The 123,525-nt window shown below is 54.2% G+C and overlaps 13 protein-coding genes, 1 long non-coding RNA gene and 2 other non-coding genes across 28 annotated transcripts; 6 read left to right on the plus strand and 10 right to left on the minus strand.

Moving 5' to 3' along the window:
• Positions 1–4,930: 4,930 nt before the first annotated feature.
• On the minus strand, positions 4,931–17,572 carry LOC118665321 (solute carrier family 22 member 20). Its single transcript, XM_036326696.1, has 10 exons — positions 16,574–17,572; positions 16,392–16,495; positions 14,870–15,024; positions 13,065–13,233; positions 12,383–12,506; positions 11,174–11,289; positions 9,546–9,760; positions 7,789–7,897; positions 7,405–7,608; positions 4,931–6,604 (listed from the first exon to the last, which is right to left on the minus strand). The coding sequence occupies exons 1-10, from the start codon at positions 16,925–16,927 to the stop codon at positions 6,511–6,513; spliced, it is 1,644 nt and encodes a 547-aa protein (XP_036182589.1). The 5' UTR covers positions 16,928–17,572; the 3' UTR covers positions 4,931–6,510.
• Positions 17,573–17,963: 391 nt separating this feature from the next.
• CAPN1 (calpain 1) lies at positions 17,964–36,378 on the minus strand. Of its 3 annotated transcripts, none has more exons than XM_036326698.1 (22): positions 36,244–36,378; positions 35,344–35,611; positions 35,134–35,203; positions 34,770–34,888; positions 33,145–33,278; positions 32,893–33,061; positions 32,510–32,593; positions 32,121–32,206; positions 31,771–31,845; positions 31,479–31,639; positions 23,541–23,722; positions 23,164–23,175; positions 22,238–22,449; positions 22,113–22,152; positions 21,489–21,554; positions 21,347–21,404; positions 20,696–20,760; positions 20,236–20,304; positions 19,912–19,990; positions 19,402–19,518; positions 19,058–19,116; positions 17,964–18,722 (listed from the first exon to the last, which is right to left on the minus strand). In XM_036326698.1, exons 2-22 carry the CDS (start codon positions 35,608–35,610, stop codon positions 18,696–18,698), a joined length of 2,151 nt encoding a protein of 716 aa, XP_036182591.1. In that variant the 5' UTR covers position 35,611; positions 36,244–36,378; the 3' UTR covers positions 17,964–18,695. The 3 variants fall into 3 exon arrangements, with proteins under 3 accessions (XP_036182591.1, XP_036182592.1, XP_036182590.1); XM_036326699.1 differs by lacking the exon at positions 36,244–36,378 and adding an exon at positions 35,986–36,134; XM_036326697.1 differs by lacking the exon at positions 36,244–36,378 and adding an exon at positions 35,692–35,714.
• A 6,411-nt stretch (positions 36,379–42,789) lies between these two features.
• On the minus strand, positions 42,790–45,677 carry SPDYC (speedy/RINGO cell cycle regulator family member C). Its single transcript, XM_036323936.1, has 6 exons — positions 45,527–45,677; positions 45,224–45,282; positions 44,900–44,985; positions 44,626–44,797; positions 44,198–44,540; positions 42,790–44,020 (listed from the first exon to the last, which is right to left on the minus strand). The coding sequence occupies exons 1-6, from the start codon at positions 45,660–45,662 to the stop codon at positions 43,992–43,994; spliced, it is 825 nt and encodes a 274-aa protein (XP_036179829.1). The 5' UTR covers positions 45,663–45,677; the 3' UTR covers positions 42,790–43,991.
• A 299-nt stretch (positions 45,678–45,976) lies between these two features.
• Positions 45,977–59,083, minus strand: LOC118665330. 2 transcript variants are annotated; one of them, XR_004970624.1, is made up of 4 exons: positions 58,709–59,083; positions 47,409–47,477; positions 46,795–46,860; positions 45,977–46,666 (listed from the first exon to the last, which is right to left on the minus strand). It is a non-coding gene; the product is annotated as an uncharacterized LOC118665330 (long non-coding RNA). The 2 variants fall into 2 exon arrangements; XR_004970623.1 differs by lacking the exon at positions 45,977–46,666 and having other exon boundaries at positions 46,685–46,860; positions 58,709–59,062.
• On the minus strand, positions 57,377–57,483 carry LOC118665525. Its single transcript, XR_004970644.1, has one exon. It is a non-coding gene; the product is annotated as a U6 spliceosomal RNA (small nuclear RNA).
• Positions 59,084–59,244: 161 nt separating the features above from the next.
• SYVN1 (synoviolin 1) lies at positions 59,245–66,473 on the plus strand. Of its 6 annotated transcripts, none has more exons than XM_036326704.1 (16): positions 59,245–59,387; positions 60,159–60,306; positions 60,504–60,596; positions 60,683–60,835; positions 60,967–61,015; positions 61,398–61,501; positions 62,152–62,278; positions 62,374–62,473; positions 62,567–62,632; positions 62,734–62,850; positions 62,946–63,109; positions 63,374–63,502; positions 63,597–63,752; positions 63,837–64,023; positions 65,068–65,216; positions 65,292–65,398. In XM_036326704.1, the coding sequence occupies exons 2-16, from the start codon at positions 60,175–60,177 to the stop codon at positions 65,396–65,398; spliced, it is 1,833 nt and encodes a 610-aa protein (XP_036182597.1). In that variant the 5' UTR covers positions 59,245–59,387; positions 60,159–60,174. The 6 variants fall into 6 exon arrangements, with proteins under 6 accessions (XP_036182597.1, XP_036182598.1, XP_036182595.1 ...); XM_036326705.1 differs by lacking the exon at positions 59,245–59,387 and adding an exon at positions 59,394–59,571; XM_036326702.1 differs by lacking the exon at positions 59,245–59,387 and having other exon boundaries at positions 59,578–60,306; positions 63,600–63,752.
• On the minus strand, positions 66,384–73,015 carry MRPL49 (mitochondrial ribosomal protein L49). Its single transcript, XM_036326712.1, has 4 exons — positions 72,885–73,015; positions 68,722–68,872; positions 67,851–67,975; positions 66,384–67,736 (listed from the first exon to the last, which is right to left on the minus strand). Exons 1-4 carry the CDS (start codon positions 72,960–72,962, stop codon positions 67,590–67,592), a joined length of 501 nt encoding a protein of 166 aa, XP_036182605.1. The 5' UTR covers positions 72,963–73,015; the 3' UTR covers positions 66,384–67,589.
• LOC118665598 lies at positions 72,076–72,201 on the minus strand. The gene has a single exon (XR_004970697.1). It is a non-coding gene; the product is annotated as a small nucleolar RNA SNORA40 (small nucleolar RNA).
• A 66-nt stretch (positions 73,016–73,081) lies between the features above and the next one.
• Positions 73,082–75,001, plus strand: FAU (FAU ubiquitin like and ribosomal protein S30 fusion). Its single transcript, XM_036326713.1, has 5 exons — positions 73,082–73,224; positions 73,489–73,571; positions 73,666–73,810; positions 74,666–74,721; positions 74,828–75,001. Exons 2-5 carry the CDS (start codon positions 73,497–73,499, stop codon positions 74,951–74,953), a joined length of 402 nt encoding a protein of 133 aa, XP_036182606.1. The 5' UTR covers positions 73,082–73,224; positions 73,489–73,496; the 3' UTR covers positions 74,954–75,001.
• Positions 75,002–76,202: 1,201 nt separating this feature from the next.
• On the plus strand, positions 76,203–78,702 carry ZNHIT2 (zinc finger HIT-type containing 2). The gene has a single exon (XM_036326711.1). It carries the CDS (start codon positions 77,446–77,448, stop codon positions 78,658–78,660), a length of 1,215 nt encoding a protein of 404 aa, XP_036182604.1. The 5' UTR covers positions 76,203–77,445; the 3' UTR covers positions 78,661–78,702.
• A 150-nt stretch (positions 78,703–78,852) lies between these two features.
• On the minus strand, positions 78,853–83,595 carry TM7SF2 (transmembrane 7 superfamily member 2). Of its 2 annotated transcripts, XM_036326709.1 has the most exons (10): positions 83,293–83,592; positions 82,790–82,986; positions 82,631–82,685; positions 82,124–82,318; positions 81,942–82,045; positions 80,517–80,636; positions 80,261–80,429; positions 79,731–79,811; positions 79,523–79,645; positions 78,853–79,238 (listed from the first exon to the last, which is right to left on the minus strand). In XM_036326709.1, the coding sequence occupies exons 1-10, from the start codon at positions 83,576–83,578 to the stop codon at positions 79,078–79,080; spliced, it is 1,491 nt and encodes a 496-aa protein (XP_036182602.1). In that variant the 5' UTR covers positions 83,579–83,592; the 3' UTR covers positions 78,853–79,077. The 2 variants fall into 2 exon arrangements, with proteins under 2 accessions (XP_036182602.1, XP_036182603.1); XM_036326710.1 differs by lacking the exon at positions 79,523–79,645 and having other exon boundaries at positions 83,293–83,595.
• A 45-nt stretch (positions 83,596–83,640) lies between these two features.
• On the minus strand, positions 83,641–89,939 carry VPS51 (VPS51 subunit of GARP complex). Its single transcript, XM_036326700.1, has 10 exons — positions 89,715–89,939; positions 89,139–89,268; positions 87,285–87,431; positions 86,984–87,203; positions 86,157–86,874; positions 85,685–85,900; positions 85,275–85,493; positions 84,748–84,869; positions 84,567–84,654; positions 83,641–84,027 (listed from the first exon to the last, which is right to left on the minus strand). Exons 1-10 carry the CDS (start codon positions 89,937–89,939, stop codon positions 83,767–83,769), a joined length of 2,346 nt encoding a protein of 781 aa, XP_036182593.1. The 3' UTR covers positions 83,641–83,766.
• Positions 89,940–92,576: 2,637 nt separating this feature from the next.
• Positions 92,577–93,108, plus strand: TMEM262 (transmembrane protein 262). The gene is made up of 3 exons (XM_036326717.1): positions 92,577–92,750; positions 92,855–92,954; positions 93,032–93,108. Exons 1-3 carry the CDS (start codon positions 92,577–92,579, stop codon positions 93,106–93,108), a joined length of 351 nt encoding a protein of 116 aa, XP_036182610.1.
• A 46-nt stretch (positions 93,109–93,154) lies between these two features.
• ZFPL1 (zinc finger protein like 1) lies at positions 93,155–97,763 on the minus strand. 3 transcript variants are annotated; one of them, XM_036326715.1, is made up of 9 exons: positions 97,645–97,756; positions 97,594–97,609; positions 97,171–97,280; positions 96,763–96,874; positions 94,842–95,035; positions 94,672–94,744; positions 94,455–94,598; positions 94,104–94,227; positions 93,155–93,599 (listed from the first exon to the last, which is right to left on the minus strand). In XM_036326715.1, the coding sequence occupies exons 3-9, from the start codon at positions 97,270–97,272 to the stop codon at positions 93,413–93,415; spliced, it is 936 nt and encodes a 311-aa protein (XP_036182608.1). In that variant the 5' UTR covers positions 97,273–97,280; positions 97,594–97,609; positions 97,645–97,756; the 3' UTR covers positions 93,155–93,412. The 3 variants fall into 3 exon arrangements, with proteins under 3 accessions (XP_036182608.1, XP_036182609.1, XP_036182607.1); XM_036326716.1 differs by lacking the exon at positions 97,594–97,609 and having other exon boundaries at positions 97,611–97,763; XM_036326714.1 differs by having other exon boundaries at positions 97,594–97,763.
• Positions 97,764–97,869: 106 nt separating this feature from the next.
• Positions 97,870–101,693, plus strand: CDCA5 (cell division cycle associated 5). Of its 2 annotated transcripts, XM_036326719.1 has the most exons (6): positions 97,870–98,027; positions 98,178–98,272; positions 98,367–98,432; positions 98,511–98,546; positions 99,192–99,614; positions 99,806–101,693. In XM_036326719.1, exons 1-6 carry the CDS (start codon positions 97,982–97,984, stop codon positions 99,884–99,886), a joined length of 747 nt encoding a protein of 248 aa, XP_036182612.1. In that variant the 5' UTR covers positions 97,870–97,981; the 3' UTR covers positions 99,887–101,693. The 2 variants fall into 2 exon arrangements, with proteins under 2 accessions (XP_036182612.1, XP_036182611.1); XM_036326718.1 differs by having other exon boundaries at positions 98,367–98,546.
• Positions 101,694–116,332: 14,639 nt separating this feature from the next.
• On the plus strand, positions 116,333–123,173 carry LOC118665512 (aminopeptidase NAALADL1-like). The gene is made up of 13 exons (XM_036326954.1): positions 116,333–116,532; positions 116,617–116,789; positions 116,941–117,062; positions 117,435–117,557; positions 119,506–119,789; positions 119,890–119,991; positions 121,033–121,118; positions 121,223–121,342; positions 122,142–122,227; positions 122,306–122,369; positions 122,453–122,520; positions 122,746–122,837; positions 122,924–123,173. The coding sequence occupies exons 1-13, from the start codon at positions 116,333–116,335 to the stop codon at positions 123,171–123,173; spliced, it is 1,770 nt and encodes a 589-aa protein (XP_036182847.1).
• The last annotated feature ends 352 nt before the right edge of the window (positions 123,174–123,525 follow it).

The raw sequence follows: 123,525 nt of genomic DNA on the forward strand, positions 1-123,525 counted from the left end.
CTGTGCCTTGGTGCATGTGTTCCTCCAAATGTCCCAAACATTCTGTGCCCTACCCCGGAGAGGAAGGCATGTCTTTCCTTCTCTGTCCTGGCATTTCTGCACCTCCTTCATCTTAAAAGGGCGGCTTCATTAGAGAATATGGTTGCCCTGGTTATCATCATAGTTGGCACTTTGGTCCCAGCCATAGTGATAGGTCTGTTTTCTGGATCTGGAGCGTTTTGGTAGAAAAGGAGTGGAAAGGTGACAAATGACTTAGTTTTGGAAGTTAGGTTTGGGTGCCTTTGGGATTTCCAGGTAGACGTACCCAGAGGGTGACTGAGAGCTTGGGAGTGAAGAGAGTTTAGAGGTGAAATGAAAAGAGGGCCTTCCCCCAGAAATATCTCCTAATTCCTTTTTTATAACTTACAAAATTTTTTTTTTTTTTCAAATACATTTCATTGATTTTTCACAGAGAGGAAGGGAGAGAGATAGAGAGTTAGAAACATCGATGAGAGAGAAACATCGATCAGCTGCCTCCTGCACATCTCCCACTGGGGATGTGCCCGCAACCCAGGCACACGCCCTTGACCGGAATCGAACCCGGGACCCCTCAGTCCGCAGGCCGACGCTCCATCCACTGAGCCAAACCGGTTCTGGCTATAACTTACAAAATTTTTTAAATTGCCCAGCCAGTATGCTCAGTGGTTGAGCCTCGACCTATGAAACAGGAGGTCATGGTTTGATTCTTGGTCAGGGCACATGCATGGGTTGCAGGCTTGGTCCCCAGTAGGGGGCGTGCAGGAGGCAGCCGATCAGTGATTCTCTCTCATCACTGATGTTTCTATCTCTCCCTCTGCCTCTCTGAAATCAACAACAAAAAATTTTTTTAAAATTTATTGATTGATTTGAGAGAGAAACATCCATTTATTATTTCACCTATTTATGCATTCATTGGTTGCTCCTTGTATGTGCCCTGACTGGGGATCAAACCCGAAATGTTGGATGGTCAGCAGGACACTTTAACAATTGAGCTACCTGGCCAGTTGTGTTAGGGTTAGCCCCAACCCTAACATCTTCTAATTCTTTGAGCCAAAATCTCCATTGGCTTACCTTAGATCAAATAACCTTAGGCATTACACTCTGCCAATGGGATGGTAGGCTGGTGGAAAACAGTTTGGCAGCATATATTAGGAGCCTTAAAAATGTTTATTCCTCCTTGACTCAACATTTCTTATCCCAAGAAAAGCAGCCAAAGTCCAGACAAAGTTTTATGTACAATGATATTTGTCGTGGCCTTATTTACAATATTAAAAAAAAATTTTAAAGGAAACTTCCGGAACATGCAAAGGTAGGGGTTTTTACCAAAGCAATGATTCTCAAGACTATGCCAAAGAAGCCAGACTCCCGGGGACACCTCAGGGCGTGAGATGAGAGACCAGGGCCAGGCAGAGTGAGACACCCTGTCCTGGCCTCGGTGGGGCAGTGTGGAGCTGGTTGTAGTCTGCATATTAACCACGGTAGGGAGTGGGGGCGGCCTTGTGGAGAGAGGAAACCCCTTACACTCCCCTAAAATCTCTTCCTGGCGGGGACCAAGGGCGGAGGGTGGGAGCGGTACCTGGGTATAGGCAATAAAGGGTGTATTAGCTTTCTATTGCCAAGTAATAATTTATCACAGACTTAGTGCTTAAAACATCACCCATTTATTAGTCCACAGTTCTGTGGGTCAGAAGTCTGAGCACAGCATGTCTGGGTTCTCCACCCAGCAAGGCTGAAGTCAAGGTATTGGCCAAGCTGCTTTCCTTTCTAGGGGCTTGTTCCACAGCCAGAGAAACTCCGTCTTTAAAGGGCCAGGGCTTTAGTCAGGTCCACTCAGATAATGTCCCTTTTCTTCTTTTTAAATATATATATGTATTACTGATTTCAGAGAGGAAGAGAATAGGAATATCGATGATGAGGGATGCCTCATCATTGATAAGCTGCCTTCTGCACGACCTACACTGGGGATCAATCCTCAACCACTGAGCCACACGGGCCAGGCTTGCTTTCTTTTGACTAATGTATTTAATCAGTTTATTAGTTATATCTTCTTTCCTAATCAGGCAAAAAAAAAAAATCATAGATATCCCTTATGTTCTAACGTCACTTTGTTGCTTTTTGAACATCAGAAATGTACTGCATGTGGTATGGCTTTCTGATAAAGAAAACACCTTGTTTGATGTATTGCACGAAAAAGTATAATTGCCAGTTTGCTGATTGGATTTACTTCCAAACATTGAAATTTTTGTTTCAAATGGACATTAAGGAATGTTTCAGGTCTTAGTTTTTACCCACTTAGCTCAAGTTAGGCAACGGTTTGGGAAGAGAATGAACTGTCAACATTATGGTGAAGCAAAGTGAGTACACAGAAACCTTTGTTATGAGTCATCAGTTTCTCTGAATAATGACGTATCTGCAACAAGCAAGCGCTCACCCCTTATTAATACCTGAGGCTGGGCTCTTCCCACTCACTCTGTGCAGACCTCAGCTGCCTAATTGGAGAGACCAGTGCGAAATGGAAATGATTAAGATTTTCAGGATGACAGCAGGGCATTGAACCAAATGGGGGGCCCTTCTGAGCGTGGGGTCCGGTGCAGCTGCACAAGTTGCACACCCATGAAGCCGCTGTGCTCACAGTCATTCCTGGCTAATGGCAGGGGGGCCTTTTGCTGGAAGCCAGCCCTGGGCCAGGACCACATGGGCCGGCTGCCCTCCGCTTGACTGGGCTTCTCAGCTGCTCTGTTCCTGCTCCCTGGGTCTTTATTAAAACCTCACCCCGTCCTGAGGCCGGGTGCTGCCCCGGAGACGGGAGGGGTGAGCTAGGAAACGCCCTGGCCTGGCTGGGTTCTCGCTCAGGTGGGGCTGGGTGTGGGCTGTGACAACTGACCTCGGGCTGCCCTTCCGTGCTTGCTGAAGAGGGAAGCGGCCAGGCGCAGGACCCGCCGGCCGACGAAAGTCTGTCCCGCAGCGATAACAATGGTAGCATTATTGAAGCTGTGGTTTTGGTGGTTCTTTTTTTAAAAAATTCTGTGTAGTCATCCTTTCTTGCACAGAACTGCCCTTGTCTTTTGCAGCTTATCCTTTAAGTCCATCTTTTGGTGGTACCTGCTGCCTGGCAGCACAGGGTCCGATCGGCGTGTTGATTCCACTGATGTTGCCTGTGGATCACGAATGGGGGTTTGTGGGCCTCGTGCAGTCTTCCAGTCCTCCCACCAGGCACCAGGCACCAGGCCACACGGCCCATGGGTCAGTGAAAATGTGGGCAGGTGCACCTGGGGCTGCTTTCCAGGTAAGCTCCACAGCCCGCCTCTGCCCATTAAGCAGAGTTCACTGTTCTGTGCACAGTTGGTAGCAGAGGCACATGACACCATCAACCTTCCCGGTTCCCTTAGTGCAGTGATGGAGAACCTTTTGAGCTCGGCGTGTCAGCATTTTGAAAAACCCTAACTTAACTCTGGCGCCGTGTCACATAGAGAAATGTTTTGATATTTGCAACCATAGTAAAACAAAGACTTATATTTTTGATATTTATTTTATATATTGAAATGCCATTTAACAAAGAAAAATCAACCCAAAAAATGAGTTCACGTGTCACCTCTGACACGCGTGTCATAGGTTCGCCATCACTGCCTTAGCGGCTCTTACCTGGCCCGGGCAATCTTTGATAAATGGAAGTCTCAGGCGCCTTGGCAGCCATCTCCCTGCAGCCACAAGGCCCAGTGATACTTAATGAGAAACGTAGAGATGCCTGGAGATGGTTGTCAAACACTCTTGAAAACTAACGTGCCAGCTGGTCAGTGCCTTAGGATACAAAGGCAAAGAAGTCTGGAGGTCATTTGCCAGAAAGATTATGATAAGGAGCGTCAGACGAGCGGAACCCTGTGCAGGCAGTGCAGTCTATGCATCATCATCAGAACTTGTCTTCACGTAACAGTTTCTGGCCAGTGTTTTTTGTTTTGAACACGTTAAGCGCCCAGCCTGTTTTGTCTTCCGGACAGGAAGTATAGTGTCAGTCACCGGTGACTGACTGGGCGCTTAACGTGTTAATATATTTTTATTTATTTCAGAGAGGAAGGGAGAGAGAGAAAGAAACATCGATGATGAGAGAGAATCATTGATCAGCTGCCTCCTTCATGCTCCGCACTGGGGATCGAGCCCACAACTCAGGAATGTGCCCCGACCGGGAATCGAACTGTGACCTCCTGGTTCATAGGTCACGCTCAACCTCCGAGCCACACCAGCCCGGCTGGCTACTGTTTTTTGCTAAGACCAAGAGTAGTCAAGGCTCCGTGGTTTTACCCCAGGGACTGTGACTTGTAACCTCAAGATTACTTATGCTTGTTGTAGGAAACTTCACTGTCAGAATGTTTGTTATAGAAAATCAGGTTTGTTCACGTAAAGGTATGTGTTCTCTTTGTCCTAGGATTTCATGGTATTGTTTTAATTAACTCTATCCACTGGACTAAGTTGTGTTAATTCTTTTACTGGCTAGGAAAACTATTTCTAGAGAGTGGTTCTCAAACCCAACTAAAGACATCAGAATTCTCTGGAGTGGGCACTGGCACTGATATTTTTTTAAAGCTCACAGCCGATTCCAGGATTGAGAATCACTATTTAAATTTTCTTCAAAAAAGAAAATGGTAAAAAAAAGAAAAGAAAAAAAAGAAAATGGTGTTTATAATAGATTTGTTTTTATTTTATTTATATATTTTTAAACAAACTGAGGACACTTGAAAAAGTGCCCTTTTATTTTTAATTTTTATTTATGTGTTTATTTTTATTAATTTCAGAGAGAAAGGGAGAGGGAGAAAGAGAGAAACATCAATGGTGAGAGAGAGTCATTGATCAACTGCCCCCTGCATGCCCTCTACTAGGGATTGAGCCCACAACCCAGGCAATGTGCCCTGACCGGGAATCAAACCGTGACCTCCTGGTTCATAGGTCGACGCTCAACCACTGAGTCATGCCGGCCGGGCACAGATTGGTTTTTAAAATACATACAAAATCTTGCTATTCTACCTGGATTTTCCATTTAGTTTTTCTACCTCCTCCTCAGCGTTCAGCAGTGACAGATCACTTTTGTTTTTAGTGTCCTATTTCATTCACCCCAATAATGTGAACTGAGCACTTACTATGTGCAGGCCACAGAACCAGGCCAAGATGGCCTAACTCTGCCTTCAGGGAGCCACCGGGTGAGACCAGCATGTAAATGGATCCATTACAACACAGTAGGGAGGATATATAAGGAGCATGACTGGAGCCTAGAGGTAGGCAAGGGGTTGTCAGGGAGTGCTTCCTGGAAGAGGTGACTCCCAAAGTGAATCTTAAAGTATGACCAGGCACAGCAGCCCTCCGCCTTTCAAATTTACTGATCTGCTGAGGGCTGTGAGTTGAGAACAATTCAGGCAGGAAAGCTCATGTATCGGGTTGTTGAAAGAGAGGTTACTTCTAAGGGAGGGCCTGGGGGATTGGTGCATGAAGGCCAGGGCCTTGGGACAGTGTCCGGCGGAGTTTCACTCCAGCTCTGCTCCAAGGGCGAGGCTGCTGAAAGACTGACCTTGGCGAAATGTCAGGTTGCGGTGTTTTTTGCCCAAACTATGATATTCCTACTTCTTCCCTAGATTGTGCTTTTCCTCGGACTGTAGGGGACTGTTTATCTTGTTTGATTCCCTGGAAACTCTAGGAGGAAGGGGTTAGACAAGGAAACTTGCCCAAGGCTACCCAATGGGCCAAGATTTGAATCCCTTATGAATCTAATCTGAATTCTGGTGAAGGTCAGGGTCAGGAATGCAGGTACACATCGAACATCTGGGCTGGAAATGATCTGAGGTCAGAGGGGAGCTATGCTATGCCAGGGATTCACCCTCTGTATGTCTTCTGCAAAGTGATATCGCTAGAATGCAACCATGGGTAGAGGTCTCTCCATCGCCCGGGACTGGCTTCATCGTTTATTCATCAACTATTTATTGAGCGGGTACCATCTGCGAGGCCCACTGCGAGGGGCAAGCAGGCTCTGGCATGGGGACATGTGCCCTCGAGGAGGTAAGCCACACACACAGGGGAGAGAGCTTTAATCCTCAAGGCAGCAGAGAGTAATGTGTCAGGAATGGAGCACAGTGAGTTTTCAAGGACAAGTGGGCGGGGCCGTTTCAGGGACACCCAGGGGCCAAAATGTCACCCTAACCCTGCAAGGACCCAGCGCTTTCAGGTGGAACAAGAATGAAAAGAGAGGTTTTCAGGGGCCGAGTTGGAGGTGGGAAGGAAAACGGCCCCTCCTTCGGCCTCTGGGCATGGCTTCTCCTCAATTTCTATCCATTTGTGATGCCAGTGGCTGCTGGTCTGGTTTCTGCCGGCAGCCCCAGCACTGGCTTTGGGTGGCTCTTTGACATGGGCTGATGGAGCCACCATGGTCCTTGGCCAAGCTCGACCCCGGTCAGCGCCAGGAAGCCGGACACCGGCTGAGGTACGACCAGCGTGTGCCGGGCCCTGGGCACCTTAGATGGTTTCTAGGAGGGGAGAAGCTCCCAGCTGCTGAAGGGAAATGTCTTCGCTCCTCCCCTCCGCATCCTTCCTGGAGAGGCCCTTGGCTCTGTGGAATGAGAAGGCAAATGGAACACTGACGCGGAAAGAAAGTGGAAGGGAGGTGGTGAGGGGCAGGGCATGTGTGCGTGATGATCGAGGGTGTTTGTGTCACGCACGAGACGTGTCTCCACTGTCCCTTCTGCCCCGTCCTGGCTCCACTATGAGGTCTCACGGTGGCAGAGGCTCGCCTGGTTAGTAAGAGCCAGACTTGGAAAAGCTGCTGGTCAAAGAGTTTTCCAAAGAGGACCCAACACCAGACAGTCAACCAAGGCCACCCCGCTGGGCCGGACTCAGCGTGGACAGGGCACAGCAGAGACCTGGGCACTGGGCATGCCAGGCCCTTCCTACGTTGCCCCAGGTGGAGAGGCAACCAGCCCAGACATATTTCTTTTTTCTTTATAGATTTAGGGAGAGGAAGGGAGTAGGGTAGAGATAGAAACATCGATGACAGAGAAACATCAATCGCTGCCTCCTGCACGCCCCCTACTGGGGATCAAGCCTGCAACCTGGGCTTGTGCCCTGACTGGGAATTGAACCTGTGACCTCTTGGTTCATAGGTTGACGCTCAACCACTGAGCCACACGGGCCGGGCTACAGCGGATTCTTCTTTCTATTGCACCATTCGCCGTTGGGTCTGTTCTTGTGAAAGCTAAGCCTCCACCGATGGAGGAGCTGGGCATGGGGACACCCAGCTCTCGCTCAGCGGTGACGTTTTAGCAGCAGCCACAGGACACTCTGCCCTCAGTTGTTTTGGGGACCACAGCCTGTTTGTTCGCCCCCACCCCGCTGTGCCCAGAGGCCTCTCACCTCCTCTCCATCACCTCAATGGTCTCCACCAGGGGTGTGTTGCGGGTCTCAGCCAGGAAGCAGACGGTCAGCCCGGCCAGGATCGAGGTGGCCCCGAAGGCCACAGGTGGCAGGATGGCACTGAACTCCCCGATCGTGGTGACCAGGGGCGCAGCCAGCCCCCCGAGACGGGCGTTGACCGAGACGAAGCCCATCCCCATCTGCCTGTGCGAGGAATGTGGACAGGTCCGTGGCCGTGGCCTAGACCCCCAGAGGGCGGGGGTGCTGGGGGACGGAGCAGGAAGGAGGGGGGACCTGCCTTGGCAAGCCCAGCAGGTGTCAGCCAGGAGCACCAGGGGCTCCCAGTTTGGGGCAGGTGCTCTCCGCCTCCCCCTACAGACCCACCTGATCTCCGTGGGGTACAGCTCTCCCGTGAATAAGTACACGCAGATGAAGGAGCTGGCCAGGCAGCCTTTGCCCAGCGCTGCCTGGGCTGTGCGCAGGGTCTGCATATCTGCAGGGCGGACAGGCTGTGGGAGGGGTGGCTCAGAGCCCAAGAGGGAGCAGGGAGGCAGAGGAGGTGGGGGTTGGGGTTAGGGTGGGGGTGGGGGTGAGGGCCATGGGATGGGGTGCTGTGGGGGAGGAGACAGGAAAGCATAGGGCGTGGGGTGGGCACAGCCGGGGCGGGCAGGGCACCCAGAACCTGGAGGGGGTGAATCAGGGTTTCCACCACCTCACGTCCCCACCTGGGACCCAGAGTCCCCACACGGCCCCTCTCTGACTTCTGCCTCCTTCCCCCCTTCTCTCCACCAGTCACCAGGTCCTGCTGGGGAGCCGGGACAAGCTTTGGAGTTGGGCTCAGGTTCAAATCCCGGCTCTGACCCAGATGGGTGACCCTGGTCACTGTCAGGCAACCTCTCTGAGCCTGCCCGTCCTCTGAAGATGAGGAAAACGCAGCGCCTGCTTCGCGGGCTTGTCCTGAGGTTGACAGGACGCCATGAGCGCAGGTGCTAGCGCCCATCACATGCTTGCTGTTACCGTTATCACACGCTCACCATGCTGCTGCTCACAAAAGCTCAGCCCCAGTGCCCATGCCCAGCACGGGCAGTGGGCAGGGAAATGGTGGCACATCCTTTGTGGCCACTCCGGCTGCACACTGCAAGTGGAGGGGATAGTTTATCAAACGCCCACACCTGGGTCCCGCCCGTCTCTGTGTTTGCAAAGCCTCTTGGGGCTGGGCTCAAGTTGGTAATTTTTTTAAAGGTCCCCAGGAGAGTCTGATGGGCAGCCAAGGTTGAAAATCACCCGTCTAGATGGGATATTACACAGCAATATAAAATTAGGGCCATGAAGCATTTGTCCTAACATGGAAAAGTGTTTATGTTGCAGCATAACATGGGAAAGCACGTTTCTAGACAACATACAATGTGAAAAGGGATACATTCTATATAATATATACACACATATACACACACACATAATCCTTTTTACATATGTATATAATAGTATCTTGATTATATCAAATACAAAATCAACAAATAGGAAAAAAGATTGGAAGAAATTTGTCCAAATGCCAATAGTAATAATCGATCCATTTTGTAAGGAGGAACTGAAGCACAGAGAAGTCAGACAGCCTGCCACGGTTGTCACAGCGAGCCCTCGGCTCAGCACACGCTCTCGGACTGGGATACCCAACCCTGGCTTCTCGCTGGAATCACTGGACAGCCTTCTGAATCCTAAGGGTTGGGGTCCCCCTCCTGAGGCTAACTGCACTGGCCTGGGGCCCCTGGGCACTGGGAGTTTTCAAAGGTCTCCAGGCCGGTTTGCAGACCACTGTTCCAGGGCCAGCGGCTGAGGGTCACACTTGAACTTCTCAGCCCTGGAAATGCTGTCTGGCCAGGCTCCAGGTGGACACACACCAGCCAGCCCTTTGGTTGGTTTGATGCATCTGTCTAACATCCCCGACAAGATGGGAAATGCCCTGAGGGCATTTACAACCAGGAGCTGACCTTAGGCACCAAGTGCTCACTGAAACCCCTGCTGATGGACAGTCACTTTCTTCCCAGATCTCTCTCTTCCTTGTTCCCTTGTTGTACCTGTTGCCCACCAGACCCCAGACCCCGGAGGCTCCCAGGCGGTAATGGCAGAAGTCCGCGGCTCACCTTCTGGCACAAACATGTTGGCGATCACCATGAGCCCAGCCAGGATGAGGAAGGAGGCCACTGTGGCTCGGCGGCCCACGTAAATCATGGTGGTGGTGGCCACCAGCATGGCCGGGATGTCTATGACCCCGAACAGGACCTGAACCAGGTAGACGCTGAGCCCAAACTTCTGCAGGTCCATGGCCAGGCCGTAGTAAGCCATGGAGTTGGAGAACCTGGGAGAGGCAGCAGAGCAGGCTGCTGGGGAAGGTCCCAGCACAGGGGGCGCCTACGAGAACAGACTCTCCCCCTGAACGTCTCCCGGGCCAAGGTGGGTTCACAGGTCAACTCTCCGTCCTCACGAGGACCTCAGGGGCAGGGGCACAAGGGGGAAACTGAGGCACAGGAGGCCGGTCGGCCTGAGCCCAGCTGGCGACCTTACCGACAGTGCCTGGTCTGCTCCAGAGCTCAGGCAGTGCATGGCCTGCAGCCCACGCTTCCTCAATATCAACCCCTATTATCTTTATGTCCAGGACACCCAGTCAGGCAAATTTTATTTTATTTGTTTTAAATCAGCCCCTTCCCTCGGCATTTGCTAGCTTCCAGTCTGTGCTAACAGGTAGGGGTTGCCTTCGTATTTTTATCCATTGCACATCTTTATGCCTATCTACGTATCTGTCAGGAGGTTCTTCCTGCTCACCTGGCGAACTCTTAACTGTCTTTGATTCTATTTATTTATTTATATAATCCTCACTCGAGGATATTTTTTCATTGATTTTTAGAGAGAGTGGAAGACAGAGAGAAATATTGATGTGAGAGAAACACAGGGATTGGTTGCCTCCTGCACGTGCCCTGACCACGGCCCCGGCTGGGGAGGAGCCTGCAACCGAGGTACATGCCCTTGACCAGAATCGAACAAGCGGACATTATCCACTGAGCCAAACCGGCTATTAACTGTCTTTGCAAACCCACCTAAATGCCATCCCCTGTGTGAAGCCCTCGGCAGCCCCAAGTAAGGGAACCGTTATTGGGACACTTGTCATACCTCACGGAAATTACTGTTTTCCTGTCTGTCCCCTTCTGGACCCACAAGTGGTTTTCCAAAGTGGTTCCGTCCCAAGACCCCCTGGAGAGCCCGAGGGCAGAGCAGAATGAGACATGGTGCCCAGATGCCTCCAATAGGTGTCCACCCAGGTGAGACGCGCTGCCCAGATGTGGGGCCCCAGGGTCAGCATGGCTGTCTCCTCCATGGCCACATCGCAGCACCGGCGGAGGCCAAAGGGCCCGGAGGAAGGGTGTGGAGCAGGATCGGATTCACAAGGCTCACCTGCTCGTTGCATTAAGCATATTTAAGAGTTAGTCAGTGGCCCGGCTGGCGTGGCTCAGTGGTTGAGTGTCAACCTCTAAACCAGGAAGTCATGGTTCGTTTCCCGGTCAGAGCACATGCCCACGTTGCAGGCTCGATCCCCGTATCATGCAGGAGGAAGCTGATCAATAATTCTCTCTCATCATTAATGTTTCTCTCTCTCTCTCTCTCTTTTCCTTTCTCTCTGAAATCAATAAAAAAATATTTTTAAAAAATAGTCAGTGGGGACAAAAGTTATGTCTCTAACTTGGGTCAAAGTCTTGGGCATGAGCCCGTCACCTACCAGACCACCATGAGACAGCACGTGACCTTGCGGATGGCCGGGGTTCGGAAGAGGTCCAGGACGGAGGTGGAAGTGCGGACGCTCATGAACTCACTCTGGATGTAGGAGCTCACCACCTGGGCCAGGAAAGCGCGATCAGGGGGCTGGAGGGACCTGAGAACATGTTTCTCTGCTGGGTATCCCTTCACCCACGGGGAGGAGGGCCAAGGCCAAAGGCCCTGGCAGGGTGGCTGGTCCTACGCTCTCTCTGTCTTGGGGCTGCTGGCCCTCCGCTGGCTGTTTCCGGGGATTTGGGAGGAAGCCGAGGCTCCCACGAGTCCCACGGCTCCTGCGCTGCCTGCTGCTTAGGCTGAAGCGGCCACCTGTGTTCCAGCGGGGCCCCCACGCCCCGTCCTCGGTGGAGACTCTGAGACAGGCGTGGCCAATGCTGAAGAGCAGGGGTTCTGAGTGGTTCTGCCCCTTTCCATGGTGTGTTCTTAGGCAAATTACCTGACCCACCCAAACTCCATTTTCCTCTTCAGCAAAAGTGAGACATTAAATGAGGTCACGTAGCCTGGCCAGCGTGGCTCAGTGGTTAAGCGTTGACCTATGAACCAGGAGGTCACGGTTCGATTCCCGGTCAGGGCACATGCCTGGGGTTTCGGGCTCGATCCCTAGTGTGGGGTGTGCAGGAGGCAGCCGATCAATGATTCTCTCTCATCATTGATGTTTCTATCTCTCTCTCCTTCTCCCTTCCTCTCTGAAATCAATAAAAATATATTTAAAAGATAAAAAAAAATGAGGTCATGTATGTAAAAAGGCCTTAGCATACATAGTGCCTAGCATAGGGCTCGATACATGGTACTTATTTATAATAAATGGTACTTTTATGATCAATTCTTCAATAATTTTACTTCATGATCGCTATTTTAATTTTTTCATTTTGTCATTTTGTTGACATTTTGGCTGGGTGTCAGTGTGAATGGCAATCTCCCCATTATACAGTCGGGTAGTCGGACGGACAAAGCGGCTGACATTTTTATCCCAGACCGCACCGCCATTCAATGGTCAGCACCTTTGCTGCACAGCCTCTTGCCGCTCTGTTTACTCCCAGCCTCTTCACCTGGAGGGTGGGTCAGTCCCGGGGAGCTACTGCGTAAATCCTGGCACATCAGGAGGCCACCAGCGACCGCAAACCGTTCCTGCCCTTCCTCCCGCCCACCCGCCTACCTCCTGGGTCAGCCTCTCCCCTTCCTCCTTCCTCCCGTTCATGGCGGCCACCTTCCGCAGGTTCTGCACAGCTCGCTGGGACTTGCCGTGGAGGAGGAGCCATCGGGACGACTCTGGCAGCCACCTGAGGCCAGGAGGAGGATGGAGAGTGACCAGGGCTGAGTGGGACTCGCTCTTCCCCAAACGCAAACACGGCTTCATTCACCTTCTTTCAGGCCTTAAGGTGAAATGCCCTGCCGGCCGCAGAGCCAGGACTTCACAACACACCACACAGGGGCGCACTGAGGACACTGAGCCTGCTGGGGGCTGGGGACCGGGACAGGTCGGTTTTGAATCTGGGTCTGACCCCAGTGTCTGGCCTTGGACCCCCCTTGGCGGTGCCTCAGGTCCCCTCCTACAAAATGCCGGGAGGTGGTTATGAGACACAAAGGAGTTGAAAAGGCAAAAGCACTCAGATTGTTCTGGAACCCAGGCCAAGGTCGGGGATTTTTCCGGAGCTTCCCCATAGCCATGCACATACTCGGGAGACCGAGGTCCCACGGCCCCGCCTTTCTTCGCATCGCCCACCACCACACCCAGCAGGTCCCAGTCACTGCACACCCCAGGCCGCCAGAGGGACAGGTCGGCCACACAGGGGCACCCTCCCCCACCCCCCACCCCACCCACTCTGCTCAAGACGTACCAGGAATAGAGGGAAAAGATGAGGAAAGGAACAGAGACGGCAAACTGCAGCCAGCGCCAGGGCCGGACCAGGTACGCCACTCCGGCCAGGATGAGCTGCCCCAGGGTGAAGGAGAAGCCCAGCAGGACGCCCGCCACGGTCCGGCCCCGGGTGGGCATCCACTCCACAACTGCGGAGAGAACACGCAGGCTCAGCCACGCTCACCCGGAGGCTGCTTAGTTCACCCGCCCCCGCTGTGGTCGTCGAGAGGAACTCAGAGGCCCGCTGAGACAGGCCAAGGCACCCCTCCTCACTCCGTGCACTCGGCGGAATTCCAGGTGGACCTAAGCCCCAAATTAAACAGCAAAACCTCAAACATAGTAGAAGAAATCATGATAGGTTGTTTTTTCAATCTTAGAGTCAGGAAAGGCTTTTCTAAGAATATCACAAAACCCAGAAGCAATAAAAGGAAAGATCAGTAAACTCAACTTCATAAAAATTGATAGATCCTCCCTTCCCCCAACTGGTGGGTGGAGTATGACGTAACCTGCAGCCCGGAAATACCTAAGTGACTAACCATGCACCTTATATGGACTATACATTGGACCACCAATCCACACCTGCCAAATCCCCTAAGCCCTTGTCCTATATGGACAATGCAGTAAGCCGCCAATCAGTGTGCGCCGAGTACACTAAGCCCCCACCCCTTCCCATTCCGCCCCTCAAAAGGCGTGCCCACCCCTGCACGTGCTGCTGTCCTCCCCTGCGAGACAGCCCGGGAGGTCCTTCTCCTCTAATAAAGCCTGTAGTCCTGGTTTTAGGCCTCCGTCTGATCTTTCAAAAATAAGAAGTGTCTGCATTAAAAAGACAAACAGCCCTAGCGGGTTTGGCTCAGTGGATAGAGCATTGGCCTGCGAACTGAAAGGTCACAGGTTCGATTCAGATCAAGGGCACATGCCCAGGTTGTGGGCTCGATCCCCAGGAGCGGGCTTGCAAGAGGCAGCCAGTCAATGATTCTCTCTCATCATTGATGTTTCTATCTTCTCTCCTTCTCCCTTCCTCTCTGAAATAAATAAAAATATATTTAAAAAAATAAATAAAAAGATAAACAACAGCAAAACCCACCATACGCAAAGTCATAACACCAGCAAAAAAAAAAATGACAAAGGAAAAAATTGCAACTCAACAGATAAAGGGTAAATTTCCCTAAAATTGGAAAAATTCTCACAAATCAGTAGAAAAACAACCAAAACAAACAGAAAAACAGGCAAAGGACATGAACAGTTGAAAGAAAAGGAAATACAATGATTCTTATTTTCATGATTCTTTTTGTAAATAGTAAAATGTGCAAACAGCCTACATTTTACCAGCACATCCCAGGGGGCTGGTAAAGAAATCATGGCGCCACCATCAATGATGAGTCAGCACCTTTGCAGCCTAGGTGAACCCCAGCCTTTTTGGATCCACATAATCTCCGCGCTGCCTGCAGCCCTAGGACCATGGTCTCGCCTCACCTCTGCACCCCCACACTGAGAGCCTGGCACACAGTAGGTGTTTAGTAAGTGGTTATTGTTGACTAATTCACACGGGAAATAAACCCAACTCTCTCAGCTCACTCACTGACGGCCAATCACAACCCAGGCCCATGGTCAAGGCCGGCGGGGCTGCTGCTGGGACCCCAGCCGTCTCAGGGCCCTGCTGGGCGGCTCTGAGTGGAGGTCACTGGGTGAGAATCCCACACAAGGACACAGGTAAGATGTCTGACGATGGGGCTGCCGTGCCGCCTTCCACGAGCCCCCTCCCGGCCCCTCCCCGGCTGGACTCACCCAGAGAGAGGGAGTTGAGGATGATGCCAGAGAAGGTCATGCCCATCAGGAACCGGAAGACGCAGTAGGCGCTGAAGGAGCTGAAGTACGCCGTGGCGGCCCCCGACACTGCCAGCTGCAGGTACGACCAGACCAGGGGGCCCTTGCGGCCCAGCCTGAGCCGGGCCATGGCACGGCGTTAGGGTTCCCCGCAGAGACTGTTGGAGGAGGGTGAACGAAGCTCTCCCGCCCCCTGCCACCCAAAGCTGCCCCTCCAGACCAGAACCCTCGTCCTGGGGCCCTGGCACTGGTGGTGGAGGCTGGCCCGGGAGGGAGCAGCACAGGGGGTTGAAAACTGACAATGAAGAATGTGCTCCCTCCTTCATTCCTTCACTTGAGGAGTATTTCTGGCCCCACTACCAAGCCAGCTCATGCCAGGGCTGGGGATTCTGCAAAGGCCCAGAGGCAGGAGCAGTGGGTGGCGGTGAGCTCTTGGTGGGGCCTGGCAGGGGGAGCGGGGCCCCAGGGTCAAGTCTTCATTTAAACTAATCACACTGGGGAGGCCATGCTGGGGGGGCTTGTCACACCACAGAGGGGTCCAAGGCCAGGGGAGCAGGGTTATCGCACCCCCATTTGTGAGGGTCCAGGAGGGCAGCAGACCAAGCAGGGGCGGCTGCATATTCCTCTCCACACACACACCCCATGACAGACTCGCTCACTCATTCATTGTGTTGCAAAAAAGTTCATCCCCCACCTCTAAGTGACAGGCCCAGCTGGGGCTGGTGACAGATAAGACACTATGGATAAGATACTCGAACTCATATCCAGAAAGACCAGGCTGTGTGGTGTCACAGTGCCAGAGCTCCCACCGCGGGCCTGGGGCCTGCAGCGCCCTCCGGAGGGTGGGGTCTGGAGTCCAGGAGGCCCCCCAGAACCTGAACTGGCAACAGTGAGGGGCAGCGGGGAGGAGAGGAGAGGAAAGGGGGAGGCAGAGGGGAGGAAGAGACAGGAAGGAAGGAGAAAGGGGCCCAGAGAAGGAGGCGGGAGCTGACTGGCAGGGCCCCGCATCGGGTTGCGTTTCCTGCTGTCTCCCTGGAGGGGCCACAGTGGACAGTTGGGGCCGCACAGTCAGTTCTGCCTCCTCCCCGAGTGGGCCGCACGCGGGCAGAGGGAGGAGGGGAAGCACTTTCTGAAGGAACATGCAGGGGCCTTGCGGGGAGGAAAAGGCCGCGCCCCCATCGGTGCAGGAAGGGGGACAAGCACAGGCAGCCCCAGAAGGTGCTGGAGGTGGGGTGGCTGTGGGCGAGGGCCGCTTCCCTACACACTCCCTCGTGCCTTCTGGAATGGGGAGGAATGTGGATGCGTCACAGGTATGATCAATCTACACACACACACACACACACACACGCACGCACGCACGCACGCACACACACACACGCACGCACGCACACGAATGAACATTCATAAGGAAAATGAGCCAGGAGGCGAGGGGGAGGGTCCGGCCTGTGCTGGGTGGCCGGGGCCCTGGTCCCCGAAGCCTCACCTGTCCGCGAGGCTGCCGAACACGGCGGCGCCCACCAGCACCCCGGCCATGTAGACGGACTGAGCCAGGTCGCGGAGGGCGCGGGCCTCACACACCAGGTCCCACTGTGGGGGACAGGGGACGCCTCAGCCGGGGCCTGGCAGCAGCTCCCCACGCCGCCCGCCCGCCCGGCGCCCGCGCACCTCCGTCACGATGGTGGCGGGGAAGACGCTGCGGTCATAGACCCAGCCGTCCCGGCAGCTCTCGGTGGCGGCCCCGGGGGCTGAGGCGTTGGGGCTCAGGAGGGCCCACTGGGGCTCCGTGAAGCGGCGGCAGGGCTCGGGCGCCCCAAGCCGGTCCCGGGGGACGGTGGCCCGCAGCCAGGCCTCCGAGCTGTTGGCGGGGCCGCGGCAGTGGTGGCGGGGCACGGCGGCCGTGAAGTTCTGCAGGAAGTTGTGGCAGGCGAGCAGGCTGCAGGGCAGCAGCAGCAGGCCCGTGTAGATGAGCTGGAAGCGGCCCACGCCGCCCAGGGCGTCCAGCAGGTCGGTGAAGGCCATGCCTCAGGCCTGACCGAGCCCGGCCGGCAGGGCCTTATGTACAGGGGCTGGGACGCGCCCTGGGAGGTGGAAGAACAGGCCCGGGGTCAGGACCACAGATGCCCTGTGCCCACAGCTCAGAGGGTCCGGTTACACCTCCCAGGCAGCCTCAGGTGTCCCCATGTCTGCAGGGCTGCCCCCTCCAGACCCTTCCTCCCGGATTCTTCAATCTCTCACCCCTCACCCCTAGAATAGTGAGCGTCCCCGAGGGCTGGCTCACAACCATCGCCCAGCTCTGCGGGCCCAGCCGCCCTGCCCGCTGCCCTCGCCGGAGGACCCCAGCGGTAAATGCTCCTTCCTCTTCCCTTTGAATGGGGTTTTGCGAGGGGCTCGGCCCCCAGATCCTCCAGCCCCATGGTGTTTCATCAAGCAAAACCCAATACAGAGAACTCGGAGCGCCTGCCCCCACTCCCCACCTGGCTCACAACCAGCCAGGCTCCCAGGAAGCGATGGGCCAAGCCCTCCTGCTGAGGACACCCAGGCCCCGAGGGCCTGGCCCAGGGACCACAAGGACCAGCGGGCCCGGGATGGCCCACTCCCGGCCCTGTGCCAGCCCATGGCGGGCCGTCTGCCATTCGGGGTTCCACCTGGGACTCCCAGCAGCTGAGGGCAGCCCCCACCCCTGGGCTCCGTCAGCCTTTGCCCGCACACACTGTCCTGGTTTGTGGCTCCCTCTACACCCCCACCACCCCCTCCCCTCAACCACTCTTATCTCTGTAAGGAAAGCCAGGCTCCCAGAGGGGCCAGAGCAGCTTACATAAGCTGCAGGTGTCTGGGTCAGAGTCCCCCCAGTAGGACCTGAAGGAGGCTCTGTGCTCTGGGGAGCTTCCTGGGGGGTCGGGATTGTGCTAAGTAGGGGTTTTGGTTTCAGCCAGAGCCTCACAGGCAGGAGCGAGCCAGGAAGGCAGGAGCTGGGCCTCCAGGGCTGCCAGGAGGGTGGGCAGGCCCAGCAGGCCACCTGCCAGGTCCCGGGGCAGGAACACAGTCCAGACACAGACACGGGGCCTTTCTCCTTTATTATTTGAGGTTTCTCTGCATGGAAACACGAGCCCCACACACACACCCAGGCCCAGGTGCCTCTGGCACCCCCATAAGTAGTATACCAGTACCAGAGTCCCCTTTAAAGTTACCGATATAAAAAAGGAGGGAGGGAGGGGAGAAGGGAGGACCTGACCACCCCCTGGGCCAGGCAGCTCCTGGTCAGCAGACAAGGCTGGGGCCCAGGCCAAGGGGCAGAGGGGGACATTGGCTTCTGCACAGGAAGGGACAGGCGTTCCAAGCCCTGGGGCGGGGGCCCGGCCGGGAGGGGGCTCTGCACACTATGATACAGACGGTGCAGAGCTAGTGGTTATGGTTAAAAGTCCGCAGGTGAGGCCAGGTGGCTGGTCTCTGGAGTGAGGGCAGAGGACACATTAAGATGCTGGGAGGCCAGGGCTGTCAGCGCCCCCAGGAGCCCCACCCTGAGGCAGGAACAAGCGAAAGCTGCCTTCCTGGCTTGGCAACGGGAGGGGCTGGGGCGTCCACCTGAGCCCATGGTCCGAGGAGCAGGGGGGCCACACAGCTCTGCCCAGAGCAGATGAACCGTGGTGGCTGGGAGGTGAGGGGACAGAGGCCACCGCCCGCTCCGAGGAAGGCACTTGCAGCTGGCGTGGCCGGGCATGGTGCGGTGGGAAGGCAGAGCTTGGCGGATGACGAGGGAGAGGAACGCAGCCTGGGGCCTCACCCCTGCTCATGCAAACATGGTCAGCTGTAGCCACTGCCGGTGGAGGGAGGGGAGAGAGGAGACGGGTCAGCGGGGGCCACTCCAAGCCCAGTCTCCCAGCCCCCTGGCTCAGGCACCACCATCTCTCAGCCCCCTGAGAGCGACCCTCTTGGGGGGTAGAGGAGGGCCACTTTCTACCTCCTCCACCCTGGGAGGCCGGCTGCTGGCTCCTGCAGAGGCTTCCAGGGGCCTGGCCTCCCTTCCCAGGACCCAACACCCCACCCCATCCTTCCAGGACTCGGGTAGCCTGGCCTTTTGGGCTGGCTCTGAGGCCACAGGCTCCAGCGCCCCCTGAGGTCCTTCCCCGACCTGGCCCAGGAGGTTCCCACCTGAAATAGGTCGAAGGTCACGACTCCATCCAGATCTGTGTCCAGAGTTTTGAAAAACCCTGTGGTTCAAGAAAAGACGACATGGGGCTGAGAATTCTGGGGGAGCATTCCTGCAGGCCTCCCCTCCTGCCTCACCCCCACCTCCCCACAGCACCCCAAGCTCTCACCCACCACAGCCATTAGAGGCTCTTCCTGCTGCCCAAGAGCCACCCCCCCACCCCCCCACACACACGCACAGGTCTCCGGGCACTCAGCCCCTGGGGCTCCACCCCGAGACCTTGGCCTCCCTGGTAGGTGCCATGCAGGGTCTACACCTGGAGGTAGGAGCTGAACGGGACACTCACGGAACATGGTCTCCAGTCGCACCAGGCAGCACACGAAGTTGTCGAAGTCCACGGCCAGGTCAGGCTCCGAGTAGCGGGTGATAATGAGCTCATACAGCTTCTTGTTGAGCTTGAAGCCTGGCCCAGGGGAGCAGGTGAGAGCCAGGGAGGCACAGCCCAGCCCCAGGGGACAGGGAGGGGACCAGGGCTGAAGGGTGAACCCTCAGGTCTCTCCAACAGAGGCTGCTCCACCTCTCCCTGCTGTGTGGCCTCGGGCCAGTCACTCTCCCTCTCTGAGCCTCACTTTCCTCTGAGCACAGTGGGAACAATAAAAGCCTCTACCCTCATAGCTGCGCCAAGGGACAAAAGTAAATGCTGCTACCACCCAGCTCAGAAGCCGTGGGGAAAGGGCAGAAGAGGGTTGTTCCCGCACCACCAACATCGCCACCATCACCACAGGGACAAGGGCCAATTGTCAGGGAGGCAGCCTGGGGCCATCTGCCTGGGGCCCCACAGGTGCCCCAGCCTCACCTGCAGACTCGATGGCCATCCGCATCTCGTAGGCGCTCATGCTGCCCGACTTGTCCAAGTCAAACTTCCGGAAGATGGACTGGGGCGGGGAGCAGAGGGTGAGGGCTCAGCCGAGACAGCCAGCCCTTCCAGTCCGCCCCAGGGTGAGGATTGTGGAGGGGAGGACGGAGGCCAAAAATGTGGGTCAGTTGCTGGGGCATGTGGGCTCCGGAGAACCAGGCCTGAGGTGGGACCTGGGCCGGCAGCCGGCAGCCCGGCCTGGCCCGGGTGCGACTAAGGCCGCAGAGGAGGGGGACGGCATTGCAGCCGGCAGGGGCCACCTACCAGGTAATTCCGGATGCGGTTCCACAGGATGTTGAACTCCACTAGGCCCAGCTTCCCGTTGCCGTCCCGCTGGGCAGCCGTTAAGGGAAAAACCCCACAGCTGAAACCCCACAGCTGGGAGAAGGGGAGACTGGCCGCAGAGAGCGCCAGGAGCAGCAGGACCCGAGGACAGTCAGCCGTGGCCAGGCCGGCCCTGCCCTCTGAACCTGGGTGGGCTGGGGAGGTGCAGAAAGAGCACCAGCCTGAGGGTCTCTCGGGGATGCGGGCCCTGCTCCACCTCTCACTTGACACAAGGCCCGTGACTCAGTTTCCGCTTCCCAATCGATGGGATGACGCCCAGGAAGGCACCGGTCCACCCACACTGCACAGAGCTCTGTCCCTTTCTCTGCACTACTCCCGGGACGAGTCCCCCAGCCCTTCCCACGCCTGCACCCCAACCGCATGCCCCGCGGCAGGATACGTCCATGAGGTTGACCATGCTGCGGCAGGACTCCAGGCTGAAGCCCTTGGTCCGCAGGTCTTTGTCTGCAAGAAAAAGCAGTTCCAGCGCCTGGCCCAGCGAGCTTCCTGGGCCTGGCCTGAGGCAGTGCCACCAGGTGGGACAGGATCAGGGAGCCACCATCCCTGTTGCCTGGCTGTAAAATCTAGCAGGTAGGGGTCTGCCTCAGGCTCCAGGGAGAGAAGAGAAGGGTTCTGAGCCTAGGGAACAGCAGGGTCGGCGGTCGGAGGTCAGAAGGGGGGCAAAGGGAAGGTTGGTGGAGCTGCCTTCAGTTGTGCACGTCGGGGGGTGAGCCAGCTCTGCTCCCAAGCCACTCGGCCTGGCCCGGGTGCATCTTCCGGGAGGAAGGGGTCCTGTATGTTGGCACTAAGGTGCTGGCAGCGGCTCAGCTTCTAATCACAGGGCACCACGCTCAGGCCCAGAGAACGTGGCCCAGCAAGACGGCGCGAGGCGTTTGGGAGGAAAGTGGGGTGAGCAGGGCTCAGGAAGGTAGCGGAAGGTTCCCCACCCACAAAGACCAAGGGGCCGGGGTCAGCTCAGCGTGGGAGCAGACGCCTGGGTTGTGGGCTTCGGCGGAAGCGGGGTGGGGTGGGGGTGGGGCAGGACGCTCACGTTTGCTGATGATCCTGTTGAGGATGGTCTGCAGCTCCTTGACGCTGATCTCCAGGTCCTGGGGGGGAAGGGAGGATGGCACCCGCCCTGGGGAGAGGCTGCCCCCCACGCCCAGAGGCCCCTCCACCACGCCCCAACCTACCTCCCCTGCCAGCTGTCTGAAGAGGGTCTTGAAGCTCTCATCAATCTCCCCTTCTGAGAGCACTTGCTGGTTGGAGAAGGGGGAGCAGGTCAGGGACCCCCCCCAGCCTGGCCCCCGCATGGGCAGCAACTGAGGCAGGGCTGGGACCCCCCGTTAGCTGCCTGTCACTTCACCTCTCTGAGCCTCGCTCTTCTCCTCTGTAAGATGGGGGTCTAGTCCCCACTCTACCCCCTGCTCAGGATTCTTGTGGCTTAAGTGAGGAGGGTGCAGTTCGGCTCAGTGATGAAGGGTGAGCTTTGGCTTCCGGCTGCGCTACCCGGAGCAAATTCCTTAACCTCTCTGAACCCGAGCTTCCTGCTGAGGGCGAGGGTGACAGCACCCTGACAGGGTTGTTGTGGAGGACACAGGGTGAGCTGGGAAAGACCTCAGCAGGGTCCCAGCAGAGAGCGAGAGACCAGGGACCCGCACCGTGATTATCACAAAGTCCTCCACACGCAAACTGTGAAGTGCTGGGCTAATGGGGAGTCAGCATTCTTCTTACGGCTCCTGCCAGAGGGGACTCTGCCATCACACCCCTGGGCGGAGGAGAGGAGCAAGGCGGGGGGGGGGGGGGGGGGCACGCACCTCGTCGGGAAGGTTGGCCTGGACCTGGTCGTCCAGCTCCCTGTGGAGGGTGGGGAGAAAGGGGCCAGTCAGGGGCAGCAGGGGGCCTGCGGGGACGGGAGGCAAGGACGGGGCCCACGACTCACTCAGTCCCGGCGCTCTTCTCCGAAAAGAAGCGCAGCACGAAGTCGCCCTCCTTGTTGGGCTCGAAGGTGGACGGCACCACCACGTACTCCCCGGGCGGCAGGCGGAAGCGGGTGCTGACCTCCCGCAGGTTGATGAACTGCTCCGATCGGGCCCGAGACGAGTTGGCCAGGAAGAAGTCGCGCTTCAGGTGCACGGCCGGCTGGCCCACCAGCTGGTGCAGGGGAAGGAGGGGGTGGGGGCTGCAGCTGCCTGCTCAGCCCACCCTGAGGAGCTGCCCCCAGACCCAGAGCCCAGGCCCCAAGTCCTGGCCAAGTGCCTGGAGAGCTGGATCAGGGCTCCGTCACGCATCGGCTGCATGACCCTGACAAGTCATGTTGTCTCCTTACCTGTAAAATGGGGTACTGATCCTGCCTGCCGCACGGGGTGCAGGTGCGGTAACCATGCAGTAACAGTCTCATTACCACTCGGAGCTTCCCCGTGTCAGACTCCGTCCCTCATTTAACACTCATGACAGCCCTGGGGGATGGTGCTCCCGTGCCCATTTCACAGCCACTGACACTGAGGCTTAAAGCTTCAGCAACGTGCAGAACGCTCAGCCATCCACCCCCTGCTCCTAACCAGTGCCCCAAAGGCTGCAGCCAAGACTCATGCAGTGGAAACAGGAAGAGCCGGGGTGTGCATGTTGGGGGGGGCTCTGAGGGCCAGGGTTCCAATCCAGCTCCCTCACGTGTCACTTGCTCTGACTCCCAGGAGAGCAGTTTGCTCTGCCCACGGAACAGTGGGTGAGGGTCGGGGGCACTTGGTGAGCAGTAAAACGAGGTGACTCCTTAGTGTGGGCTGGCCACAGTACTGCTCCCCTCTGGGCACCATCAGGCATGTGTGTTCAGGGGCGTGTGAATCCGGGTGAATCGCGTGCCACACCTACCTCTGGAGGAACCTACAAGAGAGACAGGGAAGTCAGAGTATTGGATCCGAAGTCTGGCCCCAGAAGCTGCCTTTCAGGTGTCAGCTAAGTCAGCTCCCTCTTCCCAAGAGCAGCCTCTGGGACACCTTCCTCCCTCCCCCCGCCTCACGGGATGAATTTGAGGCCCCTGCCCGCCCCAAGCCTGGCCGAGGGCCTCCGCAGGTGCCTCCCTGGGCTCCTGGGCTCCTGCTCAGGGGCGTGATTCACCCCGTGGCTCAGGACGGGCACGCTGTCCTCTGGCGCCCCCTGGCGGACCTCGCCTGCTGTGGGCGGGCGCCAGCATTTCAGCCGGGTGTTGGCATCTTCCACCCGCGTGTTGGCATCTTCCACCCGCTCACCTCGTACACGGCGAAGCCAATGGTCTCCATGTCCCGGCCGAAGCGGCGCTCCCGGCGGCGGTGCTTCTGCATGAGCGCCAGGACGAAGCTGCAGCCTGACTCTCGACCCCCATAGTCGTCCTCATTCACGTCATCTGTCTCCTCCAGCCGGATCTTGAACTGGGGGTTCACCCAGAAGGTGGCTGCCGGAGGGGAAGAGGTGAGGGTCAGAGGAGCCGAGCCAGGCCGGACCCCCAAGCCTTGTCCTCCCCCGTGTGCCTCTCCATTCATCCGCTCGCTTAACCAAGTGCCACAGTGGGCCCCGTGGCAGACATGCAGCGGGGACACTGTCCTCGCCCTGGAGAGCCACATTCCTGACAGGGAGGCAAAGCCAGGTCAGAGAACAGAACAATCCCAGAGAATACGCAGCCGAATGGTCAGGGAGGGCGTTTAAGCTGAGAAGTGAAGGGGAGGCCCTGGGAAGCCCTGGGAAGCAGGGGCCAGGCAGAGGGAGAACTAAGCCCCACACACAGTGGGGCGCCGGTGTCTAATGGGGCTCCAAGTTCCAGTGAGCACCGGGCACCCAGGGAGGTGGCAGAGGTCTGCAGAAGCCGGAGAGGTGCTGAGGAGTGTGGATTGAATCAAAGAGCAAAAGAACCTTCTGACAGCCCACTGGCCTGGCTCAGTGGTTGAGCGTAGACCCATAAACCAGGAGGTGGGGGTTCCATTCCCGGTCAGGGCACATGCCTGGGTTGTAGGCTGGATCCCCAGTAGGGGGCGTGAAGGAGGCAGCCAGTCAGTGATTATCTCTCATCATTGATGTTTCCATCTATCTCTCCCTCTCCTTTCCTCTCTCTGAAATCAATAGAAGTATATATATATTTTTTTAAATCACAATACGAGATTATCAAACTATATCACCAAGCCACGGTTCTCAAAACTGCCTGGTACTGGCACAAGAACAGACATATAGGCCAATGGAACCGAACAGAGAGCCCAGGAATCGACTCAAGCTATTATGCTCAATTAATATTTGACAAAGGAGGCAAGAGCATACAATGGAGTCAAGACAATCTCTTCAATAAATGGTGCTGGGAAATTTGGTCAGATACATGCAAAAAAAAAAATGAAATCAGATCACCAACTTACACCATACACAAAAACAAACTCAAAATGGCTAAAGGACTTAAATGTAAGACGGGAAACCATAAAAATCCTACAAGACTCCATAGGCAGCAAAATAGCAGACATATGTCATAGCAATATCTTTGCAGACACAGCTCCTAGGGCAATGGAGACTAACGAGAAAATAAACAAATGGGACTACATCAAAATAAAAAGCTTCTGCACAGCAAAAGAAACCATCAACAAAACAACAAGAAAGCCCACTGCATGGGAGAACATATTTGCAAATGATATTTCCAATAAGGGTTTAATCTCCAAAATTTACAGAGAACTCGTACAACTTAACAAAAGGAAGATAAATAATCCAATCAAAAAATGGGCAAAGAATCTAAATAGACACTTTTCGAAAGAGGACATACAGAAGGCCCAGAAACATGAAAACATGCTCAAAGTCACTAATCATCTGAGAGATGCAAATCAAAACAACAATGAAGTACCATCTCACACCTGTCAGAATGGCTATCATCAACAAATCAACAAACGACAAGTGCTGATGAGGATGCGGAGAAAAAGGAACCCTCATGCACTGCTGGTGGGAATGCAGACTGGTGCAGCCACTATGGAAGACAGGATGGTGTTCCCTCAAAAAGTTAAAAATGGAACTCCCATTTGACCCAGTAATCCCACTTCTAGGAACATATCCCAACAAACATAAACACAATCAGAAAGGATATATGCACCCCTATGTTCATAGCAGCACAATTCACCATAGCTAAGATCTGGAAACAGCCTAAGTGCCCATCAGCAGATGGGTGGATTAAAAAACTGTGGTACATCTACACAATGGAATACTACTATATAAATACTACTATATATAATACCACTATATAAAAGAAGGAACTTTTACCATTTGCAACAGCATGGATGGAACTGGAGAGCATTATGGTAAGCGAAATAAGCCAGTGGAGAAAGATAAATAGCACACGATCTCACTCATATGTGGGATATAATGATCAACATAATTTGATGAACAAAAATAAAGCCAGAGACAAATGGTGGGGAGGGGGGGGGGTGTTAGAGAGCAACCAAAGAACTTGTACGCATGCATATTAGCAGAACCAATGGACAGACACTGCAGCAGTGAGGGCTTCCCCAGGTTTTGTTTAATGAAGTCAAATCTATTCCTGACAGATTTGACCCATTTTCACTGTTCTTGGCTAGCATTGTTTCAAAAATTCAAGAAAATGAAATATTCTGTAGAGCAGAAACTCCATAGTGGTGAATCTCTAAAATGAAGACATTGTTTTGCATGTTTGTGTCCTGCCTTAAGTCACTTCAAGGATTTTGAAAATAAACTTCAATAGGTTTTGCCCTAGCTGGTTACTCAGTGATAGAGCGTCAGCCTGTGAACTGAAAGGTCCCAGGTTCGATTCTGGTCAAGGGCACATCCCCAGGTTGTGGGCTCGGTCCCCAGTGGGGGACTTGCAGGAGGCAGCCGATCCATGATTTTCTCTTATCATGGATGTTTCTATCTCTCTCTCTCTCCCTCTCCCTTCCTCTCTGAAATCAATAAAAATATATTTTAAAAAAGAAAGAAAGAAAAAGAACTTCTGACAGACGTGCATGGGAGGGGCATGACTGGGTTAGGAATTTTTAATTAACTTATTTTTAAATTCAGACAAGGGTGTTGAAGAATTTGTTGTTCCTAAAATGAATTAGGATCTTAAAAGGCGGCTGGAGCTGCTGTGGACAATGGTTGAGAAGAGGGTGAGGGAAAGCAGGGTCTGACAGGAGGCCCAGCGCTGCAGAGGGTGGCGGGACTTGCACTTCTGGCCTTTGGTGATTCAGCTGCCTGAACAACCCCCTTGGCTAAAACAACTAAGTGCTGGATAGAATATGCAAAATTTCTTTTTAAAGGCACAGCACCACCACCACCCCTCCAAAGTTGACATTAATAAAAAAGCTAGACAACAAGTGTTTTCAAGGATGTGGAGAAATCAGAACCTCACGCACAGCTGCTGGGAATGTAAACATGGTGCAGCCACTTTGGAAAATAGCCTGGCAGTCCCTCAGATGGGCCAACACAGAGCTACCACGTGACCCTGCTGTTCCACTCCTAGGGATATATCTGAGGTAAATGGAAACATCTGTCCGCACAAAAACTCGTATGTGAATGTTCTTAGTAGCATTATCTATAATAGCCATACGGTAGGAAAAAACAATTTTCCATCAACCGATGAATGGACGGTAAAAGGTGGTATAACTGAACAAGGGAATATCATTTGGCAATAAAAAGGAACGAAGTACTGACACATGCCATAACATGAGGAACCTTGAAAACATGCTAAGTGAAAGAAACTAGACACATATTGAATAATATTGGTAATATTGTCCAGAACGGCCTGACTGGTGGCTCAGCGGTTGAGCGTTGACCCATGAACCAGGAGATCACGGTTTGATTCCCCGTCAGGGCACATGCCTGGGTTGCAGGCTCCATCCCCAGCAGGGGGCGTGCAGGAGGCAGCCGATGGATTGATCAATTTCTCTCTCTCTATCCCTCTCCCTTCCTCTGTCTCTAAAATTCAATAAAAACATATTAAAAAAAAATACTATACATCGGATCAACAAAGTCAGAAGGCATTTCTTGTAAAGTCTAATATTGACAAATTCCTTACAGCATTAACAAAGACAAAAGCGGCAGCGCAAATAAGCAAACTATGAACAGAGGACAGCAACAGACGAGGTATCAGAATACATACAGGATAACTTTATGCCAATAATTTTGAAAACAGATGCAAAGGATAAACTCCTAAAAAAAATACAACTCATGGAAATAGGCTCAAGGGGAAATAGAAAACCTGGGTGATCCTATCACCATTAAAGATTCGCAATATCAGAAGTTAATCTTCACAGGAAGACAGCTTTACAGACCAGTTCCCCCAAACGTTCAAGCAACCAATCATCCCCATCTCGCCAACTCTTCTAGAAAACAGAAAAAGAGAGAACACTTCCCAGTTCACTTTAGAAGCCAAATATAAATATAGCCCCAACAGCAACGCTAGGCAAGGTCAGTATAAGAAAGGAAAATTACAGGCAAATCTCACTCATTAATGCAAATGTAAAGCTGTTGTATAAAAATGTTATGCTAGCCCTGACCAGTTTGGCTCAGTGGATAGAGCATCAGCCTGCGGACTGAAGGGTCCTAGGTTCGATTCCAGTCAAGGGCATGTACCTTGGTTGCAGGCACATCTCCAGTAAGGAGTGTGCAGGAGGCAGCTGATCGATGTTTCTCTCTCATCGATGTTTCCACCTTTCTATCCCTCTCCCTTCCTCTCTTTAAATAAAAATCAATAAAATATATATATTTTTAAAAATGTTATGCGATGGTCCCTGCCCCGGTAGCGCTGTTGGTTATAGCATCCTCCCAATATGACAAAGTTGAAATTCAATCCCTGGTCAGGGCACATACAAGAATCAGTCAATGAATGCATAAATAAGTGAAACAACAAATCAATGTTTCTCTCTCCCTTCCTCTCTAGCTCTAAAATCAATCAATAATTAAAATGAAATAAAAATGATATGCTATGAACGCATTTTTATCTCAAAATGTAAGGCTGATTTAGTATTATAAAAGTGGCAAGTGTAACTTTCCATTTTGACAGATAAACAACACTCCACAGTCCTGGCCAGCATATTAAACAAGAATGCATAACAATAAAGTTATAAGAATTGGAAAAGAAGAAACAAACTCGTCATTATCTGCAGATGCTATACTGTCAATTAGAAAACCAAAGAGAATTTACAGATAAATCCTTAAAATTAATTATTAACAAGTTTGCTGGATACAAAATGAATTTAAGGGAGAAAGAACCCAGCTAGCATGGCTCAGTAGTTGAGCATAGGCCTATGAACCAGGAGATCGCAGTTTGATTCCTGGTCAGGGCACACGCCCAGGTTGTGGGCTCACTCCCCAATCAGCGCGCAGGAGGCAGCCGATCAATGATTCTCTCTCATCATTGATGTTTTTAGCTCTCTCTCCCTCTCCCTACCGCTATGAAATCAATAAAAATATACTTAAAAGAAAGAGAAACATCAATTAGTGCTGAGGATCAAACAAATCAGCAACTCAGGCAGGAGATGTCATTTTAAAAGAGATACTATTGACAATAGCAACAAGATGACAGAATCTCCCTCTGGCTGGTGTGGCACCAAAAGGTTGACAGTTCAATTCCCGGTCAGGGAACATGTCTGGGCTGTGGCAGGGGGAGTGCAGGAGGCAGCCAATCCATGTTTCTCTCTTTCTCTCCCGTCCCCTCTCTCTAAAAATCAATTTAACAATCTTAAATAAAAAATTAAAAAAGATGATTGATAGAGTCTCTAAGAATAAATCTCAAAAGATGTGAGCCCTGTAATGATGAAAATTATAAAATTTTGTCACATGACATTAAAGAAGGCCAAAATAAGTAGAGATATACAGTAATCCTCCCTTATTCATGCGAGATACAGTCCAAGACCCACATGGATGCCTGTAACCTCGGAGAGTACCAAACCCTATATAGTCTATGTTTTTCCCTATAAATACATACCTGTAATGAAGTTTAACTTATAAATTAGGCACAGTAAGAGATAACCAAAAGTTACCACCAATTAAAATAGAATAATTATAATAATATACTGTACTCAAAGTTATGTGAACGTGGACTCTCTCAAAATACCTCACACTGTACTCCTCCTCTTTTTTATGGGGGGGGGAGGTGCCACAACGCCTATGTGATGAGATGAAGTGAGTGGCAGCGCAGGCATTGTGACGTCCGCAGCAGCAGCCGACTGCCAGGGCGATTGGGACACGGCTCTGTGGGTGCGGCAGGGGCCTGATGACCTGGCTGCTACCAACGGGCAGGCAGCAGATCCGGTGAGGATCAAAGGGATGGTCCACGTCCTGGTCCTGCCTGCCCAAGATTTCATCACGCTACTCAGAATTTCTCACGATTTCAAATTTATGAATTATTTCTGAAATTTTCCATTTAATATTTTCAGACCACGGTTGACTGTAAGTGAACTTGCTAAAAGCAAAAACACAGAGGGGGGACTCCTGCACCACGTTCTTGGATAAGAAGACTCAAAACTGGAAAGATGGCAATCCTCCCCAAATTGATCTATAGATGCAATGCCGTTCCCAATGAAATTCTCAGAAAGGTTTTTCGGAGGACTTGGTAAGCAGCTTCTAAAATCCGCAAGGAAAATAAAAACGCAAGAATAGCGAAGAGACTCCCGAAGAAGAGATCGCCCTGTCGGACAGCAGGACTTCTTACAAAACTACGTCGGCGTGCTATTGGCAGAGCTATTGGCAGAGGGACGGACCAAGGGGCGGATCGGCGAGGCCAAAGCAGACCCACGCGGACGACCGCGGGAGCTCTGTGAGGGGCTGGAGGAAAGGCCGGCGTCTCAGTAAACGTACAGGGAACAGCGGTTGCCTATTTGGGAAAAGTGAAAGCAGATCCCCGCGAGGGAGAAGGCTTCAAATAGAGGGCTGGGCGCTGAGAGCGGCTGGAGCACGCAGGGCGTGAGAACCGCAGGGGCGTCTGGCAGAGCCGAGGCTGAGTAACCCTCATAGAGCAATGGCAGCAGCGTGGCGAGGAGGCAGCTGGACGGCAGCTGGACGGGAGTGGGTGAAACACTGGACCAGAAGGAAGGAGACAGGAGCGGGGCAATTCCTGAGAAATGGCTGGGGACGGGGCGGGGGGGAGGGGGGTTACGGGAGGGTGTCTGCATAATGACGAGAGAGAGAGAGAGAGAGAGAGAGAGAGAGAGAGAGAGAGAGAGAGAGAGAGAGAGAGGTGATGGATGAAGGAGCAAGGCTTTCAGAGGTGGGGGGAACGGGGTCCCCACGGGCAAGGACAGTTCTGCCACAGTCACAGGAGGGAAAGCAGGATGGCGCAGGGCCAGACAGGCTGGGGGTTGTGGGGTGGGAATGTGAGGGGGTGTCCCGCGTGATCAGGCCTTTCAATGACATGCCAGGCCAGGTGTGCAGATGAGTAACAGGGAGGGAGAGCGGTCGGTGCTGAGCAGTGGGATTGCCGGGGGCGAGCCAAGTGCTCGTTTGAGGTTTGTGGCCGTGTGATTCCTCCCCAGCCACATGGGTGACTCAGCTCGGACGGTGGCTGTGCCCAGTGAGAGGAGCAGAGGGAGCCAGGGGCCAGGAAACAGTTTGCAGGGACAAGACGAACCTGATGACTCTAACCTGGAAAGGAGAGGAAGGGAGGGAGGAAGAGGACCTCGCAAAAGCAGGGGGCTCAGGAGATCAGGGAGGTCAAGGCTGAGGGCGGCAGGGAGGGGCTGAGAGGGTTGAAGGCGAGGCCAGGGAGGGAGGTTTGGATCCGCTCAGGGTGCTGGCTGGACGGAGGGAAGGAGAAGGCTGCTGCAGGCGAGGATGGCAAGGGACTGAGGGGCCCGTCAGTGGACTGGGTCACCCACATGGGTCCAGAAGCCCAGGGAAAGGTGACAGAGGGGTCAGGGGGGACTGTGGGCCCCAGGGCAGGTCTCAGATGGAGGAGTGACAGCAAGCGCTGGCTGGATGGCAACAAAGTCTTCTTCCCTGGCTCGCAGCCTGGGCTCAGGCAGGATGGGGAGGCAAGCGTGGCTCCTTAGATTTACAAGGACGTTCAACGTTTTACTCCTCAAAGCAATTCGAGAGGTCAGCACCCGCATCCCCATGCCCCGCGAGGACCTGGGGCTCAGCGAGGACGCGCCCTGCCTGAGCCTTCCAGCCCGGAGGGGGGCCCAGACCGCACCCCGTTTGTGAGCTCTGCGTGCGGGGTGGGGGGCTCAGGTCACCTGGGTAGTTCCGGCAGCCGCCCGCGGTGCTCCCCCGCCGCCAGGTGCCGTCATAGAGGGTGGTGTTCCACTTCCGGAACCGCCGGCTCTTCAGGGCGTCGGGGGTCAGGTTGCAGATCTCCAGGCGGGTGAACTCGCGCATGAAGTCTCGGAATGACATCCTGGGGGTCGGGGTGCAGAGGTGAGCCCCGGTCTCCGGCCAGGACCCCCGGGGATGCAGCAGGCGCGGCTCCTGGGGTGTGGGCGGCGGGTGCAAGGTCCTGAGAGGGGCCAGGCTGAGGCAGGTGCTCACCAGAACTCCCCGTCCTCCATCTTGATGCGGAGCTGCTCCCGCTCGTAAGGGTCCACGTTGTTCCACTCTGAGGAGCTGTGGGGAGAAGGGCCTCTGTCCCTGGGGCCTGTCCTCCCCTAGCCCAGGTCACGGTCAAGGTCAAGCCCCAAGATCCCAGTTCCAGGGGTGGCCTGGCGAGGCTCACAGGCTGGGCCCAGGAGCCCAGGTGGCCTGAGCTTGGTCCCTGGGCCCAGGAACATGAGGACGGGCCCCTCTGCTCAATCCTGAGCCCACCCCAGGCTGGCAGCGCCCTGAGCAGAAATGCCAGGGGCACTGAGCAGCCTCCCCAGCCGGTGCCCCCTGCCCCTCACCCGTCACTCCAAGCTCCAGTCCACTCCACCTCGCCCCACGGGTTCCGCATCCGGATGAGGTTCACCATCTGGCCCATGTAGTTCACCTGTTCCCCAGAGCTCCCATCAGCGCCTGCCCGGCACGCACTGCGACACCCCTTCCCGCCACGTCACCCTGGCCTAGCCCGGCGCGGCACCCAGGCGCACCAGACCCAGCGGAGAAGCAGCTATGTATGCACACGACCGTCCATCGAGGCAGGCCAGGACACACACCCCAGGAGAAGAATCCCCCAGAGGCAAATAAGGGGCGACTGCAGGAGAGCCAGCCCCTCCCACAGCCCTGGTCTCAGCCGAGGGGCAAGGTCAGGCAAAGACGCGGGCAGCACCCTGTAGGGAAGGCCCCAGGGTACCTGCTTGGCCCCGGTCACAGAGTAGGCGTGGCCCTTCACCAGCTTCTTGAAGGTGACGGCCTCCATGTCCAGGACGCTGGAGATCTGCAAGGTCAGGTGCTCTGGTCAGGGGCGAGGTTCCAGGGACCCGGTCAGCATCCCTACCCCCAGGCAGAGGTGAGCCCCGAGCATGAGGGTCCTGGACAGTCCCCGTTATGGAACGGAGCGGCAGGCAGGGACCCCGACCCCATCTAACCCAACACCTCCAAGTGCAGATGCTGCCGCTAGAAGGGGCTGCCCGAGGGTTCCGCCAATGCCGCCAGGGTGGGGGGCTGGGCACCCTGACACCGCTTCTGGCCAGAGCCAGCCGCCCCATGCGCACAGGAGGCTCGCCGGGCACTCACATCGATGGAGCAGCCCAGCAGGGAGCCCCGCTCCAGGGCCTTGATGATGATTTGGTAGAGGTCGCTGGGCGCCTTGCGCAGCTCATACCACTCGGTGACGCCGCCGGTGAAGTCCTCAAAGCCCTCGGAGGTGCTGCCCCCCGACAGGGCTTCGTAGCTGCCGTTCACCCTGTGGGCGGCCCCGGGTCAGTGCTCGGGCACACAGAGGACACTGCCCCGGGGTGGCCCGCAGCTGCCCCCGGCCCCACTCACTTGGCGTAGGCCTTCTCGAGCAGGGCGCTCCAGAACTCGTTGCCTTGGGCCGAGTGCACGAACACCAGCTTCCCGTCCTTGGTGGGCAGCAGGTCATCCACGACCACGTCCACCCACTCCCCGAACTGCCACAGCTGTGGGGGCAAGGGGCACGGTGAGACCTGCTATGGGGTCCCCAAGCCTGAGGTCACGCCTCCGTCTGCCGCTTACGAGACCAGGTATCCCAGAGCAAGTTATGCCCCCCGAGCCTCAGTTTCCCTGTCCATACAAGGGGGCCGCGGGGCCTTCCTCACGAGGAACACTAACCTGATCCTGAAAGTAAAGCACCCTACAAGGGCAGCAAAGCTGCTATTCCGGAAACAGCCCCAGGCGTCAGTGGAGGTTGGAACACTCCCCCCTGGGCTCTGGGGAACTAGCCCCCTTTAGGGCACAGTCCCCACCTCTCCCCTCCGCATTCTAGGCCAGGGTGTGTGTGTGGGGGGGGGGGGGATACATATGCAAAGTGGGCGTGGACCAAAAATGTAGCACCCGGTCCTTCAACCACAGGATGGGCGGGGTTCCTGCAATCCTGGGGCTTGCTTCAGAGGTGCCAGAGGCCAGGTTCCCCAGAAGGGAGGCTTCCGGTTGCCCCTGGCCAGAAGCAGCCCCGTGCTGCTGAGAAGGAAGATGTAGAACAATGGGGGAAGGGGGGCTGGTGCACCCAAGTAGCACGGGTAGTGGGGGGGCTGCTGGACCGGCCAAAAGAGGCAGAAAGGAGCGGATTGGAAGAGAGAGGGAAGGGGGCGGGGAAAGGGACGGTGAGGCCAAGTCCCTCTGGACAGCCTGGGCAGGTGTGGCACTTGGCCACAGTGGACAGCAGCTGGGATCCGGTAGGCCAGCGGTCGCCACGCCAACCAGTGGTCCGTGAGGTCTGAAAGGTTGGCGACCGCTGCTGTAGGCTGTCTCCTGGGCCCCAAGGTGGGCGAGGAGGGAGGACAGTAAGGGGCTCCCTGACTAGGCAGAAGGAGGGGGAGTTCCCAGGGCAGGGCTGGGGCCACAGGGTTTCATCCAGGGTTGCTGGGGGAGGGGTGGTGTCTCTCCCAACACCAGCTCATTAAGAATTCATTAGTCTTTGACTTGAAAAATGGGCTTGGTGTGCAAACGTCAGGAAAATCTGGTTTAAATAGACTTAATCCCAAGTTGTTCTTTTCTGCAGGGCTGTTGGGGCTAGGGGTTGCCAGGAGGAGCTGGGGGCGGGGGTGTGGACACCATGGGTGGGGATGGCCATGTGTGCTGGTCTGTCTGTCCTCACCCAGCAGAACATTAATTTTTTTTTAGAGGAAACTGAGACCCTGGAAGGAAAAAGGATTTGTCCCACAGGACATAACACAGACACAGAGATCTTTCTACCCTTCCCGGCACTTTTTCTCGATCGGCACAGCCACCCGGGAATGCTGCCAGCCGAATACCTGCCCACCTGCCACCGCTCCACAGCTGACCGCCCGGATGGCACCGAGAGGGCACATTCCAGAGGGAGGGCGGGCCCTGGAGGGTGTGGCTCTGAGCCACCCTCACTGCAGTCTGAGGGTCACCTGTCCTCGCCTCCCCGGTGTTTCCTGCCACTCTCCCTGCCCCCTGCATCTCACCTGGAAATGGAAGATGCCGGCGTAGCCATCCTGGAAGCTCTGGCCGTGCGGAACCACTCGGTGCAGGAGGGTGTCGTTAAGGGTGAGAGAGGCGATGGCAGCCAGGAGCCAACAGTCCCCTGGGATGGGAGACCCCCGTCAGACCTGCTCTGCTAGTGCTTGCCCGTGCTGGGGAGAACCAGGGGTCCTCTGGGTGGCCTACCCCTCAGCTAGCAGAAAGCCCCAGGAATCTGGGCGAACCAGCCCCAGCACGGGCAGCCAGAGCCTGTCTGAGCTTGCAGGAGGGAGGGGTTGGGGCAGAGCCAGAAGGAGCGGGCAGAGGGAACTCCTGTGGAAAAAACACCCAGGACCCGCTAGGGCCTACCCAGGGCTCCCTGGCAGATGTCCGTGCGGGTGGCTCCGTCCACGATGAACTGGGGGTTTGAGAGCAGCTCCTGCAAGAGACCCAGAGTCCTGTCTCCCAGAAACGAGCCCAGCCCCCAGGCCCCACTCCCTACTGAGACCTGGAGTCCTGTTCCCATTCCTCACTCAGGATGGGGGTAAACCGAGCCCCGCACGGGGAAGCCCCTCTCACCGTGGGGCGCTTCCACTTGATCCCGTAGGTTTTGGAGGAGTTGGGGCCCAGGTCCTTGTAGCCCAGGCTCTGGGTCACCGGCGGGAAGGCGTCATCGCGGAAGAGGGCCCCGCTCTGCAGGCACCGGGCCCGCAGCTGCTCATAGTCCTGGCCCAGGTACTTGATGGCGTTTTCATGGCGGCCCAGGCCCAGCTCCTTGGCCCGCTGCTTCTGCACTTGGGCGGACACCCCGGTGCAGTACACGGGGGTGATGATCTCCTCGGCCATCCTGCGGGCGGACAGGCCTCCTCAGCACCCAGGCCTCCCCAGGACTACAACGGGGGCCTCCCCAACCCTGGGGTTACCCACATCACCGCTCCCCTCACGGAACGCAGGGCTCCGCCACTTCCTTCTGCTCCCAGGAGAGGAGTTCCCCAGCCCGGGGTGTGCGGGCCACGCCCTCGCTACCCCCCACAGAGCCACCACCTTCCCCGGAGCCCATCGTCCTGGGCCTGCTGCAGCCCTGGGCGGCCCGCCCGCCGGCCAGGTGGGGCAGGGCGGGGCCCGAGGAACCGCAGGGACGAGGGAGCGGGGAGACCCCAGGAAAGGCCTTCGGACCCTGTCGGCCTGCAACCCTCCCCAAGCCAGGCCAGCCCTACTCACTGCCCCTTCCCTGGCGTGAGGGCGGCGAGCGCCGGGCACCCGGGGTCCGTCCCCAGGCCCCGAGACAGGCCGGGCGCTCAGCGCTGGCCCTCCGTCCCTGACCCTCCGGCCTCCCAGCCCAGCCCAGCCCGGGGCCCCGGGCGCGCTGACTGCGGCGGGCGCCGGGGCTGTGCGCTCCGAGTGCCCGGGGCCGGGGCAGCCCCTCCGCCGGGCGCGGCGGCCGGATCGGGGACCCCGGCCCCGCCACTCGGTCCTCACCTGGAGGAGGAGTTGGGCAGGGTCGCTGCGGTGCCCGCGGCCGGCTTCCCCGGTGGCAGCTCCGGGCAGGGCCCAACCAGGAAGAGCGCTCTCCCCGCCCGCCCCCGCGGCCCTCCGCCCTCCGCCCGCCCGCCCCTGCTCCTCCTCCTGGGCCCCGGCCCCTTCCCCTCGCTCCCCCTTATCTCCCGGGCGCCTTCCCCGACTATCTCCCTCTCACTCTCGGCGTCTTCCCGCCCCGGCCCCCGGGCCCGCGGCCAGCTGCGCGCGAGGACGAATTAGCGAAAGGCGGAGCGGGCCGGGGAGGGGCCGGCCTGCGGGGCGGGGAGGGCTGGGGCTGGGCCGAAGGGCAGCGGGCAGCGGGGGCAGGGCAGGGGTATTTTTAACCAGGGGCAGCTGCTGCGGTGCCGCGCCCCCCCCCCCGACGCGGGGCCCCCAGGGCATTCCCGGGCGCGGAGCCGCGGCGGCCCCTCCTCCGCCCGCCTTTCCCCGCGCGCCACGGGAGTCCCGGCCGCGGGGCTGCGGGGGCCGCGGGCGGAGCTGCAGCGGCGGCGCGGGGGGCGGCGGGGAGCGGACCCTGCGGGGCGCTCGGCTCCCGGCAGCCCCGCCCCGCCCGGCCCGGCCCGGCCCGCGCCCAGCTCGGCTCTGCGCCCTCGCCACCCCCGCGCCCGCGGGAATGGCTCGGGGCCCTCCACCCGCCTTGGCGGGTCCCTGCCCCCGGGCGGGGCGCGGGGGACCGGCCCCCAGGCCGCAGCTCGCGGCGTGACCTTGGATGAGTCCTTCCCCGGCCGCTCGGCTTCCCGGTTCGCGGCGCGAACGGGACGGAGACGAGCGATGGTGGGGACCGGCTTGCTCATTCGCCCCGGGAAGCTGCGAGCGGTGGGCATCCCTGCCCTTTCCCCTGGGACCTCGGCCCGCAGCCCTGGGAGCGCCCTGTGCCACCCGACCCAGGAGGGGGCAGCCGAGGCTGCGAGCTGGGCCTGGGCCCACCCGGACCCCGAGCCCCGGCCTCCGGAACGGCGAGGAGTTGAAGGGCCACGGAGGAGGGAGGGGCTCTGGGGCGATCCCTCTGCCAGGTCCTCGCCCTGGCCTCGGGGGCCCAGCCCAGCGGCTGTGCAGCGCCCGTAGGGTGCACACACAGCATTGGGGGGCCGGGGGGACAGTGCACAGCGCTCCTAGCATCTTAGGACACCGGGCAGGTTAAGAGCAACTCAGCTCATCGGACTCCACCGTCACTCCCGTTTACCAAGGAGGGAAACTGCAGCCGGACAGGTGTGGCTCCCTCACCTGGTGAGTCAGAGCTGCAGCCAGCGCCCCTCACCGTCCACCGTTCAGCGTTTGTGTGTCCGGTTGGTGGTGACTCAGCCCTCTGGCAGGCAGCTCCTTGCACAGAGACCCGTGACCAAGGCCGACCAGCCCAGCTGGGGGAGGGGGCCCTGCTGGTCCCGTCCGGGGATAAAGCCCGTGAGTCTAGGAGTTGGCTGGTGGGGAGGTGCTGGAGAGGGCGTTCCCAGCCGGAAGCTGCAGGTGCAGAGGTACAGAGGCCAGGGCCGCTCCGGCCAATGAGGGGAACGTCCAGCGCCTTGTGGTCAGATCACAGGGAACAGGGACCTTGACGAGGAAGGATGCTCGGGGCAGGTACCAAAGGTCACCCCTCCCGCCAAAGCCCTCGGGCTGGACCTGTGTGTCCCACCGTCTCCAGAATCACCTTCACAAACCTGTCCCTCCTCCTGTGACCCATTGTTCACCCAGTGGCACTGGTCACCTCCCAGTGTCCGAGGCACTGTGTTGACCTGGGCGTAAGAGGGTGAAGACCATGGCCTCAGCCCCCCAAGGAGGCAGACATGACTCAGTTATCACCCCACAGTGAATTGGAAGGAGAATTGGTGCTGAGGCGGGCGTGGGGGGATGGCCTGGGCACAGGGGAGGGGAGGTATAGGGATGTGCTTAGTGTTGCTTGAGCAGAAGGAGAAAGGAAGGGAAAGGTTATGACGGGGCCGGGTAGGCTGTGGGAGTTTAGATTTTATTCTACTTGAGCTCAGATTTGTACAAATGCAGGAGGAGGATGCATGGGAGTGGGCTGGGTGGGCGAGAGAGGTTTGAAACACCAGGGAAAGGGACTGGTGTTTCAAACCAGGGAGGTGATGGGCACAAGAGAGAAGTAGATGAACTTGACGACTATTTAGGATGCACCACATCAAAATTTAACTCACACTGGATTATACATGTACATGTAAACTCTAAAACTATGAAACTTCTAGAAGAAAGCTTAGGAAATACCTTAATGGTCTTGGGTTTGGCGAAGATTTCATAAATATGTACATAAAGCACAAACAATAAAAGAAAAAAGGTTTAACTTCATCAAAAAACACTTGTTCTTTAGAAGGTACTATTATGAAAAAGCCACAAATGAAGAGGAAATAATTGTCAAAATTATTGAGGGCTTGTATTTAGAATACATAAATAACTTTTACCACTTAAAAATAACTCAATAGCCCTGGCTGGTTTTGCTCAGTGGTTAGAGCATCGGCCGGGGACTGAAGGGTCCCGAGGTTGCAGGCTGGATCCCTAGCCCTGGTCAGGGCGCCTGTGGTAGGCCACCAATCGATGTGTCTCTCTCACATCGATGTTTCTCTTTCTCTGTCTCCCCCCCCCCCCATTCTCTCTAAAAAATCAATGGAACAATATCCCCAGGTGAGGATTAACAAAAAAATAATAATTCAATAAAAATGGGCAAAAGATTTGAATAGACACTTCACTCAAGAAGATATATGAATGGCAAATAAGCCACGAAAAATTGCCCAACACATTATTCACTGGGGAAATGCAAATGAATAGAAGGGTGCACTCTGGCCAGTGTGGCTCAGTTGGTCCAGGCACCTGTTCGACTCCCAGTCAGGGCACATGCCTGGGTTGTGGTTCAACCCCAGGTTGGGTGTTTATAGGAGGCAGCCGGTCAGTGTTTCTCTCCCACGTGGATGTCTCTCTCCTCTCTCTCTAAAAATCACTAAATGGGTGTTCTCAGGTAAGGATTTTTAAAAAAAGATGGGTGGTTGCCAAGAGTTCAGGGGCGGAAGGAGGAATGAATAGGGGAGCACAGGGCATTTGTAGGGCAGTGAAACTATATGATACTGTGAAGGTGGATACATGACATGCATTTGTCAAACCCCTGTGATGTACAAAACTGAGTGAATCCTAATGTAAACTGTGGACTTTAATTAATAATAATGTATCAATATTGGTTCATCAGTTGTAACAAATGCGCCACAGTAATGCAAGATGTTAGTAATAGAAGGAACTGTGTCAGAGGGAGAGGGGATCTATGGGGATTCTCTCTACTTGCTGAGCAATTTTTTCCCCTAAAAGCAGATTGTTTAGGTTTATTTAAAAAACACACACACAGGAACAATGGTTCATTTCTCCAGTGGTGGACATCCACATCATAATCCTCCTCGTTTGGCATCACCAACGGCTCCCAAACATCAAAGGCAAATGCATCTGGGAACGTAACGTCTCCAAGAGCTTTGTCAAGTGCCACAGCGAATCCATCTGGATCACCTTTGCCCTTCCCAGCTTCAGCTATTGTGGTGGCTCATTCAATACCTCGAATTCCCATGCACAAGTCAAGATGATCATCAGTCTTCTCAATTGCCGGGGCACTGGTTTCAGAGGGCGCTTCTCCCACAGTGGCAGGGTCTTTGGATCTCAGGCGAAGTGTTTCTCTTCTGGTACCAATTTTTCCTGTCGAGGTCCGTTCAGCTTTTGACCTTGGCTCTATTTTGCTCGCTGTGAAGAGAGTATGCATTTCCTGGCCTGTGCACCATGATGATATGGAAATTCTGGACTGGAAACGCGTGGTGTTCCCCTGGGCAGGATGGTTTTTCCCTGGGCTCTTTGTCTGTTGGAGTCAAAGAATGAAATCACGGACAGAAGACTGTGTAGTAAAGGTGGCAATTTATTGGAGAACAAGTACAGACTCCCACGTGGGGAGGGGGAGAGAGTCCCCGCTGAGCAATTTTTCTGTGAACCTAAAACTGCTCTGAAAAACAGTCTATCTTTAAAAAAGAAAAAAAAATGCTGAACATACATATGACCCAGCCATTCTACTCCTAGGCAATCCTGTATAATAAAAGCCTAATATGCTAAGTGTCTGGTTGGTCATCCGTTCATCCAATCAAAGCACAATATGCTAATGATATGCTTAGGCCACTCAACCGCTCGCTGTGATGTGCGCTGACCACTAGGGGGCAGACGCTCAGACTGGTAGGTTAGCTTGCTGCTGGGGTCCAGCCAATTCGGACTTAGTGAGATGGGCTGGACATGCCCTGGAGCCCTCCCACAGTCCCTCCCCAGCTGGCCAACTGCCTGTGCCCCTCCCTGGCCCCAATCATGCACTGGTGGGGTCCCTCGGCCGGGCCTGTGCCCTTTCACAATCTGGGACCCCTCAGGGGATGTCAGACAGCCAGTTTCAGCCTGATCCTGCAGGCCAGGCCGAGGGACCCCACTGGTGCATGAATTCATGCACTGGATTTCTAGTGTTACCCATAAAAGCATATGTCCATATAATGACTTGTGCATGAATATTCATTGTAGTTGTACCTGTAATGGCCCAAACCAGCAACAACCAAATGTTCATCAACAAATTGTGAGCATACAATACTACTCAGCAGTAAAAAGGAACAATAATGGGTGAATCTCAGAATAATTTATACTGAGTGTAAGAAGCCAGACAAGAGTACATACTAAAAAAAGGAGAGAAAAAAATAAAAATTAAAAAAAGGAGAGAGTACATATTCATATGATTCCACTTATATGAAAATTCTAAAAAAGGAACGCCAATTTAGTGACAGAAAGCAAATCAGTAGTTGATGGAGGTGCTAGCAGATGGCAATGGGTGGGAAGGAGGGATTATCAAGGGGCTTGAGGAAACTTATTGGATGATGGATATGTTAATTATCTTGATCAGTAATGGTTTTAAGGGTATATACATGTCAAAACAAAAATGTACATTTTAAGTGTATGTGGTTTATTGCATGTCAACTATGCCTTAATAAAAGATTAAGTTTTCACCCTAGCTGGTTTTGCTCAGTGGATAGAGCATCGGCCTGCGAACTGGAGAGTCCCAGATTCAATTCCGGTCAAGGGCACATGCCTGGGTTGCAGGCTGGATCCCCAGTAGGGGCGTGCAAGGGGCAGTCAATCGATGATTCTCTCTCATCATTGATATTTCTATCTCTCTCTCTCTCCCTCACTGAAATCAATAAAAATATATATATTTTTAAAAAGATAAGGTTTTCAATAAAAAACTGTTAGGAAAATGGGAGGAAATTTTTTTTAAAAAATATATTTTATTGATTTTTTACAGAGAGGAAGGGAGAGAGATAGAGAGTTAGAAACATCGATGAGAGAGAATCATCGATCAGCCGCCTCCTGCACATCTCCCACTGGGGATGTGCCTGCAACCCAGGTACATGCCCTTGACCGGAATCGAACCTGGGACCCTTCAGTCCGCAGGCCGACGCTCTATCCACTGAGCCAAACCGGTTTCGGCAAGGAGAAGCTTTTTTAATCACCTCAGGTGGAAAAGATCTTTTTAATGATGACACAAAACCCAGAAGCCACACAAAATTGACCTGACTAGATTTAAAAATCTGTCCAGCAAACCCAGGCCAGTGTGACTCAGCTGTTTTTTGTTTTTTTAAAGGGGGTGGGACAGAAATGCGTATTTGCTGTGGTGTCTTTTTTCTGACACCACTTCTCACACTAAATGTGTTTTTTTCCCAGTTACCAAATACCTGTGGTTTCCCCACACCAATTCTCCAACACCAACTAGGTACCCACAACTCAATTCAGTCCTGACATTAACTGCCCAGAGTCAGCACAGACCTCGGAGGGTAAACACTCAGTCCCACAGGATGCCAGCCACAAAAGGGATGCCCAGGCGACCCACACTCTGGCCAACTACAAATTTGAGGGTGCCATCACCCCCTCCTCAGGGTTGATAATTTAGTACTTAGGCTCACAAAATGCAGGGAAGTGCTTTACTTACTATTACCAGTTTATTAAAAAGGATACAACTCAGGAACAGCCAGACAGAAGAAATACGTGGGGCAAGGTATTGTTAGGGGCAGAAATAGACTATTGAGAACTAGCTATTAGTTATAAGAAATATTAATCATAAAAAAAAAGAAAGAAAGCACATTCTAACCTGGCTGGGTGTTGTACGCCCCCGGACCTGGGAGTCAACTTTGGAATGTGGTCCAAACTGCCTGTTGTCACGGAAAGATTAACAACCTTGTTGTCCAAACAATGGAGTCCCCCTCAGCCCCCAATGCCCGTCATCTGTAACCATTATATCCATCAAAAAAAAATGACCTTTCTTCCTGTCATTTTTTATTTTTATATATTTTTTCTGTCATTTTTAAAAAATAAAATAGGTTTTTATTGACTTCAGAGGGGAAGGGAGAGGGAGAGAGACAGAAGCATCAATGGATGAGGGAGAATCATTGCTTGGCTGCCTCCTGCACGCCCCCTACTGGGGATAGAGTCCGAAACACAGGCATGTGTCTTTGGAACCAAACCCAGGACCCTTCAGTCTGCAGGTTGACGCTCTACCCAGTGAGCAAACCTGCTGGGGCTGTAAACACATATTCGAGCTCCATCCTTTTTTGATTGATTTTTTTTTAGAAAGAGAGAGGGGAGGGAGAGCGAGAAACGTCAGTTTGCTGTTCCATTTGTTTATGCATTCAGTGGTTGCTTCTTATATGTGTCCTGACCAGGGATCGAACCCGCAACCTTGGCACATCGGGACGACACTCCAATCAATCCAGCTACCTGGCCAGGGCTGCGCTCTACTCTTGAGGCAGTTCTAAACCCTTCTAGGATTAGATCATTCAAAACCCGTTTTGGTACAATGCCCCTTTTACGGATGAGGCAGTGGGGGAGGTTCAGTGACATGCCCAGGTCACGCAGGAACCTGGAATCTGAAGCTGCCTGGCTCAGAGACCAAGATTTAGTCACTACAATAGGCTGTCTCTCTAAGAAGCCCCTTCCTCAGAACCACCCCCTCGCCAGCCCTCACGCAAACCTGACACTGTCCAAGGCCAGCTCAAACCCACCTTCTCTGGAAAGCCGCCCTGCCCGTCATTAACAACACCCTTTGGGGAGGGGTGTTCTAGCGTAACCAGGGCATTCTATTGGACTGCAGCCCAGGGCAAGGGCCTAGTCTAATTCCTGGACAGACCTGCCCCCGGGCATTTCGGACAAGTATAGAGCTGCTTTTCATTTGAGCTGTTTGTGTGCAGTGGGCTCCAGGCCCTCTTCCCAGGGCTGCGGACACCTCATCTCATCCAGTGCCACCCACACGGCAGATCTCATCACCCACAGGGGAGGCCAGAGAGGGGAAACTGAGGCTCAGGATGACCGCCACCAACGGGAAGGAGAAGAACGATGATAGAACTTGTGCTCATGGGTCTCAACCACAGACCTGAGCCTGCCAGATGCCTCTCGCCCCACTCCCTCCCTCCCCCACCCTGGGCACGGAGCCAGGCCTAAGCACAGTGGACATGAGTTTATTAGAGGGGGGCAGGGGCAGGGTGGGTGCAAGGTGCAGGTCGGGAGGAGGGGCCAGGGGGCTTGGGCAGCACTGACAGCCTGCAGTCAACAAGACAGGAGGGCAGCGGGCCACAGGGCAGGCAGGCCAGCTGCTCTTCACCCTGCGAGCGTCCGTCCATCCGTCCATCCGTCTGCGCCTAGGGCACTGGCAGCGGCTCCGAGAGGACTGGGGGAAGGACGAAGAGAGGCTCAGAGAGGAAACTTCCCAGCTCACACAGCTAGGAGCTGGCAGAGCTGGGGCATGCGCCCAGACCTGTGGTCCCGGCCCTTCCTCTCATTCGGTCAGCCTCACACCTGTCTCCCAGGCGCCCAAGCCCACCCCCAGCTCCTGCCCTCAACTCACTGTGAAGGGTGTAGGTGCCTGGCTCCAGAAGTAGCTGGGAGGGCAGGACCATGAGGAAGCCCCCAGCCCAGGGGTCTTCAGCCCCTGAGAGACAGGCCTGGGAAGGAGAGCCGTACCACTCGGGGTTTGGGGCAGGACTCTCGGGTAAGACAGGCAAGGGGCAGGGCTGGTGGGAGTAGTGACTGTGGAGAGGGGGCGAGCCACAGAGGGAGCAGCGGGGTGGTGAGAAGCCGGGGCCCCCGGGGAGGGTGATCCCGGCCTTTGAGTAGCTCCTGTGCGCCCCGCCATGGTGGTTGCACCGTTCCCGAGTCCAGGCCCGGTGGGATGGCTCCATGGCCATGACCTGGCAGAGGTGGAGTAAACGGTAAATGGGGTTGGGGGCGTCCCCAGTCTCTTTTTCCCACCCCAGGATGCCATCAGGGCCTCACCTTCTCACAGTGCCGGCGGCTCACTAAAGCCCGGAAGCCCATCCTCGCCCACAGCCTGTCCCTCTGGTGCAGGAAGTCTGCCACCCGATTGTGCCAGCCCTCGCCCAGGGCCCACGGGAAAATCATACATTTGGCTTCCTCCAGGTCCTCCTCCATATCGTTTGCAAGGTACCTGGCCACAGGGGTGGGGGTGGGCAGGGGTTAGAAGCATCTGCCCTGCACATCCTACAGCAAGTAGGATGGGCAGCGTGCCCACCCCCGCCGGGGCGCTCACAGTGCCAAGAACAGGTTGCTGCAGGTGTACTCGCTGAGTTTCAGGTTGGCACGCCGGAAGTAGACCAGCACCATGGCCAGGAGATACTGCGGGCACAGCAGGGGGGAGAGGTTAGAGTTGGGCACTGGGGGGAAAGGGGAGCTGCGCCAGGCCTATTTGCACCCAAGGAAGTTCTGTGGGGGTTAGAGAAACTGGGGTTAAGGGGGGAGGGGCCTGCAGAGACATGGGCTAAAAAAGCAGGCGGTCCCTCCACCCGACCAGGGGACCCAGTGAGTCAGCAGCATGAGATCCCCACCAAGTCAACCTCCCCCAGTGTCCCCCCACCTTATCTGAAACCTGGAAACAGGGGTCTCTGGCAAGGAATTCCTGAAGGCAGCTGTGCTCTGCGGGCAGAGAGGAGAAAGGCTAAGTGGGGTTACCACCCACCTCCCACCAGACAAGAGCGCCACGAAGCTGCAAAGCCCGACTCCACTGAACCCACCTGCCAAACCAGGGCCGGAAGGGAAGGGAAGGGAAGGGAAGGGAAGGGAAGGGAAGGGAAGGGAAGGGAAGGGAAGGGGCAGGGAGAGCCCACCTCTCATGTCTGCTTCCAGCTTGGGCCCTCCCATGCCAGTCCCGTCAGCTCACCCAGCAGGCGGAGGAAGGCCCGGAGCTCCAGGTGCTGGCGGGCAGCCAGAGGCCCACTGCCCCCATCTTGACAGCTCCAGCCCCACAGCTTCACCTGGATGGCAACCTCATGGGCAGGGGCCCGGGCTTTGCTCATCTCATAGGGGGTGGGGGCGGGTGGGGCGGGGCGGGGGCGGGTGACCTGTAGAGAAAGGAGCCCCAGGACTTAGCAGCTTTCCCCTCGCCCCCAACAAGTCAGGGGTTGGTGAGGCTGGTCTGAGAGAGGCCCTCCAGAAGGTGGACGGATGAAGATGGAGACTTGGGGGCTTGGAAGAGAAGGAAACTGGGGGGGGGGGGGCTTGTAGGGTGGGGAGGCCAGAAAAGAGCAGAGATCCTGGAGGCTGCAGCTCCCCACCCCCGGCCCGGGCCCCTCCAGGCTGGGCCAGAGAGTAAGAGCCGCAGCAGGCAGCACTGAGGGACCCTAAGTGCCTAGAGCTGTGCTAAATGCGCCGAGGGCATCACCTTATTCCCCCTGGTAGGCAGACAGAACCGAAGACCCATTTTGCAAACGTGGAAACAAGTGTGAAGACTCATGGCCACCTAAAAGTGGAGCCAGTCTGACCCCCAAAACCGAAGAGTTTGACTGTTCCCCATGCTCCCCAGCTCACAGCCACCCTCTCACCATGCACCAAAGTGGCCAACTTTACGGGACGACTAAGCCCTCATTTCACAGGGGGAAACTGAGGCCCAGAAGGAGGGATGCTGTTATGCCAATGCTTGGGTTTAAGCAAGTTGAGTTGGGACCACCTCAAACTTATCAAGTTCTGGAGAGAGACGCCACCTAAAGGACTCAGGAGAAGGTGCGCCCACCGCCCCGTGGTCAACCCGGGAGCCTCCACCTAGGACCCCACCGGCAGCCCAGCCTCCTCCTTCGCTCTCCAGAAGCCTCACCTGAGCTCAGGGGTTACCTACAGCTTGGCCAGCAGCCTCCAGCGCCTGCATTTATAGAGCCTCAGAGCGGCCCGCCCACAGCTCGCTGCCGCCCGCCCCTTCCTGCGAGAGGGGATTTGGGCCGGCCCGCCTACCTCTGCCAGGAGCACATCCAGCCTCCGCCGCTCGCCTCCCCAGCTGCCCAAGATACAGACTCCAAAGCTTCCCCACCTGCAAAGAGGCGGCCAGCTGGAGCCCAGGGCCTGCGGGGCGGCAGGCCCCTCCCCACCGCCGGACAGGTGCAGAGCCAGGTGCAGGGGGATGAGGCCGTGACTGAGTGTGAGTTAAAATCCACTGACTGTGCCTCGCCGGGGCAGGGTCGCTGGGTGTGCCCGTGCTTTCTTCAGATCCAGGAATCCCAAAGTCTGGGAGCCAGAGAGCAGATGGTCCTGGCATGAGAATCCCAAGAGGCTACATCCCCTTCCCAAGATCCTTTGAGAGAAGGAGGGAGAGCCTGACCGATGGCCCAGAGTCGGTAGAGGAGGCCTTTACCCAAAACCACTAAGCCACCCTGACCCGTGCTCAATGGTTAGAGCTTCTGCCCACGGATCGAAGGGTCACGGGTTCGATTTCGGTCAAGGGCGCAGGTTCCCCAGCCCTGACAGGGCCGTCTGTGGGAGGCAACCAATCGATGTTTCTCTCTCTCCTCTCTCCCCCTCCCATTCTCTCTGGAAATCAATTGAAAAAATATCCTCAGTGAGGATTAAAAAGCAAAAAACAAAATCACTCAGCTACCGCTGCCCTGCCCACCCCTCCCCCACCCACCCCACCCCGTTGGGCCAGCAGCATTAGGCCCTTTGGGCTTCAAGTCTTCACTGGCTCATTTACTGTCTACAATCCTACCTAGACAGGTGACTCTTTTTTCCTTTTTTGTGTGTGTGTGTGGTAAAATATACATAACAAAATTTACTACCTTGCCCTGACCGGTTTGGCACAGTGGATAGAGACTCGGCATGCGGACTGAAGGGTCCCAGGTTCGATTCTGGTCAAGGGTTAAAAAAAATAAATAAAAAATTACCCCCTTAATCATTTTTAAGTTTATTGGTTTTAGGTACATTCCTATTGGTGTGAAATCAACACCCACTATTCATCTCCAGAACGCTTCATCTTGCAAACCTGGATTTCTGTGCCCACGAAACCCTGACTCTCCCAGCCCCTGGGGCCGCCTTTCTATTTTCTTTTCTTGTCTTTTTAAAATAATTTTTCCTTTTAATTTTTATTTATTGATTTTAGAGAAAGAGAGGAAGGAAAGGAAGAGAGGGAAGGAGGGGGAGAGAGAGACATCGATTTGTTGTCCCATCTATTGGTTGATTCTCGTATGTGCCCCAACCAGGGATTGAACCTGAAACCTTGATATTTGGATGACATTCTAACCAACTGAGCTCCCCGGCCAGGGCCACCATTTTATTTTCTGCCCTATGAATTCAACACTCTAGATACCTCGTGTAAGTGGAATCATACAACATCTGTCTTTGTGTGACTGGCTTATTTCACTTAGCACACTGTCGATTGGTTCATTCATGCTATAGCCTTTGTCAGAATTTTCTTCCTTTTTTAAGACTAAATAATATTGATTCTATGTAGATGCCACATTTTGTTTGAGACTCTGCTTTCAGTACTTTGGGTTATATACCCAGATGTGGAATTGCTGCATCATTTGCTAATTCTATTTTTACTTTTTGAGGAAACATCAAATTGTTTTCCACAGCGTTTGAACCATTTTACGTTCCGCAAACAATGCACAGGGTTCTTATTTCTCCACATTCTTGCCAACAGTTGTTATTTTCTGTTTCGTTGATAATAGCTATCCTAACAAGTATGAGGTAGTGACAGGTGACTTAAAATATGTATTTAGTCCTGGCCAGGTGGCTCAGTTGGTTGGAGCATCGTCCCATGCACCAAAAGGTTGTGGATTTGTTTCGTTCACTGGTTGATTTTTGTATGAACCCTAACCGGGGATTAAACTCCCAATCTTACGTATCTGGTGGATGCTCTAACCAACTGAGCTACCCAGTCAGTGAAAATAGCAAGGATTTAAAAGGTATGAAGAATATGGTTAACAAATATGACCTAGTGGACAGATAAGAAGCAGTATACCCAACAAATGCAGAAAAACACATATGCAGAATATTTTCCAATAAAGTCTCAAATTCTAAACCATAAAGTAACTTAACTAATTTTAAAAAATTAAAATCATTCCGTCTATGTGGTGTTTATTTTTTACCACAAGACAATTAAGTCAAACATAGACAACAAACAGGTAAATTAGGGGTTAGGGTGGGGAAGGGGGAATCCTGCATCAAGGTAAAAAAAACACACAACATAAGTTAGAAAGTAGACGCCCGGCCAGCATGGCTCAGTGGTTGAGCATCGACCCATGAACCAGGAGGTCACGGTTCAATTCCCGGTCAGGGCACATGCCCAGGGTGTGGGCTCCATCCCAGTATGGGGTGTGCAGGAGGCTGCCCATCCATAATTCTCTCTCATCCTTGATGTTTCTATCTTTTCCTCCCTCTCCTTTCCTCTCTGAAATCAATAAAAAATATTTTTTTAAAAAATAGATAACAGATTTGTGGTATTTCAGGTTGCAATCATAATGAAAATATTGATTGTCAAAGTTGGGAGACACACTAACAGTTCTTAGAGAGGAATGTGTCACCTCAAATACATACAATATTTACAATATTGGATAATAAAAAAGAGAATTCAAGCTAATGAGCTAAGCTCTGTCTTAAAAAGGCACAAAATGGGAGCTGAGGGCCTCAAGTAGCTGAGGGCCATAGCGGCTGCCTAAGTCTCCACCTCCGTTTCCTTCCAAAACAAATCGGAACAAGAATGGGGAATAAAAGTCTGCCGGAAACACAGCCTCAGCACACTTGAAAGCGGAGACCGCGCAAAGTTCAGAATAAGTGTAAATGAAAAGAGACACCGAATCCCAGTGCCGACCCCTCACGCCGCCGCCTCACCTCCACCTGCCACAAGGTTTTGTGCCAAGAAAACCGGAAGAGGGAACAGGAAAGTTGGCAGCTTGGCCCAAGGTTGATCTGATCTAGAACTTCTGTAGGAAAGACGAGGCCCTTCAGCAGTTAAAATACCAGGAAGAGCTCAGACTACAGAGAAGGCATGTGGGATTTGAAGGATTAGTCTTTAAAATGCATAAATTCTGGGATATGGGATAAAAGCCAGAAAAGCGAGACTGAGAGAGAAGTGCACCGAGGCGATTGAGTGATAAAGGGAGGGGGGAAAAAAAGGGGGGGAAATGTAGGGTCTTGCCAGACAAAAGAGAAACAAAAATATTGGAAGACACAAATCCCTCCTCTCACCAAATAAACAAAAATCCACTAAAATATCTGGTCTTGCCGAAACCGGTTTGGCTCAGTGGATAGAACGTCAGCCTGCGGACTGAAAGGTCCCAGGTTCGATTCCGGTCAAGGGCATGGACCTGGGTTGCGGGCACATCCCCAGTAGATGTGCAGGAGGCAGCTGATCAATGTTTCTCTCTCATCGATGTTTCTAACTCTCTATCTCTCTCCCTTCCTCTCTGTAAAAAATCAATAAAATATATTTAAAAAAATAAAAATAAAAAATAAAATTAAAAAAATAAAATATCTGGTCTTTGCTATATTGACATGAGTGTGCTATTGGGGGGGAAAAAAAAAGAGTGTGCTATTGAACTAGGAATATTGTAAAATGCCCCAATATCACATAAATGAACAGGAAGAAAATTAACAGAGGCTATGATTAAAAACAAAACAAATAAGCCCAGCCTGGGTAGTCAGATGGTTAGAGCATCATCCTGGTACACCAAGGTTGTGGGTTTGATCCCCAGTCAGGACACATACCACATACAAGAATCAACCAAGCCCAGCAGGCGTAACTCAGTGGTTGAGCGTTGACCTATGAACCAGGGGTCAGGGCACATGCCCAGGTTGCGGGCTCCCAGTGTGGGGCATGCGGAGGCAGCCGATCAATGATTCTTTCTCATCATTGATGTTTCTATCTCTCCCTCTCCCTTCCTCTCTGAAATCAATACACACACACACACACACACACACACACACACTAAAAAGGATAAATCTTCATGTTAAAAAAAAAGTACCAATATTGAACAAAATTAGTTTAAAAAAAAATAATAGAAGAGCCCTAACCGGGTGGTTTGGCTCAGTGGATAGAGCGTCGGCCTGCAGATTGAAGGGTCCCAGGTTCAATTCCGGTCAAGGGCACGTATCTTGGTTGCGGGCACATCCCCAGTAGGAGGTGTGCGGGAGGCAGCTGATCGACGTTTCTCTCCCATCCATGTTTCTAACTCTCTATCCTTCTCCCTTCCTCTCTGTAAAAAATCAATAAAATATATCTTAAAAAAAATAATAATAGAAGAAACTGTAATCAGAGGTGAAGGTGTGGGGGAAGGGATATGGAACTCTGTATTATCTACTCAATTATTCTGTAAATCTAAACTGTACCCCAAAATCTATTACTTGTTTATATGCGTAAACTCGATGTATCTCCCCACAAGATGTTTACTAGTCACACAAAAAAGAGAGTAATTTCATAGTAGAGAAACCCGGCAGATACCACCTTATCCAGGTGATCAAAGTTCATGCGACCAGAAGAAGACATACCAACATTATGTACCATGTAATATGCTCTGAGAAGAATACATCACTTCCTTACTCTCCTTGCCCCAAATGAGTAAGCTCAAAGTAGTCATTATAAAACATCAAATAAATCCAAATCGACAGAGATAGTCTACAAAATAATTGGACAGTACTCTTCATACATGTCAAGTTCATGGAAGAAAAAAAATCTAAGGAACTATCCCAGATTGGAGGAGACCAAGGAGATATGACAACTGTCGCAGCCAGCCTCCAAGATGGTCTCCCAGTGATCCCGGCATCCTGGAGTAGGGCTGACCTGTGTACCTGCAGGATATTGTGGAAATGACACTGATTTCTGAAGCAAGTCGTAAAAGACTTTGCAACTTCAACCTTGCTTTCCCTGGGAGAAGCCCGCTGCCATGTCACGAGGCCATTCAAGCAGCAGTCTGGGGAGACCCATGAGGAACTGAGGCCCCCTGCCGTTATGTCACCTTGAAAGCAGATTCCCCAGTCTTAGAGGTCAGGTGACTGCAGGCCTAGCTGACGTCATGAATGCAACCTCACCAGAGACCCTGAGCAAGAGCTACCCAGCTAAGCAGCTCCCAAATTCCTGACCCACAGAAACTATGAGATAATAAATGTTTGTTGTGTGAAGCTTCTAAGTTTTAGGGTATTTGTGACACAACAGGATATGACTAATATAGCAGTTACAGGCAATTTGGAATTCTACATTGGATCCTGGACCAGGAAATAAATGTTAGTGGGACCATTGGCACAGTCAAAATAAGGTCTGTAGATTAGCTAACAGTGTTATAGCAATGTTAATTTCCTGGTTTTAAAACTGTCTTATGGTTGTGTAAGATGTTAGCACTAAGAAATGTGTGATGAAAGGAGTATAGGGAATCTCTGCACAGTTTTTGCAATTTTTTGTAAATCTAAATTGTTTCAAAATAAATGAATAAATAAATATTTTACAAAGAACAGAAAAATATACCTAATGAAAGTAGAAGGAATAAAAGGATAAAGAGCAGAAATTAATAAATTAGAAAACATATAATGGAAAGAATTTAAAAAGTAAAAATGTTGCCCTGACTGGTTTGGCTCAGTGGATAGAGCATCGGCCTGTGGACTGAAGGGTCCCGGGTTTGATTCCGGCCAAGGGCATGTACCTTGGTTGCGGGCACATCCCCAGTTGGGGGTGTGCAGGAGGCAGCTGATCGATGTTTCTCTCTCATCAATGTTTCTAACTCTCTATCCCTCTCCCTTCCTCTCTGTAAAAATCAATAAAATATGTTAAAAAAAAAAGTAAAAATGTTTCTTCAATAATACCAGTGAAATTCACAAACCTCTAGCAACATGGATTCAGATATAATACTTTAAAAAGAAGGCACAAATTAACAATAACAGGAATGAAAGCGCTAGCTGCTTTGGCTCGGTGGATAGAGCATCTGCCTTCGGACTAAAGGGTCCCAGGTTCGATTCCAGTCAAGGGCACATGCCCGGATTATGGGCCCGATCCCTAATGTGGGCCCGATCCCTAACGGGAGGCATGTGGGAGGCGGCCGATCAATGATTCCCTCTCATCATTGATGTTTCTCTCTCTCTCTCCTTCCTCTCTGAAATCAATAAAAATATATATTTTAAAAAAGAAATGAAAAGAAAGATAAAATTACACCTGTTAAACAATAAAATATATGAAGATATTATGAACAACCTATGCCAACTTTATATTCTATTTTATCAGAGGCCCGGTGCATGAATTCATGCATGGGTGGGGTCTGGCCGGCTTACCCCTTATTGGGGTTGATCAGGCCAGACTGGCTGTGGGGAGGGGGCTGCGGGGCGGTTGGCCTGCTGGCCCCACCCCCTGGTCAAACTCCTGGTTGAGGGGACAATTTGCATATTAGCCTTTTATTATATAGGATTTGTAAAATATTTATTAATTTTATATGCTTATATTTAAGGTTATATGAAAATAGACAAGTCTCTATAGAAAAATGTAACTCAGCAAAACTAAAACAAGTAGAAATAGAAACCTGGGTTAGTCCTATAATATTAAACAAATTGAATCAGTAGACAAAAAATTTATCACAAAAAAAAATTCCAGGCCCATATGGCTCCACCAGTGAGATTATCCAAACATTCAAAGAACAAATACTGCTATCTTACACAAATTCTTCCAACTTCCCCTACACATGTCATAAAGATAGCATGCTTGACACTAAACGTTAACAAGGACTGCCTGAGGCCGGCCAGTGTGGCTCAGTGGTTGAGCATTGACCTGGTTTTAAAACAGTCTTATGGTTGTATAAGATGTTAGCCTGGTTTCATTTCCAGCCAAGGCACATGCCCAGGTTGCAGGTGTGCAGGAGGCAACCGATCAATGATTCTCTCATCATTGTTTCTACCTCCCTCTCCCTTCCTCTCTGAAATCAATGAAAATATGTATTTTAAAAAATAAGGACTGCGTGAGAAAGAAATACTGCAGGCTCATAAACATAGATGTAAATATCCTAAACAGCTTATCAGTAAACAGAACCTAGTAATGTATAAAATAAATAACACACTGTGCCCAAGTGGGATTTATTCTAAAAATCCGAGGTTAGAGATGAGAAATGTAATTAATGCAATTTACTCCTTTAACAGATTAGAGGAGAAAAACTGTACCATCTCATTGAATCCAGAGTGCATGTTGCCATGCCCAGTGAGACAGACCCAAAGGGCACATACACCAGTAGGGGACAAGTGGCTAACAGCAAAAGGAGAGACAGTGGCTGGGCAGAATGTTTGAGCCAGTTGTTGAAATGGGATCTAGATATTGGCAGCTTTCTCTGGAGTGCAGTTTTGCACTGAGAAGCCAAATCCTTTCCATTCTTAACTGGAACATTTTTATAAGCATAGTTATAATTATAATAAAACTAGAGGCCCGGTGCACAAAATTTGTGCTCTCGGAGGGGTCCCTCAGCCTGGCCTGCATCCTCTCACATTCCAGGAGCCCTTGGGGGATGTCCGACTGCCAGCTTAGGACATCGTTAGCGCTGCTGCCCGGCTTCTGGCTGAGTGCCCCCCCCCCCCACCCTGTGGGAGCGCACTGACCACCAGGGGGCAGCTCCTGCCTTGAGTGTCTGCCAGCTGGTGGTCAGTGCACATCATTGCAACCAGTCATTCTGCTGTTCCGTCAATTTGCATATTAGCCTTTTATTATAAAGGATAACCACTGAGTTTATGAGAAAAATAAAAGGTAATGAATTGAGAAATATAACATTGGGAGTGCGGTATCTTGGGGTGGGAGACAGAGAGATGTGATGGTGAGGAGGAAATAGGGAAACTTAGTGATATTGTTAATGTTCTGTTTGTCAAATTGGGGGTTTATTTAATTATTCATTCCACTATTTATGTATAATTGATATTAATTACTTTGTACATATCACAAAGGTCATAATTTTAAAAAGTGAACTCAACATGCTGCCTCCAAGCCTGCTCTCTCTGGGATTCTCCATCTTAGAGAATAATTTTATCCTCCACACGGGGCCCCTCCGCTTCTCCCTTTCCCTCTCCCCCACGCTTAATCTGATATTGAATTCTGGCCCTCCGCACCTTTGGCACTTCCGTCCACCCTGTCCAGCCCAGAGCAGGCTATCTTTATCCCTACATGAGCCACTGCATCAGCTTCCTGACCATTCCTCCTGCTCCAACCGGCACTCCCCTCCCTCCTCCAGTCCCCCCTCTACTGAGGCCAAGGATAGTATCTCCCAGTGCAGATATGCTCAGCCATCTCCTGCTTAGCCCTTGGCAGTATCTTTCCACTGACCCTAGTGTAAACCCCAAAGTCATTCAGAGGCTGTTTTCATGGCCCACTGGATCTGGCTCACCTTCAGGCTCATTTTCTGCCATTCTCAGCCTCACTCACCAAGCTTCAGTCTCCCTGGGATTCTCTTTGTTTCCTAATGTACACCTGGACTTTCCACGCAGGCCAGAGGGTCTTCCCGCTGACTGATCCTATTCCTTTCTCCCTTCCACCCACCCTACCCTCTAATCATCTTATGGTTTCATCTAAAATGTCACTTCAGCATCCCATTTTTATTATTTTTTCTTCTTCTTTTTTTTTAAAATATATTTTATTGATTTTTTACAGAGAGGAAGGGAGAGAGATAGTTAGAAACATCGATGAGAGAGAAACATCGATCAGCTGCCTCCTGCACATCTCCCACTGGGGATGCGCCCGCAACCCAGGCACATGCCCCTGACCGGAATCGAACCTGGGACCCCTCAGTCCACAGGCCAACGCTCTATCCACTGAGCCAAACCGGCTTCGGCTATTTTTTCTTCTTAATTGCCAGGTGTAGCCTTTGAAAACCTCCCTCTCTTATGATCTACCTCACTTTTTATATCCCTGACTTTCAGCCAAATGCAGATCTCCCAGGAACTCCAAGGGCCCCTAGGAAATGGCAGAGCCACAAGATAGAAAGAGCCTGGGTTCTCCAATAATCAGGTGGGAGCTTGACCTCCAGTTGCTCTTCTCTGTCAAAGAGATGTATTAGTTGTCTGTTGTCAGACACTCAAGGCAGGAGCTGCCCCCTGGTGGTCAGTGCGCTCCCACAGGGTGGGGGGGGGGCACTCAGCCAGAAGCCGGGCAGCAGCGCTAACGACAACTAATACAACAGACAACTAGTATTAGTAAAAATTACTTCAGAACTTTGTGGTTTAAATTAAAAAACACACAATTTATTACCTCGTTGTTCTGTGGGTCAGGAATTCAGGAGCAACTTACCTGGGAGAGACTCACAGTCATTCATGAGGTTGCATGCAGTCAAGATATTGCCCAGGGCTGCAGGCACCTGAAAGCTTGCTTGGCTGATATGAACATTCATGTACAAGTGTTTCTATGAACAGATGTTTTCACATCTCTTAGATATGTATCTAAGAGTGGAATATCTGGGTCATATGGTAACTGTATGTTTACCTTCTTGAGAAACTGCCGAACTGTTTTCCAAAGCATCTGTACTCTTTTACCAGAAATGTATGAGTGTACCAATTTCTCGGCATCTTTCCTAAAACTTGTTATTGTGTTTAGTTATAATATCCTAGTGGGTGTGAACTGGTATCTCATTGTGGTTTTGATTTGCATAACCATGATGTGCCTATTGGCCACTTTTAGATCTCCTTTGAATAAGTTTCTATTCAAATCCATTGCCCATAAAATTGGGTTACTTGTCTTTTTATTAGAGTTATGAGTTCCTTATATATTATAGATACAAGTCCCTTACCTAATATATGATTTGCAAATATTTTCTCCCATCCTGTGGGTTGTCTTTTCACTTTCTGAATGGTGTCCTTTGAAGTACAACATTTAAAATTTTTTTTTAATATATTTTATTGATTTTTTACAGAGAGTAAGGGAGGGAGATAGAGAGTTAGAAACATCGATGAGAGAGAAACCTCGATCAGCCGCCTCCTGCACATCTCCCACTGGGGATGTGCCCGCAACCCAGGTACATGCCTTTGACCGGAATCGAACCTGGGACCCTTCAGTCCGCAAGCCGACGCTCTATCCACTGAGCCAAACCAGTTTCGGCACAACATTTTAAAATTTTGATAAAATCCAGTGTATCTAGTTTTCCTTTTGTTGCTGTGTTTTTGATGTCATAGGAAAGAAACCATTATCCAACCCAAGCTTATGAAGACTTATGCTTAAGTTTTCTTCTAATACTTTCATAACTTTAGGTCTTACATTTAGGTCTCTGATCCATTTTGAGTTAATTTTTGTGTGTGGTGTAAGGTAGATGCCCCAGCAGCATTTGTTGACAAGACTATTCTTTCCTCCATTGCATTGTCTTAGCAACCTGTTGAAAATCAATTGACCGCCTGGGCTGGTTTGGTTCAGTGGATAGAGTGTTGGCCTGCGGACCCAAGGGTCCCAGGTTTGATTCTGGTCAAGGGCACATACCTCAGTTGCAGGCTCCTCCCCGGCCTGGGTCCTGGCCTGGGCTCATGCAGGAGGCAACCAATTGCTGTGTTTCTCACATTAATATTTCTCTCTGTCTTTCCCTCTCTCTAAAAACCAATGGAAAAACATCCTTGGCTGAGAATTAAAAAAATAAAAATAAAATAAATTGACCATAAATGTGTGTTTATTTCTGGGCTCTTAATTTTACTCCATTGATTTATTTGTCTATCTTAATTACTGTAGATTTGTAGTAAGTTTTAAAATCAAGAAGTATGAATACTACAACTTTATTCCAAAACTGTTTTCTCTATTCTGAATCTCATGCATTTCAATATGAATTTTATGGAATGCTTCTCGAATTTGCATGTCATCTTTGCACAGGGACCATGATAATCTTCTCTGTATCCTTCTAATTTTAGTATATGTGCTGCTGAAGTGAGCAGTCAATGTGAATTTTAGGATCACCTTGTCAATTTTTGCAATAAAGGCAGCTGGGACTTTGATAGGGACTGTTGAATTTTTAGATTAAATTTGGGGAATATTGCTATCAAACAATTTTTTTTAAATATATTTTATTGATTTCTTACAGAGAGGAAGGGAGAGGGATAGAGAGTTAGAAACATCGATGAGAGAGAAACATCAATTAGCTGCCTCCTGCACACCCCCTACTGGGGATGTGCCCGCAACCAAGGTACATGCCCTTGACCAGAATCGAACCTGGGACCTTTCAGTCCGCAGGCCGACGCTCTATCCACTGAGCCAAACCAGTCAGGGCTATCAAACAATTTTAAGTCTTAGAATCTATGCATACGAGGTATTTATTTAGGTCTTTAATTTACTTCAGTTATGTTTTATAATATTCAGTGTACCAATCTTATACTTCTTTTGCTAAATTTATCATAAGCATTTTTGTGTGCATTGTAAATGGAAATGTTTCCTTGATTTCATTTTTGGATTTTTCATTACTAGTGTATAAAAATACAATTGAATTTTTTTTAATACAATTGAATTTTGCATATTAATCTTCTATCCTACAACCTTACTGAACTTGTTTATTAACTCTAATAGTTGCTAGAAAGTCATGGATGGCTTCATGGGGAATCAGCTGACTAGGTCAATGTTGTAGCATGTAGCAGTACTTCAATCCAGGTCAACAGGTGGTGGTGAAGGTGGCTGAGGCAACAGGACCGGACTCAATGCCAACCCCAGGGCAGGTCTCGTTAAATCTCTGGATCTCAACTGTCTCATGTATAAAATGAAGATAGCACCACCTAGCTCATAAACGTTAATGATCGATAGTTAAATGAGATGACAAAATTGCAAGGCACAAAGTGGGTGCGTTAGCTTCAATTTGCCAATGAACAGACCGGGTTGGCACAAACTGGATACCGGGCAGCACGAGACGAGAGGGAGCTGTGCCTCTGGCCCAGAACGGAACAATACCAGGACAGTGAAGCCTTTTCACTGGACATTCCCACCCGGCATTGAAGGTCTGCCTTCTGCTCCCTCCGTGGCACACCTGACTGCCCCGCTCCTACAGAGCGCAGCAAACGTCCCCCCAAGGCAGACTCACCCGCCACCCGCCCTGACAGCGCCTTCCCCACTTTGCTCATTGGGCTTGGACCTAGTCCTAGGCAACGCTGCCTTCCGCCCCTAGCAACCGCTCACCTGCTTTTCTCTTCCTATAGGCCAGCACATTTCCTTTCTTTTTTTTATTGGTCCGCGTAACTACATCTCGACCAATCCGAAGCAGCCACGGGGATCCAACTTACTTCCACACAATTTGGGGTGAACTTGGAGGAGACGAGTTTTTCCTCTTCTGAATGCAGTTTTCCCAGAAAGCATCTTATTTGTCAAACTGTTGTGACTCCCCTGGAATTAGTTTCAAAACACTTTATGTCCCAGGCCTGTCTATCCCCTGCCTGCTCCCCACTCCCAGGGGCACGGCCCCCAGGACGCCCCACCTCCCAGCCACTCGGAGCGCCCGAGTCCTCCGCTAGGCAGAGGCCACCGGCGGCCGGGGCGATACCATCTGTGACTAACAAATAGGGGGGCTTTAGCCACCCCCGGGCTGCCCTGTTCCGCACCGGCCACCTACTGCACCTCTTGCTCGGACCGTGGGCACGAACCCCAGACATGGCGGGGGACGACGGCGCCCGGCACCGAGGAAGGCACGCCGTGCGGACCGGAGAAGGGAGCACTTGGTACGGCCCACGCCGCGCCCCGCGCTCCCGGAAGTGAGGTGTCTCACCCTCCAAGTTCCGGCTCGCAGGGGGTGGAGGAGTGTTGTTAACCGGGCCGCCTCCGCAGTCGCGGGTTTGAGCGGGCTCGCGGCGGTGGGCTCCTGGTGAGTGCGCCGGGCGGGCCGGGGTGTGGTTGGAGTCGGGACCGGGACCTCCCCCCCGGGTCTCCGGGTCGGGCGCCCCGCCGCCCGCTTTCGGTCTGTCAGCGGGCGGCAGACCGCCGGCGCCGCGCGGCCGCTCTCCGAGGCTGGGCCCGCCGGCGACGCTCGCAGCTCCGGGCGCTTCCAGGTGCGCGATCGCGAGGCCGCGCGGGGTCCCCCTCAGTCTCGCCACTGCATCCCGACGGTCGGCCGTTCCTCGGGGGCCCCGAGTGGACACTCCCCGAGGGTTGGGGGCACCAGGGTTCCAGACTGACGGACCCGCCCGCTCCCGCGGGGCGCGGGTCGGAGCTGCCCACCCGGCCGAGCTGTCACCGGCCCGGCGGCGCCCCGGCTTCTCGGCCTCTCCCTGCCCCGCGCACGTTCCCGCTGCGGGAGGTGCCTGCCTCCTGCACCCACCGCTCACCCTCACTCAGGGGCAGCCGTGGCAGTTCGCCCCGCTCCGGCGGTGCTCTGTCCCGCTGCCTCCCCGGGGGCGCGGCGGGGACAGCCCGGGTCGGGACGCAGGACTGACCCGGCTGCAGGGCTGGCGGCGGATCGGCTAACCGCTCGGAGTCTCCGTTTTCCGTTTGTGAGATGGGGGCGTCTGTGCTGCTCCCCTGTGAGGAGTGTCAGGGCGGCACGAGCTTTCTTTTCTCGCTCCTGTGTGCCGACTGGGCGCCTCGGCGCCGGCCGCCCGGGCCATATGGCACCGCACAGTGACCCCTTCCCGCGCAGGGCGCCGGCCGGGGCGATGTTCCGCACCGCGGTGATGATGGCGGCCAGCCTGGCGCTGACCGGGGCCGTGGTGGCTCACGCCTACTACCTCAAGCACCAGTTCTACCCCACGGTGGTGTACCTGACCAAGTCCAGCCCCAGCATGGCCGTGAGTGGAGGGCTGGGGGGCCGGGGGGGGGGCTGCGGGGAGGGCGGGCGGAGGTCGCCGAGGCCGAGGCGGGGCTGGAGCGGGCGAGGAGGGAGCCGCCAGCTGCCGGACTTGACTGCATTGTGAGGGGGCGTGGGCGCCCCTGAGTGATGCGCGTCGGCGGAGCGAAGCCCAAACCGTCGCCTCTCTGCTCCCAGGTCCTGTACATCCAGGCCTTCGTTCTTGTCTTCCTTTTGGGCAAGGTGATGGGCAAGGTGTTCTTCGGGCAGCTGAGGGCGGCGGAGATGGAGGTAAGACGGGTGTGGCCCCGAGGTGAGGGCCGGGGAGCTGGGCAGGAAGACTGTCCGCTGGACATCGTGCCCTGCCCCACCCCCAGCACCTTCTGGAACGTTCCTGGTATGCGGTCACCGAGACTTGTCTGGCCTTCACCGTCTTCCGGGACGACTTCAGCCCCCGCTTCGTTGCGCTCTTCACCCTCCTCCTCTTCCTCAAGTGTTTCCACTGGCTGGCTGAGGACCGCGTGGACTTTGTGAGTAGGGCCGGGGGGTCTCTGGAGCAGAGAGTGGCCAGTGGGCAGGCTTGTGGACGGAGGGGGGCTGGGTTGGGGGTGTGGGGTGAGTCCCAGCCTCCCTGACGGGACCCCTCTCTGCTCTGCCTCAGATGGAACGCAGCCCCAATATCTCCTGGCTCTTTCACTGCCGCATTGTCTGTGAGTGAGACCCGGGGAGGGGAGAGGCGGGACGAGGCACCGGGACCTGTACGCTAGAGCACAGGCTGCCCCCTCAGCCCCAGCTGTACAGGAAAGATAATTTAGGAAATTAATTTGCATCATCTCTGCCCTGTTCCACTCCAGAGCTTCTCAGCTGCCTGGCCCCTTAGCTCTTTGCCTCCTCACCTGGAGCTTGGGCTGCCCCAGTGCCCCACTAGGCAGGATTGGCGTTCCCAGGGGGCCAGGTTCAGTGGTATGTGCCCACCTGACTAGAGGCTGGGGCCGTCCATTGTGGGCCTGAGGGTGGGAGCTGTCTTAGAGCATGAAATGGCTGCCAGGCCCTGGGCTGACCCCCCCAACCCCCATGTGGGGGTCCCCACAGCCCTTATGTTCCTCCTGGGTATCCTGGACTTCCTCTTCGTCAGCCATGCCTATCACAGCATCCTGACCCGTGGGGCCTCTGTGCAGCTGGTGTTTGGCTTTGAGGTAAACTGGCTCGGGAAGTTGGGAGGACAAGCCTGAGGTGGCACTGCATGTGCCTTGATAACCCAGCAAACTTCATGAGCACCTGCCCTGCGGCCAGCCCCATGCGGCCACCAAGGAGCAGCCTGCGTCGGTCCTAGCTCTGCACACCCCTCCTAGGAGAGGGGAAGGCACAGAAAGAGGCGCCTGTGGAGGAGGGGCCTGACCTGGCGCTCAGGGAAAGCTTCCTGGAAGTTGATGCCAGAAGAGCTGGCTGTTGATGGACAAAAGGAGTTAGCTTGATGGACAGCTGGGGAGGTGTGTCCCTGGCAGAGGAAGAATGTGTCCATTGACAACAGCTCACTTTGCTGAATGCTTACTGTATGCCAGGCCTGTGCTGAGCACTTGACCTGCATCTCTTTTAATTAGCGAAGCAGCATTGTTATGAAGGAACAGTTAATTCTGGCATTTTACAGACAAGCAAACTAGTTCAGAGAGGTCTATGGGTTGCCAAAAGTCAGACCAGCTAGTGAGTGGAGGGGCTAGGAAGACCCCGGCTGTGTCCAAGCCTGTGCTTGTACTATTGGACCTGCTGTGCAGAGGCCTGGGGTAGCAGTGTGGCTGGAGCACGCAGGGGCTGCTTGCTTATGCCTCCCCCTCTCCCCTCCCTCCAGTACGCCATCCTGATGACTATGGTGCTCACCATCTTCATCAAATACGTGCTGCACTCCGTGGACCTTCAGAGCGAAAACCCCTGGGACAATAAGGCCGTGTACATGCTCTACACAGAGCTGTTTACAGGTGAGAGGAGCCTGGGCCTCCCCAAACCTGGACTAGTTTCTCCAGCTCTGCCTCCCAGGTCCTGTGACCTGCTCTCTGCACACTTTTCTCCGCAGGCTTCATCAAGGTTTTGCTCTATCTGGCTTTCATGACCATCATGATCAAGGTGCACACCTTCCCTCTGTTTGCCATCCGGCCTATGTACCTGGCCATGAGGTGAGCCCAGCTGGGCCGGGCCCTGCCACACCCCTAACCCCTATTTGATCCCACCCCTTCCTCTCCCAACTTTCACTGAACCTGTCCTTTCAGGCAGTTCAAGAAAGCTGTGACAGACGCCATCATGTCTCGCCGAGCTATCCGCAACATGAACACACTGTAAGTGGGCCTGGCCTAGGTGCTCTCCTAAGCTCTGCCCCAGCTCTGGGCCTCCAGCCTCCAGCTCTGGTCCTGACATGTCCTTGGCCTGTTCTAACCAGGTACCCAGATGCCACCCCAGAGGAACTCCAGGCAATGGACAATGTATGCATCATCTGTCGAGAAGAGATGGTGACTGGTGCCAAGAAACTGCCCTGCAACCACATTTTCCATACCAGGTGGGAGGAGCCCTGGGGAGTCTGCGCATCAGGGACAGGCTCTGGGGGGCAGGTCCCTAGGGACCTGCTAATCATTGCCTGGTCTTAACCCCCAGCTGCCTGCGCTCCTGGTTCCAGCGGCAGCAGACCTGCCCTACTTGCCGTATGGATGTCCTTCGTGCATCGCTGCCAACCCAATCACCACCACCCCCTGAACCTGCGGATCAGGGACCACCACCTGCCCCCCATCCCCCACCACTCCTGCCCCAGCCCCCCAACTGTGAGTGACCCCTCATTTGGCCATTTGACACTGTCTAGTACTTGCCTTGGGCTGGGTATGGGAAATCAGAGTCCCTGCCCACTAGAAGCTCAGTCTGGGTGTGGTGATGAGGAGGTCATGGGAGGAGACATAGATGGTTGCAGTCATGTGTCGTCAGTGCTGAGCTCAGAGAGGACCTGTGGGAGCAGAGGACATAGCTCCCAACAAGCAGCGCCTTGCGTGTGATTTGGACTTTTTCTCATTCTCATTGTCCTCTCTCTGCAGTCCCCCAGGGCCTCCTACCTCCCTTTCCACCAGGCATGTTCCCTCTGTGGCCCCCCATGGGCCCCTTTCCACCCGTTCCACCTCCTCCCAGCTCAGGAGAGGCTGCGGCCCCTCCATCCACCAGCGCAGGTGAGCCCTTCGGGTACTGCAACAACCAGGGGGGCAGGAGTAGTGGAAGCGGAGGCCCCTCGACACTCACTGACTTCCTGTTCTTGCTCTTTAGCAGCCCTTTCTCGGCCCAGTGGAGCAGCCACAACCACAGCTGCTTCTGCTGCCTCTGCCCCAGCACCTGGCTCTGCCCCCACCGCCGAGGCTGCTCCCACCCCGGGCTTCCCCTTCCCCCCTCCCTGGATGGGCATGCCGCTGCCGCCACCCTTCGGTAAACGGGGACTCTCGGGGTTGTTCTGGTGGGTGGGGGGTGTCAGGCTCAGGCAACCCAGGCTGAGCCTCTCTCTCTCTCCAGCCTTCCCCCCAATGCCTGTGCCCCCTGCCGGCTTTGCTGGGCTGACCCCGGAGGAGCTGCGGGCTCTGGAAGGCCACGAGCGGCAGCACCTGGAGGCTCGGCTGCAGAGCCTGCGCAACATCCACACGCTGCTAGATGCTGCCATGCTGCAGATCAACCAGTACCTCACCGTACTCGCCTCCTTGGGGTATGTCTGCACAGGGAACCAGGGTGGGCAGCAGAGGCATGGAGCTGCCAGAAGGCTCCCAGGAGTGGTTTTTGCCCTTTTTCTTGTGCCATCCTGAGATGTCCGTTGATTCAGGCCACCTATCTGTAGGCACTTTTGGTGCCTTTTTATCCTCCACTGCAGGCCTGTCTGGATCTCAGTACAGTAGAAGTGTGGATTATTAGAGAGCTGACTTTGAATCTTCTTACTTTATCTTTTTCTCAAGTCAAATTTCTCACAATTCTCAGTGTTCTAGTTCATTACCTGCACTCTCCTGATATACGGTGACAGTGTGACTGGGAGTCAGTGTCCCTGCTCTGAGACAGCAAATAAAGTTAGTCACGTGGAGGCAGCCTAGCTCATGCTCAGATCCTGGTACCAACACTAAGGTGCTCGGTGGCACCATTACCTTATTTGAATGGAAGAGGATCTCATGCCTGCTCACAGGTCATGTGCACAAAGTGCCTGGCGCCCAGCAGTGACGGCACAGGTGTGGAGGCGCCGAGACCCGAGTGCTCTGTTGGATTCAGTGGGAGGTCTTAGTTGGTACCTTATAAGGTACCCGGGGTGGAGACTGCAGTGTAAGTGAACAGGCCTTCAGTCCCTGCCTGCAAGTGGTTTCTGATTACTCTGATGTAGTCACAAGAATTCCTGCCTGCGGTCACTCGTGTCTTGTGGTCACTGAGCTGCAGAGACACGTCAGGCTGGACTCTATTTTATGTATTTTTATTGATTTCAGAGAGGAAGAGGGAGAGATAGAAACAGCAATGATGAGAGAGAACCATTGATTGGCTGCCTCTTGCATGCCCCCCCCCCCCCCCCCCCGGAGCCCACAACCCAGGCATGTGCCTTTGACCAGAATCGAACCCGGGACCCTTTAGTCTGCAGGCCGACCCTCTATCCGCCGAGCCAAACCGGCTAGGGCAGTGCCGGACTCTTATTTTGCAAGGCTTGCCAAGGACGGGATCACCTGCCAGTCATACCAGGTGCCAGAGCTGGGCTCACCTCTGTCCCTCCTCTTCCTAGGCCCCCCCGGCCGGCCACCTCAGTCAGCTCCACTGAGGAGACTGCCCCTACAGTTGCTGCTGCCTCCTCCACCAGCATCCCCAGCTCTGAGGCCACCACCCCATCCACAGGAGCTTCCCCACCAGCCCCAGAACCTGAAAAGCCTTCAGGTAATTGTGGGCAGCCTACAGGGGGGTAGGGCAAGGGATTTCTCTGTGTTCCACTTCTGACCGCTCTGTCCCCAGGTTCTGAGTCCATGGGCACCGAGGAGCTGCCTGAGGATGGGGAGCCTGACGCAGCGGAGCTCCGCCGCCGCCGCCTGCAGAAGCTGGAGTCCCCCGTCGCCCACTGACACCGCTCCAGGCCCGGCCGCTGCTCCCTCTCGAGCAGCCCTTGCTGGAACATGTCCTGCCACCAAGTGCCAGCTCCCTCTCTGTACCAGGGAGTAGTAACCCCACATCTGAGACAAAGGAGGTGGCATCCCCTAGGCCAAGTGGAAAGAGGCCCAAGGCCCAGCTGACTCCAGCCCTTACAGTCCTTGGGCGGCCAAGGGGATCTGGAGTCAGTTCCAGCCTTCTCCAACCCTTCAGCCCTGTGTTCTGTTGGGGCCATGAAGGCAGAACAGCACAGCCTCTAAGAAGCCCTCTGACCCCCTCCTCGTTTTTGGGAGGAGGGGCAGCCCCCTGAGCCCACTCAGCGTGTGCGGAGTCGCACTGCAGTGCCGGACAGTATTAGCTCCCATTCCTAAGTGTGGACTCGAGGGTCTGGGGGCAGGCCGGGAACTTGCTCCCTGGCCCACCAAGACTGGTACCGGTGTCCATTTTTTACCCTCAATTCCCTGGAAGCCCTTTGTGGTGGTGGCTGTGTCCCTTACGCCCTGTGACATTTCCATGTCTTACTGGCAACCACACAACTCAGGGAAAGGAGTGCCTGGGGGCAGAGCAGCAGGAGGGCAGCACCGAGGGACACTGCCTACAAGGCCCCTCTCCCTGTAGCTTGTCTAAAGTGAGACTGTCCCTGCTCTCACCCAGCAGCCACTGCCCAGCCTCACTCCAGGCTGAGGGCTGTGCGTCTGCTCCGGAACCACTGCGGAAGGCCGCTCCTCAACTTACAGAACTTGTCTTAAGTTTAAAGAATTGGAGTAACTTCCTTGTATTTTCTTTGGCTGAAAATCTGTCTTTGGATTTGAGTGCTTGACCCCAGGGAAGAGGAGCAGGAGCGCCGACTCCTGGTCTTTCCAGTTAGAAAAGGCTCTGGGCAGGTGGGGAACACGGGAGCCAAGGCCTGCCTGTCCGTCTTTTCCCCCTTGGTTTTGTGTTAAGTGAGTTGCTGGAGAGTTTCAGATGATTATTTAATTTGTAAATATTGTACAAATTTTAATAGCTTGAATTGTATATACAGCCAAATAAAAGCTTGCATTAACAATTGGTAGAGCTGGTGTCCGCATCAGTGAGCTGGGCCTCCATTTTCTTGCTCAGGCTGTAGACTTGAGAGTGGCCTGGAATCTTCTGGGATGAGGGTTTATATAACCTAGCACTGTCCTTGGGCGCATTGTTATTAAACTATTAGGAAGATATACCCATATTACATAAGAAAAAACAGCTCTAAAAAGATTACCCTGCTTTAGCCCAGAGGGAGCTAGGCTCTGAACCCTGACTTAGCCAGTCTGATACTGGGGTGGGGATGGGCTTTTGGCCCTCATGACAGGACACGTGTGAAGGTTCATTGGATGGGGATGGCAGGGGCAAAAGGCCAGCATCTTCGTGCCTGCAAACCCCATCCAGCCTTGATACCAGGTCATCAAGCTGGGAATCATGCCACGTGCTGGGCTAAGAGCTCCCAAGCACCCCCTTGTGGGCAGATCAGCTACAGGGAATCACTAATTACTGGAGCTGGAAACCCAACCAGGCCTAACTCTGGAATAGAGCAGAAGTGAGTGAGCCTTCTGCCTCACCCATGGGTAGAAAAGATGAGCTCAGGGGCTGACAAGGGCACGCTGTGCCCCATGCCCAGCACTGCACATGGAATTGAAGGCTTCCAGGACCCATGTCATTCATCTGTGTTCTCCGTAGCCTCCACAAGCCAGGTCTGGCTAGAGGAAGAGCTTGGGAATGTTTGCAGCAGGAAGTCTTAAGGACCAAGGAAGGAAGGTTCCCAATGGTTCTGTCCTGTGCTACCCTCCCCGAAACACCAGAGGGGCAGTCAACAACCTCCAGAATTTGAATAACTGACCCCAGCAGCTCCAATGAAGAAAAAGCAGGAATAAACCAAAATCAGGGGCAGGGGGGACAGCAACTAATGCCCCCGACTAGCTCAGCTGTTTCTAGTGGGTCACCAATGTAAGAGAGCCCTCCCTCAGTGCTGGCATCTGTGCAGATGGTCCTGTTTCCCGCTTTATGCAAGCAAGGTCTGCTCCAAAGCCCTTTAGCCCTCAGCCCTAGTCTGTACCCCAATCCTAGTTGCTTTAACACCTGCCTCCCTCCTGAGGTCCCCTGGACTCCAGTCTGTGGGGGATGCTGTCATGCAGGCTGCTCAGCTAGGCCTCAGAAGCCCTTCTCTAAGAGCCAGGTTTTTAGCTGCTGGTCAAAGTAGCCCTTGATCCGCAGGGTACCTGTCACCTCATTGACCTGGGTGATAGGTGTCTTCCCCAGCAGCGGGCTCAGAAAGTCTTCCACATCCTTCTGCAGGGCCTGGGGGAAGATGACAAATCAGGCCTGGTCAGGAGACCCGTCACCTCTAGAGGACTCCCATCCCTTCAGCCCTGAAAAGGCCACACTCAGACCCTGACCCACCCACACACTTACCCAAATGTCTCCCTCAACCTTCCGGATCACAGTCATCTGACGGTTGCCATGTGTGATGTCTTTATAGACAGGGATGTTGTGCATCCGAGAGCGCCGCACAAAGTAAGGCAGGTTGGGTGGAGGATCTGGGACAGGGAGGGATGGTGATAAGCCAAGTCTTCCCAGGCTTCATCCCACCTCAGTCAAGGCCTTTCTCCTCAGTCTGCAGAAGTCTACGGCAAAGCCACCTCCAGACTTCAGGTCAGGAGACCTGCTCTTTCCCTAAGTTTAGAGCCAGGACTCTAGTAGCCCAAGGCCCAGACAGGGCCTGGCACCGGAAGGTGCTCAAGAAGAAATTAAGTGAGGGCCATTCCTCCCTGGATATTCAGGTCCCCCTGTGGGACCAATCCTTGCCCTTCTCCTTGGGGTCAGGGAGACTAATATGAATCTCTGGCACAAAGGCATGGAGATTTACAAGTACTGAACACCACCACATGCTGGGCTCTGCACTAAGTGCTTTATGGTGCCGGGCAGATTATCTCCATTTTGCTGAGACTGAGGCTGGGAGAAGCTGACCCAGAACTGCCCAACTCCCAAGCTGAGTTCTTAATTATGGTACATGGACTCCTGCGGGTGGGGAGAGAAGGAGTCCAAGCTCTTGGGTCTTCTCTCTATGCTTTTCCTGCATGGGAAGACCTTATCCCAGTAGTGTGGATGGATGGTTACTTGTGAAACAGGGCTCCATTCCTGGGCCCTTCCTTGAACATGAAACAGGTACTAGTCCTCAAAACAAGTCCTGAAACCACTGAGTTCAGTGGCAGCTGGGGCAGGCCAACCACCAAGGAGGGGTACTTCCCTGTTGCCTTCAAGCCATCCCCATGATCTAGCTCACCTCTGGGGGGCTGCCAGCCACTAGGAGTAGGATAATGTTCATGCTTTGGGGGCTCCGGAACGCTGGTGGGGGGTAACAGGCGTTCCACAAACTGGTATTCATCCACAGACTCCACGAAGCGGGGGTAACTGGGAGGCCCCTGGGTCTGGCTCTGAGGCAAAAACAAAAAGCAACCATCAGCGTACTCACCACCCACCCACCCACCACAACAGAACTTCAGTAAGTAGTGAAAGGAAACATTACAGGTAGAGAGAACGGTATAAATGAATGTCTGAAGATAGGAAAGCACCAGACTTCAGTTTGTCAGGGTGCAGATGGGACTAGAAAAGAAGTTCAAGCATTCTGAAGGCCTGCCTCTCAGTCCCTCCTGGGACCCAAATAACAAGATAACTGGAGAGGAGAAACCAAGATGGCGGCATAGGTAAACCCCGGAGTTTGCTGCCTCGAACAACCACTTCAAAAATACAACTAAAAGACGGAATGGACATCATCCAGAACCACAGGAAGGCTGGCTGAGTGGAAATCCCACAACTAGAAGGAAAGAGAAAAGCATACCGAGACTCAGAGGAGGCATAGTGCAGAAGTAAAATACTAAGGTGCGGAGGTGCATGCGGAGTGGGCTGGCGGCTGAGGGCACGGTTGTCATTTTCAATTGGGAGTGAGTCTCAGGCTCTGAGCTCCAGTTCTGGGTGAGTCGCTGGGGACCCAGACTCATACAGGAAAAGCGGGACTGTCTGGCATCAGTTGGAACTCGAGGGCAGCTTTCTCTCAGAGGGGCTTGCAGCGATTACTGGGACACTGAGAAGCGGAGCCTCTGAGAGCAGCCATAACTGCTAGCCCTGCCCTGTTGATCCGGTGGGACCCACCCTGCCCAAGCCCTGCAGGGAAGCTTTTGCTGGATAGCCTCAGGCAGAGGCTAGATTAGCACCTCCCTAGAGATCCAGGAGCCAGTATACCCAGAGGTCAGAGTGGGACCATCCAGGTTGCAGCTCTGTGGAACCATAAAGGACACACTCAGGGGGCAGACTCAGTGAGCACCAAAGCCCCACTGAAGCAAGTCTTGCCCCGGAGGGGTGTCTCCAGCACAGAAGTTCTCCCACTGCAGACACAGCTGATTCTCACAGCCAATTGGCCTGGAGGTCAATTCCTCCCAGTGATACCTACAACAATCAAGGCTTAACTACAACAAGACTGTGCACAAAGCCCACAAGGGGGTGCACCAAGAGTGTCCTCCTCAGGTAATTGGGGAGGCTGAACCACTGGGCCCTAGAGGACACTTAGCACAGAAAACCACTTTATCAACACAGGGAAGCATAAAAAATGCGGAGACAAAGAAAAAGGACACAAATGACAGAAATGGAGGAAAGCAAACTACTGGATATAGAGTTCAAAACCACACTCTTAAGGTTTTTCAAGAATTTTCTAGAAACTGCCGATAAACTTAATGAGACCTACAAGAAATCTAATGAGACCCTCGAGGTTGTGATAAAGGACCAACTAGAAATTAAGCATACACTGACTGAAATAAAGAATATTATACTGAATCCCAACAGCAGACTAGAGGATCGCAAGAATCAAGTCAACAATTTGAAATACGAAAAAGCAAAAAACACCCAACCAGAAAAGCAAAATGAAAAAAGAATCCAAAAATACGAAGATAGCGTAAGGAGCCTCTGGGACAGCTTCAAGCGTACCAACATCCGAATTATAGGGGTGCCAGAAGAAGAGAGAGAGCAAGATATTGAAAACCTATTTGAAGAAATAATGACAGAAAACTTCCCCTACCTGGTGAAAGAAATGGACTTACAAGTCCAGGAAGCACAGAGAACCCCAAACAAAAGGAATCCAAAGAGGACCACACCAAGACACATCATAATTAAAATGCCAAGAGCAAAAGACAAAGAGAGAATCTTAAAAGCAGCAAGAGAAAGAAAGTCAGTTACCTACAAGGGAGCACCCATACGACTGTCAGCTGATTTCTCAACAGAAACTTTGCAGGCCAGAAGGGAGTGGCAAGAAATATTCAAAGTGATGAACAGCAAGAACCTACAACCAAGATTACTTTATCCAGCAAAGCTATCATTCAGAATTGAAGGTCAGATAAAGAGCTTCACAGATAAGAAAAAGCTAAAGGAGTTCATCACCACCAAACCAGTATTATATGAAATGCTGAAAGGTATCCTTTAAGAAGAGGAAGAAGAAGAAAAAGATAAAGATACAAATTATGAACAACAAATACACATCTATCAACAAGTGAATCTGAAAATCAGTGAATAATGTGATGAACAGAATGAACTGGTGATTATAATAGAATCAGGGGCATAGAACGGGAGTGGACTGGCTATTCTTGGGGGGAAAGGGGTGAGGGGGATGCGGGAAGAGACTGGACAAAAATCGTGCACCTATGGATAAGGACAGTGGGTGGGGAGTGAGGGAAGAGGGTGGGGTGGGAACTGGGTGGAGGGGAGTTATGAGGGGAAAAAAGAGGAACAAATGTAATAATCTGAACAATAAAGATTTAATTAATAAAAAAAAAACCTGCCTTGAAAATATAAAAAAAAAAAGACAACTGGAAATCTGAGCAATGTGGCATAATTCAATATAGAAAGTTTCTTTTATTTATTTATTTTTTAAGTTGACAAACTTTTATTTAAGGAATTTCACGTTCTGAGTTCTTCCACTGCCTTAGTTCCTCCTGAGTTTGAGTCTTAATCATCTTATTCCCTTTTTTGCTCAATCCTGATGTCATTTCAGTCAGTCCTATCATCGTTGGGAACTAATTTCTTCAAGCAATTTACTTTACGGCCGCGGTTAGGGTCTGAGTAAATGGATCTGCCTGCTTTTTTAATTTCAGACACCCTCTAAACATGAGTAAGTTCAAATCTTCACTCCTAAGCTATCACTCCCTAGAATAGTATAGCTCTTCAGGATATACAAAAATACCTAAAGAGTAAGACATAAATCCAGATAGTGTGTTCTCCAAGATAAAACCCAAATAAATAAATAAAAAGAACTTATAGTGTTATCAACAGCAAAATTAGGGGAGGGTGGGGGTAAGGGGAAGAGATCAACTAAAGGACTTGTATGCATGCATATAAGCCAAACCAATGGACATGGACAACAGGGGAAAGAGAGCATGAGTGGGGGTGGGGGAGGTTGGGGGTTAATGGGGGGATGAGGACACATTTGTAATACCCTAACCAATAAAGAAATTAAAGATAAAATAAATAAAATAAAAACAAACAAAAAACACAGCAAAATTAAAATACTAAAGCAGTATGGTTAATATTTCCCTTATAGTCTATGCTTTTTAAATGATTAATCCTACAGTCCTGGACCCAGTGTTTTAGGTATCATGTTCCTTCTTATATGTATCAAAACTCATACTAAGCAATGAGTTCTGGGTTGCAAAAGAGGCTTCATTTTTAGCACCTACATGGAAAGTTTCTTTTAAATATTCTACTGAAATATTCTAGTTCTGGGTTAGGCACTTTCAACAACCCTGATAGTTTTCCACTCACACTCACCTCACGTGATCCTCCTTTACCTGGAAGGTTTCAGCCTCATACACGCACGCCCAGGCATCATACTAAGTGCTCTGCAGGTATTGTTTTCATTTAATTCTATAACGCGGCGTATTTTATCACACACTTTTTTAATCCAAGGAAGATCAAGACATTCAGCAATCTACCCTAAGGTCACACTCCAAATTCTGTCCTCCCATCCTGCAGCTTTCAGATCCTTTTTGGACACTTATCCCGACAGATACCCCGGAGTCCTGCCTGACAGGCGCCGGGGTGACCATGAGGCCAGGGAAGCAGGGTGCAGCGGCCTGTACGTCATGAGCTCTAGGTTCCCAGTAGTGTCGCCAATGATGGGGTCGCGCTGTGAACCCGTTATTCCCCTTGAGTTAGGCAGCGCAGCCCCGCCCAGTGCCGACTCACCGAGGTTGTCCTCCAATCAGGTTCTAACCCCACCCCCGGAAGCGCGCACCAGGTCCTGCCGCCTTCCTTCTCAATCTTGCATCTCAGCTACAGAAAAGGTCTCCCTCATCAGATGGGAAAACGACGGTCCCAACGGGAATGCGATTTTCAGGGTTAAAAGGAAGAACAGCGAGCCTCACACCCAGCCCTCCGGCCCCGCTCCATGCTCAGTACTCTCACCAGCCGCCGTAGCGCGCCGCCCGGCTGCACGCCGACCCTCCAGCGCCGCAGCAAAGCCGGGAACACGGCCGCGGCCATCTTGAACTCCCCCAGCTTAGCTTCCTGCGCGCGCAACCCGCCTAGCCCCACGCTTCCCGCGCACGCCTCGCGAGACCGGAAAAAATGCCTACGCGAGCGTCAAGGGGCGGGGTTACGACGCCGTGGGCGGCATAAATAGCCGAGGTTCTCGTCGGCGCGCAGCAGTGACGTTAGACGCAGCAAGCGCTTAGGACGCGTACGCTCCTCTTCCTTCCTCTTTCTCGACTCCATCTTCGCGGGAGCGGCACAGGCCGCAGTTCAGGTAGAGTTGGGGGCACGGCTGAGTCCGGGGGGCTTCCTAGCAGGTTGGCTGCGAGGTCAGAGGGCGCGGGAAGAACAGAGGAGGAGAGGTTGCTGTGTGGGCCGGGTTCTTGTCCCCACCCGACCTCCCTGGCAGGCAGGCGGGCAGGCCGGCCGGCCCTGTCTTACCCACGTGAGACCTGCGATCGCCCCCGGCCCGCCACCGATTCCCCGACGCCCGCTCTCCCAGAATGTTCCTTCTCTCACAAGCGTTCCTTTTCCTCAGTCGCCGACATGCAGCTGTTTGTCCGCGCCCAGGAGCTACACACCCTCGAGGTGACCGGCCGGGAGACTGTCTCCCAGATCAAGGTAAGGCTGCGTGGTGCACCGCGGGCGCCGTATTCGTGTGCTCTTTAACCTCGCTCCCTGCGGGGACGCTCATGAGTCTCGTTTTTGCTTGTAGGCTCATGTAGCCTCGCTGGAGGGCATCGCTCCCGAAGATCAAGTCGTGCTCCTCGCGGGCACACCCCTGGAGGATGAGGCTACCCTGGGCCAGTGTGGGGTGGAGGCGCTGTCCACTCTGGAAGTAGCCGCCCGCATGCTTGGAGGTGAGCTGGGGAGGACTGTCCTTTGAACTGCTTGTAAGCACATAATGAGATCAGTGTCCTTAATCCAGGGTGGTTCTTCCTGTTTACCTCGGGATTAACTCTTTGTTTGTTTTGGTATCCTCACCCCAGGATATTTTTTCCATTGGTTTTCAGGAGAGTGGGAGGGAGGTGGGGTGGGGAAGAGAGAGAGAAACATTGATATGAGAAAGAGACATCCATTGGTTGCCTCCCACATCCGCCCCACTGTGCCAGGGATGGAACCTGCAACCCAGGTACATGCTCTTGACCAGGAATTGAACGTGTGACCCTTCTGTGTGCAGGCTTGGCACTAACCACTGAGAATGCCAGCCAGGGCAGAATTAACTCCTTTTTAAAAATACTTTATTGTTGAAAGTATTACACATGTCTCCTCCCCCCCCCCCCCCCCCCCATTGATCTCTCCCTGCCTGCTTCCCCCCTCCCAGCCCCGGCACATGTCCCTGCCCCCCTACTATCTCTGTCCTTTGGCAGAATTAACTCTTGAGAGGTCCCTGGAAGACTGAACTAGAATGTAGTTCTATTTCAGTCACTTACTAGATCTTTGCCTATTTCCCAATTTCCTCATTAAAATTAGGAGGTTAGACCAGATCCCCAAGGTGCTGTTCAGTTCTTACTTAAAGTCAAGGGGCTAGGAAATCCTGAAGTGAAAACTTGAACATGCCAGGCTAATTCCTGGTCAGATGTCAAATCTCTGCAATTTTGTTCTCATTTCCTGCTGAGCCCAGCTCACCTTTAAAGGCTTGAGTTGAGGAAGAGAGAATTCTGCTGGATGGGGCCTTCTTGCTCCTGACCGCTTGCTGTCCTTTTCCACCACAGGTAAAGTCCATGGTTCTCTGGCCCGTGCTGGGAAAGTAAGAGGTCAGACCCCCAAGGTAAGTGCAGTATTAGTGGTGTCCTTTGGACTTCGTTTTTTACTCTCACAGATAAGCTAAGACCTTTGGCTTTTGACCAGGGTCTGATCAGCCTTCCCTTTCCCAGGTGGCCAAACAGGAGAAAAAGAAGAAGAAGACTGGTCGGGCCAAGCGACGGATGCAGTACAACCGGCGTTTTGTCAATGTTGTGCCCACCTTTGGCAAGAAGAAGGGCCCCAATGCCAACTCTTAAAGTCCTTTGTAATCTGGTTTTCTCTAATAAAGCCACTTAGCCCAGTCATCTCATTTCATCTTAATTTGCAGGGCCTCAGGGTGAGAGGAGGCTTCTAGGGCTGGTGGTATGTCCACTAGAACAGTGAGGCCTCATTTTGGTTTCTTGATATTGTCAAGTGAGGCAGAGGCCCTTGATGGGTAGAGGGGGTGAGAGGGAGGTGGTAAAGTACAAGAAAAGGCTTCCCAAGAAAACGTGCCAGTCCTTCCTTCAAATGGAGAATTGGGGAAACTTCTGATCCCAAATAACTTGATAATTCCCCCAAATCCTTCTCTCTCTCTCTCTCTTTTTTTTTTTTTTGGTTTTTGTTTTGTTCCTATTCTTTTAAACAAGATAGGAATCGTTGTGGGTGTTTTATAGAGGCAGCAATGGAAGGGGAAGAGTTCTAGGAGAAAAAAATGTCAGGGAATGCAAATCTGGCCTTTTCCTGAACTTGGACCAGCTATGGCCTTAGTGGGGCTCAGTGCAGAAGTTTGGTTTGCCCAGCTTTGGAATGTATCCTGATTATATTGGCACTGTGGTGACCTTGTTTGTACTTAACCTAATCAGAACTCAGGCTGGTCAGTTGATTGTTTCACTGTTCCCAAAAGTTGAGTTCTCTTGAACTGATAACAAGTTTCCTGCTAGCAACACATGCATGCCCACACATTTATTCTAAGGTTTTTTAACCTGCTGCTTCTTAGAATAAAGCCCATAGTATAAAGAGAGACCTTGTGCTCTAGACTTAGACTGCCTTGAGTTTCGGTCCTTGCTCCATTTATAATCTATATCTATACATATAAAAGCCTAAGTGACCTTTATGATGGAATGACTGGAACAACTGGTTGCTATGATGTGCACTGACCACCAGGGGCAGACACTCAATGAAGGAGCTTCCCCCAGCCCACAGGCCCCCACTGGCAATGGGGCCTGCTGGCCAAACCCCGGGTCCCTCCCCGTGGCTGACAGGCCCCCATCACCAGATTGTGGCTGGGCACCTGGGCTGGAACAGGGAACTGAGGGTGGGTGGCAGCAGACAGGGCCCCTTTCCCAGGGGGGCCAAGGGCCAGCTCCCTCCTCAGAGTCAGGAGCCAACCTCCTGGGTCCCTCCCCCTGGCTGGCAGGTCCCAATCACCTGATTGTGGCTGGGCCCTGGGCTGGAATACGGAACCTGGGGTGGGTGGCAAGAGAATGGGGAGGCAGGAAACCTAGGGACCCTACCTGTGCATGAATTTTGTGCATGTGACCTCTAGTTATTTAATATCTCTGGCCAAGTAGCTCAGAGCATTGTCCCAATAAGACAAGGTTGCAGGTTTGATCCCTGGTCAGGACACAGAAGAAAGTGAGGAAACTAAAGTGTTCATAAACTTAAAGTAAGTGTAACGAAGGGGGTTGGGTAAACACATACTATCCTAGTTAATCAGATGGTAAGATGATGAAAGTTCTAGCGGAAAGAACCGCAGTCAGACATGGAGTGTTTAGGTCCAAATACAGTGGAGAGTCATCAAGGGCAGGGCTGGGTTTTCAGCAAGTGACTGATGTGAACTGACTTGTGACCTAACATTTCAACTGGCTGATTTTTCTGGAGGGCCGGCAAGAAAGTTAAGGTGGTGTCATCCAGTTGATTGGCAAGGAACTTAGAGCACCAGTGGTGGTGGAGATGTAAAAAAATGAACAGGCTTGATTGTCTCACTGCTTCACTCATCAACTCACTTTGAACAGACTTGCAGGTCATCAAACCCATCTCGATCTTGGTAGAGAAACATGACCGATATTGAAATAAGTACAAGGTATTTTGAAGGCAGAGCTGACTGTAGCTGGGATTGGATGTGCAAGACGAGGGACTAAAGAACCAGAGCTTACTATCTATCAGGGCTGCCCTGGACCAACTCCCCACTCTACCACAACCTGTAAGCTCCATTATGATTGGGCCGCATCTCTGCTCAACGTGGTCCACTTTAACGTGGATGAACGATGGGTTTGGAGGAGGAAATCAAACAGGAGCTCAGATGTTTGTTAAATATTGCTTTGTTTTGAAGAGGGAAAATGCCGCCAACACACACCCAGTCTAGGCGAGGTACCCACCTTGGCCTTTCCACTCACTCTCTCCCCTTTGTCCTCTCTATGGCTGTCTAGTATAATGGCTGTCCCTACAGCGCAGGGACTGGCACAGTTAACGGCCCAGAGGAGGTGCGTGGCAAAGACCGACTCCTGCCTCTGCGCTCTGCAGCGCCAAGCGGCCGCGCTGGGGCTGCTACCGCGCTCCCACCTCACCACTGCCTCCTGCGCCTGCCCAGCCGCGACGCGAGGGCGGGGTTTGGATGCCGAGTGTGGGCGGAAGTTGCCGAGAGTCTTCGGGGAGCTTTCACTAGACGCTCGGTGGGCCCCACCGAGAGGCGGAAGTCACCGAGGAGCGCCGGAGGGTGCCGAGCTGCGGCCTCTGCGTTCGCGGGTGGCCGGCGGCGCCAGTTGCCATGGAGCCGGCCGGGCCCTGCGGTTTCTGCCCGGCCGCCGAGGCCCAGCCGGCGCGCTACGTCTGCCCCCGCTGTAACGTGCCCTACTGCTCGCTGCGCTGCTACCGGGCGCATGGCACCTGCGCCGAAGACTTCTACCGGGACCAGGTGCTGGGAGAGCTCCGCGGCCGCAGCGCCTCTCCCAGCCGCCTAGCCAGCGCCCTCCGCCGGCTGCGCCAGCAACGCGAGACCGAGGACGAGCCGCAGGACGCAGGCCTCAGCCCGGGCCCGGCGCCCGGCGGCCTCTTGGGACTCTGGGAGCGGCTATCCCCGGCCGAGAAGGCGGCCTTCGAGCAGCTGCTGAACCGTGGCGAGGCCGGGCGGCTGCTGCCCCCGTGGCGGCCGTGGTGGTGGGGGAGCGGGGCCGGGCCACGACTTCTGGAGGAGCTGGATGATACCGCGGGCGGGGAGGCCGCGGAGCTGGAGCCCGACCCTGCGAAGGCGCCGCCAGAACCCGCGAGGGATGCGGCTGCCGCGGAGTCCCCGGCCGCCGCGGAGACGGCTCTCGGAGACGCCCCGGGGGCCTGCACGCCCGCTGTGCCCGCCCGGATCCCCACGCTGGCCAGCCTGAGCCGCGGCAGGGTCTCGCCGCTCGTGCGCTTCCAGCTGCCCAACGTGCTGTTCGCCTATGCGCACACCCTTGTCCTGTATCATGGCGGCGACGATGCGCTGCTCGCCGACTTCTGTGCCACGCTGCTCGGCGTTTCGGGAGCCCTGGGTGCCCAGCAGGCCTTTGCCTCTGCCGAAGAAGCCCTGCAGGCCGCCGCTCACGTGCTTGAAGCGGGCGAGCATCCCCCGGGGCCCCTGGGCACACGGGGTGCCATGCGCGAGGCCGCCCGCATCCTGCTGGGCGAGGGCCCTGCCAACCAGAAGGGCTACACGCTGGCAGCCCTGGGGCACTTGGTGCAGACTCTGGGCCGGGCCCGGAAACGGGCCGAGGCTACTGAGGTGCGAGATCGCCTCTACCGGGCCCGAAAGAAGTGCCAGTTCCTGATGGCTTGGACCAACGAGAATGAGGTGGCCCTCCCAGCCCTGGCTCTGGACTGTGCCAGGGCCCACCGAGCTCACGCTGTAGCGGCGGAGGAGGTGGCAGCCCTCACTGGGGAGCTGGAGCGGCTTTGGGGAGGTCCCCTACCACCTGCCCCGAGGACGCTCATTGAGGAACTCCCTGGCTGAACTGTGGGCTCCTTGTCATCAATAAACCTGAGAATGGTCTGACCTTGTTGGGAGTGCCCGTTTCTGAGAGACGGCTGTTGTGCCCACCCACCCGCAGATTCTTGGGCCCGCAAACCTCTCAACCTCTCCCTAATCAGGGCTGACCCAGCCAAGATTTAAACACCCCTGTCCCAGAAAGGGAGAGAAGAGGTACCAAGGGTTCCAGATGTTTATCTAAGAAGGAAGAGCAACCTCCACTCCGTTTTGGGTACTGCCTTCATGTTCTTGCTCTGAGGCTGTCATCCCCGCCTGCTGGAGCTCGGCAGGACTCAGTGCAGGCTTTTGAGTCCTAGAGTCCCGGACGGTCCAGGCTCCCGCTGCAGGGTGTGCTGGCAGATGGGTGGGTACAGGCTTCGACCTTGGGTAGGTGGAGCCACTTCAGTAGATGTAAGGCACAATTCGGTAGGGCACACGCCGGCAATATTCATGCCAGGCCAGGCCGTACTTTTGCAGGCACTGCTGCTCGTCCCGGGCCTCACGGTGCACCAGCAGCGCAGTGAAGTAGAGGAGGTAGAAGTAAGGCAGCAGGTGGGACACCCCTGTGGGGAAGGGGGCTCTGTGACCACTCAGCCAGACCCCCAGTTCACAAAGGTTTCCATACCTAACAGCTCATGGGCATCAGGGCTCAATAGTGAAAGGTCCCGGGTCTGCAGCAAGGTGTCAACAGTGCTGTCTCCCAGTCATATCCTGAGTCCATCTCCAGCCCCCTGACTACTCCCTCCACTAAGGCGCACCCCTATTCATTCTACACCCAGACTGGGTATCCTGTGGTTTCTAATCCATCTGCCCCCACACACATGCAGTACCTACCCAAGCTACTCACCACAGGGCAAGGACCAGGCCAGAGCCATAATGAGGTCTCCCAGATAGTTGGGATGGCGGACCATACCCCACCACCCAGACACTAGCAGCTGCTTCCCCGTGGCTGTAGAGATGGTCTCAAGGCCTGGGGGAAGACAGGTAGTGGGATGGGTGACCCCCAGGAAGCCCAGCTGCCCCACCTCACTCATGGCAACCTAGAAACAGCTCACCGGCCACTCTGGGGTCAGAAGGGTTCTTTCGGAAGGTGTTTTTCTGGGAGTTGGCTCCACGGAAGATGTAGTAACCAACAGCTGCGGGAAAGCATGAGCAGGCAGTCAGGGTTGAGGGCCACAGGCTTCTGCCTGACCCTGATCATCCCCACACACAGCCTAAACCCAGTCTGCCTGGACCCCGGGACCCAGCCCCCGGCTTTAGAGAAGAGCGTGATGCTTAGCACCTACCTAGTGGGTGCTGAATAAACAATGAAAGACCAGCTGGCATGGGTCAGTGGTTGAGTGTCAACCTATGAACCAGGAGGTCACAGTTCCATTCCTGGTCAGGGCACATGCACACAGATTGTGGACTCTATCCCCAGTGTGGCGTGCAGGAGGCAGCCAATCAATGATTCTCTCTCATCATTGATGTTTCTATCTATCTCTCCCTCTCCTTGCCTCTCTGAAATCAATAAAAATATATAAAACATAAGAAAGGGGAGGGAGAATGATGCATGCACCCAGGCTGCTGCCCGTTCCTGACTGACCATTGACAAGGCAGATGACTGAGGCTGTGGGTAACTCCAGGGGCTGTGGGTGGTACAGCAGGAACTGGGCCTGCAGGCTGTAGGTGAAGGGTACCCAGGCTAGGTCCCCAAAGGCCAGCATGAAGCCAAACCCGTCGTGTGTGATGTCCATGGTGGTGAGTACAGCTTCCTGCAGGGACAGGACCCAGACACACTTGTAGTCCCTCCAAGGTCCTCAGGCAGTTTCCCCTTCTTCCCCTGAGCAATCCAAGCTCACCTCGTGCCAGAGGGCATCACCCACATAGAGTAACTGGAAGCCATTGACCAGCCACATGGCCAGGGAGGGACTCCCCAGAAGTTCTGCTTCCTGTACCAGCAGAGCCAGGTTGATGAGGACCTGGGGGTTGGGAGGAGACAGCCCACAGTCTGTCCCTAGCCCATCTCCACTGAGTAGGCAGCACCCGGGTAGGGCAGTGGCCAGCTTCTCCCCATCTAAGTGTCAGCCACTAACTCTCCAGCTCTTTGTCAAATGAACCCAGCCCGTTCCCAGAGAGCCTGCAATGGAGGTGTTTCCAGCTGTTTTCTCTCACCTTATCCTGTAGTGTTGTTCCCTTTGGGAGAGCAGCATGGGGTGTAGGCGGGTGCTGCAGGCTTGAGACTTAAAACAGACCTGGTTTTGAATTAGCTTCCCCGCTTGGGCAAGTTGCTTACCCTCTCTAAAGCCTGCCTTCCCCACCCTCATGGTGGCAATGGAAATAATTACGGACCTGCCCTTAGAATTGCCTGAGGGTTCATGGAAGTGACACACAGGAAGTGCTCGACAATGGTGGCTAGCAGTCAGCCTGTAGTGAGCACCCCCATCTGGCAGCAGTGGGCTAGGTGCTGTTACCCCTTCTAATCCTCATAAGAATCTAAGGAAGAAGCTCTTTATCCCGTTTCATACATCAGGACACAGCCTGGCACTTGGCATTCCTCCTGGCTCTGAGTGAGGGTTCCAGGGTGACATGAGGAACCTTTGGGAAACCCTGACCACAGTCCAGCACTGACTATCACCAAGAAACACAGTTGGTATGTCAGTCAAAGACACCAGTGATGGACAGGTTGCTAAACTCTGCTCAGACCTAAGTTCTGCACTACTTTGACTAGCAAGCAGCATAGGACCACTCTCCCTTCTTGAAATAGATTTGTGCACTTGACTGCTTCATTTAAAATTGCACCTCGCCCTGGCTGGGTGGCTCAGGTGGTTGAAGCATCATCCAAAAAGTTTGGATTTTGATTCCCAGTCAGTGCAGTTTCCATCCCTGGTCGGGAGGCAACGGATCAATGTTTCTCTCTCACATCAGTATTTCTCTCTCTAAAAATCAATAGAAACATAGCCTTGGTGAGGATTAAAAAAAATCGCACCTCTTCTTTCCTGACTTGCTTTCCTCCATGGTACGCAGCATCCCTTGACATGCTATATATACTTTTTTTGTCTGTCTTTCCCATTAGAATGTAGGTTCCATGAGGACATTTTTTTTTTCTGTAATTTTCTCATATCCCAGCACCTACAGTATTTCCTAGGACACATATTAGATTCAACAAATATTTGTGGGATGAATGAATGATGTCTGGGCAATACTGCACCTGTCCTGCCCAGGAACTGCTCACCCGCCCCACCCCTCCTGCTGGCGCAAGTCCCACTGAGCCATGCCCAGCATACCCAGCCGATGAGGCCAGGCCGCAGTTCGCAGAAGTATTTGCAGTCAAAGGAACCGAAGCGCGGGTTGAGCTCCCGTCCCAAGAAAAAGTCGTAAACGGGATTGCCTGGAGAACAATGGAGAGTGAGGCTGCAAGCTAGCACCCCTGTCCGCCTCCATCTGTCCCCACTGGAGCCCCTCTCACCTGAGTTCCCTCCAGGTGCCAGGGCGGAGGCAGGGGCCATTAGCGCCTTCAGATAGAGGAGGAGGCTGAAGATGAAGGCCGTGAGGGTGGCCACCCACGCCAAGGGCAGGAGCATTTCCGTGAGCATTCCCAGGGGCAGCCCAGCCGACACCCCCAGGCCCACCAGCAGGGCTGTCAGCACCAGGGCCTGGAAGCCTGAACCCCAGCACAGGGTGAGTCCTGAGGACTAGCCCCCCCCCCCCCCCAAACACTGCTCTAAGCCAAGAGGTCACAGACCTCGACCCAAGCCATTTGGCTGACACCTTAGCTTTTAGGTCACGCCAGCGGCTGCTGTGGCGAGAGCAGCAGCAAATGCGGCAGGAAAGGGTGGAGGGGCGGGGTGTGCAGGAGAGCAGACCCCGGGTCTGTCCTGGCGGCGCAGGCACCAGAGCCCGGGTCGGGTCGATCCCCTAGACCTGCAGCCCCACCCCACCCGCGCAACTCCAGCGAAGGCCCCGCCCCAGGCACCGTTAATGGGGTAGCGCAGGCGACTCTTGTCCTTCAATTCCTGGCCCTCAGCCATCTGCAGGCACAAAGGGGCTCCGATGAGGGCTGAGGGTGCCTTTCTTCTCGCTGAGCCCGACCCTCCGCCCTCCTCCCACGCGCGACGGCGAGGCAGGTCCGCACCTTGTGCGCCGGCAGCAGGTAGAAGGCCGCCTGCAGGCCCAGCCAGGTGAGCCACAGCAGCAGCGCGCCCGGGCTCCACAGCGCCTCGGGCGCCGGCAGGTGGGGGGGCAGGCCCAGGAGGCGCGCCGGCCCGGAGCGCGCAACCAGGAGCAGATGGAACATGGTGGCGGGGAGCAGCAGCATCAGCGCCGCAGCGCCTGGGGAAGGGGCCGATCGCGTCAGGGGCCCGCTCCCCAACTCTCCCCACCCCGTCAGCATCCCATCGTCCGGGCCCACACCCCGCTCCCAGCCTCAGCACCCTTCCCTAACTTCCGCCTGGTCCCGCCTCCGGACTCCCCCCACTCCACAGACCCCCCCCCTCCAGACACTCCCACAACCCCCTGCCCCCCGACACCCCTCAAAGCCCCCTCCCCCGATTCCGCCCCATCCCGCTCGTAGTTCACTCCTCCAGTTTCCCTTTGAAGAGCCTCTGGCCCCAGGTCCCCCCTTCTTTGCCCCATTACCCAAGGGTCCCCCGAATTCCAGCGGGGCCCGGGAGCCCTGAGGGGCCATGGTCTCCGCTCCGCCGGGAGGTGGGGGTTCACAAAAATCCGCCAAAGGAACACCCTCCACCCCAACCCCCAGATGGACTCGGTGACGAATCCGTCCCCTGTGGCCAGCACCTGTCCCGGGCGGCGCTCGGACACAGCGCATGTCCACCCTGAGGTCTTTAAACGGGCCCGCCCCCGGCCCATCCTGAGCCCAGCAGATGAGCCAATCGGCTCTTGGGGGCGAGTCCGACGCAAGCATCTCGGAGGCAGAGCCTCAGCCTCACAACTCCACCCCCTCAAGTCCCGCCCCTGCAAGCGAGAGGGAGGAGACGGCACATCTTTATTTTTCGGGTCTTGTGGTAAAGAGGGGAAGGGCCGCGGGGACTGGAGGTCCAGGGATGCGCGGGTTGGGGCAGCTGGCCAGCCTGTGCATGACAATGGCCTGGCCTAGCCGCGCTCGCAGATGACCTCTACCACACTGGGTTCCATGGGCACTGGGTCCGGGCATCGCAGGGCAGCTGAGGCCACCACCTCGTCCAGCAGCAGGTGCACAAGCTCCTCGTCGGCCACGAAGCGCCACAGGTAGAGCTGCAGAAAGTGGCAGTCCACCTGCACCTGCTGCAGCCCAAAGCGCCCAAAGGTGCGCAGCCGCACACACTCCAGCAGCGTCTTCAGGCTGATCTTGATGATGCCGGTCAGCACTGACACCTGCAGGAAGGGACACGGGGATGCAGCTCAGGACAGTGGGTGTGGGGGAAGGGCACCCACGTTAGGGCCAGGGACACAGTAAGATGCCAGTAGCTGCAATGGCATGGAAAGCCCAGGGAGGGAGGGAGGGATACGAGATTAGCCTCGTCATCTGGAGGGAAACACAGGGACTGTCCAGCAACCATAGGCAGAGATGGGGGTCAGCAATGACGGGGGGACTGGGGGTTTACTGAGTCAGAAGAACACGGGGTCCCTGAGTGTGGGCTGGGCGGGACTGAGACCATGGTGTGAACAGGAACCCTGGAGGACCCAGGACTGCTGTGGGAACTAGCACAAGAGCCAGAGAGACATACTGAGCAGCACCCACACCCAGGCGGGGAGCACACCAAGGTCGGGGCAAAGGGCCATGGGATGGTGATGGGGGGGCTCTGGATACTCGCTCCCGGAAACACCCCTCGGACAGACTGGGGGGACAGAATGCTAGGGCTCCCTGGCCAGTGTGGGGACTCTGGAAGGGGGGTTCACTGGTGACTTCAAACCTTGTTGAACTCAACAGGGCTGAACACATCAATACGCTCAGAGAACAGCTTCTGGATGTTGCTCAAGAGGTTGGTGTCCATTGGGGCACTGGATGGGGGGGAGGGGAGACAAGCATTCAGAGCCCACCCTGCACCCGTTAACCTTTGTCCATTCCCCCAGGGGCTAGTCTGACCAGCAGACCTGGGTGTATAGCTGGGTGCATAGCGGCCCTGCTGCCGGGAGCTGCTGTACACCGAGAAGGTCCTCTTGCTGGAGTCACTGCTCTGGGCCTTGCGGACACCCTCTTCGTACAGGAGCCCCACCTGGTGGTGGAAGGAGACACTGCAAAGAGGCCAGAGTACAGGGGACCTCCAGCTCACCAGGTGCCCTGGGCAAGGGCTAAGGATGCCCTAAGCTACACTCACTACAAGTCACACTTGTTACCAGAATCACAGGTAGTCCAGGCTTGGTACCTCACTGTTACCCAGTCTATTTACAGAAGTAGTGGAGTGGGGTAAAGGCGAGACATAAAGACACCGAGGCCCTTATTTTCTGGGTGACTCGGCCTCGGCTTCCTCATAGGAATGGGGGTGATGATGCCACAATCTGGGGCTGAGGAGGAATGAGGCCACGGATGCAGGTACTGCCTGATCCCTGAAGTCGTGACCCTCAGAGGGTGTTTCCCAACACCCCCTCGCCCTGCACCCTCGGGCTCCCCTGGCCAGCACCTGCACGTCAATAGCCGTCGTGTCCTCCACCACCCGCTTCATGACAGCGCGCACGTTCCGGGGCTCCAGGGTACTGAGCCAGTCCCGCGTCTCCACACTCTTGCGCAACATCTGCGATATGACCAGGCCCTGCACCTTCACATAGTGGGTCAGCAGCCGCCGTGCCGTCTCCCTGGCCTCTGCACACAGTGTGCTCACAGGTGTCACTGGAGACTGGTCCTGAGCCAGGGATGCAGAGGACAAAAAGGTAGTGGGTGCTGGGGGAAGCTCAGGGGCCACTGCCAACCAGGAGCTGGGCACAGGGGAGGTTGGGTTGCGCACAGGCAGCTGGCCTGACCATGAGGGCACTGCCTAGCCTCCTGCTTTCCCAGCACCACCACCCCCTATCCTGCTATGAGCTGGCAGTTCACCTGCACCAGAAACTGTTCATCAGTGAGGGTGAGAATGTAGGAGATGGTGGCCGTCTCATAGTCCAGGCAGAGGCGGGAGAGGAGCAGGAGCAGGGCGGGTGGTGTGGCACCTCCCTTCTCCCCAGGGCTGTCACAGAAGCTCTGAGCCGTCTGGCACATGGACCGGATGAAACCCACGATGAGGCCCTCACGGACGCCCTGGCTGCAGAACTCGCCCTGTGAGGAGGAAGGGCCGGGTATACAGCAGGTCCCCTCTTCCAGGCAGGGGCTGCTAGTGATCCTCTGCTGGAACCCTAAATCTAAATGCCCTGGCCCTTCCCCATCCCTCCAGGCTCTGTCAGTATTCCTCATGACTGCCTGAAACCACACCTAGAGTGCCTGGGGGCAAGCACTGTGTGCCCTGGTGGCTACCAATCTGCAGAATGAATAAAAGAATGCCCAGAAAAAGAAAGTGCCCAGGGGCAGGCCATACCCGGAAGTAGGGCTTGTTGGAGAAAGACACCTCCTTGGCGGTGAAGAGGTGTACAGCAGCCAGCGAGGCCTTGATGTGGCTCAGGATGGAGCTGGCCACATTGGCCAGCAACTCGGCCAGGCCAGGGCCTTCCTTCCCGGCCAAGCGAGGTGCAGCCAGCGCCTGCCGCACGTCCGTTAGGCAGCCCAGGAAGGCCGCCCGCAGGCCCTGCAAGTGGTGGCCCAGGCGCTCCCGGGCTACTCGCTCCACGATCTCCGTGGCAGCGTCGGCCAGCCCAGCAGCAGCAAGCAGAGCGCCAGGTGCTCGCAGGCGCCGGTGGAAGCGGTCTAGTGCCCGCACCAGCAGCGAGTTGTCACTGCCACCTTGCTCCTGTGCCAACCGCCTCTCCACCAGCGCAAAGTAGCAGCCGCCCAGCTCCTGGGCAAAGGCCGCCAGCTTCTCCGCACCTGCTGGGCCCTGGGCTGCAAACAGCTCCTGGTAGGCTGTGGCCACCTGGCAGAGGCCACCCACAAAGCCGCTGCCTCCGCGGTCGGTAAATTCTAACACATCAGGGGCAGGAGGGGAGGGCCCCAGCTCTGCCTCCAGGCTTCTCAGCTCTTCCTCCAGCCGCCCTCGGGCATGTGCCAGGAACTCCTCACACAGCTCCTCTGCGGGCTCGCCCAGGGCCAGCAGCAGCTCCACGCATTCCGCCTGCTCAGGGGCACCGGAGCCGCCCTCCCTACCAGGAGGAAGATGGCAGGGTAGAGCAAGAAGACAGAATTTGGGGTGGGGCTGGGGGAGAAGGGAAAGTGCAGGGCAGGGGTAAGGTGGGGGCCCAGAGGCCACACCTGAAGCGCTGCCGTAGCTGCTGGGCCAGGCGAGCTGTGATGACCTGGCAGTCATCCTGGATGGCACGGAACGAGGGCAGGTGCTGGTACTGCTGCAGCACGGCTCGTGCACGGCCCTGGTAGCGCACCGCCTGCCCGTAGGCACCCATCTCCACGCACTTGGTGAGGCGCGAGGGCAGCTCGAAGAGGAACTGCAGCTTCCGCAGCAGAGCGTGGACCCCTGGGGGGCGAGGGCAGGTGGTGTCAGCCTCAAAGCCCCGAGGGCGGCTCACTTGAGCACCTTCTCTGGGGCAGCGCCCACCTGCCAGCTTGGTGATGCGCTCGTGGCGGTCCTGCAGTGTGGCACTGATGCGCGCGCTGAAGTCTGTGATCACAGCCATGTTGGTGGCCAGCCGGTCCATCTCATCCTCCATCTTCCGGAAATCATTCTTCATCTTGCGAATGGTGTCTGCCAGGGCAAAGGCGCAGGAGAGGGAAAAGGAGATGGGGGGGTGCAGTGACAGGTGCAGCACTCAGCCTGAGGACACAGCACAGGTGCTCTCACACACGCCCTCTTCCCAAAGGCCCTGAGCCCACTACCGTCCTGAGGCACTGAGGGCTGCACTGACGTTTGGCGTGATGCGGCTGCAATGGTGCTGGGTCACAGTAAGTGGGGGAGGGGTATCATGTCAACGCAGCAGGTGTTTTCCGAGCACCCCTTGTGTGCCCCTAGCCCTGGGGCAGTGGGGAGACAACTCACAGTTCCTGCCCTTGGGAGACGCCCAGGGCCAAAGGAGGGCACAGGGCACCTGCAGAGACCTGTCTGCTCTTTCCCAGGGGCATCCTCCGTGCCCAGTGCACTGACTGGCACTGAGGAGACAATAAATACTTGTCCACCTTTATCTCCTTCAGACTTCCCAAACCCTCCACCTGCCTCCAGAGCATGGTCGGTCTTCTCAGAAGGGTCTTTCCCTTTTGTCCGACAGAAACCTGACCAAGGAGGCTGTTCTTCCTCCCACACCCAGGCACCTCAGGGCCTGGCCCCTTAACGCTCCCAGACAGTCCCACTCCTCCTCCCTGCAAGACCCCTGCTTCTTTGAAGACCACGCCATCAAACGATCCCCCTCCCCGTTGCTGTCCCTGTGTCCTCCTTCCATGCCTCTCGGTTCTGATCAGTCACCTCCTTGTGGACTCAAACACCCCTTAGATGAGCCTGGGGGACATCCTTGACTCTCTGTTCTCTGACCGCCTCACTTCCACCTTCTCGCCTCTGCCTCATCCGTGCCACTCTCCCCTCGTCCTCAGCAAGAACTGCCTCCCCTGACCAGGGCTTGACCATGCAACCTTGGCATATTGGAGAGGCACTCTAACCAACACAGCTAGCCAGCCAGGGCAGCTTTGTGCCCCTTAATAGCACACATTTTCTGTTTCTTTGCTTAATTACAAAGACGAAAGGGCCCCAGCCGGTGTGGGTCAGTGGTTGAACATTGATCCAGGAACCAACAGGCTGCTGCTTCGATTCCTGGTTTCCCCAGTCGGAGCCATGCAGGAGGCAGCCGACTGATGATGTTCCTCTCCCATTAATGCTTCTCTTCCCATCCCTCTCCCTTCCTCTCTGGGAACTAAGGACAGGATGAAGGAAAGAAGGAAGGAAGGAGGGTAGAGGCAAGCCCACCCTCAGGACAGACCTGGACCAGAGAAGACAGCTCCCACGAATGAAAGGAGCTAACCCTGGCTGGGGCATCCTTAGTGCCAGGTGTTCCAAGTACAGCAGATCCATTTACTTCATTTTCTCCTTCCTCCCCTGGGGTGCTCAAAACAACACTCTGGCCCTGGCTGGTCTGGCTCAGTCGACAGAGCATTGGACTGTGGACTAGACGGTCCCGGGTTCGATTCCAGTCAAGGGCACATGCTCGGGTTGCGGGCTCGATCCCGGGGGGGTGGGGGGGGGTGGGGAGGGGCATGGAGGAGGCAGCTAGTCAATGATGCCCTTTCATCATTGATGTTTCTATCTCTCTCCCTCTCTCAAATCAATAAAAATATATATTTTTTTTAAAAAAAAACAGCACTCTGAGAGCAGCTGGAATTTGGATCTCCTCCTTCTAACCCCCCTGACGGCTCTCAGGGGAGGAACCGGGGAGGTGGGACGGAGGGAGCGCGCCCCCGGGGGACTCACCTGTGGCCGAGATGAACTTGTTGTAGTTCTCATAGACCAGGGTCTGCATGTCGCTGTCCAGGGCCCGGATCTGCCGCACCATGTCCGTCTCGCTGTCCATCAGCTGGGCCAGGGGGCACTCTCTGCGCAGCTGGAGGAGACGGGGTGCGCAGCGCTCAGGTCAGAGGGTTCTCGTGTCCCCACCCCTTGCCCCGAACTGGAAGGCTTTCGGTGCCAGAAAACCCTTTCCCACCCCCGTCAGGAACCCGAAATGGCGTCTATAGTGGCACAGCTCAGGAGTTATAGGTTTGGGGAACCATATTTGGGGTTTGTCAGCCTTTGAAATCCTCAGCTTCACCCAAGGCCCAGCCCCGAGCTGTGAGCGGCGGGGCCACGCCCGCGACCCGCCTGTCAGCTCAGGGGGCTCAGACCCACCCAGACTCCCCACGCCCCCTCGGGCTCCAGCTTCGCGCCGGCTGCCTGGCCGAGGGTCGGCTACTTTCACGACCCCCTGCTTCTTTCACCTCCGTAACAGAGTCGGCGGCATGTTCTGGGGGTGCACTATATCGGGGCCTGGTTCCCCCTACATACACTTACCTTGTCCAGATACACTTCCGGGTCGAAGTGCGCACCGTTGAGGTCTGTTGGGTCCAGGGGGTCCGACCCCGGGGGGCGCCCGGCCGCCTCCCCCTCCGAGAGGCCGTAGTAAAGCTTCAGCATCCCGTGCGCCTTCCTGCGACGCTCCGGAGCCTCGGCCTCGGGCCCCTCCGGGGAGTCCCCGGGGCCAGAGCCCGGGCCGGGCCCCGCGGCTGCAGCCGCCATCGCCCCAACTGCAGCCCCCGGCGTGAGGCTGGGAAGGGGCCTGGGAGGAGGCACTTCCGGGAATCCTAAAGTGGTGGAAACGAGGTAGTCCTTCAGGTGAAACCTTCCCCCGCCGTCCTGGGTCCTTCGAGATTAGAGTTCCCCCGCATCTTTCCTCCTCGAGCGAAGAGGTTCCGAGAGAGCCCTTGGTTCCTCCAGCTTTTCAGGTGGAGGGAAGGCAGGTAGTGGCTCCGGACCCCGCTCCCCCGCTCCCCCGCCCCCCCGCTCTACCCTCCACCCCGAAGAAAGGACCCGCTCTCTGTAGAGCCAGAGAGCTTGTGCCTGGCCTCCTGCCACTGCCTGGGTTCCATTGCCACCCCAATTCCCAAAATTGGGGTACATTCTTCACAGGGGAGTTGCGAGAGTTAAATGCACTTACAGTACGCCACTCGGAGCCTCTAGTGCAACCTCTGGAAGCCTGGTTCTCTGACGTGCATCAGAATGGCCTGTGGTGTGTTTTGAGACTGGGCTTCCCCCAGACCTAGCTCCTTTTTAAAAAGTCCCCAGGGAGTTCTGGTGCACTTACATATACGTGACTGATAGGATGTGCTGGGTGAGGGGTCGAGTGGAGACGACGATAATTCTCAGGTTTGACTTGGGTAAAGGTGCCGGCCGGCTCACCAAGATGAAGAGCTCAAGAGGACAGGGGGTGACGAGGAGTTCACACTGAGACCTGCCGAGTTTGAATGGAACCGCGACCGTTTGGTGCAGGGGAGGACGCTCTGTTGGTATGGCGTGGCCCATGCACTGAGAGGTTGTAGGTTCAATTCCCAGTCAGCACAGCACATATGTCCAGTTTGCCAGCTCGATCCCCAGTAGGGAGCATGGAAGAGGCAGCCAATTGATGTTCCTCTCTCTCTAAAATAAACAAAAGCATATATATGTACATGTACATTTTAAATGGCATTGAGCTGGGAGCCCTAATATAAAAATGTTTATTTGTATTCAAAGGAGAACTGAGGTGCAAACAGTTGTTTCAACAGTGGGACCATGGCTGGGCATTGGGTCGTCGCCCCTTTAACGTGTCAGGAGGGAGCTCTGAGGGGCTGTTGTGATTAGTGCCACTGGGCAGCAAGCATGGGCAGAGAGGTCAGGCTCTAACCCCACCCACTGGAGGCGGAAGACTTTGGGCCATGACCTGACCTGGGACCTAATGTCCCGGGCAGGCAGGTGGCAATGGGGGTGGACAAGTTTAACATTAAGTCCTCCCTCTTCTACTTTAGTTGCTGGGAACTTACATGTCCCTTTGCACCATTTCTGGCCATTTTTCAGGCTTACTTTGTTGACAGTCTTGGAGTTTTATTTTTTTTTAATAAATTTATTGATTTTTTTTTTACAGAGAGGGAGAGGGATAGAGTTAGAAACATCAATGCGAGAGAAACATCGATCAGCTGCCTCCTGCACACCTCCCACTGGGGATGTGCCCACAACCAAGGTACATGCCCTTGACTGGAATTGAACCTGGGAGCTTTCAGTCCGCAGGCCGACGCTCTATCCACTGAGCCAAACCGGTTAGGGCTTGGAGTTTTCGGTTTAAAAAAAATATATTTTTATTGATTTCAGAGAGGAAGGGAGAAAGAAACATCAATAAGAATCACTGATTGGCTGCCTCCTGCATGCTCCACACTAGGTGTTGAGCCCACAACCCAGGCATGTGAGGAATTGAACCCATGATCTCCTGGTTCATAGACCGACGCTCAACCACTGAGCCACACTGGTCAGGGGAGTTTTTTCCTTTTACATGTAGGGAGGAAATGTTTTTTTCTTGGCTTCTAACTGTCCCTTCTCATTCCACAGCCACAGGTAGAATTAGATTGTAGCCTCAGTTCTGACTCCCTCACTCATCAGCTGTGAACGCTTGAGCTAACAAGCCCTCTCTGTACTCCCGATTCATGTGTAAAATAGAATTTATGCCACCAGCCCCAGCTTTCTCATGGGACTCTTGGAATGAGAGACATGGGTGTGAAAATCTCTGAGTGCTGGAAGGTGGCAGAGGGGGAAGCTGGTCAGATCAGGTCCCTGAACATCTGGGTAGAGGGCTGAAAACCAGTTTTTCTTAGGGCCACACCTAAGGAGGGCATGGGGAAGGTCCCAGGACAGCCATGGAAGATCTACCACCCCTCTCCTTCCCTTGGTTCTTCTGTTAGGTGTTGAAGCAAATACCTGGGGCTTGTGAGCCCAGGCCTCGCCTCACCTGGGACCCCCTCCCACCCGCCCTTTCCTGAGCTGCAGTTCTTCATCTGTAGCGTGCCCACACTAACTCCTCAGTGGAACTGTTGAGAGGACTCGGTGAGAAGACATGCAAAGTGTAGAGGTGGGATGATGTGGAGACGCTGTCCCTTCAACACAAGACCCTACTGATCTATACCTTTAGCCCACCGCCCCTCCACAATTCAGAGCGCCCCTGGCCACCCATGAAACTCCTGTATTGGCTGGAACCAGCCTGTGTTCTAGAACCTTGTCTCCTAAATGATCTCCTGGTTCTAGAATCCCACTGCTATTTGAGATGGCACGCTCTAGAAGCAGAGGGGTCAGCTGCTCTTCCTGGGCGTCGTCTGCTCGCTCAAGCTCCACCGACCCGTCTGTGCTGCCGCCAGGATGCGATGGCGGGACCGCATTGCTGTGCTCTTCCTCCCGAAAGGCATGATGCTCACCGTGGCTGCACTGCTGCTCTTCCTCATGCACCTGGGCATCTTCGCCAGCGACGTGTACAACTTCTGCTTCACCTACCACTACGACCGCATGAGCTTCCGCTACACAGTTGTCCTGATGGTAGGCCAGGGCAGGGGCTCAAGGGCTGGTTGGGGGAGGCCCAGGGGCTGACGGAAACCCCGGCTGTGCCAGGGGGTCACTATCCCACTGGATGGGGCCTACAGTTTTCCAAGGTGATCAGCATCTGCTGGGCCGCCATGGGGTCACTCTACGCTGAGATGGAAGATTACAAGCTTGTTCGGAGCTTTGCCCTGACCATCCTGAGTGAGTGAGGGAACGGGGACCTTTGGAACCCTGAGAAGTGGCAGGGAAGGCTGATGGGGGCTCTCTCCTCCGCTCAGTGCTCAACGGAACCATGTTCTTCAACCGTCTGTCCCTGGAGTTTCTGGCCATGCAGTACCGGGAGGAGAGCCACTGAGGCTGGGGGACTGGGTTGAGAAGGGGGAAGGAAAAGGAGGCTTTGGGAATTTGAATAAAGTCTGCCATTTATTTCCACCTGTCAGCTCCCTCATGGGTTGGGGGTGGGAGGCCAGAGACCCAGGGGAAGCAGGTCAAGACAGACACTTGATCTGCAAGGACCCCAGGCCCAGTCTACAGCCACTCTAGTGGACTCGGCTTTGGGTCTGGGATCTTAGTGTCTCAGACTTAAGAGGAGCAGCAAAGGGCCCTCAGACCGGCCCAGCTCCCCTTTTCAGGGCCCCAGGTCCTAGGCTGGCCCAGCCTCAGGAGGGACCCACACGGATGTGAGGGTTCATGAGTGGGTCCAGGTTGGGATCATTGTCAGCTGCAGCCCGGCCCAGGCGAGACATGAGGGCAAGAAGGGCCAGGAAGCCCAGCAGTCCCAGCAGCAGCAGCAGCCCCGCCCGCTGGAGCAGGGTCAGCGGCCGCTTACGAGACCCATCCCGGCTCCTGGGGGGACGAGGGGAAAGTCAGATCAGGCCCTAGTCTCTGGTGGCCCTGTGGCCCGGAGAAGAGCCCTGGTCATGACGCTCATCTTCGGGCCCCAGCACCACCATTCCTGAGCCTCACTCATTCCCTCAAGTGTGCCATGGGGATGACCATCCCTGTCCCTGCCCACTACAAGGGTGACTGTGCAGCTTGAACCAGCTGAGGCGATGACTGTTCTGGAAACTGGAATGTGTCAGGCATGGGGACAGGCATAGATTGGATGGTGTTGAAGCAGGAAGGGGCCTCAGAGAGCCTGAATCCAAACCTCATATGTAAGGGCCAAGTGAGAGCCCGAGAGGGCAGACCCAAGACTTTTATTGTCAAGCTGAAGCCTCTCTACACAGCCGTAACACCGGGTACCCCGGTCAAGCCCCTTTTGTCATGAAATCGTTGTGCCCGGGGCCTCTGGCACTCACTGCCTTTCCTCCCGCTTCCTGGCATCCTACCCCACGTAACCCGGTGTACCTGAGCAGCTGGGCCAGCCAGCCCAGGGCAGGCCGGCGACGGTACTTGTCATCATCGCAATCCCTGTGGAGGCCTGGTGTCCGATCATCATCCCGTGTGTCATACACCTTCCTTGGGGCCGAGGCTGCAAGGGCAGAGCCACGAGCATTCACAGGCTCAGGGAACTGCTCCACCGCAGGGTGCGAGGGGAGGCAGGAGATCCTGGCCCTTCGAAGCCTGACATTGTATCTCAGAATTGTGGGTAGGTAACGTCTGTGCTTGGAGTGAGGAAGGGTCCCTCAGGTGGGTCTCTGGGGCCCTGAGCTCCCTCCACCCTACTCCATCCCCTGGCCCAGACAATCCCTGGCTCACCGTGAGTCAAGGGCTCGGAACTGCCCATGTGGATCACTGTGTGCTGCTCAGGTCGGTTGGGGGGCGCAGGGGGCCGGGGGGCTTGGCTGTAGAAGGCGGGGGCAGTGGAAGTGCTGGCTACCTCTTCTTGTGCTGAGGTACTGGCTGTGGCAGGAAGACAGCTGTCAGCAGAGCAGGGAGGCAAGGGCCCCAACAGTAGCTGGAGACCACCACTCACCATTAAAGCTGGACCAGTCAGAGAAGTCAGAAGTGTTGAGGGGCTCGGGCTCCGGGCTCACCACCTCATCGATCTGGAGGAAGGAACCTGTCTCACCAGGCTGCTCAGTGCTGTCCCCACTCCCTTATTTGGCCCAAGACAGATGGACAGACAGACAGAGGGACTCTCACCAGAGGAAGGCCCAGTCCTGCCCGGGCCCAGTTGACCGTGGTCAGCTTCTCTCTCAGCACAGAGGCCACAGGGCCAACCAGGTTGCTTGGGGGGAAGATAGGGCCACTGCAGCTGGGACACTGGTAGCCAGCAGGCGCTGTATTTCGGGGTAGCTGGGCAGCACGTTCATTGAGGCAGGCCCAATGGAAGAGATCTTAGGGCCCATGAAATAGCAGAGAAGAGGCATGAGGAAGAAGACACTTTAGGCTCCTCGCCCAGCAACAGCCCCCAGCCCACTGCAGGGATCTACACACACATACGTGTAGCCCAGAGCCTCCTCCTTCCCATCCTCACTCTAGATCCATGTCATCAGTGTTCCCTAAGCCTTCAGCCTTATTGGCTACCGCCATCGCCCTAAGTCAAAACAGATGCTACAAAGTTCCCCAGCCCACTGCGGCGTGGGTGTGGGTGGGAAGAATTTGTCAATCAACAACAGTTTCAGAAAAGCTTCCTAGACATGCACACAGGCACACGTGTGCTTGTACACACCCATGGGCACAAATATACATGGGCTTATAGATACATAATCAAACACAAATGCCATCCTGGTGGCTGTACTTACAGACACATCAACTCACACGTACACATCTATACATTCACTTGTTTGCTAACACTTGAGCGCCCTCACCCACACATTCTCCTGCAACTCCACAACACACCTGTAGTCGTGTTCACACACGTTTACCCACTCACGTATGTATAAGTACTAATGAACACAAACACTTATGTGAAGACGCCATGCACATAAAATTCATGCACATGTACCCACATCCTGACACTAAAAAACACGTAAGTGGAGCTCACTCTTTTGCACTAGCTCCTTCAAAAAGTGGAACTAAGACCAACTGATGTGTCTCCCTCACATCGATGTTTCTCTCTCTCTGTCTCTTCCCCTCCACTCTCTAAAAATGAATAGAAAAATATCCTTGGATGAGGCTTAACAACAAAAAAAGTGGAACTAAGACTCTTAGACCAGAGTCAGGTCAATGTCATGACACGTTTGCTGACTTCTTTCAGCAGACTTTACAGTGGGAAACTCATTTCTTCTCTGTTCAATCTTGGAATCAGCAAAGAATCTTTTTTTTTTAATCCTCACCTGGGGATTTTTCCATTCATTTTTAAGAGAGTGAGAGGGAGGGAGAATGGGGAGAGAGAGAGAGAGAAACATTGATGTGAAAGAGACACATTGAGCCCTAGCTGGTTTGGCTCAGTGGATAGAGCGTCAGCCTGTGGACAGAAGGGTCCCAGGTTCGATTCCAGTCAAGGGCACATGCCTGGGGTTGTGGGCTCGATCCCCAGTAGGGGGCGTGCAGGAGGCAGTCAATCAATGATACTCTCTCATCATTGATGTTTCTATCTCTCCCTCTCCCTTCCTCTCTGAAATCAATAAAAAAAGAGAGAGACATATTGATTGGTTGGCTCCCACATGCACTCCAACCTGGGCCTGGGATCAAACCTGCAACCAAGGTACATGCCCAAGATGGAATTGAATCCAAGATCCTTCAGTTCTTGGGCCAACACTTTAATCACTGAGCAAAACTGGCCAGGGCTCAGTAATGAATCTTGAATGCCTGAAAGCCCCATGCTTTCAGCTCATGCCTGGTCTGGCCAGCTACTGCTCACAGACACAAACACACCCACAAGTTTGACTGATTTTCCCTCAACCCACAAGACTGGAGGGCTAGCAGCTTTAATTTTTAGGGAAAGACACTGAGGCCTAGGAAGGGAAAATGACTTGCCTTAGTAAACTCATGTAAGTAACCCAGCGAGACTGGGAGCTCGGGCTCCAACCTCCTTAGCTAGTCTCACTGTCCTGCTGTTTGCGGAGGGCATGGAACCCAGCCACCAAGCTGGGCCTGTCCTGAAACCCCCAGGACGCACCATAACAGACAAGGCGGGTCGTCTCTCGCGAGGCCAGGGGTGTGTTGCACAGGCGGCAATTGGGGCTGTAGTCGCTATCTTGGAGCCACTGCAGGTAAGACTGTACGATGCACTGGAGTGAGAGAGAGGTCAAAACTGAGCAGGGGCTCCACAACCCAGCTACCTAAGCCCCAACGGTCTATCTCTCATCGCAGAGACTTCTTTCGTTCGTTCAATCAATAAAGGTTTACTGAGCACATGCTGTGTGCCAGACTATGTCTTTAGGACTAGGGGTATAGCAATGAATCAAATGAAGTCCTTGCCCTCCTGGAGCTTCCATTCTAGCGCCTGGCCCCTCATGGATTTGGAAGAAGCCAATACTACCTGCCCTCCCAGTGCCCTGCTCAGCCGCTCTTTTCAAGGCCCCACCTTGGCGTGATTGGCGACCAGGCAGTGCTCGCAGACGTTGACCCGGTGTTCGAAGCAGAATAGGTTTGTCACCTTCCTCTTGGGGCACTTGCAAAGGCCCATGGTCCACCCTGAAGAAGGGGTCAGAGTTGGTAGGGAGCCAGGTTCTGGTGGCCGCCACTTAGGCACTCACCAGCCAAGTTCGTTTCTACTCCCCTGGACACTCTCCTGTTGGTGCCAGCCCCAATTTCCGGCCCGGCGCCCCTCTTCACTCCGGACCACGCCCCCAGCATAAATCCCTCCTCCGAAGACCCCCCTCATTCCTCCTGAATCCCGCCCCGGCCAGGCTCCTCCATCCGCGCCCCTCCGATACCCCCGGCCCCGCCCCCAGGGGCGCCGCCTGGGTCCCACCCCTCCAGGCCCCGCCCCCCTTTCTCCACAGACCCCACTCTCAGTGTTACTGATGCACCGCGGCACCGGTCCCGGCGAGCAGGAGCGCTGGTCCGAGGGGTAGACACCGCGCCCCGTCGACCTCGGGCTCAGCTCTTTCCAGCGCCGGCCGCCCCGACTATCCCTCCGCTGCCACGTCTCTTCCGGGTGCGGCGCGTGCTGATGACGCCAGCACGCCACTGGCCCCGCCCCTGAGACGCTTTACGTGGGTGACGGGAAGAGACGCGGAGAGCGGACCGTCTTTCCCCCTCCCGCCTTGCGTCACTTCCGCTTCCTCACGGGCGAGGCGGGTAGTTCGAACGTTTCTGCTTCGAAGGAGCCTGGCGGTTGGCGCGAGCCCCACCACCCTCGGTGGCGGCGCGGCGAAGGTCGAGACCAAGATATGTCCGAGAGGCGGACGCGGTCCGGCGGGGCCGCCCAGGGCTCCGGTGAGCGGAGGGCGCGCGGGAGGGATGGGGCCCAGGTGCTTGAGGGACGCCGTTCCGTGAGGGAGGCCCTCCCCCTACCGCCTGAAGAGGCTCGGACCGGGAAGGCGCCCCCGACGGGCCTGTTTGGGAACCTCGGTCTCTCTTTTCCAGGGCGAAGGGCCTCACCTCCTACGCAGTCTCTGCGGAGGTCCCAGCGGAAATCAGGCTCCGATCTTCCCAACATCCTCCCTGAAATCTGGCCGAAGGTGAGCCCGGGGTTCCTCAGGCCCTTCCCCAGGCGCCTCCCTCCCCAGAGGGCCCTGGGCTAGTGTAGAACTCATGGTCACCCCTCCTCTCCAGGCATCTCATGCGACTCCAGTGAGAAAGCCCATCGTCTTGAAGAAGATTGTGGCTCATGCTGTAAAGGTAGGGCTGAGAGAGGGGTTGTGGGTGGGGAGCAGAATTGGGGGCTGGCTGTGTGATCCGTTAGCGTTGTCTCCACAGATCCCGTCTGTGCACTCGCCTCGAAGGAGCCCTAGGGTGAGTTCGTTTTCACCTGCTTTGCTGCGTGGAGTCCAGGACATTCTGGAGCTGGGAGGGGGCGTGGTGTCCGCTCACATCTGCGGAGGGTGCTGTTTGCAGTATTTTGAAAGTTTGCCTTTGGACATCTGTATGCTTTGCTGATCTTGCTTCCTCCTCAGACTTACTAGGTCTTGATACCCTGGTGTTCTCTACCATTTCTCTACCGTCCCACCCCCCACCTAGGCCTTTACCCCTCCATTGTCTGTGTCCATGGGCTGTGCATACAAGTTCTTTGGTTGATCTCTTCCCACCCACCCACCCTCCCCTACGTATTGTCTATTTTTCTCCACTAGAATGCTCCATGGAGACGGGTTTTCTATGTTTTATTCCCCGGTCACATTTTGGGGACAGAGCTGGCAGCGCCAGTAGGTGGTGGCAAGTCTTTTTGAGTCACAAAACCACACTCCTCAGAAGCAATGACCGGCTGTTCTTTTCTCCCCTTCCCCACATCTATCTTAGTCTCATTTCTCTCCTGACCCGTCTCCTCTTTTCCTTTTAAAAGTGTGTGTCCAGTGGCTCTTTCCTTCCACCCTAAATCTCCTCGGGCCTCCTGGAAGCAATATGTCTGAGTAACAGGGAGGCATCCTCTCTTCTGTCCCGTAGATTGCTTTTTCCTTGGAAAAAGAAAACAATCCTCCTGCCCAGGAGCCTACTAAGGAGGGCCTCTTCAAGCAATGCAGTGTCCCTGCCACTCCTGTGCAAAGCCCAGCTGAGTCAAACTCCAGTGAAGGAGACCTGGACGCCAGAGACTTGGAAATGTCCAAGAAAGTCAGGCGATCCTACAGCCGGCTGGACCCCCTTCACTGTGCCTCCACCTCCACCTCCACCCCAGGCCGCCCGTCCTGCTTTGGCTTCGAGAGGCTGCTGGGGACAGAAGACCTGGCCGGAGTCTCACCTTTGGTGGGTTCAAAGTTAACCGAGGTCCCCAGGGTCCCTGGGAACCCTTGGGTCCCGGACACGACTCTCCCCGGAATTTCCCCACCCGTGAAAGAGAAAAAGAAGAAGAAGAAGGTGCCGGAGATCCTGGTGAGTGGGGCAGGGGCCTTCCTCTGCTGTCATGCAGACAAACGGGGAGATGCCGGGGCACATGTTGGGCTGGGGCTCAGCTCTGGTTGTTTTTGGGGAAAGACAGCACCTGCGTGCAGGGTGTGGGTAGACATGCTCCAGACAACGTGTCCTCTTCCCCACTCACCTGCCTCCCATTTCTCTTCCCCCAGAAATCGGAGCTGGATGAGTGGGCTGCAGCCATGAATGCTGAGTTTGAAGCTGCTGAGCAGTTTGATCTCCTGGTTGAATGAGATGAAACTGGGGTGCACCTAGCCAGACTTCCTTCCCCCTGTACATAGCCTCTTCTTCCTATGGAACAGACTCTTGGGGTCCCCTTCCCTGGCCTTGCTCCTCTGCATGTGCTGTTGCTGCACATGAGGTCTGCCCTTGAGTGTTTGTGTGGTGGCAGCTGTAGGAAATAGGGTTCGCCTGGCCGGTGTCCTGGCTGTAGTCAGTGACCCACCATCGCCTCCTCCCTACTCCCTGCAGTGCCCTGGCCAGCTTCCAGTCGGGCTGCAGACTTGGGAGGGAGAATCCCTAGCCCAGCCGGAGGAGGCCGCAGGGCTGGGGCTTGTGGGTGAGGGCGTCTCTCCTGTTGCGGGGGTGGGGCTGCCCTGTGCCGGCCCCAGCAGAAACGCATCAGCCCGTGGGGCTCAGTGATTGGGCACCGACCTATGAACAAGGAGGTCACGGTTCGATTCCTGGTCGAGGCACATGCCTGGGCTGCGTGTTGAATCCCCAGTGTGGGGCTTGTAGGAGGCAGCCGATCAGTGATTTTCATCATTGATGTTTCTATCTCTCTCTACCTCTCCCTCTCTGAAGTCAATAAAAGTATATTTAAAAAAAAGAAACTGGCATCCGCAGCCAGAGCTGCCTCAGGCTTTCTCTCCTGAGTTGCCTTCTGTTGGTGGCTTGGTTCCATCTGTGTAAAAAGGCTTGGGTTTTCTTAGATTCTGTAGATGGTCCAGGAGAGAATTTGTGGATTTGGGGCAGTTCTATCTGTGAGGAAGAAGCTGGACACTCAGGCAGTAGAGTCGGGTTTAGAAGAAGCGGGGGAAAGCCTTAGTTGGCTTTGGACCATAGGCGTTTACTTCTTAGAAGCTGTATTTTATATTCCTGTGTTCTGCTGTTGAGGTATTTGGTTAAAAACAAGGCTGATGGAGTGCTGGCTGTGTAGGGCAAAGGGTGCATTTGGGGGTGTGGCCCCAGGTACCACAGGTTCCAGCCTCTACAGAACCTGAGGCTCAGCGGGGAAGGGGCCCATGGCAGGAGGTGACCCCTCTTGTCATGCACACCTGTTTCTTACAAACTAAAGTTCACAGTCTATTCAGCTCTAGAACAAAAACATATAAGTTAAGCCCGTCCTAGTCCCACTAGCATTTTGCAGCTACACATGTAAAGTTCTAGGAAGCTTTTCTCACGGTTCAGAAGGGGCAGGGGTTGATAGCAGTGTTAACCTTCAGCTTCCTTAGTGCCCTGTCACAGGAGGACACTGCCTGAGGCAGGTGCTAGGAGTTGAGCTAGGGGGCAGAGAAAGATCATCTTCCTGTCTTCAGGAAACCCCACTCCCACCATTTCTCTTCTCAATGCTGGTAAAAGGTGTGCTTTCAAAGGCTGCCCAACCACACTTTGCTCCACCCCCTATATTTTGAACCTTTGCATATTTACAGGTTTGTGGAAGTAGAGGCTAGTGAATAGCAGAGTGTCAGGGAAGATATGCTTGGTTCAGTTACCTGAACGGCGCTAATGAAACTCTTTACGATGCCTGGGAGTCCCAGACTACCTGTTCAACGCTTTGTGCTTTGCCAGACCTTACAAGCAAGCCACTTTGTCAGGGTGGGCCAGATGGCCTTGAGCTGGACCACACCTGAAGAATTCTTGTCCTCACTGGCTGGTGGGCAAGACTCCTGAGAATTGTTTTAGTCCTGCAGAATCAGGAGTAGCCAGATGATGTTGAGTTGAGGTCATTGCTGCAAACTTCTTCCTGAAAAACTAAGAATGTGGAGTTTAAGGGGAAAATATGTTCTTTGTTTTATTAATAAACCTGGTTGAAGAGTTTGTTTGTTCTGAGATTGTGTTTCTTTCATTGGGTCTAAGGCAGAGCTGAGGGTGTGAGGCCCAGGAAGCTAAGCCTTCTTTGGGCTGTGTCACAGGGTTGCCCCATCCCCCATGTCTTTTTCTATCCAGATGCTCACACCATTCTTCCAAGGCTGGGCTACCTGCCTCAAGGGGAGTTCCAGGGTGAGGCTGCCAAAAGCTTCGTCCAGAGCCTGGGAACAAACCCTATCCCCCCCATCCTGAGTCAAGCCCTTGTTTTCCTGTTACCGGTCCCCAGGAGCCTGCTCCTCACACTGGCCCAGCCTGGTGCAGAAGCCCCTGGGGAACTAGTCAGATATCCATGCAGGTGGCACAAACCAGTCTTATCATGTCTCTACATTTGTCCTTGCCTCCTACACCGAGCAAATCAAGACCTTTAAATTCTTAAGTTTCTACAGCCTTCCCACATCTCCCTTCTACCTCCTTACCTCACCCAGAGGAAAGCAGGTCCCTTTTTTCAAGGCCAAGTTTTCCACTTTGGCTTTTGATCCAATTCTGTCATCTGAGCCCTATGCCTCTCACAAGTCCTAAACAGGCTTGTGTTCATTTTATTAGAAACCACCCTAACCCAAAAAAGTTTTGACCAGCCTCTCCTTTTAGCTACTACCATTATTCCTTTTGAGGTTAAGCTCCTTGAAAAAAATGTTAGGAAATTGCTGCTTCTGTCCCATGTACTCTAGGTGCCTGCCCTCACTCATTTACTGCTCAGTGACCACAGAATTCGCAATGCTACAGGTTCAGGCCTCTGCACCCTGGGCCAAGAGCACCCTCCTTGGGGCCACCACACTGCTGGCCCCTTTCTTTGCTTCCACTGAAATGTCAGGTACCTAGGTTCAGTCCTGGACCCTCTTTTTTTCTTTATTGATTAAGGTGTTATATATGTGTCCATATCACCCGATTGTCCCCCACCACCTCCAGCTCATGCCTTCAACCCCCTGGTGTCTGTGTCCATTGGTTAGGCTTATATGCATGCATACAAATCCTTTGGTTGATCTCTCCCCCTTACCCCTTCCCTCTGAGGTTTGACGGTCTGATCGATGCTTCTCTGTCTGGATTTTTTTTTGTTGTTCATCAGTTTGTGGACCCTTTTCAATCTGCTAGACCTCAAGCTCTCCAGGCCACCTTGTTGCCCAAGATTTGCCAATCTTTCCCTCCCACCCATATATCTCTCCTGAACTTCAAACCAGAATCTAGAACTATATTCTAGAACTGTATCTCTACTCAGAAGTTTTCTCGAACTTAGCTTATCCATCAGCTTGCCTCTTCCTGTGCTCCCTATGTCATTAGCATCACCTCGAGCTGACCCAGTCACACAAGCCAGGACACTGGGGGTCATCTGCAGCTCCACACTCTCCCTCACCCCATCCCCTCAGCCCAATCTCAACATCCCTCCATCCCCATGGCTACTGGACAATTGCCTTGGCCTAGTGATTTTCAATCTTTTTCATCTCGTGACACATAATTACTAAAGTTCTGCAGCACACCAAAAAAAATAAATTCCTTGCTGATCTGACCAAAACAAAAGTGTAATTTTGATTCATTCACACCAGACAGCTATTCTGTTGGTTGTTGTCTTTTTCTGTTTTTGCTAATCTTCACTCAAGGATATTTTTTCTATTGTTTTTTTAGAGAGTGAACGGGAGGGAGGGTGGGGAGAGAGAGAGAAAGATCAATGTGAGACATTGGTTCATTGCCTCCTGCACACTGCCTTACTAGGGCTGGGAATCAAACCTGAATCTAGATTGTGTCCTTGACCACAAATCAAACCTGTGACCTTTCAGTTTAAGGGCCGATGAGAAACACTGGCCAGGATAATTGTTGATTTATTTGTGTTTTTAAAAAATACATATTTTAGCCCTAGCCGGTTTTGCTCAGTGGATAGAGCATTGGCCTGCAGACTGAAGGGTCCCAGGTTTGATTCCTGTCAAGGGCACATGCCTGGATTGCAGGCTTGGTCCCTGGTAGGGGGTGTGCAGGAGGCAGCCGATCAATGAGTTTCTCTCATCATTGATGTTTCTATCTCTCTTTCCCTCTCCCTCTCTGAAATCAGTAAAAATATATTGAACAGAAAAAGAAAATACATAATTTTTTATTGATTTCAGAGAAGGAGATAGAAACATCAATGATGAGAGAGAATCATTGATCAGCTGCCTCCTGCACGCCCTCCTATTGGGAATCAAGCCCACAACCTAAGCATGTGATCTGACCAGGAATTGAACCAGTGACCTCCTGGTTTATAGGTTGATGCGCAACCATTTTGGCTGGGCGACTTTTTAAATTTGACAATCTAAGCTGAGGTCAATGCCCTGACTCAATAGTCATGTGTTGCATGTTTAAAAGTTCCTCCAGCACACCAGTGTGCCATGGCACACCAGCTGAAAATCACTGCGCAGCCTAGTAGCTCTTCAAACTACACTGTGGCCTGAATGAGTTTCCAAGAGAAAATATGGTGTTGTTTTTCCCCTGCTTAAAGCCTTTTAAAGATATATATGACTTATAGGAAGGGGAGGGGAGAGAGAGAGAGAGAGAGAGAGAGAGAGAGAGAGAGAGAAACATCAATGAGAGAATCATTGATCAGCTGCCTCCTGCACGCCCCCTACTGGGGATTGAGCCTGCAACCCGGGCATGTGCCCTTGACTGGAATTGAACCTGGGATCCTTCAGTCTGCAGGCTGATGCTCTATCCCAGCGGTTGCCAACTGGTGGTCTGTGGACCACTGGTGGTCCATGAGGTCTGAAAGGTTGGTGACTGCTGGTTTAAGGAAACCTTTGGAGCAGTGGTTGCCAACCGGTGATCTGTGGATCACTGGTGGTCTGTGAGGTCCGAAAGGTTGACAACCGCTGCTCTATCCACTGAGCCAAACCAGCTAGGGCTGCTTAAAGCCTTTTGTTACAATTCCATTTCTGGGTGTAATACCCAAATGAATTGGAAGTAGGGTTTTTTTTTTGTTTTTTTAAAAATATATTTTATTGATTTTTTACAGAGAGGAAGGGAGAGGGACAGAGAGCCAGAAACATCGATGAGAGAGAAACATCGATCAGCTGCCTCCTGCACGCCCCCCACTGGGGATGTGCCCGCAACCAAGGTACATGCCCTTGACTGGAATCAAACCCAGGACTCTTGAGTCCACAGGCCGACGCTCTATCCACTGAGCCAAACCGGTTCTAGCTGGAAGTAGGGTTTTGAAGAAATATTTGTACATCCATGTTCATAGCATGGCTTACAATAGACAAAAGGTGGAAAACACCATAAATATCCATTGATGGATGAATGGATAAGCAAAATGCAGTATGTAGGTACAATGGAATATTATTCAGCTCTGTCAGTTTCAAAGGGAATGAAATTCTGATGCTACAACATGGATGAACCTTGAAAACACGATGATAAGTGTAATGGGCTAGACACAAAAGGACAAATATATGATTCCGCTAATAAGAGATACCGAAAGCAGTCAAACTCATGGAGACAGGAAGTAGAACGATGGTGGTTGCCAGGGAATGGAGGAGGACGAATGGATTGTTATTTAACTAGAGGCCCGGTGCACGGGATTCGTGCACTGGTGGGGAGTGTGGCCTGCAGAGATTGGCCGCTGTGGGAGCAGCTGCTCATCCCAGTCAGCTGAGTAGCGCTCCCATTGTGGGAATGCACTGACCACCAGGGGGCAGCTCCTGCATTGAGCGCCTGTGCCCTGGTGGTCTGGTTGGTTGTTCTGGTCATTCTGTCATTTGGTTGCTGGGCTTTTATTATATAGGATGAGTATAGCGTCTCAGTTTGGGAAAATGAAAAAGTTCTAGAGATGGATGGTGGTGATGGCTGCATGGCAATGTGAATGTACTTAATGCCAATGAACTGTACACTTAAAAGTGGTTAAAATGGTAAATTTTACGTTAGATATTTTGTCACAGTAAATTTTTTTTAAAACAGCCTTTGGTGACTTTCCATTGTTCATGCAGTATCATAATGATGGTTACTGGGTTTTGGCTGCCCAGTGTCTCAGTCTATAAGTGAGCTGGCTGCATGGGACATGCTTACACAAAAATTGTTCATTGTTTTTCTGGCATTTAAACTTAACTAGCTCACACTGTTTCCCAGCGGAGTGCCCCACACCTTCAACATCATCCTGCCCAAGCTGTTCCTTCTGGATTGCCCTTCACTGGCCAGGATACCCCACTTGTTGAAGATCAAGCAGCACCTCCCTGATGGAGTCTGCCTGGAGCCAAGTGTGTGGCCCCCTCCGCTCAAGACCGGGCTTTCTGTCCGGCCTCTTGATGGCACATCGCCCTGCACTCGGATCCCCTCTTGGCATCCCCTGACGCTGCCCTGGGGCAGAACCAGATCACGATCATCTATCTATGTTCTCAGTACCCGGCCTGAGGCCTGTCCTGCAGACCTGTTGGTCAACCAGTACTTACTGGGGACCATTAATTGCAGAGTGAATTGTATTCTATTATGTTTGTACATCATAATTTGTTTACCTTTTCTTATATTTGGGCCCTTTAGGCCAGTTTCAGTTTTTCTTCTTGGTGTAAATCAGCCACTGTGGGCCTCTGTATAAATTATTTTTATTTCTTTCAGAGTCATTTCTTTAGACCTAGTTTCTAAAGTGAAGTTACCTCAGAAGCATTCTCAGGCTCAGCCTAGCTCCAGCTCCTCTGCCAACCCAGCTAGGGAATCCCAGGGGAAGCAATTTTGCTCAGCAGAGAAAAGTATGGTCTGAATTCACATTGCAGAAGGGGTTGGGAATGGGGGAGGGGTGAACATTATGGGCAAGTGCATGGCACTGGGGAAGGTTTGGCCTGGTGTCGGAAGTGACACTCCTGGCTGGTATGAGCAGAGTATTATGTGGGTTAGAACCAATGATGTTCATAACGGAGGGTCTTGAATGCCATATTAATTACTTCTCAATGTCCAACTAATAGATGATTTCTATACCAAAAATGAGAAGCATTCTCCACTTTTTATAAGTCTAGGGTTCCATTAAATAGGGCCATCCCAGCCCCCAAATCCCACCCCCATCCCTTGCGTTTGCAGGGATCTGGTTGCTGGACAGAACTGGTGATGGAGACTCTCCAGGCTGGAGGCTGCCCCAAGATAACCAGATGAGGCTGGAAAGGGGAGCCCATGGGTTGATGGATGTGGCTCACCAACTGGGCTTCTGTCTTCCTCAGTCTCCCCAGAACAGTCAAGGAGCCCTTTCTGAGCCCATTGAGAAGCCAGTGGTGCAACCTGTTGAGCAGCAGAACCTGGAAGACCCTCAGGTCTGTGGGGAGCTGGGCAGGGTGGTGGGAGGGCTGGAGAAATGCTTTCCCTGCTGGGTGGAGAGCTGAACTCCCAGCCATCGCCCCAGGGTGTGGGAGGACCCAAGCTCTGGGGCTGCCAGCCCCATGTCACTTTGGTCACCATGACACCTTCTCTGCCAAAGCCATCTTCTTCAGAGTCAACGCTGGACCTGCAACCAGAACCCACGGTCAAGTTCCTGTTTACACTCCTGAGCTCGGTGGAGCCCCCTGAGCCCAAAGAACCTCAAGAGTAAGTCTGTGTGAGTGTGTGAAGGGGAGGGAGGCCCATGGTGCTTCTCTCCCTACTCCCAACCCCCATATTAGCATTCAGATCTGGGCCAGGACTCAGCCCTGGGGTGGACAGAGGGGAAGCTGAGATAGGACTGAAGGAGCCAGGGCCTTGGGCTGCCCTACCTCTCTGACCGCCGAATTCTCTCCCAGCCTATTGGTCCTCCAGTCCTACCCTCACTGCAAACCTATCCTAGGGACTTGGAGATCCTGGAGAGCCGGTTCCTGGATAAGGAAGACTGGGGCACCCAGCAAACCTTGAAGGAAATTAACCATTTGCAGAATGCTTGCATGAGGTGAGCCAGGTCTGGGCAGGTGCAGGCAGGTGCAGGCGGGTAGGGTGACAGGACTCTTCCGCAAGGAGGTCCTGGCCCGGGGCTTGATGGTTGCGGGCTTGCACCTTCTTGCCCCTCTTTCTTCTCTCCTTCCCTGTTCTACTCTGGAGACCTCCTTGGCCCGCAGGTCTCTTTCCTCCCCAGCATCATGTCCTTGTAGGTTGGTGCCCTACAGGTGTGGGGGCCACAACTCTTCCCCAGCAATTGGCTGTGTGCCCACATGTCTGCTTATTGGCAATCTCTTAACAACCAGGTTAAAAATCAATATCCCAAAAGGCATATTTGGGGTGGTAAACTTTGGTTCCCCTCAATAAGACTGGACTGTGGGTGAGACCCTGGTCTCAGGTGGCTGTGCCAGGTCATCCAGCTCACGCAGGAGGCATGGGTTGCGGGGTGGGGCTGCCTCGGACAAGAGCCTGGCGACTGAGGGGGCATCTCTTTCAACCCTAGGCTTCAGGAGTCACTGAGCACTATTCAAGCAGACACTGTGGCCCTGAGGGAGAAGCTGCAAAACCTGGTGAGACCCTCAGCCAGGACCCCCTTCCTTTTCCATGCCTCCTCCCTGCCTCCCAGCCCAGCTCCCTGCTGGGAGCCTCAGGTGGTCCTGCCCAGGTCAGCTACCCACCTCTCGCCCCTGCAACCCTTTGTTCAAGCCGGACTTGTTGTATAACATCCTAACGGAGGAACTGAAGGCTATTCCGGAGGAAGGGAAGGCTGCCCAGGAGGAAGAGCAGGACGTCCAGGAGGAAGAGCAGGCCGGCCAGGGAACAGGGCTGTTCCAGGTGGACAGGGAGCCCCACGGCGAGTGGTGAGGGGCAACACCTCTCTCCCCTGGCCGGCAGCAACCCAGCATCCAGAAGGCAGCCCTGCACACCCTGTAGCCTGAGGCTGCCCATGACCACAGAAACCAGCGTCAGCCTTGGATGGCCCGAGGCCAGACATGGCACCTCCTCAGGAAGCCACTCCAATAGCAATAAACTTCCCTAGAGCTGAGTGGAGGCTCCCGGCTGTGTCTGTGAGACCCTGAAAAGCGGGTGGAGCTTGGTTCCTGGATGCCCTCCTGTGTCTCCCACGTGGTTTGCTGGTGCTGAATTTCTCCCAACCCTGAGTAGGTTCCAGGCCTGGTTAGTGTCAGCCTCATGGTCATGTACCTGTGATAAGCACTGGGGCAGGACTGGGAGGGGCCACACCCGTTGCGAGGAGGATGAGGTACCAGGTCTAACTCCAAAGGGCAGATATTCTAGGGAGGGGCGAGAAGAACCATTTCCCACCTTGTGACCCCACTGGGTCCGTCTCTTCCCCTTTGTCAGTCATGTCATGGGGGGCGGGCAGTTAGTAAGAGCTCCCCAGGGGCCCAGCACCCTTCAGGCTGGAGTTACATCTGGAATTTGAATCCCCACTCCCACCCAACCTTCACCCTCCAGCCAGGGCTTTCTGGGGCCTCCCTTGAGACCTCACGCCCTTCATCTATAGGGCTCTCCCTGTCCTGGGCCACCTTACCCTCCTCAGGACTGGCTTCCTGAGCTCCCAGCTGTGGTCACTGTGTCCTGGTCATCCATAGGCCTTCAGGGTTTGTGTCCACTGGCCTTGCTGCCCTCAGCGTCTGTGTAGTCCCAGGGAGCCTTTCCTTCTAGCCCCATGATTCTTGGTGTAAGGAGAAAGAGAATAGGTAGAATATTCAGAAACTTAGTGATAATTCCCATACAACTAGACAAGGACTGTGCTCCCATCTTTTTATTTGTTTTTTATTTTCAACCTTTTTTTTTTTAATTAAATCTTTATTGTTCGGATTATTACATTTGTTCCTCTTTTTTTTCCCCCCATAACTCCCCTCCTCCCAGTTCCCGCCCCACCCTCCGCCCTCACTCCCCACCCACTGTCCTCATCCATAGGTGCACGATTTTTGTCCAGTCTCTTCCCGCATCTCCCACACCCCTTTCCCCCCCGAAGAATAATCAGTCCATTCCCTTTCTATGTCCCTGATTCTATTATAATCACCAGTTCATTCTGTTCATCAGATTATTTATTCACTTGATTCTTAGATTCACTTGTTGATAGATGCATATTTGTTGTTCATAATTTGTATCTTTACCTTTTTCTTCCTCTTCCTCTTCCTCTTCTTAAAGGATACCTTTCAGCATTTCATATAATCCTGGTTTGGTGGTGATGAACTCCTTTAGCTTTTCCTTATCTGTGAAGCTCTTTATCTGACCTTCAATTCTGAATGATAGCTTTGCTGGATAAAGTAATCTTGGTTGTAGGTTCTTGGTATTCATCACTTTGAATATTTCTTGCCACTCCCTTCTGGCCTGCAAAGTTTCTGTTGAGAAATCAGCTGACAGTCGTATGGGTATTCCCTTGTAGGTAACTGAGTTTCTTTCTCTTGCTGTTTTTAAGATTCTCTCTTTATCTTTTGCTCTTGGCATTTTAATTATGATGTGTCTTGGTGTGGTCCTCTTTGGATTCCTTTTGTTTGGGGTTCTCTGTGCTTCTTGGACCTGTAAGTCCATTTCTTTCACCAGGTGGGGGAAGTTTTCTGTCATTATTTCTTCAAATAGGTTTTCAATATCTTGCTCTCTCTCATCTTCTGGCACCCCTATAATTCTGATGTTGGTACGCTTGAAGCTGTCCCAGAGGCTCCTTACACTATCCTCGCATTTTTGGATTCTTTTTTCATTTTGCTTTTCCGGTTGGGTGTTTTTTGCTTCCTTGCATTTCAAATCATTGACTTGATTCTTGCGCTCCTCTGGTCTGCTGTCAGGAGTCTGTATAATATTCGTTATTTCAGTCCGTGTATGCTTAATTTCTAGTTGGTTCCCCAATATAAGATCGAGGGTCTCATTAGTTTTCTTGTAGATCTCATTAAGTTTATCGGCGGCTTCTGAACAGTTCTTGAGAGACCTTAAAAGTGTGGTTCTGAACTCTATATCTTCCATTGACAATTTTGTCCTGTTTCTTTGTCTCCGCATTTTGTTATGCTTCCTTGGTGCACCCCCTAGTGGTCTTTGTTCGCAGTCTTATAGTTAAATCTTGATTGTTGTAGCTAATTCCAGGGAGGGTTTGACCTCCAGGCCAAGTGGCTATGAGAATCAGCTGTGTCAGCAGTGAGAGAACTTCTGTCCTCTAGGGAGGTGCTAATCTGGCCTTTGCCTGAGGCTATCCGGCAAATGCCTCTGTGCAGGGCTTGGGCGGGGTGGGTCGAACAGGATCAACAGGGTGGGCCGGAGAGAGCAGTTATGGCGGCTCTCAGTCCAGTCCCCAGGGGCTCTGCCTCTGAGTCCCAGCACCCGCTGCAAAGCTCGGAGAGAAAGCTGCACTCGCTCTGACCGAAGCCAGACAGTCCCGCTTCTCCCGTTTGAGTCTGGGTCCCTAAAGACTCGCCCGGATCTGGAGCTCAGAGTCTGCGACTCCCTCCCGATTGAAAACGCCAACCGCGCCCTCCGCTGCCAGCCCGCTCCGCACACTCCGCACCTCAGAATTTGACTTCAGCACTGCGCCTCCTCTGAGTGTCCGTATGCGTTTCTCTTTCCTCCTAGTTGTAGGACTTCCACTCAGCCAGCGTTCCTGTGGTTCTGGGTGATGTCCCTTCCGTTTTTTGGTTTCACTTTTGAAGTAGTTGTTCAAAGCAGCAAACTCCGGCGTTAACCTATGCCGCCATCTTGGTTCTCCCTATTTTCAACTTCTTAAGAGAGGTAACAGCAAGATGACAAAGCCAGTTTAAATGAGAATATAAGAAACTGACGCATATATGTAGTCAAGTGGGGGGAAAAAGAAGGAATCCTGAAATATTACTAAATTGGATACAAAATTGGTCAAAACCATATAGGGTAGTTTTTTCAAAGCCCTATAACCCTAAGGGTAACATTACTTACTGGGCAGAATTCCTCTAGTACATCATGGAAAGGGCTGTAACCATTTTTCTGCTTTATACCCACTGCAGGGGGATACTAGCCAAGAGGATGGAAATCAGGTTTGTGGCCCCTCCTCAGACCTGACTTAAACCAGACCCATGACCGTGCCCAGACCAGGAACTGATGACAGACTTGATTAGTGAAGGATTGATTGGGTCACAGCTTCAGGCTGAGCCAAGCAGAGCTCTACTTAGCGGCCCACCCCTCCCAACACCCACCCTCCTTGCCCGATGGCTTTAGGTGTCCCAGGCATCCCTCATATCACTTCCTGACCAGTTCCGGACCACTGTTCCAGCTGACCAGTGACCCATTTTCCCGAAGGGAATCATCCAATGCTGAGATTGAGGGAGGAGAGTTGGACCAACAGCCTAATGGTTAAATACATTTAACCACTTAAGGACTTCTAGCAACAATACATAGGCATCAGGATGGTCCCATTTGAGCTGCTTCCTCTAGAAACCTCTAGCATCTCAGCCTGGGAAAGCAAGCCCATATGGCTACATTGATAAGACTCCGCTGTAGGGAATGGAATCTGTTACAGAGCCCCTCCCTGCTTCCCACTTGTCTCTAAACCACAGAAAGTGCTGACAAATGCCCTAAGTGCACCCTGGCTACTGCCCAGTGGCCCAGGCCCCTAGCACTGCACTGCCCTGAGCTCAGTCCCCAACAGCCACTCCTGCTGACACCCAGTCCCACCAGTACTGCAGCCCAGTCAGCAAGGCCTTTTCAAGGGGAGCTCCCAAAGCAAAGCTGCCTGGGCCCTGGGCCCTAGGACACTACCAGACTCTTAATATTCTCTCTCTCTCTCTCTCTCGCTCTCTCTCTCTCGCTCTCGCTCTCGCTCTTGCTCTCGCTCTCTCACACACACACACTCTTCCCAGAACTGCTAGTCAAAGTAGGCTACTGTGTCAGTCACAAGCTTGGCTCAGGTCTTCCAGGCCTCTGTTATTAAGACGCTGGGGCTGCACCCAGCTGGTGTGGCTCAGCGGTTGAGCGTTGACCTATGAACCAGGAGGTCATAGTTCAGTTCCCAGTCAGGACACATGTCTGGGTTGCGGGCCAATCCCCAGTGGAGACGTGCAGGAGGAAGCCAATCAACGATTCTCTCTTCTCATTGATGTTTCTCTCCCCTCCCTTCCTCTCTAAAATCAATAAAAATATACTTTTTAAAAAAAGACACGGCGGCTGGGTTAGAAAACAGAAAAGAAAACAAAAGACACCAGGGCTGGGCTGGCAAACGCCGTCCTGTGTGTCCCCATGGTCCCATCTCTCTTGTGAGGCGTGGAATGGAACCCCTTCTCTTGCCTCGTGTCCGCGAGGTGGTGTAGCTCCTGGATGAGGCTGCAGGAGGTGCGGCCTCTCCCTGAATCCTAACCTCAGCCGGGGGAATTGTTAGCATTCAGTGAACATCGGCGATTCTGAGCTGATCGCCAGTGGATTTACCCACACCTTTGAGAGGCCCAGGGGAAGCAGGTTGGGGTACCTGTGCTCCCAGCAGGCTGCCCATTCCTGCCCAGCCTCAAGGTCTGGCCATTCCTGCCTGAGGATGCCCGACCCTGCAATCTGGCAGCATCCCCTCCATCCCATGGCATCACCCGTCAGAAACGTCTGCTTGGAGGCCTGTGAGGTCCCACGTCCTCGTCTCCTGAGGGCACCTGTGTGATGCAGGCCCCACCATGGCTGCAGTGGTGTTGGGGTCTACTTCCCAGGGGTGCTTTTGTATCCCTGTTGTTGCCCTGGACACTCCTTAAATCCCAGGCAGCTGGAGCGTGAGCGCCCGGTGCCGAGGAGCTCAGCTGCTTCAGGTCGGCTCTCCATCCATTCTGCAGATCCGGGGCACGCCTCCCGGTGCTCCCCAAAGGCGAGATGGGGAGCTGGGGCCAGGATGACCTCCAGATTTCTTTTGAGGCTCAGCCAGCAGGATTTACTGATACATAGACCCAAGGTAGGATATGAGAGAAAGCGGAGTAAGACCTAACTCCAAGATTATTTTTAAAGTTTTTTAAATATATTTTATTGATTCTTCACAGAGAGGGAGGGAGAGAGATAGAGAGCTAGAAACATCAATGAGAGAGGAACATCGATCAGCTGCCCCGTGCACATCCCCCACTGGGGATGTGCCCGCAACCCAGGTACATGCCCCTGACCGGAATCAAACCCGGGACCCTTCAGTCCGCAGGCTGACGCTCTATCCACTGAGCCAAACCGGTTTCGGCAAGATTTTTATATAAAAAATAAAATTAAAAAAGGAGGACGGAACTGGATTTGGCAACAGGGAGCGAAGTTGACCTTTTAAAAAATATATATATATTTATTGATTTCAGAGAGGAAGGGAGAGGGGGAGAAGGACATAAGAATCAAAGGACTTGTCAGCATGCATATAAGCATAGCCAATGGACACAGTAGCGGGTGAAGGCTGTGCTGGGGGCGGAAGTGGGCAGGGAGAGGTCATGGGGGAAAAAGACATGTAAGACTTTCTATGGTAAATCATTTAATAAAAAGAAGCAATTCTATCGGGGGAAAGAGGGAAGCGCAGTCACTGGCTGAGAGAGAGGGTGGAGGCGACCGTGTTGGAGGCTTGAGAACAGAGGAGCCCGGGAGGGAGAGTGAGTGGACAGGAAAGATGGCAGGCCTGCTGGGCAGTCCCGGGGGCCTGCTTCAGGTGTGGGGTCATAAGTTTACAGGAACATCAGCGGGGCCGTGCGGCTCTGCAGGCACATTAGGGGCCAGGGGGCAGGTGCAGAGTGGGTGGTGGGTTGGCTATAACCAGGTTGGGGTTTTACCCAGTGACTGTGACCAAAGCAGAGAGGATCACGAGGGGTGAGAGGCTTTGCAAGGGACTGAGTCTGGGCAAGGAGGGGGGTGAGGGAGAGTGGCAAGGAGCTGGCACAGAGGCATTGGCAGTCCCGGAGAGACTGGAGAACTCAGTCAGCATGATCCTGGGAGTGAGGTGAGAAGATAAAGGGAATCAAATGCATTGGCTACCTCAGGTGATTTTCATCAACACCCACAATTCAAAATGTCCAGGGAGGGGCCCGCCACCCACCCCACTAAGACAGGGGAAGGAAGATTGATCAAATTAGCGTCTGGTGCCTACAGCAGTGTAGACACCAGCTGACTCCCACAGCCTGCGCCAGCGTTCTCAGGGGTGCCTCTCTCTCTCTCTCTCTCTCTCTCTCTCTCTCTCTCTCTCTCTCTCTCTCCACACACACACACACACACACACACACACGTTGCACTCAGGTGGAGTAGCCCACTCAGATGTCACATACTCTTGTCCAGATGTTGTGCTTGTAACTTCACATGTTCAAGGGACTAAATCCTTCCAGGAGGGGGTGGGTGGGACCATAAAGCTGTACCTTGTGATGTCATGGCCATGTCTCTTCCTCAATTTACCAGCTGACCTTGGCATCCCACTGCCTTCCTGCGGTAACTGTCCTGTGTCTTCCTAAGGACTGTGTACTCTCCACCCTGACAGGCTTCTGATAAGCCCCAAGGTCAATTACCTGGGTGCTGATAACCACCTGGCCAAGAAAGGTGGCTTCCTGGTGCATGTCCCCGAAGTCACTGATCACACTCCCCCCACACCCCCTTCCCCACCTCCGCCCTCCTGTGCTAACATGCAAACCCTCCTGACCAGCAGCACAAGGGAGATGGCATGGTGGGGCCCGGGGCAGGTGGGGTTGTGAGCAGAAAGGGGCTGCTCCTAGGGGGGCTGTGGGTCACACACACACACACACACACACACACACACACACACACACACACTCACACACACACAGTCCACCATGGACCAGCTCCCTCAGCTCTTCAGGCATCCTTGGGCCTGTCAGTGGGCAGCAGCCTGGCTGGGTGCCGAGGCAGGATAACATGGGAGGTGGGAGGAGGCGCAGCTCGAGCCCCAGGGACTCTCCCAGTGCTGCTTGGCTCTGTGAGATGTGGAAGAGGCTCATTATCTGTGCTGAGTACTTCGTGTCTCCCTCTCCGTCTCGCCAGCCTTGGCACATGCTAGGCCGTCTGTACGGATGGCCAGTCCCTCGCCCTCTCTGCATCTAAATTCCTTCTCATCCTGGGAAGATCCCCTCCAATGGTCCCTGCCAGACAGAACTCCTCATTCTCCTCGCTGGGAGCACATAGTCCTCCTTCTATAGGGCACTTCCCACGTGGTGGAGTCCATGGGATTTATTTTACTTTTTAAAAAATATATTTTTATTGATTTCAGAGAGGAAGGGGGACAGAAAGGAAGATAGAAACATCAATGAGAGAGAATCATGGATCCGCTGCCTCCCTCACGCCCGCTACTGGGGATCGAGTCCCCCAACTCAGGCATGTGCCCTGACCAGGAACCAAACCTCGACCTTCCAGTTCATAGGTCGATGCTCAACCACTGAGCCACGCGCTGGGTGGAAGGGCGGGATTTAAGCGCAAACCTGCTCAAGCAGCCAGCGCTGATGTGCTGGAAACCAGTGACACCGAGGAGACAGGCAGGGATGTCTGGACACGGGCTCGGAGTCCTGGCCGGGCCTCCGTGTTACCGAGACACCGGGGTCCCTCCCTGGGCCTCAGTGGCCCTGTGCGGAAGTCATGCCCCTGGAGGCCTTTTCCAGGTGAAAGGTGCAGACACTGTAGTGATGTGAGCAGCTCCAGGTCCTCCCTGCAGGGTTTCCCCTCACTTTCCCAGACAGTGAGCGAGGAAGCCAGAGGGCAGGGCCATCTTGGGGTAATGGTTAACTAGGCCTGACACCCCGTCTATAAGAAGCCACCCTAGCTGGCCAAGACTCCGCAGGATGCAGTGGGGGAAGGTGCTTGGGGGGCTGGCGGGGGCGGCGGCCCTCTTGGGGCTAGGGATCATCCTGGGCCACTTTGCCATCCCCAAGGGAGCCAACCCGCCAGCACCCAGTGCTTCAGCCTCCCAGGACCTGGACCCAGAGATCCTTGAGACCATCATGGGGCAGCTGGACGCCAGCAGGATCCGGGAGAATCTTAGGTGAGAGGCCTTTCTACCGGCCCCTTCTGTTTGCCAGAGGCCCCGCCCTGACCCTGGGCCTGCCCCCCTCTGCCCACCCTGCAGAGAGCTCTCCAGGGAGCCACACCTGGCCTCCAGCCCCCAGGACGAGGCGCTGGTGCAGCTGCTGCTGCGGCGCTGGCGGGACCCAGAGTCAGGTCTGGACTCGGCGGAGGCGTCCACCTACGAAGTGCTGCTGTCCTTCCCCAGCCAGGAGCAGCCGAACCACGTGGCCATTGGTGAGGTCCCGCCTCACTGGCTGAGGGATGCCTGTGGGGTGGGGAGCTGTGGGGCCCACGGGCAATACCTCGGGCACATACCTCGGGCATGTACCTGGTCCCTTGGTTGCAGGCTCGATGGTAAGCTCCTAACACCGTCCCCCTTCCACAGTGGGTCCCAGTGGGACCATCCTCTTCTCCTGTCGCCAGAGCGAAGAGAACCTGACTGGGGAGCAGGGGGGGCCTGATGTGGTGCCACCCTATGCTGCCTACGCCCCCCCCGGAACCCCACAGGTGGGCCGAGATTACACCCTCCTACTGCCATGGCCCAGCTGCCCAGCTCCCACTCCAGATTCTCCCATCCTGACTCAGGGGCACTTGAGAAAATGTCTCGACTGGGGCTCAGCTCCCCCAACCCCAGAGTTTACTCAGCTCCACACTCCATTGCTACTTCTATCGCCCATCACTTAGTCACTCAGCAAACACTAATGGCTCCTGCTCCAGGCCGGGCCAGATACACGGTACCTGGACACCAGGAAACCAGGTGTGACTGACCTTGGGGAGCTTGCAATTGAAACCCTTTATCCTGCCACCCAGCTATCCCTCTCCTTTCCCATTCCATCTTCCCTGGGCCTGGCTCTCAGGGTCACCTCCTCTTGGGACTAGGGCCTCCTCGTCTACGCCAACCGGGGCTCAGAAGACGACTTTAAGGAGCTACAGGCTCAGGGCATCCAACTCAAAGGCACCATCGCCCTGACCCGCTACGGGGGTGTAGGACGCGGGGCCAAGGTGAGCAGCAGTCCCCAGGGCAGGGCGCTGGACGGGGAGTGGGGCCCAGCAGTGGACAGGAGGAAGTGAGGGGGAGGGGAAGGAGCAATATTGAGTGGGGGGCTGAGCTGTATTTGTGTTATACCCTGATGTGCTGTGTGACCTTGGATGCCTCCCCTAACCTCTCTGAGCCTCATTAGGCAAAATTTTCAGCTTTGATATTTTAGGAGTCTAAGACCTCCTGTGAAGCAATTCTTCCCAATATTCAACTTAAATACCCCCAGTTGCCCTCCCCACAGCCTGCTTCTTTTCAATTGAAAATTTTGACTAAATAATACATGTCTATGGTTTAACATTTTAAAAAATATATACAGGTATAGCGCACGAGAGAGTATTTAATGGATATGGAATTTCAGATTTGCAAGACGAAAAGAGTTCCAGAGATGGATGGTGGTAATAGTTGAACAATAATATGAATGTATTTAATACCTCTGAGCGGTACACTTTAAAATGGTTAAGATAGCCCTAGCTGGTTTGGCTCAGTGGATAGGGCATCAGCCCTCAAACTGAAGGGTCCCAGGTTCGCTTTTGGCCAAGGGCACATACCTCCATTGCAGGCTCCATCCCCGGTCCTGGTCAGGGTGTCTGCGGGAGGCAACCAATTGATGTGTCTCTCTCTCATCGATGTTTCTCTTTCTGTATCTCTCCCTCTCCCTTCCACTCTCTCCAAAAATCAATTTTAAAAATCCATGGGTGAGGATTAACCAAAAAAATGGTTTAGATAATAAGTTTTATGTTATGTGTACTTGATCATAGTTTTTAAAGAAGTGCCCATAATAAAAGCTGGAAAAAAAAATAAAAAGAAAAGAGAAGAACAGAATAAAAGGGGGTGGGAGGCATGATGGAATTTCCAGTTTATAAAAACCCCGTGTAAAATGAAAAGTTCTCCAGTGAGGCCATCCTCCAAAGAGGCCACCACTCTTTCGGCTGCTGGGATATCTATGCAGAGTTACTTGTGGAGGAAACACATCAACTCTGGCACACAAACTCTGTCCTCGTTCTGCCTTTTAAAAGGTACTGTTTTGTTTTTATTGTAGCAATAAAACCATTTTAACCATCATTAAGTGTACAATGCAGTGGCATTAAGAACATTCACAAAATGGGGCAGTCACCACCACCACCCACGCCCAGGACTCTGGCTCCATCCCAGATAAAATTGTCCCCATAAACAGAACTCTTCTGTCTCCCTCTCAGCCCTGGGAGCCTCTATTCACCTTCTGTCTCTCTGAATTTGCCTTGTCTTGGTATCTCATGTAAGAGAAATCATACGGTATTTGTTCTTTTATGTCTGCCTTATTTCCCTCGGCATAATGTTTTCAAGGTTCATTGTGCCGCGCCAGCACGGCCACGGGTGACCCTGAGAATGGGTGGTGAAGGATTAGAAAAGACAGACAGGAGAATAAAGCTGGGCGCTAGGTGGGACGATGCCCTCTCTGATGGAGAGACAGCGTCACGGACTACAAGCCGTGTCTTCATTTTATAGCCAGATTCCACGAGGCAAAGTAAGGGTGTGGTCAAGATGTTTACAACATTCTTGTGGGTTTCAATCCTACTCAATGACATGCACCTGAACTCTATCAAACCCACATCACTCAGGCACGTGGGGCCACGTGTTCAGACCATAGGTTCAAGCTTACAACTGCAGCTGTTGGCTATAATTGTGCTGGGAGGGCTCTGCCCTCCAACCTGGGACTTGCACGTGGCAATGAGAGGACTGTGCCCTCTCATTAGTCCGAGGCTTGAACCTGTCCAAACACTGTATCCGCTCTCCACAGTTAATCAATGTTGTATCAGAATTTCCTTCCTTTTTGAGGCTGACTTGGGTTGGCATCATCCTGCCAGTGGAAGATAGATCTGGCCTGGCTTCTCAGCCAGAACACAGGTGTGCATCCTCCTCCCCCTCCTGCAGGCTGTGAACGCTGCCAAGCACGAGGTGGCTGGGGTGCTGGTGTACACGGACCCCGCAGACATCAATGACGGGCGGAGCTTGCCCAACGAGACCTTCCCGCACTCCTGGCACCTGCCTCCCTCTGGGGTGGAACGAGGCTCCTACTATGAGTATTTTGGGGACCCCCTCACTCCCTACCTTCCAGCCAACCACTCTTCCTTTCGCCTGGACCCAGCCACTGCCTCCGGATTTCCCCCAATTCCCATTCAGCCCATTGGCTTCGAGGATGCCAAAGTCCTTCTCTGGTGAGCTTGTGCCCTGGGGTCTCCTGCCCCTCCTCCAAGGGCCTCCACATTTCTGCCCCCACACCCATATTCGCTCTGAGGCTCTCCCTCTTCTCCCCAGTAACCTCCAAGGACCCTCAGCCCAGGCTGACTGGCAGGGAGCACTGGGCTGTGACTACAAGTTGGGCCCGGGCTTCGAGCCTGGTGGTATGTTCGCAGGCAGGTGAGCTGGACCCCTCCTCCCTCAACCCCCTCTCCCCTCCCTAGTTATGCTTCCCTGACCCTCTGCCCACATCAAGGCCTGGCCTTTCCCTTAGTTCTCTCCCAAGCCCTCCCTTGATTCCAAAATGTCTGTCTTGTCTTTGGGGAACCAGTGAGACAGCCGTGTGGCCCACAAGTCCCTGTGGGGTACCCCTACTCTATCTCAGACCTCCACTCTCCAGTCGCCCCCTCTCTTGAGCACACCAAGCTCATTCCCAAATCAGGGTCTCTGCAGTGGCTCCTGCCATTCCTGCCTGCACTAACCTTCCCTGCCACCAGGGAGCCTGTCACGCATCCACTGCAGTTGTTTGCTTCCTCGGGTCTGGCTCAGGAGAGGGAGGCCCCATCCATCACTGCCCAGACCAGTGGTCGGCAAACCGCGGCTCACAAGCCACATGCGGCTCTTTGGCCCCTTGGGTGTGGCTCTTCCACAAAATACAACGTGCGGGCGCGCACGTACAGTGAGATTGAAACTTCGTGGCCCATGCGCAGAAGCCGGTTTTCGGCCTGGGCGAGTCTATTTTGAAGAAGTGGCGTTAGAAGAAGTGGGGGTATGTTTGCTGAGGTCGACCCCTCAGATTGAGGACGTTTTTAGCAAAGGCCAGTTTAGGAGTACCCTAATTAAGTTAATAACAATGTACCTACCTATATAGTTTAAGTTTAAAAAATTTGGCTCTCAAAAGAAACTTCAATCGTTGCACTGTTGATATTTGGCTCTGTTGACTAATGAGTTTGCCGACCACTGGCCCAGACCCTGGTGTGTTGCCAGCATCACCAAGTATCTGATAAGCACTGAATGAGGGAGGGAGAGAGGGGGTCAATGAAAAGGAGAACAGGAATTGGAAGAGCTGGGCTCTAGCCTTCCTGCCTCTCCTGGTACTCCTGGGCCCTCCCTGTCCTGTTCTGCCCGGGGCCGGTTTCTCTTGCACTGGGGCAGAGAGCGGGCGTAGAGGTGGGGGTGGCGGAGCAGGACCAACACTCTGCCGGCCCCTTCACTCCCCAGCCAGGTGAACCTGAGTGTTCACAACCGCCTGGAGCTGCGGAACTCCTCCAACGTCCTGGGGATCATCCGCGGGGCTGTGGAGCCTGGTGAGCCCCCAGGAGCAGCCCTGCTCTGAGGCCCCTGACTGCGCCCTCCCCCCTGCCTGGCTGTCCACCCTCTTCTCTGGCTTCTGATTCTCCTCCTCCCCCAGACCGCTATGTGCTCTATGGAAACCACCGGGACAGCTGGGTGCATGGGGCCGTGGACCCCAGCAGTGGCACTGCTGTCCTCCTGGAGCTCTCTCGCGTCCTGGGGACCCTGCTAAAGAAGGGTGAGCCCCCCGACCCAGGAACTGTCTTCCGGGAGGTCACTCCAAACCCACTCCTTCCTGGCTCTGGACATCCTGTTCCACCTCCTGTCTCATTCTCCAGTGCCCCCTTAGCCTGAGGGCCCTGGAGGCAGACAGGCGTGGACACCAGCCCTGGCCTCGAGTAGCCCAGTGTGGTACAGGGACCGGACCGGACCACTGATTAATTCTACGGTAGCTTCTGAGAGCCTGTTGTGCTCCAGGATGGAGGGAGGCCTAGATGCCGCTGTGAGCAAGGCAGTGTCCAGGCTCTGCCTCCGCGAGCTTCAGCCCAGTTGAGGCAGGAATGACAGTCCTTAACTCAGCACATGTATCTCGGTGCCACTACATGTCAGGCCGGCCCTAAGCACCGGAGGCCCAACCGTGAACCCCCAGAGCGCCTGCGTGTAAGGACAATTGTGATGGGCCACAAAGAGACTATCTGAGGGCTTCCCCAGGGGCAGCCTGTGGGCCAGTGTTTCTAGGATGATGGGTGGAGAAGGGAGCTGGAGCTGTAGGGTCAGGAGGCCTTCTCAAGCTGCTTCTAACGAAGAGGGAGGCAGGGCGCCCGGGGAGGGGACCACCTGACTGAGGGATACTGGTGTTGAGGGCAATGTTGGGGTGCTGGTGGGGTGTCACAGCAGAGGAGGGAGCCTCTGGGAAGACTTGGCTGGAGAGGTACCAGGACCTACCTCCAGCCCTCCGTCCTCTCCACGTCCCCAACCTTTCTGAATCACCCCAGGATCTGGGGGCCCCGCACTCTAACCCTTTATCCCTGCCCCAGGCATCTGGCGCCCCCGCAGATCGATCGTGTTTGCGAGCTGGGGGGCAGAGGAGTTTGGGCTCATTGGCTCCACAGAATTCACGGAGGTGAGTGAGCCTCCAGGGCAGGCGATCAAGGGGATCGCGGGCCGGGCAGTGCCGGGCTGACACCGCCCCTCCCCGCAGGAATTCTTCTACAAGCTGCAGGAGCGCGCCGTGGCCTACATCAACGTGGACATCTCGGTGTTTGGTATGGGGGAGACTGGGCTACCTGGGCGGGGGCAGATAGAGGGGCTGGGGTCGGGATAGAGCCCTTCTCTGGTCCCCCCACAGCCAACGCCACCCTGAGGGCGCAGGGGACGCCCCCGGTCCAAAGCGTCATCTTCTCCGCAGCCAAACAGGTGAAGGGGGCGGGGCGGACGGCGGAGGCGGGGCTACGGGGTGGGCGGGGCTGGAGCTGGCCCTGGTTGTGGGCGGGGCTGGGGGTGGGACTGAGACCGGAGGCGGGCCTTGTAGGACCCGCAGGACTGTGCGTTGGCTGGAGACTAGGGTGGGCCGGGCAGAGGACCCATTCATTGTTGGGTCGGGGAGGGGCCAACCCCGAGACTACATTCCCTTCTGGTCAGATCCCCGCACCAGGCCCGGGCAGCCTCAGCATCTACGACAACTGGATCCGGTATTTCAACCGCAGCAGTCCAGTGTATGGCCTGGTCCCCAGGTGAGTCCGGGGCTGGGGCCCGGGCGGGGGCCCGGGCAGGCGGGCCGGCCCAGCAGCCTCCAGCCCATCCATCTTCCTTCCCGCAGCGTGGGCTCTCTGGGTGCTGGCAGCGACTACGCGCCCTTCATTCACTTCCTGGGCATCTCCTCCATGGACATCGCCTACACCTATGACCGGGTGAGCCGCACCGCTCCGTCTCCCAGCTCTGTTCTTTGCTCCACTCGCCAGCCGCCGCCTCCCCTGCCTTCTCCAGAGCAGCCTGAGCGGCTCCATCACTCAGTAGCTGTGCTGCCTCGCCCAACTTTCTTCTCTGAGAATCCGCTAAGGCTCATTTAACATCGAATTTAAGATGATATTGACTGTAAGACGCCACAGATATGCACCCTTCAAGAGAGAGATGCTTATTGACTTGTAAGACGAACATGATATGCACCCCTTCAGGAGAGATGCTATTGACTGTAAGACGCACATGATATGCACCCTTCAGGAGAGATGCTATTGACTGTTAAGACGCACTGATATGCACCCTTCAGGAGAGATGGCCTATTATGACTGTAAGACGCAAATGATATGCACCCTTCAGCGAGATGCTATTGACTGTCAGACTGCACATGTATGCACTCCTTTCAGGAGAGATGCTTATTGACTGTAAGACTGCACATGATATGCACCCCTTCCAGGAGGATGC

This window comes from Myotis myotis, unplaced genomic scaffold, assembly GCF_014108235.1.
Source record: "Myotis myotis isolate mMyoMyo1 unplaced genomic scaffold, mMyoMyo1.p scaffold_m19_p_10, whole genome shotgun sequence".
Taxonomy (NCBI): domain Eukaryota; kingdom Metazoa; phylum Chordata; class Mammalia; order Chiroptera; family Vespertilionidae; genus Myotis; species Myotis myotis.

What these genes read in the sequence shown, in the direction of transcription:
- SYVN1 (XM_036326701.1), top strand. Translation starts at nt 60,127, where the DNA reads ATGGCACCGCACAGTGACCCCTTCCCGCGCAGGGCGCCGGCCGGGGCG. An exon ending in AACCACATTTTCCATACCAG is followed by an intron (nt 62,851 to 62,945) that starts GTGGGAGGAGCC and finishes CTTAACCCCCAG; the next exon opens with CTGCCTGCGCTCCTGGTTCC. An exon ending in AGAACCTGAAAAGCCTTCAG is followed by an intron (nt 65,217 to 65,291) that starts GTAATTGTGGGC and finishes CTCTGTCCCCAG; the next exon opens with GTTCTGAGTCCATGGGCACC.
- LOC118665512 (XM_036326954.1), top strand. Translation starts at nt 116,333, where the DNA reads ATGCAGTGGGGGAAGGTGCTTGGGGGGCTGGCGGGGGCGGCGGCCCTC. An exon ending in CCCCCCCCGGAACCCCACAG is followed by an intron (nt 117,063 to 117,434) that starts GTGGGCCGAGAT and finishes TCTTGGGACTAG; the next exon opens with GGCCTCCTCGTCTACGCCAA. An exon ending in GTGTAGGACGCGGGGCCAAG is followed by an intron (nt 117,558 to 119,505) that starts GTGAGCAGCAGT and finishes CCCCTCCTGCAG; the next exon opens with GCTGTGAACGCTGCCAAGCA.
- CAPN1 (XM_036326697.1), bottom strand. An exon ending in CTCGAGAAGGCCTACGCCAA is followed by an intron (nt 33,062 to 33,144) that starts GTGAGTGGGGCC and finishes GGCCGCCCACAG; the next exon opens with GGTGAACGGCAGCTACGAAG. An exon ending in GCATGGTCAACCTCATGGAC is followed by an intron (nt 20,305 to 20,695) that starts GTATCCTGCCGC and finishes ACGGCTGCCCAG; the next exon opens with CGGGACGGCAACGGGAAGCT.
- ZNHIT2 (XM_036326711.1), top strand. Translation starts at nt 77,446, where the DNA reads ATGGAGCCGGCCGGGCCCTGCGGTTTCTGCCCGGCCGCCGAGGCCCAG.
- MRPL49 (XM_036326712.1), bottom strand. Translation starts at nt 72,962, where the DNA reads ATGGCCGCGGCCGTGTTCCCGGCTTTGCTGCGGCGCTGGAGGGTCGGC. An exon ending in GCGGCGCGCTACGGCGGCTG is followed by an intron (nt 68,873 to 72,884) that starts GTGAGAGTACTG and finishes TTTTTGCCTCAG; the next exon opens with AGCCAGACCCAGGGGCCTCC. An exon ending in AGGTTGAGGGAGACATTTGG is followed by an intron (nt 67,737 to 67,850) that starts GTAAGTGTGTGG and finishes ATCTTCCCCCAG; the next exon opens with GCCCTGCAGAAGGATGTGGA.
- TMEM262 (XM_036326717.1), top strand. Translation starts at nt 92,577, where the DNA reads ATGCGATGGCGGGACCGCATTGCTGTGCTCTTCCTCCCGAAAGGCATG. An exon ending in GCTACACAGTTGTCCTGATG is followed by an intron (nt 92,751 to 92,854) that starts GTAGGCCAGGGC and finishes TGGGGCCTACAG; the next exon opens with TTTTCCAAGGTGATCAGCAT. An exon ending in CTTTGCCCTGACCATCCTGA is followed by an intron (nt 92,955 to 93,031) that starts GTGAGTGAGGGA and finishes TCCTCCGCTCAG; the next exon opens with TGCTCAACGGAACCATGTTC.
- SPDYC (XM_036323936.1), bottom strand. Translation starts at nt 45,662, where the DNA reads ATGAGCAAAGCCCGGGCCCCTGCCCATGAGGTTGCCATCCAGGTGAAG. An exon ending in GTTTCCAGGTTTCAGATAAG is followed by an intron (nt 44,986 to 45,223) that starts GTGGGGGGACAC and finishes CTGTGCCCGCAG; the next exon opens with TATCTCCTGGCCATGGTGCT. An exon ending in AGGCACCTACACCCTTCACA is followed by an intron (nt 44,021 to 44,197) that starts GTGAGTTGAGGG and finishes TCCTTCCCCCAG; the next exon opens with TCCTCTCGGAGCCGCTGCCA.
- TM7SF2 (XM_036326709.1), bottom strand. Translation starts at nt 83,578, where the DNA reads ATGCTTGCGTCGGACTCGCCCCCAAGAGCCGATTGGCTCATCTGCTGG. An exon ending in ACCTGCTGCCGGCGCACAAG is followed by an intron (nt 82,686 to 82,789) that starts GTGCGGACCTGC and finishes TTGTGCCTGCAG; the next exon opens with ATGGCTGAGGGCCAGGAATT. An exon ending in GTGATGCCCTCTGGCACGAG is followed by an intron (nt 80,430 to 80,516) that starts GTGAGCTTGGAT and finishes CTGTCCCTGCAG; the next exon opens with GAAGCTGTACTCACCACCAT.
- ZFPL1 (XM_036326716.1), bottom strand. Translation starts at nt 97,272, where the DNA reads ATGGGCCTTTGCAAGTGCCCCAAGAGGAAGGTGACAAACCTATTCTGC. An exon ending in GACCCGCCTTGTCTGTTATG is followed by an intron (nt 95,036 to 96,762) that starts GTGCGTCCTGGG and finishes ATGGGCCCTAAG; the next exon opens with ATCTCTTCCATTGGGCCTGC. An exon ending in TTCCGAGCCCTTGACTCACG is followed by an intron (nt 94,228 to 94,454) that starts GTGAGCCAGGGA and finishes CTGCCCTTGCAG; the next exon opens with CCTCGGCCCCAAGGAAGGTG.
- CDCA5 (XM_036326718.1), top strand. Translation starts at nt 97,982, where the DNA reads ATGTCCGAGAGGCGGACGCGGTCCGGCGGGGCCGCCCAGGGCTCCG. An exon ending in CGGGGCCGCCCAGGGCTCCG is followed by an intron (nt 98,028 to 98,177) that starts GTGAGCGGAGGG and finishes TCTCTTTTCCAG; the next exon opens with GGCGAAGGGCCTCACCTCCT. An exon ending in AGAAGGTGCCGGAGATCCTG is followed by an intron (nt 99,615 to 99,805) that starts GTGAGTGGGGCA and finishes CTCTTCCCCCAG; the next exon opens with AAATCGGAGCTGGATGAGTG.
- FAU (XM_036326713.1), top strand. Translation starts at nt 73,497, where the DNA reads ATGCAGCTGTTTGTCCGCGCCCAGGAGCTACACACCCTCGAGGTGACC. An exon ending in AGCCGCCCGCATGCTTGGAG is followed by an intron (nt 73,811 to 74,665) that starts GTGAGCTGGGGA and finishes TTTCCACCACAG; the next exon opens with GTAAAGTCCATGGTTCTCTG. An exon ending in TAAGAGGTCAGACCCCCAAG is followed by an intron (nt 74,722 to 74,827) that starts GTAAGTGCAGTA and finishes TCCCTTTCCCAG; the next exon opens with GTGGCCAAACAGGAGAAAAA.
- LOC118665321 (XM_036326696.1), bottom strand. Translation starts at nt 16,927, where the DNA reads ATGGCCTTCACCGACCTGCTGGACGCCCTGGGCGGCGTGGGCCGCTTC. An exon ending in GGGAGAGGCTGACCCAGGAG is followed by an intron (nt 11,290 to 12,382) that starts GTAGGCGGGTGG and finishes TTCCTGGCCCAG; the next exon opens with GTGGTGAGCTCCTACATCCA. An exon ending in TGCTGTCTCATGGTGGTCTG is followed by an intron (nt 9,761 to 11,173) that starts GTAGGTGACGGG and finishes TGCCTCTCCCAG; the next exon opens with GTTCTCCAACTCCATGGCTT.
- VPS51 (XM_036326700.1), bottom strand. Translation starts at nt 89,939, where the DNA reads ATGGCGGCTGCAGCCGCGGGGCCCGGCCCGGGCTCTGGCCCCGGGGAC. An exon ending in GCGCATCACCAAGCTGGCAG is followed by an intron (nt 87,204 to 87,284) that starts GTGGGCGCTGCC and finishes CTCGCCCCCCAG; the next exon opens with GGGTCCACGCTCTGCTGCGG. An exon ending in ATGAACAGTTTCTGGTGCAG is followed by an intron (nt 85,494 to 85,684) that starts GTGAACTGCCAG and finishes TCCCTGGCTCAG; the next exon opens with GACCAGTCTCCAGTGACACC.